General features: G+C 31.1%; 3 protein-coding genes across 3 annotated transcripts in view; 2 read left to right on the top strand and 1 right to left on the bottom strand.

Annotated features, from left to right (window-relative positions):
* The window catches only part of LOC134710802 (uncharacterized), a 7,200-nt gene extending 776 nt beyond the window's left edge, over positions 1 to 6,424 (top strand). Inside the window, exons 2-3 of the mRNA XM_063571200.1 lie at positions 3,341 to 3,475; positions 5,348 to 6,424. Of these exons, the coding sequence (XP_063427270.1) occupies positions 3,341 to 3,475; positions 5,348 to 6,424 (1,212 nt within the window). The remainder of the gene's footprint in view (positions 1 to 3,340; positions 3,476 to 5,347) is intronic.
* Positions 6,425 to 29,081: 22,657 nt separating this feature from the next.
* Positions 29,082 to 116,075, top strand: LOC134711549 (insulin-like growth factor-binding protein complex acid labile subunit). The gene is made up of 19 exons (XM_063572199.1): positions 29,082 to 29,139; positions 38,123 to 38,296; positions 42,184 to 42,255; positions 71,109 to 71,180; positions 73,487 to 73,558; positions 79,026 to 79,097; positions 83,121 to 83,192; positions 83,504 to 83,575; positions 87,706 to 87,777; positions 92,277 to 92,348; positions 95,132 to 95,203; positions 97,488 to 97,556; positions 99,292 to 99,363; positions 100,264 to 100,332; positions 102,178 to 102,332; positions 104,512 to 104,574; positions 106,460 to 106,711; positions 108,051 to 108,302; positions 115,243 to 116,075. Exons 2-19 carry the CDS (start codon positions 38,139 to 38,141, stop codon positions 115,383 to 115,385), a joined length of 1,881 nt encoding a protein of 626 aa, XP_063428269.1. The 5' UTR covers positions 29,082 to 29,139; positions 38,123 to 38,138; the 3' UTR covers positions 115,386 to 116,075.
* An 8,789-nt stretch (positions 116,076 to 124,864) lies between these two features.
* Positions 124,865 to 126,843, bottom strand: LOC134711548 (olfactory receptor 9A1-like). The gene has a single exon (XM_063572198.1). It carries the CDS (start codon positions 126,686 to 126,688, stop codon positions 125,546 to 125,548), a length of 1,143 nt encoding a protein of 380 aa, XP_063428268.1. The 5' UTR covers positions 126,689 to 126,843; the 3' UTR covers positions 124,865 to 125,545.
* Between the last annotated feature and the right edge of the window lie 17,336 nt (positions 126,844 to 144,179).

Below are 144,179 nucleotides of genomic sequence, written 5' to 3'. Positions count from 1 at the left end.
TGGTTAAAGGAACACAAAAAAACTGTGGCAACAATATACATGATATATAATTTCTACCTCTTTCCCTTGTTTCATTTATATATAGAATAATAAGATGTGATATGAATGCAAATAAGACAACTATCAACCAGAGTATTTATAAGACGTGTATTCAAATAATCAGCGTTCAACCTTCAACAATGAGAAAAAAAACCATACCGTATAATCAGCTTTTAAAAGTCCCGACATGGCAAAATGTGAAACAATTCAAACTAGAACACTACCAGTCTAATTTATAACAAAACAACTTACGAAAAGTATGACATGCCTGAACAACAACCCATGAATTACAGGCTCCACAACAGGCACATACAACATGTGACGGGATTAAACAAGTTTGTGAGCGAGCAAATTCTTCCCTTTGGCAATGGTGAAGCAGAATACCATAAGAGCAAACACTTTTGTTTTTCTTTGTTTTACACATTTATGAACAGAAATATAAACAAACTTAGCAACACAGATGTACCATTGACTGTATAGAATTACATACAGCCTCGCCTAATTATAATATGGTTATCAGCAGGAGATTAATAGATGCTGTCAACTGGGCAGTTAAAACAAACAATTTATGTAATTAGAAAGTGATAAGAGGAGAGCTAGATTTAAGCCCTATATTGTACCATGGGTGTAAGACTGAACAGTAAAAACCCATTTAAAAAGGATGGACTCTTCAGAATGCCACGAAGCAAAACAACAATTCTAACATTAAATTGGTGACTTTATAAAGCAATCATTAGAATTGCGAAAATGAGGTCCATGTCCATCAAAGGCTACATTAATTACCATTTATAACTATGTTTTTTTATGTTTATATTTGTAATTCTTCACTGTCTGTATTAAATGTTGTATTTGTGTTTGCTTGACCCATATGGGTGTATTTTTGCAAATAAAATTATTATTAAAACAATATACACAAAGCACCGACACAAGTCTACTCTTAAAACAAACAATATATGTATTTTTAAATTACACAGACAGTTCAGTGACATTTGATACCTTTTTATATCATAATATTAACATGGCTATCAAAATAAGTGCTCATATATGTTATAATATACTGAACAATAAGGAACAGTACTATAAATATGATATAACCACTCGGACATATCCTCGAGTAATCTCCTATTCTTAAAATTAAATAAAACGGTATTAACGTAAAATATAAAAGGCAGTTTGTATATTGATGTCAATGTCATCTAGAGTTCATATGAAATATAATACAGTATCATCTTATTATAAAAAAAAATGCAGATGATCTGCCAATGTCACGGTCGTTTAGAGTCTATAAAATGTATAAATACATTAGACAGTATTATCGTATTATAAAATAATAAATGCAGGTTGTCTGCTGATGTCAAGGTTGATTATAGAATGTACATAAAAATATAGAATATATACAAGGCAATCAATGATATGTTACCTTATTCTACAAATAACTAAAATATTAAAAAAAATTACGCACTATCAGGAAAATGGATGAGGTAGGTCTATGCAGTGATTTACGTGATTTATTTCGGAAACCAAAATTGTTGAAGAAAAGATAGATTTTCCCCTTTATATTCAATTTGTAATTTGAAAAGTATCCGATCAGACCGTTTTAAAAATGTTTTTTTTTTCTCGAAAACAAAGACGGTGACATATAATTTATTTTAAAATTTTTCTGATGTATATATTTTCAATATCATTTTGAGTTTTCAATCTAAAAAAATCTATGGACATGTCATTTACGGATCCTTGACACTAACCTTCACTTATTTTTAACAGATGTCAAAAAATAACTTAAACGTGTTTGATCTTTTTTTGTTTGTTTTACAGTTGCAGTACTCAAACTCATTTATATAATATGAAACACATGAAAAAAAACTTAAACATAAACTATTAATGTAAATCAAGTTAATTGTAAACTTTATATTCCATCTCATTTTTAAGCGTAAAATAAACATTGTTGAGGGACTATAGAAATTGAAGCAACGTTATATTTGTGAGTTCAATTAGTTATTCTAAAATAAATGAATTATAAAATTACAATTGACTCAACACAAGCAAACACTACACAAGCCTCATTTTATACTAATAAGTGAATGTTGCGTTAAAGGTTTTTATCTGTAATTCGTTGTATTAAAATCTGTAATCAAGAATTATTTTTTTAAACAGTTTTTTAGACGAATTGACTGATTCAACAGACGAAAATTCACAAAGATCTTGAAGATATTTAAGTACATGCGAATGTATATCTAAATAAAAATCAAAAAAGTTATAGTTAAGTAGCAGCAGTTGTCATTCAAATGCATGATATATACAATATTCTCATTCTGTGAAGTTTTTCATATTTATTTATTTGCTTTTTTACAAGCTTCGATAGTATACTACACTCTATGTTACATACCTATTATTACATTTCATAACTAGTGGTTGTGTTATAAATGAAGCGTGGTTACCTCCATATCGGGATGACGTCGGTTGGTCTATGGTCACAACGGAGATTTCTAAAATTAGTTTTCAGTGCTTCTTTACCAAAAAAGAGGGGCGAAAGATACGCGAGAACAGATAAACGAATGGATAACAACTGTCATATTCCTGACATATCCGACAATTATGTATTATATTTCTCCATGAATTATAACTGTATCGATGGTGTATAACTTTGTAATGTTACCCGTGTAATAATATATTAAAATGTAACTGTTACAGTAGATCGCTTTTTATTTTTCGTTTTGATTATCCTTCTTAGACTTATGATGTTGACTGGACTTTCGTTTTTATTGCTATTATATAAACAAAATTTTAGATTGTATAAAAAAGTGAGCTATGCGATTTAATCATTTGATGTATCACATTTACCTTAATACTTACGGTTGCACATTTATAAATCCTTGAATATAGAAAGAAGTTATTTTAAAGTTAGCTTTTCTATAAAAACAAGTAGTTGCAGTTAACAGTATCTTTCCCAAGTTTGCAGAAAAGTAAAAGTAAAATCACAAAATACTGAACTCCGAGGAAAATTCAAAACTGGAAGTCCCTTATCAAATGGCAAAATCGAAACGATTGAACAACTGTCATATTCCTGACTTTGTACAGGCGTTAACTTACATAAAAATGTTAATTAAACCTAGTTTTATAGCTAAATATTACTTACATTTTCTACGTTTAGCGTCATGGTCATAGTTATAAGAAATTCTAGTCACATTTTAGATTTTTAAATGAAAGGAAGAATAGTATTTCACCTTATTTAAGTCATTTCATTGCTGTAATGAATCAGCTGAATACATAAGTTTCTATTATTCTTACTTTATAATGGAAGGATGAACAGCAGCAAAAGAATGAAGAGGGAGGAGTCCAAAGTGCATATCTGGGAAATGAAGAAAAGAAAGATAGTGACGATAGTGTAGGAAAACAAAAAGAAGACAAGGGAAAAGATGCATGTAGCAGCAATGATGTAGGTATACATTAATTATAAGCACTTTAAAAACCGTTAAATGTAGTTCAGTCTTGTGTTGTCTGTTATACTTATTGTTCGTTTGTTTTATCATAACTCAGGTCTTGTTTATTTTTTGCTGTTGAAGCTTTATAACTGAATTTTTGGACCGGTTTTGTAAAAGTATATTACTGCTGAAGAGTTTAAATTTTTTGTTACCTGGCTTTTGATATCTTTATTGAACTGCATATTTAAATCAATGAACTGATTCTAACCATAACTACATCCAGGCATTAATTTCTTTTTTTCTTTTCATCATTTTACTAACGAATGATGTGCATTCTAAAAAGTCTCCATCTTCCAATCCGACATATACACAACTTTCATTTATGTCAAATTTTCCCAAATTCCATGGTATTTTTTCACACTTCGTCTGAGTATTTCACTTTAGAATTATGATTGTGTCCTGTCGATATGAAATATGCTTTAATGTCATACGAAGACAAAGAATTACAAGTTTGCTCAAAACTATTTTTCCCAATTGCTGATCATGTATTGGTTTCAGTATAACAATCAAAATATTCTGCATTTTTTTTCTGTTTTAAATATGTCCTTTTTTTTTTTAAATTCACCAGTCTGTTAGGGTGTCGACAGAAAGGCTTTTTTATATGAATGTTCGTATGTATCCCGGAATGGGTTGAATAAATGTTATACACTTGGAATGTTTAACACGAACAAGGGTTTTTGTGATCAAACGACCAGAAGATTTGTAATATGGCAGTGGGATTTATTTCTTAATTATAATTTAGTTTCCTTTGATTTGTCAAATTTTGTATTAATATACAAAAAAGTAAAATCACAAAAAACGCTGCACTCCCAGAAAAATTTAAAACGGAAAGTCCCTAAATAGTGAACAAAATCAAAAGCTAAAACACACCAAACGAATGGGTAACAACTGTCATAATCCTGACTTGTTGCAGACATTTATTTTGTGTTAAAAATATGAATTTAACCTAGTTTTATAGCTGGATTAACCTCTCATTTGTATGACAGTGGCATCAAATACCATTATATTGACAACGATTTCTGAACAAAACGTACAGACATAAAAGGTTAAATTGTCAGTCAACATTGTGTAACCTAAATCACTGTAAAACATACAAATATTGAATAAAGAAGTACAATAAGTCTAAGGCGTATAGACAAATAAAATTGAAAATGGAAATGGGGAATGTTTCAAAGAGACAACAACCCGACCATAGAAAAAACAACAGCAGAAAAGCACATTAACAAACGATGAAAGACAAGAATACAAAAATTAATGACGACAAATGATGAGAAATATAAAAAAAGAAGATGTGGTATGATTGCAAATGAAACAACTTTCCGCAAGAGACCAAAATGACACACAACATAACAACTATAGGTCACCGTATTGCCTTCAACAATAATTAAAGCCCATATCGCATTTTCTGCTATAAAAAGCCCTGAAATGACAATGTAAAACAATTCAAACGAGAAAACTAACGGCCTCATTTATGTACAAAAAAAAACCCACGAAAAAAACAAAAAGTTAACACGTAAACAAACGACAACCACTGAATAACAGGTTCCTGACTAAGGACAGGCACATATCTAAGTCAGGAACACCCTTGTCCAATTGTTTTAAAATGGAGAAAAAATATCCCCTGCGTATAATTTCTTTCTACCAGTTAAGTTTTCTTATAATTACACTGACTTCTTGTTATATAAGAATACTATTGGGTATTGACCATCTATTAACAGTAAAGAAAGTATAAGTTGCCAACATTGAACTTATTTTTTTCTTATAAAATGTACATGCGAGTGGCGGCTGTTTTGCAGATTCAGATATCGGTAGCTTTTTATTTTCAGGACGAATATCATGTGAGAGATTTCAATGATTTTGAAAACAAAGCAACACCGTTTGCACACTTCAGAGTAGGGAGAAGCGGCAAGTTTTGCACTGGAGAATATTATCACCACTTTATTGTTATAAGAATACCCAATATGAGTGATGAAACAGATGAATTCACAGTTGCCCATTTTACAAGTTCTGCAGAAATTTTAACTGAAGACAGCAGGGGATCCGGCAAATTTACATGTCAGACAATTTCAAGGGATGATGATCATACTCTGTTAGGATATGGTACAGCAGAAACACCAGGCTTACATTTGATTAAAAACCCTGAATATCCAAAGAATGATAAAGACTTAAACAACGCATGGAAACGCCTTTATGAACGACTTGGCGAACGAGATTACCAACTTTCCTGGAATAATTGTGAGCATGTCGTAAAGTATATTCTTACTGGTAAAAGTTCATGTAAACAGGTGGATGAGAACCGATGTCGTGCAGATTGTTTTAATTTTTTGATCGATTCGAGGGAAGTAGGATTAAGAGCGGCATTACTAGTATCATCATTAGGCGCTATTGCCGGTTCATTAGTTCGGCGTGCTTACGTCACAATTATTGTTGCTGCGATCGTCAGTTATAGTGTCGGGACGCTAGAACAGGTTCCTCAATGTGGCAATAAGATAGGAGCAAATATAATTGACGAAGCAGAGACAAGAATCAAGGTAGCGGAGTCAAGACCCGGAATTGCAGAACAAAGCAGCAAGCAGCATCTTAATGGAACAAAGCAGTTCTTGTATAATAAGTTTGTATGTGACTTGGCAGGACAGCTCGCAGAGGAAGCTATTTTTAAAACATGTGGAGCTTCTCTGGTAGTATCGGTTGCTATGGAAACAATTTTTCTTTATTATTATGTGTTACATAGTTTACTTCCAAAACGCAAAAACATTCTTTGTGCTAAACAATTTTGTCGTATTGTGTCCTTGCACGTGTTAGGCGGATACGGTTCAATACTGTTAGCTGTTTTATGCGGATATTTCGGTTTCTTAAATTTGAATCGTCCTGCATTGGTATATTTTTTAATTGTATTTTTGTAAACAGTGTTGCAGAGGTAAATGTGGGAAAATAGGTTTTGGTATTATTACCATTATGTTCCTTGGTGGCATTGGTTGTGCCTTATATTTCTTTCTTCGGTAAATAAAGTGCTTAGTTCGTTTCTAACCAGTTATTGATTTAAATCAATTTATACCATAGTGATTAGAATAACACAACTCAGTCATTGTCACTTCTTCTTATAGGCGTCTTGATCGAGTGTCAACTGTTGCCTATATTATTCAAATATATCTTGAGATAATTTTATATGTTTCATTTACAATTTGTAGACGTTGTAGGTAGATACAGATACATACCAAGATAGAATAAAAATTCTGTTTTTTTAAATTTTGTTTCGAAATATATGTAGGAAAGATAATAATATGCAAACCTCAATCATCACTTGTATACAATGATTAGTTTTGAACAGACATTTTACATAAAATATGCAAGTATCTATGCACTTTCCATTTAAAGAATTCCATTATTAAATTGACAATTATATTTTAAGCAGTGTTCCGACATTAACTTAATTGATGATTAAATAGACCATTTGGTGGGTTGTGCTAAAATGAGATACGAAATCGAAACGCAATGCCAATAACGAAACGGTATAACGATATAACGATATAAATGACGTTTGATAGAATTGTTATAAAAATGCATTGAACGTAACCAGAACATGACTGAGATTTTCAAAGATGGTAATGGCAAGCGGACACACTATATTTAGTAAGACAAATCTACATTAGTCTGAACTTTGTGACAAACTAGAGGCTGTTTTATGAATTTTGGAAGATATCAAAGATTTCACAGCAATAATTTTATATTACTTCACAAACATGTATTTTCCTTGAACTTAATGCAAAGAGGGGTAACTCTAATAAGTTTATCGTTTACTCTGCGAGATATGGTTTATTGGCAATGGTTTTAGTAACATGACTTAGTCATTGGGATACATTAAGCAATTTCAGATCATCTCATCGTTCATTCTAAAACTCATTGAAGGGAAATACCCATACTAAGAAATGATAATAGTATTGTTGTAAGAAATTATATACTAGTGAGAAATTCACAGCATTGCGGAAACACACACAACCCATTATATATGCACTGCAATTGTTGTGCTTATATAAATCCCATTGTGCCTGTTTTATGTGTGCATCTTAATATCTAAATATTTGAAATTATTTGGTATCCAAATCTAAATGATAGAGTCACAAGTGCTAAAAGTTATCCAGTATACACTAGTCGGAATTCTTTTCTTCCCAGATTCCATGTCAAAATGCAAAATGAAATCAGTAGTTGTGAAATGCAATGAAAAAAATCATTCATCATAAAAAAAAAAAACAATTTCGTGTTTGTTTTCTTATGTATTAACAAAGCCAGACATACTTGTTCATACTGAACAAATGTAGTTCAATTTAAAAAAAAAGTCCGTATGCATAAACGGACAAAGCGAAGGAGTTTGGAAAATATACACTTTAAATGCAGTGCAGTTATCTGCATAATCTTCTTCATTTAAAGGATACCAATCTTACTTGAGGCTCTCTTAAAATAAGGAACAATATGGCATACGGAAATAAATACAAAATGATATAGTACATGCAAAAAAACAATATAAAGAATATAAAGCAAAAGCAGTATACTTAAGATTGCCGCAGGTAATTTTAGTGTTAATGTATAATCTGTATTTGCGTGGTTTGACCGAGATATTTGAAACATTAATATTCTAGTAAACATAAAGATGCAGATGATTTTATGATCGTTGATACATATATATATTTAAATATAAATATAGCAAACTCGTGTTTGGTTGAACAACTAACAAATTAATCTTCGATATAATGGATACGTTGACCGTAATGTGTTGTTGTTTCAGCAGCATACATGTCAGTGTATTTCAATACTCTCAAATTATAAAAATCACCATAAACAAGTAGACAGAAACGACCCTAAATTCACTCTAGTAAAAGTTAACTGAGTTGGGTTTAAAGTTTCCAACACAAAACCTTTGTGTTTTGAAATTAAGATGATATTCTAAACAATGAAAAAAAGTGTTGATAAGTTTTTAGCACTTTAATTGTTTACATAACACAAAATGTTTATTATCAACCATTTATCTATAATAGGAGTTAGATGTCCTTTCTGATTTGTGTAGCAATGTTTAATCGTTTCAATGATGTATGAGATGAAAATGAAGTTTTAAGGATATAACTATACAGTTACAGGAGGAACATGTAATAACATACCTATAAATAAGAGATCATGTTTCCTGGATAAATAAGATATCATATGTTAGGAATTGTTGTGCCTATTTCAAAAAATAAACAACAGAAGATAAAATTAAAAAAGAAAATGTGTTCTAAAATAGAAAATTTGAATAAAAAGATATCTTTTTACATAGAATTCTTACACAATTGAGAGCAAACTGCAAAGAAGATATGCCGAGTGTATGATTTTCTTCTTTTGAAACAAAACAAGGTAGGTATGTCTCTCCTTCGGACATAATTTTTTCAAAACAGAAATTTATAGTAAATTTAGACCCATATATCTTTAAAAGTAACACACGAAGGTATATGTTTATTACATATTTGAATCAACAAGCTGAAAAAAGATTGTATGTACAAAAAATCCCCTTGAGATCAAATCTTGGTATCGTATGCCCTCAAACCGACATTAATGTAATACTTAACAAGAATAGTTGAAGTGTTTAAGGAAACCTATCATGGTTCTGATCCAGGAATTATAACTGTTGAAAATAATAATAATAGAAAAATTACATGTATGTTGAAAATGTGCCGAAATGTCTATCTTGAAAATAGACAGATTTGTATAAAACGATATAAATAGTTTCCGGAGTTTTGTTCCTGCAGGAACTGCACATCCTGGCTTTTTAAAACCAACATTGTCCTGTACTAGTATTGCAATTTTATCAAGAATTTAACCTTATATTTTAAACTGAAATATTCAAAATTTAGTCGAGTACAATTAAACGGGTTTGCTACAAATAAAATGCCGATGTTTCAGATAATAATTGATAGTATTTTTAAAACTGTTTTCAATAAATTAATACTTTTCATTTGATATGCATGTAATCTCTCTTATTTTTACAAGCTTTCGGTATGATATGTAGAATACAATTGTATTCCCTAAAATTATGATTGATGTTATATTTTCAGAATTCATTCAAACACAAATACTCATTCTTTTAGTAAACACAATAAAGGAAACTCGTGATTTATTCCAATTCTAGTAAAAGAGAAATCTTATTAGCGTATTCAGGTAAATATCTTTTCACGACCCTTTCGATAATGTTTTAGTAACAATGTTAAGGATATTCCAGTAAACAAATTTTATTTTCCAAATGCTACTACTGACTTTAATTTTTTTTACATACCACCTGGGGTTTACGTAATCAGCAAGAATTTGTCTGCTCTTAGTTTGTTGTACGGCTCAGATAATTTATTTAGAGTGTTGAACATAATTTCAGAGGGTCTCAAAGTTTTTTTTTTATCCATGTCATCTTCGATGAGAAACCAAAAAATGTACGTCTGGTATGTTTACCACTCCCTTTCATACAGCCCTATCATAGCTTTTTTTTAACTTGACCTCAGAAAAATATTGTTTGATATTAACAGATATATAAGACTATAGATATGGTATAACAGTTATGATATCTTTATTGAAAATTATTATTAGACACATTGTAAGTTCTTTACAAGTCAATTGAAAACCTAGTTGAATAGAACTGTGTAAACAGCCTCTGCTTGATTGCTATTTATTTCATTTTAGTCATTACTTGTATGTATCATCGGTTTTCATTACAAAGGAGTCCCATGTGGAGAAACGTACACATATTCAATTTTCAGTATTTGCAAATGGATGTTTGAGGAGATATATATGAACATTGCATACAAGAACAGTCAATCACAATTTAACTGAACATTAGCACCTAGAATTTTTCTAGTCTGGATGTATTCATTATACCGTTCACAGCTTCACGTTTTATTCCTGTATGCCTTTAATATCAATCCAATGACCTGTAGATTTATCATAGTGTTAAACCTTTTGTCAATTGCTGTTTGTGACAACCATACATTATTTATTTAACAATACGAGTCAGTGGGGAACATGGAATATCAGAAACGTGTCAATTTATATAAATAAGTCATACTGGATTTTTAACATGAGTTCACTGATAACTTATTTTCAACGCATGACAATTCAGAGTTTTACGAGTGGTAAAGATTGTCCCTCGTTGAGATGTGGACCTCGAGTTGTTTGTATTTACGAAACGCTTCCTTTCGTATAAATTTAGATATTTGGAGAGCGTGCTCAAATCTTTTTTGCATTGAAATATCTTACTGACTTGGGAAATCCTCAAATTAAGATGTTTAACAATGTTTAATGAGAACAAAGTAATTTTCAGCATGGCAGAAGTTCCAATGGAGTTGATGTCACTTATTCTCAAGAACAAGGAAATAAAGCACAACCAGCTTCTTATGACTTGCCTCATAATTATCGACATTTGGCATAGAGTTTTTGGACTTTCTATTTCAATGTACCACCAATGCTAAGAATTGAACAAGCCATTAATATTCACACCCAATCCTTTAATATCGAATTAATATAAATCTTTTTCAGTTCTGTTTACTAAATTGTATAAAAAGTTTAAAGTTGTTATAAAAAAAAGTCGTTTTTATGTAGTTTGACGTTTTGGGTTTTGTTGCTTTTCGGTGTTTTGTTGTTCAATTGGTCCTTTGTGTTCTTCTTTATATAGTTGACGTGTTTTCCTCGGTTTTAGTTCCTAGCCTGGATCTGTGTTCGTTTGATCAATTTATGCTTATTAAATAGCGGTATAATATTGTTTCTTTTATATAGCAAAATCAGCTTGTCAAAAGGACAACTCATTATACGTTTTCCAAGAAATAAATATACATATGAGATGATCTTCTGTGTCCATCTACCCGTTATCTGATATCTCCACGACTTAAACATCCGTTTTTTAAAGAAAAAAATCACTGATCAACTATTTCACCATTCTAATACACATTGAAGGTGACAGATCATACCGAGAAATTGTTACAGTGTTTTGGAAAATATCAGTTAAAATTGAGAATGGAAATGGGAAATGTGTCAAAGAGACAACAACCCGACCAAATAAAAAAACAACAGCAGAAGGTCAGCAACAGGTCTTCAATGTAGCGAGAAATTCCCGCACCTGGAGGCGTCCTTCAGCTGGCCCCTAAACAAATATATACTAGTTCAGTGATAATGAACGCCATACTAATTTCCAAATTGTACACAAGAAACTAAAATTAAAATAATACAAGACCAACAAAGGCCAGAGGCTCCTGACTTGGGACAGGCGCAAAAATACGGCGGGGTTAAACATGTTTGTGAGATCTCAACCCTCCTCCTATACCTCTAACCAATGTAGAAAAAACGCATAACAATACGCACATTAAAATTCAGTTCAAGAGAAGCCCGAGTCTGATGTCAGAAGATGTAACCAAAGAAAATAAACAAAATGACAATAATACATAAATAACAACAGACTTCAATTAAACTGACTGAAAGATTATGATTTCATCATATGAATATCAGGCACAATCCTTCCCGTTAGGGGTTTAGTATCATACCATCATAACATATATGAGAAGAACATAACCCGTGTCATGCCAACAACTGTTTTTAGAATAAATGTGTTTAGTTCCGACGCAAAGACCTTATCAGTGACTCAATATTAACGCCAAAATATGCAATCTTTAATGACTTGACAACAGTATCGTAATTATATCACTTCTTAATAAGTCTATTCAAAGGTTTTGTAAGTTTATGAGGTGAATACTGACACCTTTGTGCTTTATAAAGAATATTTCCATAAAAAATTGGATGTGAAATACCTAAACGTATGAGAAGTTTGATGTTGATCTATATTTACGAATGATGTCTTTATACCGATGAGTAAATGTTTTGACTAGTTTGTGATATCGAAAACCCTGGTGTAATAATTTTTCAGTAATACATACATTTCTCTCTTTAAAATCTAAAACATTGTTACATACACGAGCAAATCGTACAAGTTGAGATATATAAACACCGTAAGGTGGTGACAAGGGAACGTCACCATCTAAAAACGGATACTTAACGATAGGAAATGAAAAATCATCCCTTTTATCATAAATTTTAGTATTCAGCTTTCCGTTAGTGATATAGATATCAAGATCGAGGAAAGGGCAGTGGTCATTGTTAGTATTAGCTTTATTTAAAGTAAGTTCACCAGGATAAATTTCATTAATATACATACTGAAGTCGTCATTATTGAGAGCCAAAATATCATCAAAATATCTAAAAGTATTATTAAATTTGTTTATCAGATGTTGTTTTGATGGGTTTGCTTATTTTTGTCATAAATTGTAACTCATAACAATACAAAAAGAGGTCAGCGATAAGTGGTGCACAGTTAGTCCCCATTGGAATTCCGATAATCTGACGATATACGGAATCGCCAAAGCGAACAAAAATGTTATCTAGTAAAAATTCAAGGGCATATATATACACATGGAAAAAAGTATAGTAACACCTTGATTTTTCAAAACTTGAAAAATCAGCCTCTTTTTTTGGATGATATATAATAAGATATTTGTATAATATTATTGAATGAAACATAGTTTATGATAACATTGGCATTGTAACGAACAAAAAATATTTGAAAAAAAAAAGATTTATATAACCACAATTTTAAACACAAAATGAAGTTTTTTTTGTAAAAAAAAATTGCATTTTACAACTTTGACTGTAGTCGAACTTTACAATGTCAGACATTTCAAAATAAATTTTCAGATGACTGTTCACATCATGGTTGATCGTAATACACCAAAGAATTAGTACTTTGTGCGCAGCCTCCATTCAAACGGATAACCGCATCTTAACGTCTTCTGAATCCTGCCAAAAGTCGACTTATTTGTTGCTAAGGTAGCAGCAACCATTTCTGATGAAGGGCATTGTTTATTTCATCATGTGTTTGAACTGGGGTGTCCTTTCGCGCACTTTCCGCCCAATAGTGTTCCATATTTGCTCGATATGGTTCAAATCTGGGCTACGATCCGTCCAAGGAAGATGACCCGATTTTCATTGGAACAATGAATCTTCCTCCATGATGCTAATTTTCAACTTTAGCGAGCTCTGCACTACATTGGATACGGAAAACTGTGTGTCTGTTCGTAAGCAAAGGTCTCCGAAATAGTCTTATCGCACGATAACCAGTAGCGATGAGTCGATCGCGAACAGTTCTTGTTAAAAGGCTCCTGTATGCCCACCTCTCTCTTTTTGGAATTGTATTGTATGCAATGGGTTTCCTTCTGCCCAACCTTTATTATGCTTGATTTTCTTAGCAAATTGTTTAGGGGGTCTTCTTTATCTCGGAAGGTCTTTAACATCGTTTAGTGACATTTTTTTATTCTCAAAACGACTTATAGTGGAATGGTGATGACCAACAATACGTGCAGTTGTTACAGCGACATCCCGTCTTCTCTCATGCTGATAATCTGTCATCTTGCTGCAGTTTAGAGTTGTCGAGGACCCATTACAAGGTGTCAATCACATAACTTTAAAAACTTGTTATTTAAAGTGTTGAAAACTATGAGAATGAAAACACCTGTTTTGATGTTTACGGGCACAGTAGCTGCATGTGCAGATAAAAACTTACCGAGTCGATATTTATTGATTAAACTCAGGTGATACTTAAATAATGTTTAAGTAGTTCTATTTTACCAAATTATATCACAAAAAAATAAAAAGTGTTTTTTAATTTCAATTTCAATTTGGTGTTGCAATACTTTTTTTCCATGTGTATAGTATCAAAACATGTCCAATTAACATAGTTTTTTTGTTTGTTGCTACTAAAAAATGACCTTAAATAGAGTTTGAACATATATATTCATTCTGACTTTTTGAATGCCCATTTAATTAGGTGTGTGAATTTTTTCTTAATGAGAATGTGAGGCAATGTGGTATACAGGGTAGAAATATCAAAACTTTGAACAGATTCAAAATCACCAATATAAGCATGCAATTTATCAAGTACTTCCAACGAGTTCTTTACACTCTAAAAGTATTTAATTATAAGGTTTTTAATTGTACCAAGTGTGCTGGTAAGAAGAATAGACAATTTAGTAGTTGAACAATGGCTTGAAGACGAAATAAATCTATATTTCTAAGGGGTTTTGTGTAGCTTCGGAAGCCAATACATAGTTGGGACTTTCATTGTATTTGGCTCTGCTTGTAAAGCGGTGGCTAAAAGTTTATGTTTGTTACAGATTTCGTTTTCTGAAAATGGACTCAGTTGGAATGTTGGTGAATTGGCGATTTCCTTTTTCAGAACCTCAATGTAAAATTTACGTCAAACAATAATAATATTATTAGCAGCTTTATCGGCCGGGACAAAAACAAATTCCTTGGTTATTTCTTTTAGTTTATGTTTGATACGAGAAATAGGTTTATTGTAGTTATTGTTAATAGTAAAATGTTCTTTAAAATGTTGAATACGTATATCAACTATATTCATTACTGAATTAAAAAAAGAGTCCAAAGATTTTTTGTCAGCTTTTTCACGTTTTATCCATTTCATACAGTAAGTATGGAGTGAGTCGTGGATGATATTACGACACTCATTCCAATCAATAATTGACGGGGGACGAAATTTAGGTCCTTTACTGAGAAATGATTTTAACTCTCGGTCTTGAACGATGTTAAGATCTTCTGTTATAACATGGGAAATGGGTCCATAAATATATTCGGAATTACTGCAATTACATGAAGTAGGTGTGTTTTCACTGATATTAACATCTTTACACAATTGACTATAATTAAACACAAATTTCCGGGTAGATTTCTTGTAAATATAACAAATAAGAGGTAGCTCAGTATTGTCAAAATATCCAGGAATTTGTTCTTTAACAGAATGGTCGTTAAATATACCGGCAATATTTACAAAATCAAAGCCTTTATTGACATACTTAATTTTAATAAAATGTTTTTTATGATCTTCAGGGCGATCAATTTTGGGAAATAATTTAGAATAACAATATGCCATAATAATTTGAACAATTTCATACTTAGGACTGCTATATAAAATTGTGTTGCAATCCTCCGATTTTTTTTTATTTAACTTATAAACTGGTAACGATAATGTCTGCCGTTGTTTTTTGAAATAGAAATTAGGTCCGAAATATTGGTATGATTGGCCCGAAATTTTCTTTGCTTGCGATTTGTCCTACGACCGTGAGAACGGTTTTTACGAACAATTTTAGAAACTCTATCCAAAATGTTAACGGAATTGGTTCTAGATATATCACCAATTCCCATGATATTATCATTTAGACCGAGAGGGTAAACTGTCTGTAATTTTTTAATCCAATTTAATTCAATTATTTTCCGTGATCGTACAAACTTTGAGTTAAGATTGTTTGATTAATTGATTATTGGTTGCTTATCGTCCTTCCAGTTTTAAGAAATGATTTACCGCTAAGATTACACAGAACAATGTTAGTACCGATAAACCATATTTTAAGATTTTACTATGGTATTAAAATAATATTCTATATGAAAAATCATTCAAGGGATCAATAAGTTAAAATGATTGTACTTAGATTTACATTCTACGGTTTTATTGCTAATTTGGAATAATGACGGCCACCCTGTAGGGTGTTGCGCCTTTTTTTTAAACAGCATTACCGTAAAAATGAGACTGGCATTTAATTAAAAAAAATGCTTCTTTTATGAACAAACTTCAAAATCACAGATTTGTAAATATTAAGGAATTTAATTATCAGTGTTAAATAATTTATAGTAACAAAATCCTTGACCTAATAACTTCCCAGTTATAAACAGAGATAACGGTAATTGTAATTAAAAAAGTCGCTACAGATCCGGACATGGCGAACGAGTTTGGAAATATACACTTGATTTTTGTTTTAGACGATGTCTGTACTTGGTACATAACCCCAACAGTGCAGATATCTTCATGTACTTTAAACTGTATCCTTCACTTAAAAAGACTACCAATTAAGTATCCACTCATCCTACTTATGACCATCGTAACGTGTGTACGATATTGTACAAGTAAATATGATTAATACAAAATTATATAGTACATACAAATTAACAATAAAAGTTAAAACCAGTTTTTTTAAGATTGTCAAGGATATTGTTCATATTAATGTACAATATATGTATACGTTGATTGACTTGGGTATTTGAATCATTTAAATTTAAATGAACATAATGATGCCGATGTTTTTATGATCATGGATTCATGTACAGTGTATATGGCTACTCCATATAACTACAGAACTGCAACAATAAGATGTTTTCTTAATTATACTCGTGTTGGTAGAAAAAGTAGCAAAATGTTTTTCTTGTCCAATTCATTTTATCTGTAGAGTACATATAAGAATACTTATTTGTTTTATGCAGGAGTTATTAACATGATTTTCATATTTTAATAAATAATAACTGAACAGAGATAATTATTTCAAATATCTTCGATATTATTGATACTTTTATCATAATGCAATCTTCTGTCAGTAGTATGAATGTCAATTTGACTCTATGTTTCCAAAATGGTAAAATTCATCGCAAACACAGTTAACATTAAACAACATAATATTCAACCCTTTATGTTTTACTGTTTTTGAGTTTAAAAATTTTCAAAACAAAACCTCTGTGTTTTAAAAGAGAGATAACACTTATTTAAAACATTTGTAACCTTGTAGCACAAAGCATAATAAATCATATTTTGATCCATCATTGATCTTTGAAAGGAGGTACACATTTTTTAGTAGTCTTTCTATTTAGAAGTTATGTTCAATCGTATCAATCGTTCATGTCATAGCTAGATAAATGTACAGCACAAATCCCGGTTTGTCCTACAATCATTTTTATGGAAGTTTTTAACGACATTGACTTGATATACAGCCCTTGCACCTTCGCCCCTGGCTTTCGCATTTGTTTTTCATTTAAATAATGTATTTTTCACCCTCAAATTTTTACGAAATGGTAATTGATACAATTTAGAATTTAGAATGACATAAAAAAAGTAGGTAAACAGTACAAATAAAAATGACTAAATAAAATGACAAAATCTATTATAAATTGATAAATGAATATAAATGAAATAAAAGAATTTAAAAATGACAGAATAAATGCGTAGAAAATAAATGATTAACAGAAACGGAGCCACCAAAAGTAGGAACAGGAGTAAATCTAGACCAAACAAACAGCAATGAGCGGCAGCAACGGTGTCCTGGTACAGCAGTTGCCAAGTAAAGAGCGGATAATTTTGATATGCCAAATATGTTGTATAAACCAAAATATGCCTAAATTTGTGTATGTGAGTTTTGCAAAAATAATAAGTAAAAGTTAAGAAAAAGATAATAAAATAAAAGAAATAAAAAACCAAAGGGTGTATGTATAACTTTGACTGGTTTGTGCTAGTCTACCGTAGTTGCAGGACTTTATAGTCTGCTAGTATGCTGGAACGCTAGCGACAGGAAGAAAACGCCCCACGGTAATTACAACTGGGTAAGAGCAAACCAGATCTTGCGAAGTACAATGTTTAAATCTGTGATTTTACTTAGGTTCAAAGCTGCTCCTTAACGGACTTTTTTCTTTCAACTACACATTCTTTCGGTTAGCACATATGGCCAAAGACAGAACCAGAGCTAGCCCATTTTAAAGGTGTTAACCAAGGCTATTCGCAACTTAAATATTTTTTTCTGGGATCCGGGTTCGGCTGGCCATCACAGTTTTAGTTATATGTCAAATGTTAGGAGTCATATGTTAATAAGTTGGTAATGTCGCATGCTGTACGATAAAGTCCAATTAGGATTTATTATGAAAAAAATCTTGTTCACGATAGAAAAGAAATAAATAGCACATGTATATCGTAAATATAGAAAAAATAATTTTAATTAAAAAATGTCCGGATGAGGACAAAACATCACGGGAAATCAGCGCTGCCTTCCTCACTTTGTTCGGTCATAGTTTTCAAACTATATACATGTGACTAACAAAGGCCAGAATATGTACAGAGTATGTTTATTGTCCCCCCCTTTATTTACAAAGCACATTCACCTCAAAAGCTAACAAAACCTTCAAACAGGCTTATTAGGAAGAGATATTGTTACGATACTGTTGTCAGTCATTAAAGATGGAATATTTTTGGCTCTAATATTGGTTCATTTATTTTCCTGAATTGCATCAGGTTTTGATTTTCATATGATGAAGGCATAATCTTTCAATCAGTAGTGTTGAGGTTTGGAGCAATTTGATCAGTAACTGCTAGTAGTCCTTTGTTAATTTATGTAACATTGTCATTTTGGTTATTTCTTTTGTAACCTTTTCTGACATCGGCCTCGGACTTCTTTTAACTGAGTTTTACTGTGCGTATTGCTGTGTATTTTTTTTCTACATTGACTAGAGGTATAGGGGAGAGATTGAGATATCAAAAAAAATCTCTGACCCGTTGCATTTTTTGCGCCTGTCCCAAGTCAGTAGCCTTATTTGTCTTGTATGATTTTTAATTTTAGTTTCTCTTATAATACATTTTGGAGTATAGTATGCCGTCCATTATTACTGAACTTGTATATATTTTTGTTTAAGGGCCAGTTGAAGCACGACTCCTGGTGCGGGATTTTCCTGTTGTATTGAAGACCCATTTGATGGCCTTCGGCAATTTTCTGTTTTTTGTCGGGTTGGTGTTTTTTTGAAACATTCCCCATTTCCATTCTCAATTTTGTGTATGTATAACAAAAATCTGTGTTGATCAGCATTTAATGTTAGAGTTGACGAACTGGAATAGCGCACATTTATTTTCGATTATTTACTAACGATACACATGAGAGTGATACACAAACAATATGGTTCTTTTTGCTGCCGTATGATGCAGCGATAGTATTAAAAACTAAGGGTAGTAAAATGAGTTTTTCCCGTTTTTCGAATGAACTTCAGACCAAAAAGACGTGATGATGGTTGTTCGTGTCTGCCCCTAGCGGTAAAATTTCCCAATGCATGTGACGATCATGACCCAGAGATGTTAGACAAATACCGTTAAGGGAGTTCGCTTTTCAAAACACTAGTTTATATTGATAGGAAATTAATAAAGGAATCCAAAGGGCCAAAAAATATTTAGGTCAAGTTTCAAGTTTAAGTTCTCCAAAACTGTTAAAAGTAATTAAAATTTTATAAGACTTTTACTGATGGCCTACCATTATACATGTAAATGATTTTCATTAAAAAAAATGGGGGTTACTGGGCAAATATTTTCAAGGCAATCAAATGGATAAAACAAGAGGATTCCGACAATCTGACAAAAAATCCAAAACAGGACAAGCCAGCTTCCTTAACGTTACTTATTTAACAATACGACCCTCTCTCAAACTATGCTCTGTTTGCTTCTTAAGTGGTCAGAATGTAAAAAACAAAAGTCGTTAAAAGTATTTCTAGTTGTTTTTAAAAAGTGACATGAGTTGTTTTCAGATTGGTCCGAGATGTTTTGGTCCGAATAGTTTTTTGTCTGTGTTGTGTTGTATTCATTTACCTTTGTCGCAGCAGTGCATTCCATTATTAAAAATTGGCTATTTCTTAATTTTCACGCATATTTTCGTAACCGTAACCCTTCTAATGGTCATTGCGGTAGATATTATTTATGACCATTTTGTTCCTCTATTAATAAGCTTTCAAATGGTGTATAAAGTTTTCCTTAATTAGCGGCTGACGGGTCGCAGAAGTTCATTCCATCATTCAAAAGAAGCTATTTCATAATGTTCACCCGTATTTCGATTTTTAGGTCCTTCGTTACTCCTCTAATATGCGTTGCGGAACATATTGACTATATACCTTTTGTTCCTCTATTTATAGGTTTTCGAATGAGGTATAAGTTATCTGTAATTAAGGGCTGAAGGGTCGCAGCAGTCCATTCCATTATTCCAAATATCCATTCCATTATTCAAAATTGGCTATTTCTTAATTTTCACGCGTATTTTAACAATATTCCCGTGCTTGCATTTCCTATCATGATTTTCTTGATAGAGGGTTACTGCTCACAAGGAAGCTATTAAATCAAAAGTTCCAAATGGTGAAGTTGAAATCATCCCTTCGTAAATTTTACGGACGCCATCACGAGTTGGTTGACCGTTATGGAATAACCATTTCACAAATGATATCGGATATGTTCCTTACGTCGTAACTACAATCACCTTCCCTTTCATGAATTTGACCTACCGAATTAGACTATTTACTGGATTTGTAATCACATAAGCAACACGACGGGTGCCGCATGTGGAGCAGGATCTGTTTACCCTTCCGGAGCACCTGAGATCACCCCTAGTTTTTGGTGGGGTTCGTGTTGTTTATTCTTTAGTTTTCTATGTTGTGTCATGTGTACTATTGTTTTTCTGTTTGTCTTTTTCATTTTTAGCCATGGCGTTGTCAGTTTGTTTTAGATTTATGAGTTTGACTGTCCCTTTGGTATCTTTCGTCCCTCTTTTATTACCACTGGGTCGATGTCTCTGCTGATGGACAATTTGTCCCCGAGGACATCATCCGCCCAGTAGCAAAACTACAATTGCATGAACTTACGAAGAACTAACAGGAAACTGGCTCGGACGTCGCCCAGTATAAAAAGGTCCGAAACAGACGTCACCATGGACACGGTGTCGTCTGATACGGCAGGTGTCCCCTCATCACCAGACATGACAAATATCCCAAACACGACTCATTCAGATCATCGTCCTAGTGACAACTGCAACATTACACATATACAGCCATGTTCAATTCTCCTTAAAGACATTTTGGTTTTTGATGACACAGTACAACACTGTCGCATTTCAAAATGTGAGACCAAAGGCTGCAAAACTTGTGCTATTTTAATTACAGATGCTGAATTCACTAGCAATTTGACCAAGAAGTCATATTTTACCAGAAGTTACGATGATCTGAATTGTAAATCGATAAATGTCGTCTACAGATTAGAGTGCAACCTTTGCGGATTGGTATACGTCGGTGAAACGAAAGGAAGGCTAAACAAACGGATGTGCGGTCATAGATCAGACATTAACCTCAATGCTAACGACATTCTATACCAGCATTTCAATCAGCCCGATCATTCCATCGTTTCTATGACAGTTCGCATTATCGAAAAGATATACCATAGCTCTAACAATCCTAATCTTTCAACGACTCTCCGTAGACAAAAAGAAGACTACTAGATTAGACAATTGGGAACTGCAACACCGTATGGCTGCAATGACAAAATTGATGGTATAGGTATTCTATCTAGTCCTTCGTGTAACTCGGTGAATGTGATGAATATTTTCAACTCGATTCCTCGACGTAGACGCAGTCATGGTCATCGTCATTATACATCACCCTCTCTGCATGATGTCTCTATTAATGACTTGCTGCCAGTTCGCATTGGAAAAGATGAAAAAGAGAAAAGATCTTTTCTAAATCTTTCCTTTGCCAACAAAGGTATCGATGGCGTCAACCTTGGCAATATCCTTCATCATAAATTAGTTCAATCGAAAATACCTCCTTATTTTAAAGACCAGTCTGTACCAATAATTTCTTATACCTATACCAAACCTATTGCAACTAAAATTTTCAATTACAAACGCGTTTTGCAGGATCTCGATATTGACGACTTCAAGTCTAAACCTCCTGATTGCACTTGTGCTAGTTCCCAATTCACATATAATCCTGCTGGCCACGTTATTACCGTTGACCTTAACATTGTCAATAACACTTCTCTACGAAACGTGTTATCGAAAGGTCCGAAATATCGTGAGCCTAAATTCATCAATTGGAAATACAACTTTAAAATTTTGATGGATTCAGTCGAGGATTATGCCAGGCAATGGGCTAAGCGCGAGAAGGAAGACGTAGACACTCTATCCGAATGGATAAAGGCAGTGAGGTCCTTAATACAAATCAGAATTAAGAAACTGAATAGGTCCATCAATGCCCATGCTACGTCAATCTTTAAAGACCCAAATGTTGCTTAACACCTATCCGACCTCCATGATAAATATGTTGTTGTCCCCGCAGACAAAGTCCCAAATAACATCGTTTTTGTCTGTAAAAGTCATTACATTAATTGCTTGATAAACGAATTAGGTATAGACAATTCACTTGGAAACTCAACATATACCCTCACGACACTACCAAAGAGGAAATCCTGGATAATCATAGGTCTGTTCTTTGTTCCTTTGGTATTTCAACCAAAGATGAAGAACTGGATCTTCCATCACTGTATTGGATACCTAAACTACATAAGTGTCCTTACACACAGCGGTATATTGCTGGGTCTTCCAAGTGCTCCACAAAACCTCTTTCTAAATTATTAACATCCATTTTATCAGCAATCAAAGACGGGCTTCAAAGTTATTGTGAAACTGCCTATTCTAGAGGTGGCGTGAATCAGATGGGGATACTTAAAAATTCCAAAGATCTTTTAGAGTACATACAATATAACTCTCTTTCATCTTGTAACAGTATTAAAACATTTGACTTCTCTACTCTTTACATAAGTATTCCACATTCCAAACTTAAAGACAAATTAAAAGAGTTGGTATTACTTTGCTTCATAAAAAAGAATGGCCAACGTAGATACAAGTATCTTGTCTTAGGGAGGGATAAATCCTACTTTGTAAAGAATCACTCTGATTCAAACAAAAAATTCTCTGAAACCGATATTATCAAGATGATTGATTTCTTGATTGACAACATATTTGTTACGTTCGGAGGACGTGTTTTTCAACAGACTGTCGGCATCCCAATGGGAACAAACTGTGCCCCTCTACTTGCTGACTTGTTTCTTTATTATTATGAGGCTGACTTCATGCAGGAACTTCTTAGGAAGAAAGATAAGAAGTTAGCAATATCCTTTAACTCTACTTTCCGCTATATAGATGACGTTCTTTCACTAAACAAATCAAAATTTGGTGACTATGTGAAACGCATCTATCCCATCGAATTGGAGATAAAGGATACTACAGATACAGTTAAGTCAGCTTCATATCTTGACTTACATCTAGAAATTGACAATGAGGGTCGGTTGAAGACAAAACTTTACGACAAAAGAGATGATTTCAGCTTTCCAATTGTGAACTTTCCATTTCTAAGTAGCAACATTCCAGCAGCACCTGCATACGGGGTGTATATCTCTCAATTGATACGATATTCCCGTGCTTGCATTTCCTATCATGATTTTCTTGATAGAGGGTTACTGCTAACAAGGAAGCTATTAAATCAAGAGTTCCAAATGGTGAAGTTGAAATCATCCCTTCGTAAATTTTACGGACGCCATCACGAGTTGGTTGACCGTTATGGAATAACCATTTCACAAATGATATCGGATATGTTCCTTACGTCGTAACTACAATCACCTTCCCTTTCATGAATTTGACCTATCGAATTAGACTATTTACCGGATTTGTAATCACATAAGCAACACGACGGGTGCCGCATGTGGAGCAGGATCTGCTTACCCTTCCGGAGCACCTGAAATCACCCCTAGTTTTTGGTGGGGTTCGTGTTGTTTATTCTTTAGTTTTCTATGTTGTGTCATGTGTACTATTGTTTTTCTGTTTGTCTTTTTCATTTTTAGCCATGGCGTTGTCAGTTTGTTTTAGATTTATGAGTTTGACTGTCCCTTTGGTATCTTTCGTCCCTCTTTTAAGTCCTCCGTAACCCCTCTAATAGGTCATTGTGGCACAATGGACATGTTATCATAAATATGGAACGGAGAACAGCAAAGCTAACGTGAAAATAAAAAAGACAACGTAGAGAATTTTAATATCGATATATAAAATTATGTTTTTGTATTCAGGTTTTCCATACATTGAACCAAGGAATTTATGTGAAAATAGTTAGGTAAATCCACTGGTTTATCCTCCGAAACTACATAAATAAATGAATCAAGTTAAAAAAAAATTAAAGAGTGTTTTGAATTTTTTTTTTCTGTTATCAATTTGAGTTTTTGTTAGATAACAATAAGATGACGAATTCTGAAATACGGGATACAGTGTCATAGTCTAAAAATGTATTTTTATTTCATTATTCACTATGAATTCAACTTGAATACTGAAACAGAAACTATTTCATTATTCCTTATTCATAAGTAAACATTGAATAGTGAATAATTATTTATAGTGGAATTTTGAATAATGAAAAACGAATAATGGACGTACTTCAGTGCAGTTGAACACTTGTGGTTTTTTTTTTGTCATAACACAGTCTTTAGTACCAGTCGATATGAATTATAATAGACCAAATATCAAGATTGACCATTTTAGCTTTTCAGGTGTAATACCACCATTGATCTTCCCCTATTATTTTTTTTTTAAATTTGCACTTTTCAGAAAAATGTGCAGAATTTATCTTTGTTTCAAATAGCGAAATTCTTGGCATGAGTAAAGTTTTATCCTGTCCAGTACTATAGAAAAAAATCTCATAACATTTTCATTGCATATAAGAAAATAACCTTTATTGGAAGTTAACCAATCAAATGTCTCCCCTTCTTTTATCTGTGTACAAGGTTTAGTCACCATGTAATCTCAATATTACAAAATATTCTATAGAAATCTCAAATAAAACATAATGGTGTTTTGAAATACCCAAAACATACGTTTATGACACAGAAATGTTTTACTGCAATAAAATGTAGGATTAATTACCTACAACTGACAAATTCCAGGGAATATGTTTTCTACCTACTTTCGTATACAACCGGATGTGACGTACCATGATTTGGTGGTATTACACCTTCACCAGGATCAATTTTGATCGATGGTTTATTCAAAGTCATGTCGGCCTCTTTTAAAGATCCTAATTATTAAATATTCCTTCCTTATCTCATTGATTAATGTCATCGTTATATTTTGGCATTTAAGACAAGGTTTTTACCAACTTTAATTCTAATTTAAATCATTGACATGTACTTGATTAAATCTATCAATGAAATGGAACAATATCAAGAACCAATAAAAAGACATAATTAACACTGACAAGTAATGTAATGTATATATTACACTAGAAAATACTTTTGTCGTCATTATTATAATAACTAGACATCAGGATATGATGAATGATTTTAATGAAAGATAAATAAGATTTAAAAATAGATAAAATTTAAATTAAATTGTCAACCATTGGGCTTTAAAAGAAAACAAATTACAATGTATACCCCAAAAACAAAACTGTCATTCTTGTTCTCACGAATAAAACAATTATTTAAAAGTAAAAATATTTAGTACAAGTAAAATCCTAAAATTCAGAATCAGAAATGTTAGTATTATAATAATAATAATTGTAATGATAAAAATAACAACAATGATAATGATAATATTTATAATGACACTAATAGTTATTATTATAATATATTCTGACTTTTGTTTTGATCAAAGAAAATAGCATTTCTTTTCATTCCTGTTCAGATGAATTGTATGTGTAAAACGATCAATGGTTGACGACGTATTTAAGGGCATCCAGTTTTGTTCCCATGCTGAATTGTTGACGAAAAATAAACTACAAGCATTTGTCTCCTAGTATGGTCAAATATGTAATAAAAGGTGTATCTTCATGTGCTACTTTTAGAGATAAATGGCGTCGATATTTTGGACATTTAATGGAATTTTTTATTTCTAGGACATTGCTATCTTTTGGAAAGACATACCTAACTCTTTTATTCCAAAAGATAAACGAAAGCGGAATTTTGTAAAAACATTTGGAATATATTTATATACATAAGTGGTTTTTGAATTTGTGTAACAAATCTTGAGATTTTTTCTTTATCATTTTCATGACTTTAGTCAGAAAACGGCATGTTTTGCTGTATATTTATCTTATTTGAAAAAAAGAATTCCGGTGATTTTTTCATAAAAATTGGTATACATAATCTCCACACATAATCAATTCAAGTGTCAGTTTTTAAAAGAGGGTTCCATGAACTGTTTTCCAAGTTAAATGAGTCTGAACCAATGATAAAAATCAGTCGAAAAATGTATCTTTTACCGATATGTCACAGTTTGACGTCGTGAAAAATTAATGGCTCATATGTTCTTAATTATAATATATGGAATATTTGCCACGTGTTTACGCAAAATCAGTTCACTAATTCTGCAATTCAAATTTTATTTTTTTCAAAAAAGTCTATAGCTACAATACAATTTTTATCGCTGAAATTTTAAGGTTATGTGCATATGAAATAGACATATGGCGTAAATATTGCTTTATACGAGAATTCCACTTGGTTTTTACAATTTTCTGTAATGAAAAATAAGTCAGTGACTGAGCGTGACAAATTCAGTGGAAAAATTCCAATTCAGTTTAATAATAAAACTCCGTGTCAAAAATTATAATCGCCTTAATTAAATACAAATTTTCACTGGTTCTTTTAACATGATTGTGATTAATACTTTATAGTACGGCGGTCGGTCGGACGGGGTATCGGTCGGCATATAGAATATCGATGCAAAGTTTGATTTTGACGATAAGTCCGGGTTTGTCGAAGTTTGGCAGTCTCTGTTTTAAAAGAATTGATGACATATGTAAGTCATTGGTAATTTTCTAAAAATTTCCTACAAAATTGTAATACACGTCTGTATTGAAATTGAAAACGTTTCGTCAGTTTAAAGGTCAGATATTTAGAAATTTAACTGATCAATGATCATCAATTACGCTTACCTATTTATAAATTGTTATAAAAATAAATCACAGTGCGGTATGGTCATTTAACCTGAATTTATTTAACAACAGTGCCATTTCTGTAAAGTCTTAAATAAAAAAAATCTAAAATTCAAAAGTACATGACAATAGATTCAACTTTCAACTTTAAAGTTTTAACAATATATTTGTGTATTATATAATATTTGACAAACTTATAAATGCCTATATCGTGATTTTGTGTATGTGTTTTCAATAAGAGGATCGACATCCTTAACTAACACTAAAACTATATGGGTTGTAGTAGTTTATATTGTTCTTCAAAAACAATTCGTTCATTTTGATAAGAGACATCCTTCGGTTAAAACATACAAAAACCCATAAAACTTTAATTATTCTTTACAATAGCAATAATATCTAGGGCTGAAAACATTGTTATTTATTTGAACAAATGTAGAATAGTTATTGAAAATTACACGGGAATATTATATTGACTCTTTAGTATTTGGAGTGTTTTATTTATATTATATTCTGTTAGAAAACTAGCGCATTGGTAATCAAACCACTTATCAGTATTTACAAATGACACGAATATTTGCTTATTATTGTATTCAGTTAAAAAGACGTCTAGTTGGCAATCAAACCTGACTTATCATTATGTATACACATACATATATAAAAGAAGATGTGGTATGATTGCCAATGAGACAATCCTCCACAAGATATCAAATGACACATAAATTAACAACTTTAGGTCACCATACGCCCTTCAACAATGAACAAAGCCCATACCACATAGTCAGCTATAAAAGCCCCGAAAAGACAATGTAAAACAATTCAAACAAGAAAACTAACGGCCTAATTCATGTACAAAAAATGAACAAAAAACAAATATGTAACATACATAGTCGTAAACGGCCCTACCATTTTATATCTGTACCTTGGATACTGAATGAGCATTGTCATCTGGGCACAATCTTTAAAAGAATGCCACCGGTAAATTCTGACAAAATGTGAGAATGGCCAAACTGATGTTGTTTTATATGAACCTCTTAACTACGAAAACCAAAAACGAATAAAAAAAAAAAAGTTCACTGTCTTCACTTTGTGCGTCTTATCCACTTTTCCTGATTAACAGTCGTCAGGAACGCTCAAACAAATGTATTTGAAATTCAGAGATGTATAAAAAGTACGCAGAAACGTTAGGGGCCATATGACCAAAAGAAAGACCCAAGGAATAGCCAAATCGTCTAAGATAAACTTGCATGAGGGAGTTTGGATCTTAGTAGCACCTGAGATCACCCCTAGTTTTTGGTGGGGTTCGTGTTGTTTATTCTTTAGTTTTCTATGTTGTGTCGTGTGTACTATTGTTTTTCTGTTTGTCTTTTTCATTTTTAGCCATGGCGTTGTCAGTTTGTTTTAGATTTATGAGTTTGACTGTCCCTTTGGTATCTTTCGTCCCTCTTTTTCCATACATTTTTCTTGATTTGTCAACATTGAATCAAATGACATTCTTTTATAGATATATCCTTATTTTTTATTAATTACTATTCAATCGTAAATATTTGTAATTAGTTGTTTGTCATGTCGTGTTGATACTTGAAGCAACATGATTTTAATGGCTTGATGTCGTACCACGGTATAATTAGTTTTCAAAGGTACCAGGCTGATAATTTGATACGCAAGGATTGACTATATGTAATTTCAAAAAGGATCATAATCTGATCAAATATTTTAAAACATGTTCTCAAAACTACACTCTTACATAAATATTTAACAAAAATACCCACATTAAAACTTATGCTGACGAGACCTTTAATTTTCAAAAAGTTACTTTTGAATTTTTCGGAAATTAATTCTATTTTGACCTACTCAAGAAATGTATAAAAAGGTCAGTTTTGAATACTTGTTCTCAGTCAGCGTAAAATAACATAGAGCGTCTAACAACTATTGACTGGAACAGAAAAGATAACTTTGATTGCAATTTAAGGTAATTACATTATTTGTTTAATCAATAATTTACCGCAATCTATAATTTTGTAGAATTATTTGGATATCTCAAATTATGGTATACTGCTTTTTAATATCTAAACAAAAAACGGCACAAGTGGAAATGTGTATTTTGATTTTAAATTGTTTCCACATACAACCACATTTTATTAGGCAAAAAAGGTAAAACTGTACAATGGACGAGTGTAATTAAAAAATTAAAAAAATTAAGTCTATCCTAAATTCAGGTACTTCAGAGTCAAGTAGCTATGCATGTTATAATTACCACTCAGCAATGATCAGCATCAATTAACAATAATTATTGCAATCATCATCAATATACTGAGACAATATTTTTTTTTTACTTTGGTAACCATACTAGAGTGGGTGAATAGCATTACTGTTTTTTTTTTTATATCTATTACTAAATAAACCGCATATCTCCGTTTCCATGGAGAAAATGGAATTTTGATTGTTAAAAGTAATCAGTGACATAAAGAATAGCCAATGGAAATGTCATAATATCGTATCATGTTGCTGGATAAGCCAATCAAATTAACGCATTTTTCGTATCATTTTTCTTCGTATTACACTCTGCGCAGTGTGAAACGAAAAATATTTTCAAGCGGGGAATAAATAAGAGGCCACAACCTTAAGCGAAGGGAGATTAAATTTCAGCAAACGTTAGTACAGAAATGCACATTTTTTGTATAAGCTAATACATTGAATTTATAATGATATCCATTACCCCGGCCAAAATCCAATATGGAATATACAAAAACGAAGACAAAAATATGTAGAACAACACGAGTTGGTATAAAACCAGTTTCAATCCACCATTTTCTACATTTGAAAATGCCTGTACCAATTCAGGAATATGTTAGTTCTTGTCCATTCGTTTTTTTAGTATTTTTGTGATTTAACTTTTTGGTATAAGAAAGGAGGGACCTTAAACATGAGTCTGTAACTACGACCATTCTTTAAACGATGTGATATTGTCTTTTTTTGCGTTGTTATCTACTATAACTTTGTCTTCTATAAAAGTGTTTTTTTCCTGTATGATGGTTATAGTATTTGCTGTCATATATTTTATGGTCAGTTCACTAATAGACAATAAAAGAGGGTTGAGCTTTAACAAGAAAACAAGATATCGCCACTTATTAAAATGTACTTTTTCAATATTTGTTATCGTTTAAAAAATGCATATATCGTGAACAATATTTTCACTGATAAAAAATGAAACAGGATGGATTGCGATTTGGAAACAACACTAGATAAACACTTGCTTAAATTATTACCTCCAGAACTGTAATACACGTCATTAATTTTATTTGAACAGTCAGATATTTTTTTTAATCTGAGTGATTGGTTATGCTTTACTATTAAAAAATTGCAAGAACAATAAATCAAAGAGCGATATTGTCATGTACCGTGAATTTATTTCACAACGGGGCAATTTATAAAAAGTTTTTAATATATTTTTATCTAAAATTTACATGTAAACAATATTAGATTAAACTGTAAACTCCAAGGGTTGAACACTATTTTGGTGAAATTTCTAACATTTGACAAAAAAATAACTGCCTTTATTGAAATTTCTAGTACTTGTTTTTAATATAAAAAAAATCCTTTGTCAACTTTAAAATAATATATATTGTTCCTAGATAGATAGATAGTTTATTCTCATAAAACATGCAAGTACAAAGGTTACAGAGAAGTTAAAAAAATAATATACATCCTCGAATACAATTTATTCAATTTGATAAGAGACATCCTTCGAAGAAAATACACAAACACATTTAAAACTTTAAATATTCTGCAACATCTAGCACTCAAACCATTGTAATTTAATTGACAAAATATACAATTATGGTAAAAAGAACGAGAATAGTATATTGATTTTTTAGTTTTGAATACAACATTAGTTTTACACACTATGTTTATTTTACTCTGTTAGACAGATGTCTCATTGAAAATCATATTTTTTATACAAGTAGTCTTAAATGGCCTAACCTATTCACATCTGGACCTATGATTAAAACGATCGCGGATTATGACCAAGCTCAGTGAAGACCCGTCTAAATTGAATTTAATTGATAAATTCAACAACACTTACGGTTATCTTGATATTTTTTTCGTTAAATAATGAAGCTACCAATACTGCCGAAATTTACCCAAAGGAACTTACTTCAAATACATCAAATGTAAACGGTAATAACTGCCCTTTCCTAAATTGTGATATTTCAGTTTTACATGGGAAACTCTACGCTATAATTTACGACAAAAGGGACGTTTTTTCGTTCCCTATTGTAAAATTTTCCTTTTCCTTCGGCACAATCTTACGGTGTATATATATCACATATCATCCGCTATGCATATGTCTGTTGTGACGTTTTGAATTTGAATGAACGTTATCTATGTATTACATGTAAATTATTAAGTCAGGGATTTCCTTTCCATAAATTGTTTTATTCCTTTACTAAATTCGTCCATAGATATAAATATTTTGTTTTGAAGTTTATACCTGTAGAAAACTTATTTCGAAAGGGATAGCACATCCTAATTTTCACGCAGATGTTGTTTACCGGTCAACTTATCGATTCTTCAAATAAACTTATTCTAAATGGTTACCAATTCAACACTGTAATTATGTCTTTGAATATATGTTTTTATTGGTATTATTATTGATTTTGCCAACGGTAAAATTTGAAGTCGAACTAGATAATACTTTCATATACACATGCACATTCATGATTAAACAGTATTTTATGATTGGCTTTAAACTAGGTATCAGTAACCGCGAGTATTTTCTGATCTGTACTACGTGTTTTTTGTTGTTGGGATGTATAAGTATCCACGTCCACTCGGTAATCTTTGTTAGATGTTTTCTATTTGTTTCCATCTGATGAGTTAAGCCTTTTTCAAATGATTTTTATAGTTTGTTCTTATGTTGTACTGTTACACCACTGTCTCTGGTTAGGAGGATTAAGGTTTGCGCATTCAAACTAATTTTACCCCGTCACATTCTGTATGTGCCTGCCTGTAATTATGTGGTTGTCGTTTGTTGCTGTGTATCATATTTATTTTTCGTTCATTATTTTGTCCTTGAATTAGGCCGTTAGTTTTCTTGTTTGAATTGAAGTACATTTCGGTACCTACTTTAGCTGACTATGCGATATGGGATTTGCTCATTTTCGAAGGCCATACGATGACCTTGTTAATTGCTGTCATTTTGTCTCTTTTGGAGAGATGTCTCATTGGCAATCATACCACATCTTCTTATTTTTATATTGTCTTCTTCGCAATTATACACAAGATATAACAAGCTGCTACCAGTAAATTGTAACACGACGCGAAAATGTCGAAGCTGATGTTATTTTATTTAGTTTTAAGAGTTCATACCCTCGCGAATGTGATATTTGATCTGGGGAAAGAGGAACTGAAATATTTGGGTTAATAGTAGAATAAATTGCTTATGCCGCAATAATTTTTCACTATCTGTTATCGTTTTAATTCGTACCCACATGCATAGTATTTCCACTTTTAGAGATTGAAAGAGGAAATATTTATATTTGGAAACAAATTAAAACTAGATATTATGCCTTTATTGAGATATCGTATATCGTTTTCATATAGTACATACACACCATTTCTTAAAAAAAACCAAGTCTGTAATAATATATCACTAGTGTTTATCTCCTGTAATCACTATCATCGTACTTTAACACATATTCTTGAATTGTGTGTATTTTTTTTTAAATAAAGGACATCATTAATCAACAACAAAATAATAAGGGTTGTAGGTATTTATCTTGTTTTTTAATACAATCCTTTGAATATACAAAAATGAATTTAAAACCTTTAGGTTGAATTTCTGTAAATATTGACAAAGCAATTTCCCATAGGAAGTCCTTTTACGGCTAATACTGTACCACTTTCTCTATGAAGTTTTGAAAAAAATATTATCCTAGAATTGAAAGTTCATATGCACTACAATTTTTTTTCAAATGTCAAAATATAGGGCTGCGCGGCATATTTTGAACGTTTGTATGCCCTGAACTTCTCAGAGTTTAAACTATCACTAATTTTCCTAACTATCCCTACCTCGAATGAAGGGTTACCACAGATTTCAATATAAACAATATGCACATAGATATAGGAAGATGTGGTGTGAGTGCCAATGAGACAACTCTCCATCCAAATAACAATTTATAAAAGTAAACCATTATAGGTCAATGTACGGCTTTCAACACGGAGCATTGGCTTACACCGATCAACAAGCTATAAAGGGACCGAAAATTATTAGTGTAAAACCATTCAAACGAGAAAACCAACGGGCAAATCTATATAAAAAACGAGAAACGAGAAAAACGTATAAATTACATAAACAAACGACAACTACTGTACAACAATTTTCTGACTTAGGACAGGTGCAAAAATTTGCAGTGGGATTAAACGTTTTTAATGGTACCAAACATTCCCCTTTTTCTGAAACAATAGCATAACATCACAACATAGAAAAACACACGGTAAAATATCAATTGGTAGGCTTAACTCAATCAAAAATCGTAGATTAACACACTATGAACGAATAAATTTGATCTGCGATATCTGAATGCAAATGTATATTTACTGGTAACATTCGCAAGCTATGTCTTTGTGAGTTGGAACACAGAGAATATAACTGGGAACCAGTATGTAAATAAACGTTATTTTCTTTGAATATTCTAGATCTTCCCAAAAGAGGCGTGGTTTAAGAAACAGCTTTATTTACATAGTGCAACATATACGAACATTTATTTGAATAGAAAACTCTCCAAAATCAGTTTTTCTAACATTAACACTCATTTATCGGAATTATAGCCTTAAAGAAATTACGGCATACACTCTTTTTATTTTATTTTACTGTACATTTTATACCCCATCCCCTGTTTCATTTCTTTTTTTTTTAATTTGAAAACAAGACTTTTATTATTGCCAGCTTACACTATTTGCATATTTTCTGATATTAAATGCCTAAAACCTGTTTAAAACTGTTTTGATAAAGCCTCGGTCACACCTTACCGGATAGCTCGAACGGACGCCTAACGGATAACTTTTTTTTTCAATCCGTTCATGTCCGTTAGACGTCCGTTCTTATCCGTTAGACGTCCGTCCACATCCGTTGCATGTCCGTTAAGCGTACGTTTTATTCGTCGACGTCCGTTCTGTCCGGTGGAAAATTTTGAGCATGTTCAAAACTTTGAACGGACGTCCAACGGATAAAATGTTCATTGAACGTCCGTTAGGCGTCCGTTTTGTACGGTACTCGTCCGTTTCGTTTTCGTTTTGCATCCGTTACGTGTCCGTTATACATCCATTGGAGGTCTGGAAGATAAATTCACCAACGGACTTCTACCGGACGTTTAACGGATAAAACGGATGTTGAACGGATGAGAAACGGACTTCTATCGGACGTATAACGGATTAAAAGGATGATGAACGGATCTGAAACGGATAAATGCTAATTGAAAATTTCGCGTCAGAAATGCCAATTATTGGTTAGTCAGATTTTTTAAGGTTCATGAACTCTTATTATTCATAATCGATCTTAGAGTATAGGCACGTCAACATAATCAAGCAGTTCTTATTCAGGCCAGACACTGCCCTTTGGCGGAATTTTGAAGAACAAACCAAAACCAGTGACACAGAAACATTTTGAATATTTATGCGCTTTACATGTATTATTATTGTCGCCTTTGATTTTCCGTATATCTTGTTCATCCGTTTTATCCGGTACGCTTTCGTTATGTGTCCGTTTTATGCGGTACTCGTCCGTTGGATGTTCGTTCGACATCCGTTTTGTCCGGTACGTTACCGTTTCTCGTACGTTACATATCCGGTGTGTGTCCGTTATGCATCCGTTACACGTCCGTTTTATTCGGTCAGTACATCAACGGACTCCCAATGGATAACAATTTTGTCAACGTACAACTTTTTTTTCATCCGTTAGGCGTCCGTTCGTGCTATCCGTTAAGGTGTGACCGAGGCTTAACATATTGAAAGCATATCAGAATACTATAAATAATATGTTTAGCAGTCAATCATTGCAACATTCAAGATGAAGTATGCAATCCTGCCTCTGTCTCCAGTCCACATCTTACTGTATACCTATTTGTCAATTAAAGTTCACATTTTCTGCCTCAAATGGTCAATTTAGAATTCTTAGAACAGCATCATATGCAACCATATATCTGACAGAATTTAGCTAATATATATACCAGAAGTGTTCAAACAAATCCATATTTGCAATAGTTGTATGTATGCAGATACCAGTCTGAGATATAAATTCACTTAAAATGTTATAGAGATAACTGCTAACATCTGATTTTTGCATAACTTCCATGCATAGTTATTGGTTTTTTTTATATCAGGAACTTTAAAATCATAAAATAAAGCATTTACAAGTTAAATTATATGTTTTATGACCCAGGAGGTAGGCAATTATGTTTTTATCATCGATACAAGGACATCATTCATAACATGCAAACATCTTATAAACTCAGGTATTTCATATTCAATCTTTTATAGTAATATTTTCTACAAAGCACTAATGACGAGATTCACCTCAAAAGATAGCAAAACCTTTTAAAAGTAAAATCACAAAAATATTTAACTCCGAGGAAAATTCAAAACGGAAAATCCTTAATCAAATGGCAAAATCAAGGATAAAACACATCAAACGAATGGACAGCAACTGTCATATTCCTGTCTTGGTACAGGCATTTTCAAAACAGACGCGTTAAAAAGACTTGTTGAAAGGGACATGTTTACGATACTGTTGTCAGGTCATTAAAGATTGCATATTCTGGCTTAAAGATTCACCTGTAGGGTCTTTGCATCAGAAATAAACACATTTATACATGTTGTTGGCATAATACGGGTTATGTTCGTCTTATGTATGTAATGATGGTATAATACTGAATCACTAACGAGAGGGTTTGTGCTTGAAATTCATATAAAGACATAATCTTTTAATCAGTTTAATTGAGATCTGGAGCTGGCATGTCTGAAACTGTTAGAATTCCTCTGTTAATTTATGTATGATCATTGTTATTTTGTTTAGTTTCTTTTGTTACCTATTTTGATATCGGACTCGGACGTCTTTTGAACTGAGTCTAACTGTGTGAATTGCGATGTCCTAGCTTTATCAACATTGGTTAATTGTATAGGGATATTTTGGTTGAGTTCTAAAAACAACTTGTTTAATCCTGCCGCATTTTTGCGTCTGTCGGGACCCTCTGGTCTTTTTAAAATCTGTTATGCTGTTTAGATTCTTTTATATATTTTGGAATTGACTAGACCGTTCATTATTACTAAACTAGTTTATATTTTTGTTAAGGAGCCAGATGAAGAACGCCTCCGGCTGGGATATTTGTTCGCTGTATAGAAGACCCATTGGTGGCCTTCGGCTATTTTACGCTCTTTGGTCGGGTTTTTGTCTGTTTGACACATTCTAAATTTCCATTCTCAATTGTATTACCAATGCAGGAACTCGATACAAATATAAATTTTTCGCATTCAATGTGTCTAGACGTGATAAACAAATAGCGCTTATGTACAATTGGCTTTTTGTTAGTATCGTATATCCGTTTAAGAAAGATTTGTTAGTGTATCAAATCAGTCAGTCGTCGGTTCAGTTTCTTTTTTACTTTCGACGTGGACATTCTGTTTTGAATAAATAGCTGAAAACAATTGTAACCCTAACTCCAGCAAAGGGATTACATTGAAAGTCACTTGAGTACGAATGTTTAACTGCTTCACGTAGCCAAAGTTGTAGCTCAGAAACCGTTGCTGCGAAAACAGATGTTTCTTAGTCAGCTTCAATTTCATTTTTCGATATATATCCTGTTAAATTCCTATAGACCGGTCAAATGCAGTACACAAATTCTCCAGATTCAATAATTACACTTAAAATTGTTCGAGAATCAGTTGGGGAACGATCATACCTCTGTCAATCAAATATTACCTTACAGTCAAAATAATAAAGCATGCAAACCAAGAGTTTAAATGCCTTGCTTGCCAACTTTGTTTGGTTGCTTGCTCAGACATTGTAATTAAGATTGACACCAAAATTGAATGCGTAGGTGGAGTATAACAGTCTGTTAAATATACACAAAAGTTGGATTGGTCAATGAATATCAAAATTGTTTCAAATATAATAATCAGATAATAGTCATTGTCCAATCAATTCTTTTTTATATAGTAAACAAACTGTTACTCCGTCTCTTCATTGAATTTGGGTGTCAATCTTAATTACAATGCCTGAGCAAACAGCCAAACAAAGTTTACAAGCAAGGTATTTAAAATCTTGGTTTGAATGCTTTATTATTTTAACTGTAATGATGTGAATAAGATGAAACAAGTCCGAATAAATTTGGCAGGAGGACGCTAGCGAGGGTAAAAACTAAATATCCGAAAATGGCAAATACTTTTCATAGAGCAGAATTTAAGGCATATACACATTCAGTGGAGAAAACAGGCAATTTTTTTGAAATGAGGAAAAAAGTTAAATTATATGATAAATACACTGGCTTCCAAACAATTAAAATCCAGCATCTCTATATAAAGTGTAATTATGTTTTTTTTGTTAATTAAGCACTGAGAAATTACCTGATCCTACCGTGTGGGACAAACAATCTAACAGACGAGGTATCTACCCAGATCAAGAAATGTTTATAACGACTCTTGGATTTGCTGCATCTAAAAGAAATTAAACAAGCTTAATAACTCTAAAACCACAACAGATGAAAACACAAAATGTCAAGAGCTATATCACATAGATGTTTAAGACAATATTGGCCTGGATAAATTAGTTTTCGGTCTTTTCTTGTGAATAAGATTTAGAACCACAACATTGCGATGTCAACTTTTCGATTGTTGAATTTTATATGAATTGATTTCATTAAAAAAATAATGTTTCACATTGTTTGTTTATCTTGTAGTTGTATTCAGCAGACAATGCACCAAATAATTCTTTTGGTTATGTACATGTTTTTGAAAAGCACAGTCTTTGGGTGTCCTTCTGTGTGTCTTTGTGCAGATGGAAGATCGATCAATTGCATGGATAGAAATTTAACAACAGTACCGTCTGGATTTCCACACACATCAACTTATCTGTGAGTATTTGAAATAAGAGTAATATCTGTTATGTCTTTCACTGCTCATTACAGACTTCCCGAGAAAAACATCGGATTAGTCAAACTTATCCGTCTGTGACTCAAACAAAACTCTACTATAATCAGTATTTAAGTGCACTTCACAACGGTTATTCAAAACAGAAAATATTATCAGTATATTACGTGAACGTCATTAACACGTATGCTACTGGTTTTTGACATTTTAAAAAACTATTTTGTAATATAAAAGTCAGTTTGCTATGTTCACACTTTGTTCTTATATAATGGAACTATATGCTACTATATACAAGTGAAATATTTATCCAGCTATAAAACCAGCTGTTTTTATCCTTAATTTTCTACATACAGAACTGCCTGTTCCAAGGCAGGAATAATATGAGGCCGGCATTACCTGTGAATGGGGACGAAGTTTGTTTAAATTATTTTATTTGTATTTTAAATATTTGTTAAAAAAAAAGATACGGAAATACCGTAACGTTTCCGATTTTGGTTCTGTTGTTAGGGATTTTACTTGTGACGTTATTTAAGCTATGACGTCATGTTCAATGTAAACAAAGAAACGCAATGCATCAGGTAGGCCTAACGTTTATTCATACCAAAGACAAAGAATGATTAAAAATGAGATATTGGTATTGTGTTCCTTGAGTTCCTATATTTTACTAGAGTAATCAAAGTCTCACGACAACAAGACCGGAAGAAGGAAGTAGAGTTATGTGTTCTGCACAGATCCGGAAATTAAAAAACACGACAAAAAAAAAATTGGACGATTTTGAGTTCATTAGTACAATGAAAAATTTGGGAAATTTTCCCGATTTATTTTTTTTTTTTTTTATTGAATTTTCTACTGTAATAGGGGACTTCGTCCCCATATTACAGTTTTTGATTTTGGCATTTGATTAGTGACTTTCCTTTTTTGAATTTTTCACGGATATCAGTATTTTTGTGATTTTACTTTTTAAAGGTCGAACACAAACGTTGAAATTTAAACGGCAATACTTTACATGTGAACTTACCATATTATACTAGCCACAAAATAAAACGTTACCAAGATATTTTATCTAAAATATCTATTTTACTCCCCAACAATGTTATTTTAGTTTTGTTTTTTATGGAACAATAACATAAAAGCATACAAGCTTAACAAAAATAACAAATCATAATTAATTTGCATCAGATATAACACTAATGTAGCCTATATTTACAATTAACCGCAGTTGTTGACTATAAGGCGGTATAGTATTAATTTTACAATCACGCAAGTCTCATTTGCTTTTTAATTAACATGTATTGTATCATTGTCCTCTGTCAGTACTAACCAACAGCATATCAATTTTCAAAACAGCAATATATTTCGAGAAGCTAACATTAAGGATGTTTGCTACTCAGTTTCAAAACTACAAGCTTTTCATGACACTAGTATGCATTGATAGGGGATTATTAAAGAAACCAAAAGTGCAAAAAAAAATATATAGGTCAATGTGCTTGTTTTCAAGATATTAGCCATTAAAATTTTGGCGGGCAAATGTTCTCTATTGATTTTTAGAGCATTTGTCATTGACAAGTTTAAGGGCTCAAAATCTTTTAAAAAATAACATGTATTTTATTAGACTTTTACAAATGGTTTATATGTATACATGTAAAAGATTTATAAAAGGAAAAAGGGAGGTCAATGGGCAATTTTTTTTAAAGCATTCAAATGGATAAAACGAGAGGATTTCGAAAATCTGACCAAAAAATTCCAATACATGACAAGAAAACATCTTTAAATGCGAATGACAGCGCTTAGTTATCTGTTAAACAATTGTTTCGTCTATGAGTAATTAATTGAAAAGAAAACCAACATATTACGAATATTTTGTGATGTTGCTCAATACATCTATACATTCATTATGTCAGAAATCAATTCTTCATTTGAGAGCAAAAACAAATCGCTATATCTTTTGATAGACAAAAAGAGGTCATGGCTCGGTACTTATACATCCCGTCAATGTGTTTGTATTATCTTTCATGTTTGCTGATGTGTTTTATATGTTTCTTTTAAAACTGTAATACGATTATGACTGCTGTACTCACATTTTTTACTATTTTGTTTATTATGTCTGTTTATTTCACGAATCATTGTAAATATAACGGAATTTGATAAGACTGTCGTAATAAGTGAGAGGTTTCGCGCTATAAAACCAGGTTTAATTCACCATTTTCTACATTTGAAAATGCATGTACCAAGTCAGGAATATGACAGTTGTTATCTATTCGTTTTTGATGTGTTTTGTCATTTGATTTTGCCATGTGATTATAGACTTTCCGGTTGGTTTTTCCTCTGAGTTTTGTTTTTTTGTGATTTAACTTTTTCTTATGTTTTGCCAAAATAAGAATTATATTATGCTTTTTTCAAAAAAATTCTTAAATTTGCTTAGATTGTTCATATAGAAACACATTTTTGTGCATAAAAAGAAATCTGTGAGACAGAATTTTGAAATAAAAAATTAGAAGATAGGTTATATAACATATTTTAAGAAAACAAAAGGAAGAAAAATGGTGTCACCGAACTTGTTTTCTTGTTACAAGTAAAACATGAAAATTTCCCTATTTGGCCAGTATTAATTTTGTACTAAAAGAGGTATTTCCCCTTACATGGCTTATTTAGAAAAAAAATCTAAAGCACAATTATTTGGTATTTTTTAAACATTTTTGATTGTGCAATGCATAAATAAGTTTTCTTTATAAAAATAAACAGTGTAACCAATAAATTGTAAATGTTGTCTCCAAATTTGCAGATTTAGACAAATAACTATACCGATTATTTACTGTGATTGTACAATTCAATATGGTGGTAAACCCCTGAACTAGCTCAATCATCTAGATCCAATCAAATCTCAGTCACATCTTAGTCATTACTGAACGGACGCGCTGGGTCAGCTCTCTCTTACTCGCTATCTACGATGAGGGTTTACTAAAAGATGGATCAACGACTCACTACTTTCGATGACAGAAACCAATTCAACGCTGTATAGAGTCTGAATACGTTAGGCATTATCCGCGTAACCCGCGTCAGCATACACTTCAAAACCCATTTTGGATGGGAGAGCATTATGCCGACTGACGTCTGAGGCCTGATTCCTAGGTGTTTGATGATGGACCTCCATTTCACTATCTCGTGACTTTGGTCCTGATTATGCGTCCTGTCATCGTTAATACTACGTCCGAAACTCACCTACTAGTACTCCGTCATCGTGATTAGCGGGCTGCCAAGCTGACCAATCTGGCCATGAAAGCAGCCGTTGTGGAGTATTGACTGTAAAGAAACACCAACATAGTAAAAAACCAAAACAACTCAACAACACCAAGATGGTGGCCTACCTTAATCTTCCACCTGTTCCTGACCAACTGCAGAACATATTTAAACGCTCACCAAACGCCTTTGGGCACCGAGCCGACCTTGCGAGGACTTTAAAGCCAGTCAATGTCGTTAAACACTTCCCTCAATCAACTATCTTAATTCAGAAACTAAACAACTTAAGTTTGTCTACAGAGGTATCAGTATAGGTGTATAATATATCAAAAATATATATCTATATGTTTTATATTCAAACCAAGCCATAAATATCGATTGAAACAGTCTGAAAACAAACGTACTCGATTGTAACAGAGATTCAATGAAATATCATTGGAAATTAAAGATTTCAAATTGGACAAATATAATTAATTATTGTATTATTCAAATCTACAAGTGCATAGGATAACTTGTATGCAAAAAGCTTTATTTCAGTTTAAGAAGAAATTGACATATAGCTATGTAAATCTGTTTGCATTGATGATTATAACAAATGTGATGTCGGAGTATATTTTCAATTATTTTGTTGCAGTTATCTGAACAATAATCAGTTAACATCGTTAAATGGGACAGAATTCCAAGGCGTAAAATCTCTTCATTATTTGTAAGTACACTAAACAAAAATTTTTGCTAATTTGAAAACACATTATATCTTTTATCAAGTCCTTTTTATTTTGTTTATATCGAAAATATTTTTTTAGAGGTATGTTTTGTCTTTGAAGATTGAAGATTTATAAAACACATATACACATATGTATGCACCTTTTCACGTTATATATCGATTGCGATTTAACTATAAATTTATACCAGATTTCATATGAGCACAGACAGCATGGTTTGAAATAAAATTAAGATTATTTCTTCACAAGGTTTGAAAGGATATAACATAATAAATGTGACCCTTACCCTTACTTTAACCCGATCCTTTTATTTATTTTTTAGTAGATAATATGGTTTGAAAGAATATAACATAATAAATGTGACCCTAACCCTTAATTTAACCCAATCCTTTTATTTATTTTTTAGTAGACGATATTGTTTGAAAGGATATAACATAATAAATGTGACCCTAACCCTTACTTTAACCCGATCTTTTAATTTATTTTTTTAGTAGACGATATTGTTTGAAAGGATATAACATAATAAATGTGACCCAAACCCTTACTTTAATCCGATCCTTTTATTTCTTTTTTAGTAGATAATAGTGTTTGAAAGGATATAACATAATAAATGTGACCCTTACCCTTACTTTAACACGATCCTTTTATTTATTTTTTAGTAGATGATAGTGTTTGAAAGGATATAACATAATAAATGTGACCCTAACCCTTACTTTAACCCGATCCTTTTATTTATTTTTAGTAGATAAAAGTGTTTGAAAGGATATAACATAATAAATGCGACTCTATCCCTTACTTTAACCCGATCCTTTTATTTATTTTTTAGTAGAAGATAGTGTTTGAAAGGATATAACATAATAAATGTGACCATAACCCTTACTTTAACCCGATCCTTTTATTTATTTTTTAGTAGATGACATTGTTTGAAAGGATATAACTTAATAAATGTGACCCTAACCCTTACTTTAATCCGATCCTTTTATTTATTTTTTAGTAGATAATAGTGTTTGAAAGGATATAACATGATAAATGTAACCCTAACCCTTACTTTAACCCGATCCTTTTATTTATTTTTTAGTAGATGATATTGTTTGAAAGGATATAACATAATAAATGTGACCCTAACCCTTACTTTAATCCGATCCTTTTATTTCTTTTTTAGTATAACCCTTACTTTAACCCGATCCTTTTATTTATTTTTTAGTAGATGATATTGTTTGAAAGGATATAACATAATAAATGCGACTCTATCCCTTACTTTAACCCGATCCTTTTATTTATTTTTTAGTAGAAGATAGTGTTTGAAAGGATATAACATAATAAATGTGACCATAACCCTTACTTTAACCCGATCCTTTTATTTATTTTTTAGTAGATGACATTGTTTGAAAGGATATAACTTAATAAATGTGACCCTAACCCTTACTTTAATCCGATCCTTTTATTTATTTTTTAGTAGATAATAGTGTTTGAAAGGATATAACATGATAAATGTAACCCTAACCCTTACTTTAACCCGATCCTTTTATTTATTTTTTAGTAGATGATATTGTTTGAAAGGATATAACATAATAAATGTGACCCTAACCCTTACTTTAATCCGATCCTTTTATTTCTTTTTTAGTATAACCCTTACTTTAACCCGATCCTTTTATTTATTTTTTAGTAGATGATATTGTTTGAAAGGATATAACATAATACATGTGACCCTAACCCTTACTTTAACCCGATCCTTTTATTTATTTTTTAGTAGATGATAGTGTTTGAAAGGATATAACATAATAAATGTGACCCTAACCCTTTCTTTAACCCGATCCTTTTATTTATTTTTTAGTAGATAATATTGTTTGAAAGGATATAACATAATAAATGTGACCCTAACCCTTACTTTAACCCGATCCTTTTATTTATTTTTTAGTAGATGATAGTGTTTGAAAGGATATAACATAATAAATGTGACCCTACCCTTACTTTAACACGATCCTTTTATTTATTTTTTAGTAGATGATAGTGTTTGAAAGGATATAACATAATAAATGTGACCCTAACCCTTACTTTAACCAGATCCTTTTATTTATTTTTAGTAGATAAAAGTGTTTGAAAGGATATAACATAATAAATGCAACTCTAACCCTTACTTTAACCCGATCCTTTTATTTATTTTTTAGTAGAAGATAGTGTTTGAAAGGATATAACATAATAAATGTGACCATAACCCTTACTTTAACCCGATCCTTTTATTTATTTTTTAGTAGATGACATTGTTTGAAAGGATATAACATAATAAATGTGACCCTAACCCTTACTTTAATCCGATCCTTTTATTTCTTTTTTAGTAGATAATAGTGTTTGAAAGGATATAACATGATAAATGTAACCCTAACCCTTACTTTAACCCGATCCTTTTATTTATTTTTTAGTAGATGATATTGTTTGAAAGGATATAACATAATAAATGTATCCCTAACCCTTACTTTAATCCGATCCTTTTATTTCCTTTTTAGTATAACCCTTACTTTAACCCGATCCTTTTATTTATTTTTTAGTAGATGATATTGTTTGAAAGGATATAACATAATAAATGTATCCCTAACCCTTACTTTAATCCGATCCTTTTATTTCCTTTTTAGTATAACCCTTACTTTAACCCGATCCTTTTATTTATTTTCTAGTAGATGATATTGTTTGAAAGGATATAACATAATACATGTGACCCTAACCCTTACTTTAACCCGATCCTTTTATTTATTTTTTAGTAGATGATAGTGTTTGAAAGGATATAACATAATAAATGTGACCCTAACCCTTTCTTTAACCCGATCCTTTTATTTATTTTTTAGTAGATAATATTGTTTGAAAGGATATAACATAATAAATGTGACCCTAACCCTTACTTTAACCCGATCCTTTTATTTATTTTTTAGTAGATGATAGTGTTTGAAAGGATATAACATAATAAATGTGACCCTAACCGTAACTTTAACCCGATCCTTTCATTTATTTTTTAGTAGATGATAGTGTTTGAAAGGATATAACATAATAAATGTGACCATAACCCTTACTTTAAGGTTGTTCGCCTATCAGTTTCAAAATAAACAACTTTTCATAAAACTAGTATGTATTGATAGGGAATAAATTAAGGAATCAAAAAAGCCATAAAAATATAGGGGTCAATGTGCTTGTTTTCGAGATATTAGCCATTGGAATTTTAGCGGGAAAATGTTCTCTCTTGATTTTTCGTAGCTTTATCATTGACCAGTTGAAGTTCTCAAATTCTATTGAAAAATAAATAAAATTTTATAAGACTTTTACAAATGATTAATAATTATACATGTAAAAGATTTATAAAAAGAAAAATGGGGGTTCATGGAGAATTTTTTTAAGGCATTCAAATGGATAAAACCAGAGGATTCTGAAAATCTGACAAAATTTCCAAAACATGACAAGCAGATATCCTTAATCCGATCCTTTTATTTCTTTTTCAGTAGATGATAGTGTTTGAAAGGATATAACATGATAAATGTGATCCTAACCCTTCCTTTATCCCGATCCTTTTATTTCTTTTTTAGTAGATGATAGTGTTTGAAAGGATATAACATAATAAATGTGATCCTAACCCTTACTTTAACCCGATCAATTTATTTATTTTTCAGTAGATGATATTGTTTGAAAGAAAATAACATGATAAATGTAACCCTAACCCTTACCTAATCCGATCCTTTATTTATTTTTTAGTAGACGATATTGTTTGAAAGGATATAACATAATAAATGTGACCCTAACCCTTACTTTAACCCGATCCTTTTATTTATTTTTTAGTAGATGATATTGTTTGAAAGAATATAACATGATAAATGTAACCCTAACCCTAACTTTAACCCGATCATTTTATTTATTTTTTAGTAGATAATAGTGTTTGAAAGGATATAACATAATAAATGTGACTATAACCCTTACTTTAACCCGATCCTTTTATTTATTTTTAGTAGATGATAGTCTTTGAAAGGATATAACATAATAAATGTGACCCTAACCCTTACTTTAATCCGATCCTTTTATTTATTTTTAGTAGATGACAGTGTTTGAAAGGATATAACATAATAAATGTGACTATAACACTTACTTTAACCCGATCCTTTTATTTATTTTTTAGTAGATGATATGGTTTGAAAGGATATAACATAATAAATGTGACCCTAACCCTTACTTTAACTCGATCCTTTTATTTATTTTTTAGTAGATAATAGTGTTTGAAAGGATATAACATAATAAATGTGACCCTAACCCTTACTTTAACCCGATCTTTTTATTTATTTTTTAGTAGATAATATGGTTTGAAAGGATATAACATAATAAATATGACCCTAACCCTAACTTTAACCCGATCCTTTTTTTTATTTTTTAGTAGATGATATGGTTTGAAAGAATATAACATGATAAATGTAACCCTAACCCTTACTTTAACCCGATCCTTTTATTTATTTTTTAGTAGATGATATGGTTTGAAAGAATATAACATGATAAATGTAACCCTAACTCTTACTTTAATCCGATCCTTTTATTTATTTTTAGTAGATGATATGGTTTGAAAGGATATAACATGATAAATGTGACCCTAACCCTAACTTTAACCCGATCCTTTTATTTATTTTTTAGTAGATGATATTGTTTGAAAGGATATAACATGATAAATGTGACCCTAACCCTTACTTTAACCAGATCTTTATATTTATTTTTTAGTAGATGATATTGTTTGAAAGGATATAACATAATAAATGTAACCCTAACCCTTACTTTAACCCGATCCTTTTATGTATTTTTTAGTAGATAGTAGTGTTTGAAAGGATATAACATAATAAATGTGACCCTAACCCTTACTTTAACCCGATCCTTTTATTTATTTTTTAGTAGATAATATGGTTTGAAAGGATATAACATAATAAATATGACCCTAACCCTAACTTTAACCCGATCCTTTTTTTTATTTTTTAGTAGATGATATGGTTTGAAAGAATATAACATGATAAATGTAACCCTAACCCTTACTTTAACCCGATCCTTTTATTTATTTTTTAGTAGATGATATGGTTTGAAAGAATATAACATGATAAATGTAACCCTAACTCTTACTTTAATCCGATCCTTTTATTTATTTTTTAGTAGATAATATGGTTTGAAAGGATATAACATGATAAATGTGACCCTAACCCTAACTTTAACCCGATCCTTTTATTTATTTTTTAGTAGATGATATTGTTTGAAAGGATATAACATGATAAATGTGACCCTAACCCTTACTTTAACCAGATCTTTATATTTATTTTTTAGTAGATGATATTGTTTGAAAGGATATAACATAATAAATGTAACCCTAACCCTTACTTTAACCCGATCCTTTTATGTATTTTTTAGTAGATAGTAGTGTTTGAAAGGATATAACATAATAAATGTGACCCTAACCCTTACTTTAACCCGATCCTTTTATTTATTTTTAGTAGATGATAGTGTTTGAAAGGATATAACATAATATTTGTGACTATAACCCTTATTTTAATCCGATCCTTTTATTTATTTTTTTAGTACATGATAGTCTTTGAAAGGATATAACATAATAAATGTGACCCTAACCCTTACTTTAATCCGATCCTTTTATTTATTTTTTAGTAGATAATAGTGTTTGAAAGAATATAACATAATAAATGTGACCCTAACCCTTACTTTAATCCGTTCCTTTTATTTATTTTTTAGTACATGATAGTGTTTGAAAGGATATAACATAATAAATGTGACCCTTACCCTTACTTTAACCCGATCTTTTATTTATTTTTAGTAGATGATAGTGTTTGAAAGGATATAACATAATAAATGTGACTATAACCCTTACTTTAACCCGATCCTTTTATTTATTTTTTTAGTACATGATAGTCTTTGAAAGGATATAACATAATAAATGTGACCCTAACCCTTACTTTAACCCGATCCTTTTATTTATTTTTAGTAGATGATAGTGTTTTAAAGGATATAACATAATTAATGTGACTATAACCCTTACTTTAATCCGATCCTTTTATTTATTTTTTAGTAGATGATAGTCTTTGAAGGATATAACATAATAAATGTGACCCTAACCCTTACTTTAACCCGATCCTTTTATTTATTTTTCAGTAGATGATATTGTTTGAAAGAATATAACATGATAAATGTAACCCTAACCCTTACTTTAATCCGATCCTTTATTTATTTTTTAGTAGACGATATTGTTTGAAAGGATATAACATAATAAATGTGACCCTAACCCTTACTTTAACCCGATCCTTTTATTTATTTTTAGTAGATGATAGTGTTTGAAAGGATATAACATAATTAATGTGACTATAACCCTTACTTTAATCCGATCCTTTTATTTATTTTTTAGTAGATGATGGTGTTTGAAAGGATATAACATAATAAATGTGACTATAAGCCTTACTGTAACCCGATCCTTTTATTTATTTTTAGTAGCTGATAGTCTTTGAAAGGATATAACATAATAAATGTGACCCTAACCCTTACTTTAACCCGATCCTTTTGTTTCTTTTTTAGTACATGATAGTGTTTGAAAGGATATAACATAAAAAATGTAACCCTTACCCTTACTTTAACCCGATCCTTTTATTTATTTTTTAGTAGACGATATGGTTTGAAAGGATATAACATAATTAATGTGACCCTAACTGTTACTTTAACCTGATCTTTTTTTATTTATTTTTAGTAGATGATATTGTTTGAAAGGATATAACATAATAAATGTAACCCTAACCCTTACTTTAATCCGATCCTTTTTTCTTTTTTTTTAGTAGATGATATGGTTTGAAAGAATATAACATGATAAATGTAACCCTAACCCTTACTTTAACCAGATCCTTTTATTTATTTTTTAGTAGATGATATGGTTTGAAAGAATATAACATGATAAATGTAACCCTAACCCTTACTTTAATCCGATCCTTTTATTTATTTTTTAGTAGACGATATTGTTTGAAAGGATATAACATGATAAATGTGACCCTAACCCTAACTTTAACCCGATCTTTTTATTTATTTTTTAGTAGACGATATTGTTTGAAAGGATATAACATGATAAATGTGACCCTAACCCTTACTTTAACCAGATTTTTTTAATTATTTTTTAGTAGATGATATTGTTTGAAAGGATATAACATAATAAATGTAACCCTTACCCTTACTTTAACCCGATCCTTTTATGTATTTTTTAGTAGATAGTAGTGTTTGAAAGGATATAACATAATAAATGTGCCCCTTACCCTTACTTTAACCCGATCCTTTTATTTATTTTTAGTAGATGATAGTGTTTGAAAGGATATAACATAATTAATGTGACTATAACCCTTACTTTAATCCGATCCTTTTATTTATTTTTTAGTAGCTGATAGTGTTTGAAAGGATATAACATAATAAATGTGACTATAACCCTTACTTTAACCCGATTCTTTTATTTATTTTTTAGTACATGATAGTGTTTGAAAGGATATAACATAATAAATGTGACCCTAACCCTTACTTTAACCCGATCCTTTTATTTATTTTTAGTAGATGATAGTGTTTGAAAGGATATAACATAATTAATGTGACTATAACCCTTACTTTAATCCGATCCTTTTATTTATTTTTTAGTAGATGATAGTGTTTAAAAGGATATAACATAATAAATGTGACTATAACCCTTACTTTAACCCGATCCTTTTATTTATTTTTAGTAGATGATAGTGTTTGAAAGGATATAACATAATTAATGTGACTATAACCCTTACTTTAATCCGATCCTTTTATTTATTTTTTAGTAGATGATAGTGTTTGAAAGGATATAACATAATAAATGTGACTATAAGCCTTACTTTAACCCGATCCTTTTATTTATTTTTAGTAGATGATAGTCTTTGAAAGGATATAACATAATAAATGTGACCCTAACCCTTACTTTAACCCGATCCTTTTATTTATTTTTCAGTAGATGATATTGTTTGAAAGAATATAACATGATAAATGTAACCCTAACCCTTACTTTAATCCGATCCTTTATTTATTTTTTAGTAGACGATATTGTTTGAAAGGATATAACATAATAAATGTGACCCTAACTCTTACTTTAACCCGATCCTTTTATTTATTTTTAGTAGATGATAGTGTTTGAAAGGATATAACATAATTAATGTGACTATAACCCTTACTTTAATCCGATCCTTTTATTTATTTTTTAGTAGATGATAGTGTTTGAAAGGATATAACATAATAAATGTGACTATAAGCCTTACTTTAACCCGATCCTTTTATTTATTTTTAGTAGATGATAGTCTTTGAAAGGATATAACATAATAAATGTGACCCTAACCCTTACTTTAACCCGATCCTTTTGTTTCTTTTTTAGTACATGATAGTGTTTGAAAGGATATAACATAAAAAATGTAACCCTTACCCTTACTTTAACCCGATCCTTTTATTTATTTTTTAGTAGACGATATGGTTTGAAAGGATATAACATAATTAATGTGACCCTAACTGTTACTTTAACCTGACCTTTTTTTATTTATTTTTAGTAGATGATATTGTTTGAAAGGATATAACATAATAAATGTAACCCAAACCCTTACTTTAATCCGATCGTTTTTTCTTTTTTTTTAGTAGATGATATGGTTTGAAAGAATATAACATGATAAATGTAACCCTAACCCTTACTTTAACCCGATCCTTTTATTTATTTTTTAGTAGATGATATGGTTTGAAAGAATATAACATGATAAATGTAACCCTAACCCTTACTTTAATCCGATCCTTTTATTTATTTTTTAGTAGACGATATTGTTTGAAAGGATATAACATGATAGATGTGACCCTAACCCTAACTTTAACCCGATCCTTTTATTTATTTTTTAGTAGATGATATTGTTTGAAAGGATATAACATAATAAATGTGACCCTAACCCTTACTTTAACCAGATTTTTTTAATTATTTTTTAGTAGATGATATTGTTTGAAAGGATATAACATAATAAATGTAACCCTTACCCTTACTTTAACCCGATCCTTTTATGTATCTTTTAGTAGATAGTAGTGTTTGAAAGGATATAACATAATAAATGTGACCCTTACCCTTACTTTAACCCGATCCTTTTATTTATTTTTAGTAGATGATAGTGTTTGAAAGGATATAACATAATTAATGTGACTATAACCCTTACTTTAATCCGATCCTTTTATTTATTTTTTAGTAGCTGATAGTGTTTGAAAGGATATAACATAATAAATGTGACTATAACCCTTACTTTAACCCGATTCTTTTATTTATTTTTTAGTATTTGATAGTGTTTGAAAGGATATAACATAATAAATGTGACCCTAACCCTTACTTTAACCCGATCCTTTTATTTATTTTTAGTAGATGATAGTGTTTGAAAGGATATAACATAATTAATGTGACTATAACCCTTACTTTAATCCGATCCTTTTATTTATTTTTTAGTAGATGATAGTGTTTGAAAGGATATAACATAATAAATGTGACCCTAACCCTTACTTTAACCCGATCCTTTTATTTATTTTTAGTAGATGATAGTGTTTGAAAGGATATAACATAATTAATGTGACTATAACCCTTACTTTAATCCGATCCTTTTATTTATTTTTTAGTAGATGATAGTGTTTGAAAGGATATAACATAATAAATGTGACTATAAGCCTTACTTTAACCCGATCCTTTTATTTATTTTTAGTAGATGATAGTCTTTGAAAGGATATAACATAATAAATGTGACCCTAACCCTTACTTTAACCCGATCCTTTTATTTATTTTTCAGTAGATGATATTGTTTGAAAGAATATAACATGATAAATGTAACCCTAACCCTTACTTTAATCCGATCCTTTATTTATTTTTTAGTAGACGATATTGTTTGAAAGGATATAACATAATAGATGTGACCCTAACCCTTACTTTAATCCGATCCTTTTATTTATTTTTTAGTAGATAATAGTGTTTGAAAGGATATAACATAATAAATGTGACCCTAACCCTTACTTTAATCCGATCCTTTTATTTATTTTTTAGTAGATAATAGTGTTTGAAAGAATATAACATAATAAATGTGACCCTAAACCTTACTTTAATCCGTTCCTTTTATTTATTTTTTAGTACATGATAGTGTTTGAAAGGATATAACATAATAAATGTGACTATAACCCTTACTTTAATCCGATCCTTGTATTTATTTTTAGTAGATGATAGTGTTTGAAAGGATATAACATAATATATGTGACTATAACCCTTACTTTAACCCGATCCTTTTTTTTTTTTAGTAGATAATAGTGTTTGAAAGAATATAACATAATAAATGTGACCCTAACCCTTACTTTAATCCGTTCCTTTTATTTATTTTTTAGTACATGATAGTGTTTGAAAGGATATAACATAATAAATGTGACCCTAACCCTTACTTTAACCCGATCCATTTATTTATTTTTAAGTAGATGATATTGTTTGAAAGAATATAACATAATAAATGTGACCCTAACCCTTACTTTAATCCGATCCTTTTATTTATTTTTTAGTACATGATAGTGTTTGAAAGGATATAACATAATAAATGTGACCCTAACCCTTACTTTAACCCGATACTTTTATTTTTTATTTTTAGTAGATGATAGTGTTTGAAAGGATATAACATAATTAATGTGACTATAACCCTTACTTTAATCCGATCCTTTTATTTATTTTTTAGTAGATTATAGTGTTTGAAGGGATATAACATAATATTTGTGACTATAACCCTTACTTAAAACCCGATCCTTTTATTTATTTTTTAGTAGATGATATGGTTTGAAAGGATATAACATAATAAATGTGACCCTAACCCTTACTTTAACTCGATCCTTTTATTTATTTTTTAGTAGATAATATGGTTTGAAAGGATATAACATAATAAATATGACCCTAACCCTAACTTTAACCCGATCCTTTTATTTATTTTTTAGTAGATGATATTGTTTGAAAGAATATAACATGATAAATGTAACCCTAACCCTTACTTTAACCCGATCCTTTTATTTATTTTTTAGTAGATAATAGTGTTTGAAAGAATATAACATAACAAATGTGACCCTAATCCTTACTTTAATCCGATCCTTTTATTTATTTTTTAGTACATGATAGTGTTTGAAAGGATATAACCTAATAAATGTGACCATAACCCTTACTTTAACCCGATCCTTTTATTTATTTTTTAGTAGATGATATTGTTTGAAAGAATATAACATACTAAATGTGACCCTAACCCTTACTTTAATCCGATCCTTTTATTTATTTTTTAGTACATGATAGTGGTTGAAAGGATATAACATAATAAGTGTGACCCTAACCCTTACTTTAACCCGATCCTTTTTATTTATTTTTAGTAGATGATAGTGTTTGAAAGGATATAACATAATAAATGTGACCCTAACCCTTACTTTAACCCGATCCTTTTTATTTATTTTTAGTAGATGATAGTGTTTGAAAGGATATAACATAATAAATGTGACCCTAACCCTTACTTTAATCCGATCCTTTTATTTATTTTTTCGTACATGATAGTGTTTGAAAGGATATAACATAATAAATGTGACCCTAACCCTTACTTTAACCCGATCCTTTTATTTATTTTTTCGTACATGATAGTGTTTGAAAGGATATAACATAATAAATGTGACCCTAACCCTTACTTTAACCCGATCCTTTTTATTTATTTTTAGTAGATGATAGTGTTTGAAAGGATATAACATAATAAATGTGACCCTAACCCTTACTTTAATCCGATCCTTTTATTTATTTTTTCGTACATGATAGTGTTTGAAAGGATATAACATAATAAATGTGACCCTAACCCTTACTTTAACCCGATCCTTTTTGTCGAGCCTTCGACTTTAGTAGAAAAAGCGAGACTAAGCGATCCTACATTCCGTCGTCGGCGTCCACAAATATTCACTCTGTGGTTACAGTTTTTGAAATTTTAATAACTTTCTTAAACTATTCTGGATTTCTACCAAACTTGGACAGAAGCTTGTTTATAATCATAAGATAGTATCCAGATGTAAATTTTGTAAAAATAAAATTCCATTTTTTTCGGTATTTTACTTACAAATGGACTTAGTTTTTTCTGGGGGGAAACAATACATTCACTCTGTGGGTAAGGTTTTTAAAGTTTTAATAACTTTCTTAAACTATCCTTGGTTTGTACCAAACTTGGACAGAAGCTTGTTTATGATCATAAGATAGTATCCAGAAGTAAAGTTTGTAAAAAAATAAATCCATTTTTTCCGTATTTTACTTTTAAAAGGACTTAGTTTTTCTGCGGGGAAACATTACATTCACTCTGTGGTTTAAGTTTTAAAAGTTTTAAAACTTTCTTAAACTATCCTTGGTTTGTACAAAACTTGGACAGAAGCTTGTTTATGATCATAAGATAGTATCCAGAAGTAAAGTTTGTAAAAAAATAACTCCATTTTTTCTGTATTTTACTTTTAAATGGACTTAGTTTTTCTGCGGGGAAACATTACATTCACTCTGTGGTTTAAGTTTTTAAAATCTTAATAACTTTCTTAAACTATCCTGGGTTTGTACCAAACTTAGACAAAAGCTTATTTATGATCTTAAGATAGTATCCAGAAGTAAATTTTGTAAAAAGATAACTCCATTTTTTCTGTATTTCACTATTAAATGGACTTAGATTTTCTTCCAGTTAAGTTAACATTACATACAGTCAGCTGTTAAAGTTTTCAAAACATTTATTAGATTCATTAACTATCCTAAATTTTAACCAAACTTGGACAGAAGCTTCTTACGATCATAAGATAGTATCAAGAAGAATATTTTTACAGATTTTTTTCCTCATTTTTGTTGAGCCTGCGATTTACAGCAAAAGTAGGCGAGACACTGGGTTCCGTGGAACCCTTACAAATTTGTATTTATTTTTAGTAGATGATAGTGTTTGAAAGGATATAACATAATAAATGTGACCCTAACCCTTACTTTAATCCGTTCCTTTTATTTATTTTTTAGTACATGATAGTGTTTGAAAGGATATAACATAATAAATGTGACCCTAACCCTTACTTTAACCCGATCCTTTTATTTATTTTTTAGTAGATGATAGTGTTTGAAAGGATATAACATTATAAATGTGACTATAACCCTTACTTTAATCCGATCCTTTTATTTATTTTTTCGTACATGATAGTGTTTAAAAGGATATAACATAATAAATGTGACCCTAACCCTTACTTTAATCCGATCCTTTTATTTATTTTTTAGTAGATGATAGTGTTTGAAAGGATATAACATAATAAATGTGACCCAAACCCTTACTTTAACCCGATCCTTTTTTTTTTTTTTAGTACATGATAGTGTTTGAAAGGATATAACATAATAAATGTGACCCTAACCCTTACTTTAACCCGATCCTTTTTATTTATTTTTAGTAGATAATAGTGTTTGAAAGAATATAACATAATAAATGTGACCCTAACCCTTACTTTAATCCGATCCTTTTATTTATTTTTTCGTACATGATAGTGTTTGAAAGGATATAACATAATAAATGTGACCCTAACCCTTACTTTAACCCGATCCTTTTTATTTATTTTTAGTAGAGGATAGTGATTGAAAGGATATAACATAATAAATGTGACCCTTACCCTTACTTTAACCCGATCCTTTTTATTTATTTTTAGTAGATGATAGTGTTTGAAAGGATATAACATAATAAATGTGACCCTAACCCTTACTTTAATCCGATCATTTTATTTATTTTTTAGTAGATGATAGTGTTTGAAAGGATATAACATAATAAATGTGACTATAACCCTTACTTTAACCTGATCCTTTTATTTATTTTTAGTGGATGATAGTCTTTTAAAGGATATAACATAAAAAATGTGACTATAACCCTTACTTTAACCTGATCCTTTTATTTATTTTTAGTAGATGATAGTCTTTTAAAGGATATAACATAAAAAATGTGACCCTAACCCTTACTTTAATCCGATCTTTTTATTTATTTTTTAGTACATGATAGTGTTTGAAAGGATATAACATAATAAATGTGACCCTAACCCTTACTTTAACCCGATCCTTTTTATTTATTTTTAGTAGATGATAGTGTTTGAAAGGATATAACATAATAAATGTGACCCTAACCCTTACTTTAATCCGATCCTTTTATTTATTTTTTCGTACATGATAGTGTTTAAAAGGATATAACATAATACATGTGACCCTAACCCTTACTTTAACCCGATCCTTTTTATTTATTTTTAGTAGATGATAGTGTTTGAAAGGATATAACATAATAAATGTGACCCTAACCCTTACTTTAATCCGATCCTTTTATTTATTTTTTCGTACATGATAGTGTTTGAAAGGATATAACATAATAAATGTGACCCTAACCCTTACTTTAACCCGATCCTTTTATTTATTTTTTCGTACATGATAGTGTTTGAAAGGATATAACATAATAAATGTGACCCTAACCCTTACTTTAACCCGATCCTTTTTATTTATTTTTAGTAGATGATAGTGTTTGAAAGGATATAACATAATAAATGTGACCCTAACCCTTACTTTAATCCGATCCTTTTATTTATTTTTTCGTACATGATAGTGTTTGAAAGGATATAACATAATAAATGTGACCCTAACCCTTACTTTAACCCGATCCTTTTTATTTATTTTTAGTAGATGATAGTGTTTGAAAGGATATAACATAATAAATGTGATCCTTACCCTTACTTTAACCCGATCCTTTTTATTTATTTTTAGTAGATGATAGTGTTTGAAAGGATATAACATAATAAATGTGACTATAACCCTTACTTTAACCTGATCCTTTTATTTATCTTTAGTAGATGATAGTCTTTTAAAGGATATAACATAAAAAAATGTGACTATAACCCTTACTTTAACCTGATCCTTTTATTTATTTTTAGTAGATGATAGTCTTTTAAAGGATATAACATAAAAAATGTGACCCTAACCCTTACTTTAATCCGATCTTTTTATTTATTTTTTAGTACATGATAGTGTTTGAAAGGATATAACATAATAAATGTGACCCTAACCCTTACTTTAACCCGATCCTTTTTATTTATTTTTAGTAGATGATAGTAATTGAAAGGATATAACATAATAAATGTGACCCTAACCCTTACTTTAATCCGATCCTTTTATTTATTTTTTCGTACATGATAGTGTTTAAAAGGATATAACATAATACATGTGACCCTAACCCTTACTTTAACCCGATCCTTTTTATTTATTTTTAGTAGATGATAGTGTTTGAAAGGATATAACATAATAAATGTGACCCTAACCCTTACTTTAATCCGATCCTTTTATTTATTTTTTCGTACATGATAGTGTTTGAAAGGATATAACATAATAAATGTGACCCTAACCCTTACTTTAACCCGATCCTTTTATTTATTTTTTCGTACATGATAGTGTTTGAAAGGATATAACATAATAAATGTGACCCTAACCCTTACTTTAACCCGATCCTTTTTTTTATTTTTAGTAGATGATAGTGTTTGAAAGGATATAACATAATAAATGTGACCCTAACCCTTACTTTAATCCGATCCTTTTATTTATTTTTTCGTACATGATAGTGTTTGAAAGGATATAACATAATAAATGTGACCCTAACCCTTACTTTAACCCGATCCTTTTTGTCGAGCCTTCGACTTTAGTAGAAAAAGCGAGACTAAGCGATCCTACATTCCGTCGTCGGCGTCCACAAATATTCACTCTGTGGTTACAGTTTTTGAAATTTTAATAACTTTCTTAAACTATTCTGGATTTCTACCAAACTTGGACAGAAGCTTGTTTATGATCATAAGATAGTATCCAGATGTAAATTTTGTAAAAATAAAATTCCATTTTTTTCGGTATTTTACTTACAAATGGACTTAGTTTTTTCTGGGGGGAAACAATACATTCACTCTGTGGGTAAGGTTTTTAAAGTTTTAATAACTTTCTTAAACTATCCTTGGTTTGTACCAAACTTGGACAGAAGCTTGTTTATGATCATAAGATAGTATCCAGAAGTAAAGTTTGTAAAAAAATAAATCCATTTTTTCCGTATTTTACTTTTAAAAGGACTTAGTTTTTCTGCGGGGAAACATTACATTCACTCTGTGGTTTAAGTTTTAAAAGTTTTAAAACTTTCTTAAACTATCCTTGGTTTGTACAAAACTTGGACAGAAGCTTGTTTATGATCATAAGATAGTATCCAGAAGTAAAGTTTGTAAAAAAATAACTCCATTTTTTCTGTATTTTACTTTTAAATGGACTTAGTTTTTCTGCGGGGAAACATTACATTCACTCTGTGGTTAAAGTTTTTAAAATCTTAATAACTTTCTTAAACTATCCTGGGTTTGTACCAAACTTAGACAAAAGCTTATTTATGATCTTAAGATAGTATCCAGAAGTAAATTTTGTAAAAAGATAACTCCATTTTTTCTGTATTTCACTATTAAATGGACTTAGATTTTCTTCCAGTTAACATTACATACAGTCAGCTGTTAAAGTTTTCAAAACATTTATTAGATTCATTAACTATCCTAAATTTTAACCAAACTTGGACAGAAGCTTCTTACGATCATAAGATAGTATCAAGAAGAATATTTTTACAGATTTTTTTCCTCATTTTTGTTGAGCCTGCGATTTACAGCAAAAGTAGGCGAGACACTGGGTTCCGTGGAACCCTTACAAATTTGTATTTATTTTTAGTAGATGATAGTGTTTGAAAGGATATAACATAATAAATGTGACCCTAACCCTTACTTTAATCCGTTCCTTTTATTTATTTTTTAGTACATGATAGTGTTTGAAAGGATATAACATAATAAATGTGACCCTAACCCTTACTTTAACCCGATCCTTTTATTTATTTTTTAGTAGATGATAGTGTTTGAAAGGATATAACATTATAAATGTGACTATAACCCTTACTTTAATCCGATCCTTTTATTTATTTTTTCGTACATGATAGTGTTTAAAAGGATATAACATAATAAATGTGACCCTAACCCTTACTTTAATCCGATCCTTTTATTTATTTTTTAGTAGATGATAGTGTTTGAAAGGATATAACATAATAAATGTGACCCAAACCCTTACTTTAACCCGATCCTTTTATTTATTTTTTAGTACATGATAGTGTTTGAAAGGATATAACATAATAAATGTGACCCTAACCCTTACTTTAACCCGATCCTTTTTATTTATTTTTAGTAGATAATAGTGTTTGAAAGAATATAACATAATAAATGTGACCCTAACCCTTACTTTAATCCGATCCTTTTATTTATTTTTTCGTACATGATAGTGTTTGAAAGGATATAACATAATAAATGTGACCCTAACCCTTACTTTAACCCGATCCTTTTTATTTATTTTTAGTAGATGATAGTGTTTGAAAGGATATAACATAATAAATGTGACCCTTACCCTTACTTTAACCCGATCCTTTTTATTTATTTTTAGTAGATGATAGTGTTTGTTGAAAGGATATAACATAATAAATGTGACCCTAACCCTTACTTTAATCCGATCATTTTATTTATTTTTTAGTAGATGATAGTGTTTGAAAGGATATAACATAATAAATGTGACTATAACCCTTACTTTAACCTGATCCTTTTATTTATTTTTAGTGGATGATAGTCTTTTAAAGGATATAACATAAAAAATGTGACTATAACCCTTACTTTAACCTGATCCTTTTATTTATTTTTAGTAGATGATAGTCTTTTAAAGGATATAACATAAAAAATGTGACCCTAACCCTTACTTTAATCCGATCTTTTTATTTATTTTTTAGTACATGATAGTGTTTGAAAGGATATAACATAATAAATGTGACTATAACCCTTACTTTAACCTGATCCTTTTATTTATTTTTAGTGGATGATAGTCTTTTAAAGGATATAACATAAAAAATGTGACTATAACCCTTACTTTAACCTGATCCTTTTATTTATTTTTAGTAGATGATAGTCTTTTAAAGGATATAACATAAAAAATGTGACCCTAACCCTTACTTTAATCCGATCTTTTTATTTATTTTTTAGTACATGATAGTGTTTGAAAGGATATAACATAATAAATGTGACCCTAACCCTTACTTTAACCCGATCCTTTTTATTTATTTTTAGTAGATGATAGTGTTTGAAAGGATATAACATAATAAATGTGACCCTAACCCTTACTTTAATCCGATCCTTTTATTTATTTTTTCGTACATGATAGTGTTTGAAAGGATATAACATAATAAATGTGACCCTAACCCTTACTTTAACCCGATCCTTTTTATTTATTTTTAGTAGATGATAGTGTTTGAAAGGATATAATATAATAAATGTGACCCTAACCCTTACTTTAATCCGATCCTTTTATTTATTTTTTCGTACATGATAGTGTTTGAAAGGATATAACATAATAAATGTGACCCTAACCCTTACTTTAACCCGATCCTTTTATTTATTTTTTCGTACATGATAGTGTTTGAAAGGATATAACATAATAAATGTGACCCTAACCCTTACTTTAACCCGATCCTTTTATTTATTTTTTCGTACATGATAGTGTTTGAAAGGATATAACATAATAAATGTGACCCCAACCCTTACTTTAACCCGATCCTAACCCTTACTTTAATCCGATCCTTTTATTTATTTTTTAGAACATTATAGTGTTTGAAAGGATATAACATAATAAATGTGACTATAACCCTTACTTTAATCCGATCCTTTTATTTATTTTTAGTAGATGATAGTGTTTGAAAGGATATAACATAATATTTGTGACTATAACCCTTACTTTAACCCGATCCTTTTATTTATTTTTTAGTAGATGATATGGTTTGAAAGGATATAGCATAATAAATGTGACCCTAACCCTTACTTTAACCAGTTCTTTTTATTTATTTTTTAGTAGATGATATTGTTTGAAAGGATATAACATAATAAATGTAACCAATACCCTTACTTTAAGCCGATCCTTTTATTTATTTTTTAGTAGATAATAGTGTTTGAAAGGATATAACATAATAAATGTGACCCTAACCCTTACTTTAACCCGATCCTTTTATTTATTTTTTAGTAGATAATATGGTTTGGAAGGATATAACATAATATATGTGACCCTAACCCTTACTTTAATCCGATCCTTTTATTTATTTTTTAGTAGATAATAGTGTTTGAAAGGATATACCATAATAAATGTGACCCTAACCCTTACTTTAATCCGATCCTTTTATTTATTTTTAGATGATAGTGTTTGAAAGGATATAACATAATAAATGTGACCCTAACCCTTACTTTAACTCGATCCTTTTATTTATTTTTTAGTAGATAATAGTGTTTGAAAGGATATACCATAATAAATGTGACCCTAACCCTTACTTTAACCCGATCCTTTTATTTATTTTTTAGTAGATAATATGGTTTGAAAGGATATAACATAATAAATGTGACCCTAACCCTTACTTTAATCCGATCCTTTTATTTATTTTTTAGTAGATAATAGTGTTTGAAAGGATATAACATAATATTTGTGACTATAACCCTTACTTTAACCCGATCCTTTTGTTTATTTTTTAGTAGATGATATGGTTTGAAAGGATATAACATAATAAATGTGACCCTAACACTTACCTCAACTCGATCCTTTTATTTATTTTTTAGTAGATAATAGTGTTTGAAAGGATATAACATAATAAATGTGACCCTAACCCTTACTTTAACCCGATCCTTTTATTTATTTTTTAGTAGATAATAGTGTTTGAAAGGATATAACATAATAAATGTAACCCTTACCCTTACTTTAACCCGATCCTTTTATTTATTTTTTAGTAGACAATATGGTTTGAAAGGATATAACATAATAAATGTGACCCTAACCCTTACTTTAACCCGATCCTTTTATTTATTTTTTAGTAGACAATATGGTTTGAAAGGATATAACATAATAAATGTGACCCTAACCCTTACTTTAACCCGATCCTTTTATTTATTTTTTAGTAGACAATATGGTTTGAAAGGATATAACATAATAAATGTGACCCTAACCCTTACTTTAATCCGATCCTTTTATCTATGTTTTAGTAGATAATAGTGTTTGAAAGGATATAACATAATAAATATGACCCTAACCCTAACTTTAACCCGATCCTTTTATTTATTTTTTAGTAGAAGATAATGTTTGAAAGAATATAACATGATAAATGTAACCCTAACCCTTACTTTAACCCGATCCTTTTATTTATTTTTAAGTAGATGATATTGTTTGAAAGAATATAATATGATAAATGTAACCCTAACACTTACTTTAATCCGATCCTTTTATTTATTTTTTAGTAGACGATATTGTTTGAAAGGATATAACATAATAAATGTGACCCTAACCCTAACTTTAACCCGATCCTTTTGTTTCTTTTATAGTACATGATAGTGTTTGAAAGGATATAACATAATAAATGTAACCCTTACCCTTACTTTAACCCGATCCTTTTATTTATTTTTTAGTAGACGATATGGTTTGATATGATATAACATAATAAATGTGACCCTAACTGTTACTTTAACCCGATCTTTTTTATTTATTTTTAGTAGATGATATTGTTTGAAAGGATATAACATAATAAATGTAACCCTAACCCTTACTTTAATCCGATCCTTTTTTTTATTCTTTAGTAGATGATATATGGTTTGAAAGAATATAACATGATAAATGTAACCCTAACCCTTACTTTAACCCGATCCTTTTTTTAATTTTTTAGTAGACGAGATTGTTTGAAAGGATATAACATGATAAATGTGACCCTAACCCTAACTTTAACCCGATCCTTTTATTTATTTTTTAGTAGATAATAGTGTTTGAAAGGATATAACATAATAAATGTGACCCTAACCCTTACTTTAACCAGTTCTTTTTATTTATTTTTTAGTAGATGATATTGTTTGAAAGGATATAACATAATAAATGTAACCAATACCCTTACTTTAAGCCGATCCTTTTATTTATTTTTTAGTAGATGATATTGTTTGAAAGGATATAACATAATAAATGTAACCAATACCCTTACTTTAAGCCGTTCCTTTTATTTATGTTTTAGTAGATGATATTGTTTGAAAGGATATAACATAATAAATGAGACCCTAACCCTTACTTTAACCAGTTCTTTTTATTTATTTTTTAGTAGATGATATTGTTTGAAAGGATATAACATAATAAATGTAACCAATACCCTTACTTTAAGCCGATCCTTTTATTTATTTTTTAGTAGATGATATTGTTTGAAAGGATATAACATAATAAATGTGACCCCTAACCCTTACTTTAACCCGATCCTTTTATTTATTTTTTAGTAGACGATAGTGTTTGAAAGGATATAACATAATGAATGTGACTATAACCCTTAGTTTAACCCGATCCTTTTGTTTATTTTTTAGTAGATAATAGTGTTTGAAAGGATATAACATAATAAATGTGACCCTAACCCTTACTTTAACCCGATCCTTTTAAATTTTTTTTAGTAGATAATAGTGTTTGAAAGGATATAACATAATAAATGTGACCCTAACCACTTACTTTAATCCGATCCTTTTATTTATTTTTTAGTAGATAATAGTGTTTGAAAGGATATAACATAATAAATGTGACCCTAACCCTTACTTTAATCCGATCCTTTTATTTATTTTTTAGTAGATAATAGTGTTTGAAAGGATATAACATAATAAATGTGACCCTAACCCTTACTTTAATCCGATCCTTTTATTTATTTTTTAGTAGATAATAGTGTTTGAAAGGATGTAACATAATAAATGTGACCCTAACCCTTACTTTAATCCGATCCTTTTATTTATTTTTTATTAGATAATAGTGTTTGAAAGGATGTAACATAATAAATGTGACCCTAACCCTTACTTTAACCCGATCCTTTTATTTATTTTTTAGTAGATAATAGTGTTTGATAGGATATAACATAATAAATGTGACCCTAACCCTTACTTTAATCCGATCCTTTTATTTATTTTTTTGTAGATAATAGTGTTTGAAAGGATATAACATAATAAATGTGACCCTAACCCTTACTTTAATCCGATCCTTTTATTTATTTGTTAGTAGATAATAGTGTTTGAAAGGATATAACATAATAAATGTGACCCTAACCCTTACTTTAATCCAATCCTTTTATTTATTTTTTAGTAGATAATAGTGTTTGAAAGGATATAACATAATAAATGTGACCCTAACCCTTACTTTAATCCGATCCTTCTATTTATTTTTTAGTAGATAATAGTGTTTGAAAGGATATAACATAATAAATGTGACCCTAACCCTTACTTTAATCCGATCCTTTTATTTATTTTTAGATGATAGTGTTTGAAAGGATATAACATAATAAATGTGACCCTAACCCTAACTTCAACTCGATCCTTTTATAATTTTTTTTTGTAGATGATATTTTTTGAAAGGATATAACATAATAAATGTGACCCTAACCCTTACTTAAACCCGATCCTTTTATTTATTTTTTAGTAGACGATATTGTTTGAAATAATAAAACATGGTAAATGTGACCCTAACCCTTACTTTAACCTGATCCTTTTATTTATGTTTAGTAGATGATAGTGTTTGAAAGGATATAAAATAATAAATGTGACCCTAATCCTTACTTTAATCCGATCCTTTGATTTATTTTTTAGTAGACGATATTGTTTGAAAGAATATAACATGATAAATGTGACCCTAACCCTTACTTGAACCCGATCCTTTTATTTATTTTTAGTAGATGATAGTGTTTGAAACGATATAACATAATAAATGTGACCCTAACCCTTACTTTAATCCGATCCTTTTATTTATTTTTAGATGATAGTGTTTGAAAGGATATAACATAATAAATGTGACCCTAACCCTTACTTTAACCCGATCCTTTTTATTTATTTTTAAGTAGATGATAGTGTTTGAAAGGATATAACATAATAAATGTGACCCTAACCCTTACTTTAATCCGATCCTTTTATTTATTTTTTCGTACATGATAGTGTTTGAAAGGATATAACATAATAAATGTGACCCTAACCCTTACTTTAACCCGATCCTTTTATTTATTTTTTCGTACATGATAGTGTTTGAAAGGATATAACATAATAAATGTGACCCTAACCCTTACTTTAACCCGATCCTTTTATTTATTTTTTCGTACATGATAGTGTTTGAAAGGATATAACATAATAAATGTGACCCCAACCCTTACTTTAACCCGATCCTAACCCTTACTTTAATCCGATCCTTTTATTTATTTTTTAGAACATTATAGTGTTTGAAAGGATATAACATAATAAATGTGACTATAACCCTTACTTTAATCCGATCCTTTTATTTATTTTTAGTAGATGATAGTGTTTGAAAGGATATAACATAATATTTGTGACTATAACCCTTACTTTAACCCGATCCTTTTATTTATTTTTTAGTAGATGATATGGTTTGAAAGGATATAGCATAATAAATGTGACCCTAACCCTTACTTTAACCAGTTCTTTTTATTTATTTTTTAGTAGATGATATTGTTTGAAAGGATATAACATAATAAATGTAACCAATACCCTTACTTTAAGCCGATCCTTTTATTTATTTTTTAGTAGATAATAGTGTTTGAAAGGATATAACATAATAAATGTGACCCTAACCCTTACTTTAACCCGATCCTTTTATTTATTTTTTAGTAGATAATATGGTTTGGAAGGATATAACATAATATATGTGACCCTAACCCTTACTTTAATCCGATCCTTTTATTTATTTTTTAGTAGATAATAGTGTTTGAAAGGATATACCATAATAAATGTGACCCTAACCCTTACTTTAATCCGATCCTTTTATTTATTTTTAGATGATAGTGTTTGAAAGGATATAACATAATAAATGTGACCCTAACCCTTACTTTAACTCGATCCTTTTATTTATTTTTTAGTAGATAATAGTGTTTGAAAGGATATACCATAATAAATGTGACCCTAACCCTTACTTTAACCCGATCCTTTTATTTATTTTTTAGTAGATAATATGGTTTGAAAGGATATAACATAATAAATGTGACCCTAACCCTTACTTTAATCCGATCCTTTTATTTATTTTTTAGTAGATAATAGTGTTTGAAAGGATATAACATAATATTTGTGACTATAACCCTTACTTTAACCCGATCCTTTTGTTTATTTTTTAGTAGATGATATGGTTTGAAAGGATATAACATAATAAATGTGACCCTAACACTTACCTCAACTCGATCCTTTTATTTATTTTTTAGTAGATAATAGTGTTTGAAAGGATATAACATAATAAATGTGACCCTAACCCTTACTTTAACCCGATCCTTTTATTTATTTTTTAGTAGATAATAGTGTTTGAAAGGATATAACATAATAAATGTAACCCTTACCCTTACTTTAACCCGATCCTTTTATTTATTTTTTAGTAGACAATATGGTTTGAAAGGATATAACATAATAAATGTGACCCTAACCCTTACTTTAACCCGATCCTTTTATTTATTTTTTAGTAGACAATATGGTTTGAAAGGATATAACATAATAAATGTGACCCTAACCCTTACTTTAACCCGATCCTTTTATTTATTTTTTAGTAGACAATATGGTTTGAAAGGATATAACATAATAAATGTGACCCTAACCCTTACTTTAATCCGATCCTTTTATCTATGTTTTAGTAGATAATAGTGTTTGAAAGGATATAACATAATAAATATGACCCTAACCCTAACTTTAACCCGATCCTTTTATTTATTTTTTAGTAGAAGATAATGTTTGAAAGAATATAACATGATAAATGTAACCCTAACCCTTACTTTAACCCGATCCTTTTATTTATTTTTAAGTAGATGATATTGTTTGAAAGAATATAATATGATAAATGTAACCCTAACACTTACTTTAATCCGATCCTTTTATTTATTTTTTACTAGACGATATTGTTTGAAAGGATATAACATAATAAATGTGACCCTAACCCTAACTTTAACCCGATCCTTTTGTTTCTTTTATAGTACATGATAGTGTTTGAAAGGATATAACATAATAAATGTAACCCTTACCCTTACTTTAACCCGATCCTTTTATTTATTTTTTAGTAGACGATATGGTTTGATATGATATAACATAATAAATGTGACCCTAACTGTTACTTTAACCCGATCTTTTTTATTTATTTTTAGTAGATGATATTGTTTGAAAGGATATAACATAATAAATGTAACCCTAACCCTTACTTTAATCCGATCCTTTTTTTTATTCTTTAGTAGATGATATATGGTTTGAAAGAATATAACATGATAAATGTAACCCTAACCCTTACTTTAACCCGATCCTTTTTTTAATTTTTTAGTAGACGAGATTGTTTGAAAGGATATAACATGATAAATGTGACCCTAACCCTAACTTTAACCCGATCCTTTTATTTATTTTTTAGTAGATAATAGTGTTTGAAAGGATATAACATAATAAATGTGACCCTAACCCTTACTTTAACCAGTTCTTTTTATTTATTTTTTAGTAGATGATATTGTTTGAAAGGATATAACATAATAAATGTAACCAATACCCTTACTTTAAGCCGATCCTTTTATTTATTTTTTAGTAGATGATATTGTTTGAAAGGATATAACATAATAAATGTAACCAATACCCTTACTTTAAGCCGTTCCTTTTATTTATTTTTTAGTAGATGATATTGTTTGAAAGGATATAACATAATAAATGTGACCCTAACCCTTACTTTAACCAGTTCTTTTTATTTATTTTTTAGTAGATGATATTGTTTGAAAGGATATAACATAATAAATGTAACCAATACCCTTACTTTAAGCCGATCCTTTTATTTATTTTTTAGTAGATGATATTGTTTGAAAGGATATAACATAATAAATGTGACCCCTAACCCTTACTTTAACCCGATCCTTTTATTTATTTTTTAGTAGACGATAGTGTTTGAAAGGATATAACATAATGAATGTGACTATAACCCTTAGTTTAACCCGATCCTTTTGTTTATTTTTTAGTAGATAATAGTGTTTGAAAGGATATAACATAATAAATGTGACCCTAACCCTTACTTTAACCCGATCCTTTTAAATTTTTTTTAGTAGATAATAGTGTTTGAAAGGATATAACATAATAAATGTGACCCTAACCACTTACTTTAATCCGATCCTTTTATTTATTTTTTAGTAGATAATAGTGTTTGAAAGGATATAACATAATAAATGTGACCCTAACCCTTACTTTAATCCGATCCTTTTATTTATTTTTTAGTAGATAATAGTGTTTGAAAGGATATAACATAATAAATGTGACCCTAACCCTTACTTTAATCCGATCCTTTTATTTATTTTTTAGTAGATAATAGTGTTTGAAAGGATGTAACATAATAAATGTGACCCTAACCCTTACTTTAATCCGATCCTTTTATTTATTTTTTATTAGATAATAGTGTTTGAAAGGATGTAACATAATAAATGTGACCCTAACCCTTACTTTAACCCGATCCTTTTATTTATTTTTTAGTAGATAATAGTGTTTGATAGGATATAACATAATAAATGTGACCCTAACCCTTACTTTAATCCGATCCTTTTATTTATTTTTTAGTAGATAATAGTGTTTGAAAGGATATAACATAATAAATGTGACCCTAACCCTTACTTTAATCCGATCCTTTTATTTATTTGTTAGTAGATAATAGTGTTTGAAAGGATATAACATAATAAATGTGACCCTAACCCTTACTTTAATCCAATCCTTTTATTTATTTTTTAGTAGATAATAGTGTTTGAAAGGATATAACATAATAAATGTGACCCTAACCCTTACTTTAATCCGATCCTTCTATTTATTTTTTAGTAGATAATAGTGTTTGAAAGGATATAACATAATAAATGTGACCCTAACCCTTACTTTAATCCGATCCTTTTATTTATTTTTAGATGATAGTGTTTGAAAGGATATAACATAATAAATGTGACCCTAACCCTAACTTCAACTCGATCCTTTTATAATTTTTTTTTGTAGATGATATTTTTTGAAAGGATATAACATAATAAATGTGACCCTAACCCTTACTTAAACCCGATCCTTTTATTTATTTTTTAGTAGACGATATTGTTTGAAATAATAAAACATGGTAAATGTGACCCTAACCCTTACTTTAACCTGATCCTTTTATTTATGTTTAGTAGATGATAGTGTTTGAAAGGATATAAAATAATAAATGTGACCCTAATCCTTACTTTAATCCGATCCTTTGATTTATTTTTTAGTAGACGATATTGTTTGAAAGAATATAACATGATAAATGTGACCCTAACCCTTACTTGAACCCGATCCTTTTATTTATTTTTAGTAGATGATAGTGTTTGAAACGATATAACATAATAAATGTGACCCTAACCCTTACTTTAATCCGATCCTTTTATTTATTTTTAGATGATAGTGTTTGAAAGGATATAACATAATAAATGTGACCCTAACCCTAACTTTAACTCGATCCTTTTATATTTTGTTTTAGTACATGATATTGTTTGAAAGGATATAACATAATAAATGTGACCCTCACCCTTACTTTAATCCGATCCTTTTATTTATTTTTTAGTAGATAATAGTGTTTGAAAGGATATAACATAATAAATGTGACCCTAACCCTTTCTTTAATCCGATCCTTTTATTTATTTTTTAGTAGATGATAGTGTTTGAAAGGATATAACATAATAAATGTGAACCTAACCCTTACTTTAACCCGATCCTTTTATTTATTTTTAGTAGATGATAGTGTTTCCCTGTTGGTAGATGATAGCTATTTTCATATGGATATTGATTTCATTTGAGACTGTACGAATATGTATTGCTTTATTTAAATGCGTGATATCCCTGCATTATAAAACAGTACACTCCGTGATAGCATACATGTTGTACCAAGTCTTAATGTAAAAAGGTTGTCTATAAATTCCTATATATTTGATTTTCGAGATCAAAACGGATTATTCCGTGCGATATCTTTTCAGCGGGTGTGTAATTACATGACCAACACGAAGGGTGTCATATGTGGAGCATAATTTGTTAACATTTCCAGAGCACATGAGAACACCACTTATTTGTGGTTCGTGTTGCTCAGTCTTTGGTTTTCTATTTTGTGTTTAGATGACAGTTGTTGGTCATATGGTATTTTTTCAACGGTATTTCCGAATTATGAGGTAGAATATATCTTTGTAATTCCTCGCTCCTCTTTTAAAACCGTCCTTGTAGTTGACAGACATGAATATTACTATATAATAATGCCGTGCTATTATAGATTTTCTAGATAGAGTCCAATTTAACTAAAATATAAGTACACGGGTACGCAAAATGAACACAACTCAAAAAACATTTTTCGTTCGAATCGCACCTCTTAAACAAACTTCACCCAGAAAATTTAAAGCCGGAACCCGATAGCCGAATACATATAACAGATATAATACCCTTTAACATAAACAATGAACGGCATACATAAATCATAGATATAACAGTTTCATATATAACTGTCAGTACATATGTTATCAGATATCAACAGATATACATGTACCCAATTTGCAATAATGGCCTTTTATTTTGTGTACGGTTGCTCGCTTTGTAATTATGACGACAAATGAAATGGCGCACTTGCTTTCAATTTGTTTTTATTTTCCAGGAAACTTAACAAAAATCAGTTGGCAATGCTAGATGAAAATACTTTCCGCAACTTGACGGCGCTTCAATACTTGTAAGTAAAGTTATGTAACAAAAATCAAATTTTGCAACCCTTTCACATACATGTATAACATAAAAATTAAATGGGTTTCTCAAAAAAGTAATTTTAATTGTATTTCAACAGATATTAATAAATAACAGTGATTTTTTTAAATTGTGAACAAGAATTAGTCAAGAAAAAATATTAAATTCAAATACCACATTTTTCACTTTAAACTCTAAATAAGATTTCTCATAAAACTTAATTGCCGTAAATACATTCAATAATGTCAAAAACGTGTATGCTTTTAATTAGAATTATAAAATGAAGTAACTTAGAATTTTTAATCATTAAGATAGCTGAAGACGATATATATCTTGTAAATAGTATTCCTTATATCAAAAATAAGTCATTATAGCAAGATAGACATAAGTCTTGTTCAATTGGAATAAAACAGTGGAGGAACAAGCTAATTAAAGTCCATGTACACTTATGTCGACCTAATGCTTATAAATGTTGCGACTTGTATACCCATCTATTACAAAACATAATGGTATAGGTGTCTTCCTCCATCTTGGATTGTAAAAAAACAGAGAATCAAAGGTCCAGATTTTCCATCAAGTTAGCAAAATTTGATGCAGGAATGCAGATGTTTAATGTACATTTTTATTTAAAAGTTCCAATTTATAAGAGTATAACTTTTAAATATTGATATTTTTGCAAATGTTAATTATTTTTGGTTGTTTTTATCTTTATTAGAAATTGGCATTTTTAGGGGAGGTAACTCTAAAAAAGTGCATTTTCTGAGGATTCTGTATGGAATTTTCCTATTTTGTATTTAAGCCGGAAAAAACGTACGGTGACCCTATCTTTTCTTTTGATATTCTCAAAGCAGTGTCTGAAAGCTATCTTTTCCTGAAGTATTTAACAATTCTATCATTTTGTTTAGTTTCTAATCACAAAATGGTGTTTTTTCCTGTATAATCCATACAAAATGTGTCATTTTGTCCCGTCCTGTAGCTTGAGAAAATGCGCGGTGACCTATCATTTTTATTATATTTTTCAATATGTATCAATAGATACAACGTTTTGGCAAAGTATGAACAAATTCTATCATTTTTATTTTAGACTCCCATACCATCTTAATGGTTTAATCGGTTGAATGCGGACCAGATATTTTTTGTAATTGCATTAAGTAGTTTTCACTATTATTTATTGCCATCAATATTGTCTAATCCCAATAAACATTGGTTTTATATTCATACCAAGCAATAACTTTTAAGTAAAACAGTTCAAGAGCAAAGCACTTGCAATGTAAGAGAGGACATTCAAAGACATAAATGTTTGTTTATATAATTTCTATTTTTTGTTATCAGAATGATTAAGATAATAACACAGCGTTAACTGCTGTACCCCTATTGTTTTACTTTTGTACCTGTTTGTTATGTCTGTTTGTTTTGTTCACACATGTGGAATTGTTTACGACTGTCATACCAGTGAGAAGTTTAGCTAGCTATAAAACCAGGTTTAATCCATCATTTTCTACATAAGAAAATTCCTGTACATAGGCAGGCATATGACAATTGTTGTTCGTTCGTTTGATGTGTTTGAGCTTTTGATAATTTCCCATTTGATTAGGGACTTTCCGTTTTGAATTTTCCTCGGAGTTCAGTATTTTTGTTAATCTACTTTTTGCATTACATAGCACATAAATGATGTAATGCATACATGATAAATAAGTGAATATGCTAAATTAAGAGCAAGTGTTGTTCCGATTAAAATTGAAACTGGCAGATATGAAGGTATTGATGTAAATGAATGGTTTTTGTTTTAATTGTAGAATATAATTAAAGATGAAAAACATGTTTTATTAGAATGCCCAGAATATGCAGATTTGCGAACGATATTTTTTAATAGTTTATGTAATATAGAAAGCAGTTTTCGTAATTTGAGTAATGAGGAAAACTTTTTATTCATGTTTCATGATGCCAGAGTTTGCTATTTTACAGCCAAAATCTGCCATGAAGTACCTTTTAAGAGAAAGTGTATTTTATACTCGTAATGTTGTTTGTTTTTTTGTATAAAAGTTTTTAATATTATGGTGTTTTATGCTAAGATATATTGATATATGTTATAGATGTAATATAAATGTATTTTAATGTGTGTTTTACAGTCTCTCATAACTTTTTTTAGAATGGCTCTTTTATAAATTGATCTGTTAATATTAAATGGTGTTTAATATCAAATGATTTAAGAAGATGAGACTCTAATAAATTATTTGTTTGTTTGTTTGTTTGTTTGTTTATAACTATGTTATATTTTCAAGTGTTTTATTACAGGGATCTTGACAATAATCAGTTAACATCAATAAATGGGACACTCTTCCATGGACTAACTGCTCTTAATACTTTGTAAGTGAATTGATTTTGCAAAAATAATTACCACCATGCATTGCTAGATTGCTGTTGCTTATATCTCTTACCTTATTCTTGTAATGTATATATACAAATTTGGTGAACGTATTTTGTTCTGTCTTTGGGCTGAGAAAAAATGTACATATATTAATTTGCACCTTTCCTTGAAATAAATCGATTATCATCTCATTTTACGTTAAGGTATTCTAGCTTACATCTAGAAATTGACAATGAAGGTCGGTTGAAAACAAAACTTTACGACAAAAGAGATTATTTCATCTTTTCAATTGTGAACTTTCCATTTCTAAGTAGCAATATTCCAGCAGCACCTGCATACGGGGTATATATCTCCAAATTGATACGATATTCCCGTGCTTGCATTTCCTATCATGATTTTCTTGATAGAGGGTTGCTACTCACAAGGAAGCTATTAAATCAAGAGTTCCAAATGGTAAAGTTGAAATCATCCCTTCGTAAATTTTACAGACGCCATCACGAGTTGGTTGACCATTATGGAATAACAGTTTAACACATGATATCGGATATGTTTATTACGTCGTAACTACAATCCCCTTCCCTTTCATGAATGTGACCTACCGAATTAAACTATTTACCGGATTTGTTATCACATAAGCAACATGACGGATGCCACATGTGGAGCAGGATCTGCCTACCCTTCCGGAGCACCTGAGATCACCCCCCAGTTTTGGTGGGGTTCGTGTTGCTTAATCTTTAGTTTTCTATGTTATGTCATGTGTGCAATTGTTCGTCTGTTTGTCTTTTTAATTTGTATCCATGGCGTTGTCAGTTCATTTTCGATTTATGAGTTTGACTGTCCCTCTGGTATCTTTCGTCCCTCTTCTATATCAGAAAAAAATACATAAATATGTATAATTGGATGTTGGAATTTGTGACGAATTGTCCAGCACGCTCTTTCGGAAAGATTCTTTTACTGTTATTAACATGATATGTTATATGACCAGGGCTGCATGATGTCAAATATAATTGCATATAATCGAGATGCAAACTTTCTAATAGAATATAACATAAAACATTTGACATAAAAATTGATATTCATTAACTACAAATTGGTCTGCGCTGTGGCTTTGAAACTGATATATATTAATAAAGAACTTTCATATAACCTCCCTTGATGACTAAAATATTAAGTTCCAATTACATCGGCAAATCGACCACATATGGGTTTCGCTCTTCTCTTTCATTCCTGTGTAGGGCATATAACTATTGACATGGACACTTACTTCGCATTAGTTTTCTTTACAGTTTTTTAGTTAAAAAAGTTCTTATCGCTGATCTAAAAATACTACCATCGCTAACATTTTTAACAATAAAAATCGTGGTTACCCTTCTATCGACCAGTGTCATACCAAAAAATGACTTACATGTCCTTGTCTTTTTACAAATATTACGGTAAGATCCACGTTTAATGGTCGCACATTTTCTATAAATTTTGAAACTGATATTACATGAAAAACAAACAGTATTTACTCACATAAAATAAAACGGGATGCAGTATTCAGTGTGTAGGTGAAACTGGACGATATTTGTCTAAACGCACGCAAGAACACCTATATCGTTTTAAAAGACCCAATAAATTCAAAAGTATCATTCATCAACATCTTAAGAAGCACAATGATCCTATTAAATATTTAACAGTTCAACCTTTATAAGTATTAGATAAGCAGCCTGGTGAATCTCATTCAAAGTTTGTACGATCACGGAAAATAATTGAATTAAATTGGATTAAAAAATTACAAAAAAATCTACCCTCTCGGTCTTAATGATAATATCATGGGAATTGGCAATATATCAAGAACTGATTATGTTAACATTTTGGATATGGTTTCTAAAACTGTTCGTAAAAATCGTTCTCATGGATGTAGAAATAATTTCAAATAAAGAAAATTTTGGACCAACCATACAAATATTTCGGACCTAATTTCTATATCAAAAAACAACGGCAGACATTATCTGTTTACTAAGCTCTGTTTTTTACCTATAAATAAATAAAACAAAATTTTAGAGGATTGCAACACAATTTCTTATTACAGTTCTTAGTATGAAATCGTTCAAATTATAATTGCATATTGTTATTCTATACTGTTTCGCAAAATTGATCGCTCTGAAGATCTTAAAAAACATTTTATTAAAATAAAGTTTGTCAATAAAGGTTTTGATTTTGTAAATATTGCCGGTATTTTTAACGACCATTCTGTTAAAGACCATATTCCTGGATATTTTGATAATACTGAACTCCCTCTTATTTGTTATATTTACTAGAAATCTACCCGGAAACATGTGTTTAATTATAGCCAATTGTGTAAAGATGTAAAATATCATTGAAAATACACCTTTGTCATGTAATTGCAGTTATTTCGAATACACTTATGGCCCCATTTCCCATGTCATAACAGGAGACCTTAACATCGTTCGCGACTGAGTGTAAATCATATCTCAGTAAAGGACCTTAATAGCGTCCCCCGTCAATTATTAATTGGAATGAGTGTCGTAATATCATTCACGACTCACTCCGTACCTACTGTTTGAAATTGGTAAAACGGGAAAAAGCTGACCAAAATCCATTGGACTATTTTTTTAATTCAGAAATGAAGATAGTTGATATTCGAATACAACATTTTAAAGAAAATTTTACTCTTAACAACAACCATAAAAACCAAATTTCGCGTATCAAACATAAACTTAAAGAACTAGCCAAGGAATTTGTTTTTGTCCCGGCTGATAAAGCTACTAATGATATCATTATTGTTTGACGTAAATTTTTTATTGAGGTTCTGCAACAGGAAATCACGAATTCACCAACATTCCAACTGACTTCATTTTCAGAAAACGACATCTTTAACAAACACAAACTTTTAGCTACTTCTTTACAAGCAGAACCAAATACAATGAAAATCCCAACTATGTACTGGCTTCCGAAGCTTCACAAAAAACCTTACAAATATAGATTTATTTCATCTTCAAGCCATTGTCCACTACTAAATTGTCTATTCTACTTACTAGTACACTTAGTACAATAAAAAACCTGATAATAAATTGTTCAAATAAGGCCTTTGAAAATAGCGGAATTAATAACTTTTGGAGTGTCAAAAACTCGTTGGAAGTACTTGATAAATTGCATGCATACATTGGTGATTTTGAATCTGTTCAAAGTTTTGATTTTTCTACCCTATATACCACTTTGTAAAACAATCTCGTTGTAGAAGGGTCTAAATACAGCACAAACAACATTTTCCAAAAGACCAAAAAAGTGAAAAAGTATATTTTAACAAAACGCATTTGACTAACAGGTCGATCAACTAATGTTCTTAAACCCTGCTGACTGTCATTGGCGATTGCCAAATAAATTCATCACAAGATGTAACAAAAGGATTTTAATATTAATTTAATACTAAACAGAAAACAAAACACTTGCGGCAAAAATGTTATACCACAAACATGAGGTGTCAAAAATTTGTACACCAGATTCGGATTTCGACAATAAATGTCTCTTCAGTGATGTGAGGAATCGAAACGGTATTTGGAAGGCCATATAATTAACCTCAATTTAGAAATATATATATATATATATATATCCTAATTGATACGATATTCCCGGGCATGTATTTCAAATCATAATTTCTTTGATAGAGGGTTGCTGCTCACAAGACAGCTATTATACAAAGAGTTCCAAATAGTTAAGTTGAAATCATCCCTTTGGAAATTTTACGGACGCTATCACGAGTTGGTTGACAGTAATACAATATTCGTTTCACAGATGATACTGGATATGTTCCTTATGTCGTAACTTCAATAATCTACCGAATTTGACTATTTACCGAGTTTGTTATAAAACGAGCAACACGACGGGTGTCACATATTGAGAAGAATCTGCTTCTCTTTCCGGAGCATCTGAGACCAAACCCAGTTCTGGTTGAGTGCGTGTTGCTTAGTCTCTAGTTTTCTATATTGTGTCTTGAGTACGATGTTTTTTATCTGTTTGTCTTTCTAGCTTTAAACTATGGCGTTGTGATATTATTTTCGATCTATGAGTTTAGCTGTCCTGCGGATATCTTTTTGCTCATCTTTGGTATTTTGTGTTCTGTGTTAAGGCAATTAACCAACAGTATAGAAAATAGGTGTAAATTGGCTACGATAAAAAAAAAAAAGGTTAACGTCGAGTCGAAATGTAATAGTATTCTTCCAAAACATCAATGTCAAAGTCCAAACAGATTTTTCAGATTTAAATGTTATATGAATCAAGGCTCTGGTTTTCTTGTAAGAAAAAATTTCGGGTTGATCCTTGTTTTGTGGCTATCCAAACCTTCGCGCGTAATGCAATGTCAAATATATCGTTCAAATTACAACATTGCATGCCGGGAACTAAGTACAAATAGATGGAAATACAGAAAAATGCATAAATAATTAGTAAATTTCACCTTGCTAAATAGTTATCAAAAGTACCAGAATTATAACTTTGTACGCCATACGCGCGTTTCGTCTACATAAGACTCATCAGTGACGGTCCTATGAAAATAGTTATAAAGCCAAACAGGTACAAAGTTGAAGAGCATTGAGGATCCAAAATTCCAAAAAGTTGTGCCAAATACGACTAAGGTAATCTATTCCTAGGACAAGAAAATCCTTAGTTTTTCGAAAAATTCAAACGTTTGATAACAGGAAATTTATAAAAATGACCACATAATTGATATTCATGTCAACACCGAGTGCTAACTACTGGGCTGGTGATACCCTCGGGGACGAAACGTTCACCAGCAGTGGCATCGACCCAGTGGTGTAAATAGTCATCAAAAGTATCAGGATTATAACTTAGTACGTCAGACGCGCGTTTCGTCTAACAGAGAATAACAACGAATAACTAAAATAATTCTGGAAATTACACAAAAGAGCGAAATAGAATTAGGAAGATTGTGTTTGCAAAACGAAAGGATCGACGCCACAAAAAAGTAGTAACAGGTAAATGGCATACACGCACATTACATACAAAAGTTGTATAAATAATTACAAGAACACTGAAAAAGAGGGGCAAAAGATACCATAGGGACAGACAAACTCATCTATCGAAAATAAACTGACAACGCCATGGCTAAAAAGAGAAAAAGACAAAAAAAGATATAGGTACATAAAACGCATAGAAAACTAAAGACTGAGCAACACGATTCCCACCAAAAACTGGGTGTGATCTCAAGTGCGTCGTAAGGGTAAGCAGATCAATCTCCACATGTGGCACCCGTCGTGTTGCTCGTGTTATTACAAAGCCGGTATATAGTCTAATTCGGTAGGTCACTTTCGTGAAAAGGCAACGAGATTGTAGTTACGACATAAGGAAGTAAGGTAACAACAAAGTTACCTTATGGCTTTCTATGTTTAAGTAAATATGTATGTATGTATTTATAGGAGCACTACCTTTCATATTTTTTTCCAGACTTCTGAACGACAATAAATTAGCAATGATAGATGAAAATGCATTTAAAGACTTGACGGGGCTTAAAAACTTGTAAGTTAATTTATCAAACAAAAAGAACATTGTGTAACCGTTTGTTTGCTGGCCAACTGGTGCAGTATATTTCTTTTCTTCGTTTATTCTTTATATCTCAGGTTCATAACAGTATATGAAAGTTTTTTTTTAATTCATTTCCATTCTGGTTTTGAAAATGTTCGTCAAAAATCTTTGTAATAAATTTATTTTAATGTCATGACACATATGATCAGGTGCACTGTTTTAAAAAAACACAAAATAAGGTTATAAGAATCGTGTAACTGAATTCATAAGATAGCTTAACTGTATCATTATTTAAGTCATTAGCTAACAGGGACACTTTAAATTGATAAATCTCACTATACTGTAAACCAACTAATTTTCGCGAGCGATTAGAAATATAACGCGAATATAAATCGTCGCGAATATATTAAACTTCGATCTTCTCCCATATAAATGCATCAACTAAATTAAAACATCGCGAATATGAATAGCCGCAAGTCGAAAAGTAACGGCTAAACGCGAAATAAAGTACCCGCGTAAATAAGTTAGTTTACAGTAATCTGCAACAGATTGATTGTTTATTAGTGTTGACTATTGTATGGCGGTCAGTGTGTTTACTTCTCGAGATAGCCGATGTGCCTGGAGATATTTATCTACTATCTGCTAATGAATCAGAAAAAACAAATGGAAAATATATGATAGATTAAAGATTATTGTTGTACGATTCACTTATCGCATGATGCTATTTTATGTCAGGAAGTCATTTTAAAACAAAACATTATTATTATTAATAAAAGTTCTCCTTTTGACATAATAAGCTATAAATGTTTCAGAGCAAGGAATTTGTGTGACATATGTGCCACAAAAATAAACCTTAAAGACCAGTTGTGTTGAATATAATACATGTATATCATTTATTGTATAAACAACTCGTCTAAAAATCAACCAAACAATGTTAGATCTGTTACTTTGCTTTCGCAATTTTTTTGTTCTTCCTTCGCCGGGATTCGAACCCATGCTTCTGAGATATCGTGACAACAAATCGCCTGCACTGTAGCCGTCCCGCTTGACCACACGACCATCTGGGCTTCATTAAAAATGAAGCTTTCGGTGGCCGGGTGTTACCTTTCCACGTCAGTTTTAATCTAGCGTCGTACTACAGTACATGATATATAAGGCATGGAGATGTTATTTTTACAGATCAGCTTAATTATCTGTTGTAAAGGATCCTACGAATTAATGTAATATACAGTCACAGAAAATAATTATATTTATAAGTACGTCTGAGCCAGTGACTTCTCTACAACAGATGTATCCATCGGAGCACCAGCAGTGATGGTGATACATGGCTGTGTACATTATGTATATACAACTCGTCTTAACATCAACCCAACAATGTTAGATCTGTAAATTTGCTTTCGCAAATATTTTGTTCTTCCATCGCCGGGATTCGAACCCATGCTACTGAGATATCGTGACAACAAATCGCCTGCACTGTAGCCGTCCCACTAGACCACACGACCACCTGGGCTTCATCAAAAATGAAGCTTTCGGTGGCCGGGTGTTACCTTTCCACGTCAGTTTTAATATAGCTTCGTACTACAGTACCTGATATATAAGGCATGGAGATGTTATTTTTACAGATTAGCTAAATTATCTATAGTAAAGGATCCAACAAGTTAATGTAAGATACAGTCACAGAAAATAATCATATTTATAAGTACGTCTGAGCCAGTGACAACTCTACAACAGATTTATCCATCGGATCACCAGCAGTGATGGTGGCACATGGCTGTGTACATTATGTATATACAACTCGTTTAAACATCAACCCAACAATGTTAGATCTGTAAATTTGCTTTCGCAAAATCTTTGGTTCTTCCCTCGCCGGGATTCGAACCCATACTACTGAGATATCGTGACACCAATTCGCCTGCCCTGTGGCCGTCCCACTAGACCACACGACCACCTAGGCTTCATTAAAAATAGTAAAATATTATATCATTTGTCAATGTTACATCCCTAAATTAAACAATTGAATCAATATGGAAATACAAATATTTCAATTTGCCCATTGACCAATTAGTATTAAGATACAATGTCAATAACCAAAGTATAAAAACAAAAAGCTTGATTGTGGCTGTCAGTGTCCATTGGCAGATATTTCAAGTATATTCATAATGATAATGTCATATTGATAACGAACATCATAAAAGAAATAATTGATGTATCCACCGTATATCAATTGAAGTGGCCCTCGTTAATCATTGTTAATGAGAAATATTCATACCCTATCATCGACTATAAAACATGAAAACTATGAAACAATTAAATCGAAAAGTATATATATTTTAATTCATTAACTAAAATCCTTGATGACTCGCAAAAGTTAACAAAAAGTAATGATTCATAGATTGTATCTTAACGTCCAGTGGCACCTATTTCATGCATATTGAGGACGAAAAAGAATTTATATTTACATTTATGTTGAAATCAATATGTGGCTTACTCACCGGTTACTTCGCACTGCAAGATTTGGATTTGAATTAAGAATAAATAACATGGTAAATGTTCATTAGCGTATTAAGACAGTTAAACAATTAGATATAACAACTAGCATTTTAAGTATAACCATCTACTCCATTTACAAATAGAAATATAAAAATAATATCCAAGAAAAGATTGACAATCTATGCAAAAGAAAAAGTTAACGACTATTTCAAGCATTTAACAAAGTTAAAATTATTTAACAAAGAGAAACAAGATAAACAATTTAAATTGTTGAGCTATTATTTTATTTTTTTTATAAAATATTACTTAAATATAAAACTAAAAAAGAATAATCATCTTTTATTCTGTGTTTTAAATTCTATAGCTTTGGTCAAGCTCCGTGTAAGGTTTGAATCCAAATGACCAAACCATACGAGGTAAATTGCACGAACTAGCATTTCGCCGGCTAAGCTAATTAGCATATCAAAGTGACCAGTATAAAATGAATCGAACACACCGTCAATTCAAATCATTATCAGGCATACCAAGTTATATAATTACAATAACTGAATTTAATTATTATTGAATTAAATTCTAATATATGCAAGTACCTTTTAAAGCAGATCATCAAAGAAATACCCTTTTAAATAAAAAATATAAGGCATTTATGCATAAATATAGAGGTTTTATTGGGTCATTATCTGAACAATAGGTAAATCGAAGCGGAGAAGATTGGAGAATGCATAGGTTTTCTATTGAGATAAAAAAAAAATACTTATATCTACTATACATGTAGATTAAGAAATCCATGTTTAAGAACAACCGGGAAAGTGAGTGCGCAGGCACATTACAGTAATATATTTATTTGTATGGTAAAGAAAATGGTTTTCAAGGTTACATCCATCAAATGTTTATGATAAAATCATAATGGCGGTTGCGTCGCATACTAGTTATAGTAAGAACCCAATCAAAATAAAACACGCACAATATAAATTTCCCCTATTAACAAAGTATGCTTCTGATGATCCCGAAAAAGGTCGACAGAAAATTGAAGAACCACTTTTACTTCCTCTATAAAAATTCTAGTATATTCGGACAAAGGAAACGATTGTGTCAAACATAACATATGAATGTTTAATGATCAAAAACATCATAAGTTACGATATTAACCATTTCGGTCAAAATCTAAATATCCAAAGTTTATACAATGATATTGAAATATTGTTATCATATATCGGTTGTTTTATATTCAAACCAATCAATAACAATTGTGTAAAACTGTCTATGAATAAACGCACCTGTAGTGTGATAGATGACATTCAAAGAAGTATCATTGCCGCTAAATGAATTAATGCATACATGATAAATTACTTATTTTTTTTGTAATACACAAATCTATAATTGCATACAATGTATAACGTATGATAACTTGTGTCATAAATAAATTATAGCAACATAAGTTGCGTGCATATGACTTTGTTCATTTGTTTGTATTGATGAACATGATTAATGTGATGTCGCAGTATATTTTAAAATGTTATGTTTCAGGTCACTGACCAATAATCAGTTAACATCAATAAGTGGGACAGTCTTCCAAGGACTCAAGACTCTTTATAAATTGTAAGAAAAAATGTCGGGTTGAACCTGGTTTTGTGGCTAACCAAACCTCTGCGCTTTATGCAATGCAAATATATCGTTGAAATTACAACATAACATGACGGGAACCAAGTACAAATAGATGCAAATACAGAGAAATACATAAATAATTAGTACATATGAATAAATAGTTTAATGGGCAAAAACATTATTTCAACATTATCATTTAACACCAATCAACTAATCAATCAGACAAATTGCTACTATAATCTTTTTACATTTATGAAAATAAGAACATTCGATGTAGCAGATGTTTTCAAATAATTTTTTTTCAGGTACCTGCATGATAATAGAATTACGGAAGTAAATACTCATGCATTCCAGGACTTGGCAGCTATAAACGACTTGTAAGTAAATCTCTATTATGCAAAGACATATGTTTGTCACAGTTGATATTGTGTTTGCGTTGGAATTATATTGCACTCCTTAGATTTTCAAATATCATTTAAAATTCCATTGTGTTAAGATATTAACTTAAAGTCAAACGTATTCTGAAACTTTTCTAGGCTTGTAAATTTTTTTTGTAGTAACACGTCGTCCTACGTTTCACATGTACATTTCTACAAATAACAAAAAATGGTGCGTAAGAACAAAATTGATCTCTGGATTTACATTGATGAGTAAATCAACATTTTCAGAACAAAGGAAAGTTTATCTTAAAATAGTTGCTTGTGAATGTCTGTATTATATCAAACTGCATGCATAGAAATCAGTGGGGTTCAACGGAGGCATGACACGATTTTCAATTTGTGTTTAAAAATGTTTATTTATACTTAACTTTCCCCAAAAATACATCGATAGCAATAAGTGTCAAATATTTGTTAAAATATGTATTTTATTTCGATTTTAATGCAACGATTTATCGACCTGTCAAATATTTACATGTCCATCCCGGAAGTCACTCAGAACGAGGATACAACGTCAGTGGTTCCTTTCATTCATATTGACATATGGCTACAGTGTAAATTTAGTTTCGATTATTTTCCAACAAAACGCATGACAGTGATAAAAAATGATTATGTATAATGCCGATGGATTCAACAATATAATTAAACAGAATATTGACATGATTCTGATTTTCGTATGACACACGGACTTAGAAGGTGTAAAGATGGGACTTTTTAACAAGCCCGAACTCTACACTTCTTTCCGCCCACTTTCATAAGGAATCCAGATTTGGGTCTCGGGTGCCATGCCATGAGTTCATCATAGGTCACAGGTGAACGGTACAGATGATTGATTTTCGCAATGTCAGGTCTCGTTTGAAGTTGCAAGCTTCAGGTGCCACGTCACATGGGGGATTGCTAAGATATAGATATTACGCAATATTACTTCATAAGGTCTTTGTGTAAATCCTGGATGTTTGTTTTGCCGAGGGAACAGGTGAAATATTGTTACAGTAATACAGGTAAAACTACCTGATGTTTAATGAATACCTGTAGTACGACCATACAGTACCCTATGCACCACCAATCAAATACCCTAACCAGCGTTGATAACTATTTATAGACAACCTGTATATATATCTTATTTTTATTGCTTTTAAGAATATTCAGATATAAAAAGGTTTATAACAGATGCATTTTTTTAATTGACTTCTTGAGATGGTAAAGTAATATTTCTTGTTTGTATGCTTGCATGTATGCTTGCATGTCTATAACTTCATAAGAAATTATTAGGCAAAAGCTTAAAACATGTAAAAAGCAAACAAGAAAATGATACGAGAATGTGAATCATAAGTCTTTTTCATTCTTATATTGAACATCGAATATAGTTATTAACAATTATCTAGTTGGTAAAGATTCAGATGATAAAAAACATTTCTCTTTAAAATGGAAACTTAATCATTAATGAAGAAAGTGTCGTTTGAAACAATTATTTGATATAACCGTATACGGCCTCCAACAATGAGAAAACCCCATACTGAATATTCGGCTATAAAAGTTCTCAACATGAAAATGTGAAACAGTTTAAACGAGAAAACTGGCTTATTTATAACAAAATAATTTCCGCAGAAAAAATTTGACAGACATGAACCAACGACAACTACTGATCTACATGCGCCTGATTTGAGACAAGCACATTTACAATGTGTCGGGGGGAGGGGGTATATGTTTGTGAGTGCCTGCCACCCCTCCATCCAAATTTGTGATAGTGGTCTCACAGCAGTAAATAAGAACTATAAAAACCAGTCTAACAAAAAACCAGTCTAACTCAAAAGATCGGTTCGAAGTACAGAAACCACTAACGTAAAATCAATAGAGATAACGCACAAATACTGTACGCTAGACCAAAGCCAAATACAACTAATGCATTACTCATGTTCTCGAAGACTGAAGTATGTTACATGTAAACATGTTCATGCTCAGTCCAATTGAAAATTTAACATTTATTCAACTGACCCCTTTTTGAAGAAATATTAAGTTGTTAATATTTTCATGGCCTTAAGCATTTTGTTGGTAGATTGCTAAATGATATTTGGAAGAAAGGGGTGGAAATATGTGAATTTGAATTTACTTTGTGTAATTCCTTAAATTTGAAGTTAGATTTATAAGGGTTTGGATAGAGTTGCATACTTTAGAAGTGTTATATAACTATAATAATTATTTCAACATAAGGCTATAGTATTTTTTCCTCAGAATATATGGTTTTAAAAGGTAAATTACATAACACGTGACTAAATCACAATACAGGTGCTTTCTTACCTTTCACCTGGTCAAGTATGTGATAGGTGTCAAAATTTAATTACTAAAACAACAGCCTCCAATAAATGTTTTGTATTGTTTAATTTTATACATAAGGTGAGACGGAATTAAAATATTGAATTGAAATGTTTAAATAAAAAGGGGGGAGTAATAAAATTGTTAATTGAATATCCTAATGCAGAAAAGGTGTGATAAAGGATTTGTCACTATACAAATCCTTGGCGTGATGTATGGTTTCCAACCAAAAAAAAATATAATAAGCATAATTTTTAGTGATAGTTTATACCTATTGAAAGTCTCACTGTCACCAAAAACACAGAAAACAAAAACAAAAACAAAAACGTAACCTTTTCGAACGCCTAATTTGACTTTTATTATCGCTTATTCTTTTATTCTTTCTGTTTCGGGCGCACACATAATTATAGCAATATCGTAACTGAGAGAAAAAAAAACAATTTGATGATCAATAATTATGAAATTGATATTTTCAATCATGATTAAAAGTAGTTTTATTTGAATAAATAAAAAATGACGAAAGCGGTTTATTAAATTTATTCATCAGACGATGTCGATACACTATGGACGGTAGTGAAAGCACTTTTCCCGATTACTGACAAACTATACAGACAATTGACCTCATCAATTTGAGTCATTGTGTGTGCAAAATAACCAAGAGAAGGATATAAATTTTTTATGCGAAAAGTCTAATAACGACGATTTTTCAGACAATACCGATCGAATTGTTACCACAGTAAGAGACTTTTTCCCAGCTTGTAACCACTGACGTCAGCACGATCACGTGATCATTATCTAACTAAAAATCATTCATAATTCATTATGGAGTCTTTGAACTAAAAAATGCCGATTGATCAGGTCTTGACAAGCAAAATTGTATAAAAAATGTTTTTAGACTTTTATGTATTAATTTGATAAAAAAAAAAATCAAAACAAAAAATCGTGTCACGTCTCCTTTAATGGTAATATACTGTACTGAACCGATATTTTATGATCCAATTATGATGGTGATCGAATCGGGGAGGTATAGTTAAAATAAAGAAAAATAAACAATACCACTGGGTCGATGCCACTGCTGGTGGACGTTTCGTTCCCGAGGGTATCACCAGCCCAGTAGTCAACACTTCGGTGTTGACATGAATATCAATAATGTGGTCATTTTTATAAATTTCCTGTTTACAAAAGTTTGAATTTTTCGAAAAACTAAGGATTTTCTTCTCCCAGGCATAGATTACCTTAGCCGTATTTGGCACAACTTTTTGGAATTTTGGATCCTCAATGCTCTTCAACTTTGTACTTGTTTGGCTTTATAAATATTTTGATATGAGCGTCACTGATGAGTCTTATGTAGACGAAACGCGCGTCTGGCGTACTAAATTATAATCCTGGTACCTTTGATAACTATTTAAGACCCTTAGAAAGGTTTTTGTTTTCTTTTTTTCTTAAATTAACGTTTATATCGCCATTGTATACGTATGAACGTCAGATTATTTGTAAGCTCATGTTAGATCCCCCAAAATGTGTTGTCAAAAGAAACAGCAACTCTGTTTACAAAAATCTTATGATTAAGATTGATTATAAGTTGTACTGAAATGTTCATGATTTACGAGTATTTTTACTCGTAAGTGTTTTGTGAAAAGAGCTCCTGAAGCGGTTTACATAATGTACATGATATATATAAAACAATTATAACTTGTTTTACTAACATTGTTTGCTAGTCGCCTTTATGTATTGATAAAAATAATGATGTTTTGTAGGAATCTTGCTTACAATGGAATTACAGTGCTGGATGCAGATGTATTTCAGGACTTAACAACACTTAAAAACCTGTAAGTTAAATTATTTGCCCAAAAAATCATGCAACTCCAACAACCTAAGAAACATTGCAACTGGAAAAGAGCGAAATAAAATAATGGAAACAATATTTTCCCATCAAAGGAAGCACATAAAATAACAATAAAACTGAGAATAAAGATCGGGAATGTCTCAAAGAGACAACAACCCGACCAAAGAGCAGAAAACAGCAGGCCTCCAAAGGATTTTCAAAAGTATGTTAAAATCCCGCACCCACAGGAGTGCCACTGCTGGGCCCTAAACAAAAATGTATGCTAGTTCAGTGATGATGGACGTCATACTTACAACTTATATAAAAGAAAGTTAAATTGAAGAAAAAAACACAAGACAAACTAAGGACAGAGGCACCTGATTTGGGACAGGCGCAAAAATGCGGCGGGGTTAAACATGTATTTTGGAGATCGCATCACCCCCTCTCTATACCTCTAGCCAATGTAGAAAAACAAACATACAACAAAACGCACAATAAAACTAAGGTTAAAAGATGTTCGAGTCATATGTCAGAATAGAAAAAAAAGAAACTAAACAAACTGCCAATGATACATAAATTAACAAAGAACTACTAGCAGTAACTGACATGCCAGCTGCAGACCTCAAATAAACTGATTGAAAGTATGTATGCTGGTCTTGATATAATTGTTATAGATATGGTCGATTATATAACTTTTCTATAACACATGTCTTCGATATCATTGCAAAACAAACTCTTGATGACTTTTAGAGCTGACATATGCATTCAATATATTATCTTTGCCGATTAATCTTTTGAGACATACAAGGAATGTGAATATATAATGTACTATAGACATCTGTACATATGAATCAAGTATGTTTTAACATAAAGGCAACAGTAGTATATCGCTGTTCGAAATTCATAAATCGATTGAGAAAAAAGCAAGTCCAGGTTACAATCTAAAACTGAGGGAAACGCATCAAATATGAGAGGAGAACTACAACACAACAGAAACACAATATTAAAATGTCACACACACAGAAACGAACTATAACATAACAATGGCCATTTTCCAGACTTGGTACAGGACATTTTAAGAAAAACAAATGGTGGGTTGAACCTGGTTTTATGGCATGCCAAACCTCCCGCTTTTATGGCAATGTTAAATATAACATTAAAATAACAACATTACATGACAGAACTACAATACAAATAAATGAGAGGACATATAGGACAGAGAAACACACGAATAATAGCTAACAAAAGGTACCAGGTTTAAAATCTAATACGCCAGACGCGCGTTTCGTCCAGACAAGACCAACCAGAGACGCTCAGATGAAAAAAGTTCGAAAGACAAAAAAAGTATAAAATTGAAGAGCACCAAGGACCAAAAGTTCCAAAAAATTGTTGACAATACGGCTAGGGTTTTCTGCCTGGGAAAAGAACATTCTTATTATTAAAAATAATTCATACTTTTCCAAACAGTAAATTTTATAAAATGACTATATGATAAATATACATGATAAAACCGAAGTAATGACTAACTTCAGAATGAAAATGGATACATTACATAAAACAACCGAAAAATACAGAGCTGAGTTAACCTAAGCCATCAACGCACAAAGTGATGTCACATTTAAATTTCTAAAAAGATCCCCCCCCAAAAAAAATAAAAAATAGGATAGAATTCAATATTATATATGTAAGACTGAAAATTACAATACTTATTGATATCAAATTGTGGTAGTAATTAGATAATAATTAATTGTATTATCTAGCTATGTCGATGTTTCTTCTGAATCAAACTGTAAACCAAATATATCGTATTAACATCTCTGTCCCATTTTTTTATTTTTCCAAATATCTTTTTTGTAAACTGATCTATTATTACAAATGACAAATACTATGAATAGTGTATTTCGTAAAATCGTATTTTGCAGGGGCCTGTTTACAAATCGGGGGATAACCATGTTAGATGTTAATTTATTCCAAGGCTCGACGTCGCTTAAGGGCTTTTAAATAAATTGTTATCATATTGTTTTAATTATTGGGTATGTTAACAACTCAATTTTTCTATTGGTTCAATAAAGTATAATAACACCTCAAACAGATTTTGCTTACGACCGATGTTGATCGTAGATAAACTGTGCACTAATCGTTTGTTTCATTGTGTCACGGACCATTTTTTTAAATTGATAAACTAAAGATAGAAATTTCGTCAAACCATCTTAATGGGTGCTATTTCCTAGAACTAAACTAATGGATTTTAGAAACGCAACACTTAATAAGTCTTTTAAATCATCATATTCAAATATCCATTTTTTGTAAAATAAATGTATACACATAAATTTCATGCATTATTTCATGATCTAGAATAGGTTGCAGTTCGAAAGTTTAATGTTCAAATCATGTGGTATGCATTTTAACCATGGGTGTTACTTCACCAATAGATGTTGAACCGTTGAAAGCAAAATTGCCTGAAACTAACACCTTAATGATTGACAGAAAAGTCAACCAATTCTGTTTGACATGCAATGATTATTGTTTTGTACCTACTGATTTGTCCAATGTTTCAAAAATAACAGGTTGTTTTAGAAATTAGGGGTTTAAACGTTTGGCTCTCTGCCATTTCAGTATATAGGAAACATCTATGGCACCAATGTGTCGGCCATGACATTCGACGTCTTGATAAGTAGTTAATTTTGCAGCCGTAAACATGTCTCGCTAATGCTGTTACATAGTAAAATTGTATTGAAGAGGCGTTTTCAGTACATGTTGCACTGGTCATGGATGGTCATCAAAAAATCCCGTTTTCCTGTACCTTTGTTGCAAGAAATGTAATATTTCTCACGTAAGATTGTAAAGCAACAGCACGTTCACCTACATTTACCTGCAATATTTAATGGCCTAATTCTAATTATCATTGCCAAGGCTTAGCAATATAGGGATTCAACAGATTTTCACTGGTTTGAATGTTTGTATGGATTAAAAGATTTTTTAACGAAGAATGAAAACTTGAAAAAACATATTTATGGACTTCGAATATCGCTTTAAAATATATTAAAAATATAGGCCAAAGATAACAGGGGTACCTTCAAACTCATACATCAAAAATAAGCTGACAACGCCATGGCTAAAAAGACTAACAGACAAATAATAGTACAGAAGACCCAACATAGAAAATTGGTGGTGATCTCAGGTGCTCCGGAAGTGTAGGCAACTCCTTAAAATGAAAAAAAAATGTGCAACTAAAATAATTTGGTATGTTCAATAAGCTTAGGTAAGTCAGGTACCGTACTGTCTTAATCAGAAAGAAGTAATTATCCATTTGTAGATGGTGACGTTCCCTTGTCACCATCTTACGGTGTTTATATATCTCAACTTGTACGATTTGCTCGTGTATGTAACAATGTTTTAGATTTTAACGAGAGAAATTTATGTATTACTGAAAAATTATTACACCAGGGTTTTCGATATCATCAAAACATTTACTAAATTTTATCATCGGTATAAGGACATCATTTGTAAATATAGCTCAACATGCAGACTTTTTATACATTCAGGTATTTCACATTCAATTTTTTATGAAAATATTCTTTAAAAAGCACAAAAATGTCAGTATTCACCTCAGAAACTAACAAAACCTTTAAATAGATTTATTCAGAAGGGATATAGTTACGATACTGTTGTCAGTTCATTAAAGGTTGCATATTTTGGTTTTAATATTGATTCACTTATAGGGTCTTTGCATCGGAACTAAACACATTTATTTAAAAAAAAACAGTTATTGGCATGACACGGGTTTTGTTCTTCTCATATATGTTATGATGGTATGATACTAAATCCCTAACGAGAAGGATTGTGCCTGATATTCATATGACGAAATCATAATCTTTCAATCAGTTTAATTGAAGTCTGGAGCTGGCATGTCAGTCAACTGCTAGTAGTCTGTTGTTATTTATGTATTATTGTCATTTTGTTTATCTTATTTGGTTACATCTTCTGACATCAGACTCGGACTTCTCTTGAACTGAATTTCAAATGTACGTATTGTTATGCGTTTACTTTTCTTGTGTACAATTTGGAAATTAGTATGGCGTTCATTATTACTGAACTAGTATATATTTGTTTAGGGACCAGCTGAGGGACGCCTCCGGGTGCGGGAATTTCTCGTTACATTGAAGACCTGTTGGTGACCTTCTGCTGTTGTTTTTTTCTATGGTCGGGTTGTTGTCTCTTTGACACATTCCCCATTTCCATTCTGAATTTTATTAAAAGCCTGAATAATAGTTATATGAGGTCAACCATGATTTGATAAAACAAAAATCAATATGTGTTACACTTTGAAATTCAGTCATTTTACAAAATAGGGGTACTTATAATCTTAAGAATGAATCGATAAGCTAGATGACGACAATCTGAATTAGTCAGTGGAGAGGTTCCACTTCATCTTGTAATGAAACTTAAATGAACTATTTCTCTTCAGATACAATAATATATTATAAGAATTATATTTTACAGGGAATTGCAAGCAAACAGAATGACCATGCTAGATGCGAATATTTTCCGGGACCTAACGGCTCTTAAATACTTGTAAGTTTACTGATTAATTCATCATAACTGTAAGATGTACCATGTCGAAGAAAGTGAAATTACTGGTGGGTTAACTCTTATACACAACTAAATAAGTAAAATGGTGTAAGAACATCTTAATTTTTGCAATGAAGTGCGTGTAGCTTCACATGAACCATTTGTTAACAGGAGCATGAAAGATTATTCATATGAATGTGAGGCATCGTCTTTGTAAAGCCTCGGTCACACCTTACTGGATAGCTCGAACGGATGCCTTACGGATAACTTTTTTCAATCCGTCCATATCCGTTGCATGTGCGTTAAGCGTACGTTTTATCCGTCGACGTCTGTTCTGTCCGGTGGAAAATTTTGAGCATGTTCAAAACTTTGAACGGACGTCCAACGGATAAAATGTCCGTTGAAAGTCCGTTAGGCGTTCGTTTTGTTCGGTACTCGTCCGTTTCGTTTCCGTTTTGTGTCCGTTACGTGTCCGTTATACATCCGTTGGATGTCTGGAAGATCCATTCACCAACGGGCTTTTAAAGCCTCGGTCACACCTTACCGGATGGCTCGAACGGACGCCTAACGGACAACTTTTTTTCAATCCGTTCATGTCCGTTAGACGTCCGTTCTTATCCGTTAGGCGTCCGTCCATATCCGTTAGGCGTCCGTTAAGCGTCCGTTTTATCCGTTGACGTCCGTTCTGTCCGGTGGAAAATTTTGAGCATGTTCAAAACTTTGAACGGACGTCCAACGGATAAAATGTCCGTTGAACGTCCGTTGAACGTCCGTGAGGCGTCCGTTTTGTACGGTACTCGTCCGTTTTGTATCCGTTACATGTCCGTTATGCATCCGTTGGAGATCCGGTAGACCAATTCACCAACGGACGTCTACCGGACGCCTAGCGGACGCCTAACGGATTAAACGGATGTGAAACGGACATTAACGGAAGGATAACGAATAAAACGGAGTCCTACCGGATGTAAAACGGACAAATGCCAATTGAAATTTCTCATGGTTTATTGCCTTTAATTTTTAGATGGTTTATTGCCTTCAATTTTCAGAATATTTTATTCATTCGTTTTATCCGTTACGCTTCCGTTAGGTGTCCGTTTTATCCGGTACTCGTCTGTTGGATGTACGTTCGACGTCCGTTATGTCCGGTACGTATCCGTTCCACGTACGTTCAATGTCCGTTGTGTGTCCGTTAGGCATTCGTTACATGTCCGTTAGTACACCAACGGACTCCCAACGGATAAAAATTTTGTCAACGGATAACTTTTTTTTGATCCGTTAGGCGTCCGTTCGAGCTATCCGGTAAGGTGTGACCGAGGCTTTACGGACGCATTACGGATAAAACGGATGTTGAACGGATAAGAAACAGATAAATGCCAATTGAAAATTTCGCGTCAGAAATGCCAATTATTGGTATGTCAGATTTCTTAAGATTCATGAATTCTTATTATTCATAATCGATCTTAGAGTATAGGCACGTCTTCACATTCAAGCAGTTCTTATTCAGGCCAGACACTGCCCTTTAGCGGAATTTTGAAGAACAAACCAAAACCAGTTACACAGAAACATTTTGAATATTTATGCGATTTACCTGTATTATTATTGTCGCCCTTGATTTTTCCGTAAATCTTGTTCATCCGTTTTATCCGGTACGCTTCCGTTAGGTGTCCGTTTTATGCGGTACTCGTCCGTTGGATGTACGTTCGACATCCGTTCTGTCCGGTACGTTTCCGTTTCTCGTACGTTGCATATCCGGTGTGAGTCCGTTATGCATCCTTTACACCACCGTTTTATTCGTTCAGTGCATCAACGGACTCCCAACGGATAACAATTTTGTCAACGGACAACTTTTACTTTCATCCGTTAGGCGTCTGTTCATGCTATCCGGTAAGGTTTGTCCGAGGCTTAAAGGAAAGAACTAAATCAACCGATTCGTTAATCACAATTTAAGCTCTTTAATAAGAAATTTTAATCTGGAATATTGCTTCTAAATTTCTTATATTTTTTTTGTAACAATCAATTGGTTTTAATATTGTATTTAGTATGTATCAACATTTGCCAATTCATAATGCTAATAACTAGATGATAATCGAATTGGAAAGTTATAATGCAACTGAACAATCACTGATGACAGTAATATGGGTTCCCAATTTAACAAAGTTAACGTTATGTGCACTTGAATAAGAACATTTGTTCAACTATAAATATCTACCAGAAATTATGTATTTTGTATATATAGGTCATTGCATCTATTTTCCATATTGCTTAACTAAATAAAATAAAACACATCAAACAAATTTCTGTTGAAAGACTATGTTGAGCTAAGATGAACTATAACACCCTTTCTATAAAAAGAATATGATCTTCATTTTTCATCTTTAAAAGAGAAAACGTAATGATTTTCTAACATAACGTTCTACTTTTTTATACCCAAACCAATCGTAATGTGTACCTATCTTAAACTTTGAATTGTTGATGCTTTAGTTTGGTTTATCTGATATTGCTTGATAAATATTTCTTAATACGAACACAATCTGCAGTCCGTGGAGAGGTGGTTTCAGTCTTTCCGATTATGAAACTTAAATTATCAGGAGCCGTGAAAAAAAGTCATAGTTCTAATGTAATTGAGCAAACAAAAATAATACACATTCTGACACTACACCTCACTAGAAAATAAATCACAATTAAAAGAAATACCAATACTTATAAATTTTACTGATGTTCATTGTCAGCCATCTTGAGTTTTCCCTCCAAATACAACACTTTATTAATATAATAACATTTTACAGGCGCCTGGATGGCAATCGTATTACCATGTTAAATGCGACTGTATTTCAAGGCTTGGTGGCTCTTATCGGAGTGTAAGTAAATTGAATTAGCAAACTAATATGTTTGTCATCTTTTTTGCTGGTTTGCTGATGTGATATATCTTTCGTATATAGTTGAGGTTTAGGACTTTTTTTCAGATTTTTTTTTACTTCTTGTTTTTTTCCTCCGATACAGCGTAAAATGTTTTGCCTCATACCACCCATTTCTTTTGTCATATAGGACTTCAATCGTTTATTAGAGGCCATTTACAAAAGTTTAAGCAGATTCTAGATATATTATTTATTTATTTGAGACGAAAAAAATACCAATGCAAATATGTATAAGTTAAAAATCTGTGTCAGCCTTTTCCCACTATTTATAAAAAGGAATTTTAAATATCTCAAAAAGGAGCTCCATAAACAATTAGTATTTCAGCTTATTTTGTTTTTAAACTCATGCTCTTCTAACTAAAAGTGTCAAATTTTAGATATTTTTAATTAAACATATTTAATACATCTTAAAACTTCTTTCATTGATATCTAATATTTTTTTTTGGTAAATGCACTTTTTTATACTTTAAGTATTAAAATGTGCTTTGTTATTAAATGCAATATCAGTATTTAGTTCAAATATATAATCGTAAATCAATCCTAATTCTATCTTATTCATTCTTATGTGACGTCATTTTTCATTTTTTGATGATCTGTTTTACAAATTCAAATGACGTCATTTTTTCGTCATTTTTCAGTTTCAAATAGGACGTCACTTGGCGTAGAGGTTTAAACTTATTCGGATATGTCTACTTTTGTGTTTCAAATGTCTGGTTATGTAAATGTATTTCAGTTGTTTCCTGTAATTAGTTAATACTTCAGTTTTATCATGTACATCTTTTGAATATTCATTTTATAAAATTTACTGTCTGCAAAAGTATAAATAATTCTAAATTATAGGGATTTTCTGGTAACTTACAGAAAACCCTTGCCGTTTTTAGCACAACCTTTTTGATCTTTTGGTCCTCGATGCTGTTCAACTTTGTACTCGTTTCGGCTTTCAAACTTTTGTATCTGGGCGTCACACGTAGGTCTTGTGTGGACAAAATACACTTCTGGCGTATTAAAATTTTGAACTTGTTGCCTTTTGTTGGCTGTTGTTCGTGTGATTCTTTGTCAATTGTGTTCTCCAATTTATTTATATTGTAGTCCTGTGTTGTCATTTTGATGTTATATTTCACATGGCCATTAAAGTGCGAGGTTTGGCATGCCACAAAACCAGGTTCAACCCACCATTTGTTCCTTTAAAAATGCCCTGTACCAAGTCAGGAATATGGCCATTGATATATTATAGTTCGTTTCTGTGTGTATTACATTATAACGTTGTGTCGTTTGTTTTCTCTTATTTTTGAGTGTAAATTCACATTGCGATAAGACGTGTCACGGTACTTGTCTATCCCAAATTCATGTATTTGGTTTTGATGTTATATATATATATGTTATATTTGTTATTCTCGTGGGATTTTGTCTATGTGTGTTACATTTTAGTGTTATGTCGTTGTTCTCCTCTTATATTTATTACGTTTCCCTCGGTTTTAGTTTGTTACCCCGATTTTGTTTTTTGTCCATGGATTTATGAGTTTTGAACAGCAGTATACTACTGTTGCTTTTATTTATGCCATTTCTTCCACGATTTGGAAAACCGTTTTTTAAATTGATGTTTCAAAAATATAAATATTTTGTGAATATACGTATTAAGCAATGTTTTCCTCATTTTGACAATCGTTTTCAATTTACTTAATTCAGCTTAATATAAAAAATATATATATATATCTTCGACATAATGTTGAAGATCTAACATTTCTTAGAGATACATTGTTATCATGTATTGTCAAATCCTAAGGCTTACTACCACTCGGAATAAATTTTTGTTCATTTGGTGACTTATGGATAATTGTCTCACTGGAAATAAAAAGAAACCTTAAAATCATCGCCACTGTTGAAAGACTGTTTGGTGATGATATAAGTAGTCGTTTAAGTCTGTTTACATTGTTATCGACCGAGTTACTGTGAAAATGGTAACTGCTAAAATTCACCGAGACCATTTCGATAAAATTCTCTAATAGCTGACAATCAAGTTTATATCAGTGAACAAAGTGTAAGGCATACATGAGTGTTGACTATTTATCGTATAATAAACATCTGTCAATACATGTGCATGAGTAAAAGCTTGTCAAATTGATTGCTCTATCTTACCATATGTTGACCATTATTTTCTTCATACATCTATTTATATTACAGAATGACAAATGTAATGAGGCAAGATCATTTTTGAATATTTTTTCAGGGCTCTGTTTGACAATCCTTTAACCACGCTAGACGCAGATCTATTCAACGGTACGAATCTTCAAGTTATGTAAGTAAAATAATTCTACCTGCTAGTGTGCTGTAGCATTATATCTTACAAGACTATGTATACCTAATTTATGTCAAACTTCATTTTTTAATCTATTTTCTTCTTTGTATAATTTGATAGTTTTGAAAAATGTTTGTTAGTTTTGAAAAATGTTTGCCAGTTTTGTTAGGGTCTTGGTCAAATTTACTATCAACTACATAAACCTGTTTGTTGGCGTCTTTTTTTCAAATTTATTTGCATGTTTGTTGCCAATTGTGTTGAATGTCTGTGATGTATATTTACACAGTTTGGGCTGCTGGATCCGAACTAATATCACATTAAACTTTTACGTCTCTGGGTTGCTAACCTAATTTTGTCAAAATAACCATAAACAACTGTCCTTCAAGTAGGAGGTTTAGTAAACTATTTAATCAGGTTAAACCCACAACTTACTTCGGAAAATGTCTGTAGCAAGTCAAGATTATATTATGACAGGTTTTTGTTTTACTACTTTCGTTGGCTGATAACGTTTGATATTGTCAATTTTGATGGACTTTTCCTGTTTGAATTTTCCTTGGACACATGTTGGAGTTCGGTATTCTGGTTATACCTTTTTGTAGTCGTGTTTTAATAGAATAGTTTGGTTACTGTGTATCTATTATAAGAAAAAACCTTAGGGAACCATGTGCGTATAATCTTACATACAACTGAACAAAACAACTTCATTTTGGTTTTTTCTTCAAATGAAGAGATGGTGGTGTATCCTAATATAAAAGATTGACTAACAGGAAAACTTAAGACAGTGTTCAAATGGAAGTGATATATTCACTTTTAAAAGACAATTTTGCAACATTTTCATTTAGATTAATGGGGTCGAACGTTTATCATGTTTATGGTTCATATCTATGTAGAAAATGTTTAAACTGATTTGAAACTCACAGCATTCCTGTTTTAAATAAATGTTGAATTGAATAAATAACACAAGTTATTTTGATAAAAATATGGTGGCAAAAAAAATTTCTTGTTTTATTTTGCAAACAAAATGTTAATTTCTGTTCATATGTAATCAATTATGCCATCATATTCACCATTTCGTCAATTTTCTATCTGACATTTGACTAAAATAGCAGTAGTACCATGTGAATACATTAATGATTGAAATTAAGAAAACATAAACTGGAAATGTAAAAAAGTGTTTTATTTTTATTGGCAGTCAGAAATTTTGTTGCTAAATTTTTCTTGAGTAGTACATTGGCTATCTATCAGAAGAACTATAATAAACGGACACATACACTTTGCGTTTTCGCTGATTAAAATCAAAGTTTAAAGATTATCGCAAAATTACAAATCTGTTTTGGATATATATATATAAAGTGTCTGAATAATAGTCAACGATTTTTCCCACGAGTGCGCTGGATCTTTACGAGTAACGATACATGTACACAATAAATAAATTATATAAACGCCCAAAAAGTGTACACAACAACACCAATAACAAAAAAAGGAAACTATAAATGTAATTATTTATAAATATTTTTACAATAAATTTCAAGATTGTTACAGTTTGATCTAAGTAGATTGATATATGATTCATTTAACATCACAATCATACTGATGAAGGATATCTGTAATCAGAAATATTTATAAAACATTACATTTATAGTTTCCCTTTTGTTGTTATTTGTGTTGTTGTGTACACTTCTTAGGCGTTATGATGGCAAAAGACATGAAGCAGGTTTTTTTAATTTATTTTTAGATACCTACACAGAACTAATTTAACGACGCTAAGTGCAAATGTATTTCGAGGCGTGGTGGATCTAAAGTACGTGTAAGTAAATTGTATTTGGCAAAACAAAATTAAATATACAAACATGTGACATACATATTATATTTCTTATCTTTTTGTATTTATACATGTTGCACTTTGCAGAAATATTTATATGGTAACAGTTTTCAACAATTTCAACAATTATGCAATTTTCGGTTATCAAAATATTATTTGGTTAATCATGTTAATGGTAAATTTAAACGGGTGCCACATGTGGAGCAGGATCTGCTTACCCTTCCGTAGCACCTGATATCACCTAGGTTTTTGGAAGGGTTCGTGTTACTTAGGCTTTAGTTTTCTATGTTGTATTTTGCTTACTATTATTTGGCTGTTTGTCTTTTTATTTTTTAGCCATGGCGTTGTCATTTTTTTTTTTCCATCTTTAAAAGTGAATGTCCTCCATTCAATTTTTATTTGAAAAGAAGTTGAAAATTGTTCTATCATACGGTTCAGGTGTTCCTTTTTTTTAAACTACAAAGAAAGGTATTCCAATTATAGTAACTGAATTGATAAGACATTAGTCGGGAGTGTTGACAATAAAGAAGACCATAGAATTTTTTTAAATAGAGAAGATTAACTATATCCTTATTTTCAACAACAGTTGACAGCTACGAGAAATACATTTTAATTGATGGAGACAAAACCTTCCCAAAAAAAAAATCGAACAAACTTCCTACATCTTTTATAAATTAATCAAAACTATCAGAAAACTGTACTGTGGAATGAATGCTTGATTGTACATTTTTTGTTATTTTTCAGTTTCGAATTTTCTTTGGAGTTCTGTTATAATGTAACCACCATAATTTGAGGTTAAACAGCTTTATCTTATTTATGCTGCATACTTTTTGCATCGTCAAACTGTCTGTATCGATGATGTTCATTGAACATGTTATTTTACAGGTCACTGCAGGAAAATGAGCTTACCTACCTTGATGCAAATGTATTCATAGGGTTTTCTCTTCTATACTTGTAAGTAAATAAGTACTGAACAATAACCGTATTATTTTGTTGGTTTGCTGTTGCATTATATTCATTTTTACCTTATATCCATATTTCATATACCATCTTGTTTTGTGATGTTATCTTTTAGTTTTTCCTCTGTTGACTTTCGAAAAGAAAGCTTGCAATTCCCCCCCCCCCCCTATTATATAAAACTCGTTCTTATATAATGTCCTTATACATTTAAAATGTACTACGCATAAGATTAAAACAAAGAATCTTAGACTCTTGTAACTGAATTTTTACGGTAGCTACAGAACTGAATCTGACTTATAGTTTTCCCCGCAAGAAAGATAATTTAATAGAAGAAGGTAAAGCAATATATTTTATTTTTAAGGTTAAACATCCCGAGACACTTCTTTGGCTTTTGATTTTTCCATTTCATAAGAGATTTTCCGTTTCGAATTTTTCTTTATGTTCGATATATTTGTTATTAAACTTTTTATTAGTCCATGTAGTAAGATTTATTGGCGGAATAACATACTGTTTAGAGAGAGAGTCAAGAAAACAATTCAAACCAATACAGGATCTATTGAACATTCACATTTTCATTTAAGCCTTTGACTGAACGTCTCAGGACGTCCACATTTTCAGCCATTTATCCCATAAAAACCATCAATTCTCAGAAAATTCAAGCACTTATTATTTCATGAAATTTTAATATGACAGAAAAGGAACAAATTTATAACTAATTGAGAGAAAATTAGATATATATGAGTGAGCTACATAGCTTTGTTACGATAACTTTCTTTGTTTAGGATATTAAATTTTAATCAATTTCCATGTTTTCCTGCCATTTTAGAACTACGGAGCAAATACAAATTTAGGTGGTAGGCTTCTACAAATAAAGAAGAAGCTTTGACCTTGATTTCCAAATTGAACCTCAACTTCATTATTTCTTCGATCGCTATTCTATGCACACTTTTAACAGTTTTTTTTCTTTACAATGTACATTTCTGCGTAAGTTTAAAACGATAGACCACTTTCGAGGTCATCCGTCACCGGAAAAAACGCGTCAATTATACGCGCCTTTCTACATTTGAAAATGCCTGTACCAAGTCAGGAATATGACAGTTCTTGTCCATTCGTTTTTGATGCGTTTTGTTTTTTGATTTTGCCATGTGATTATGGACTTTCCAAATTGATTTTCCTCTGAGTTCAGTATTTTTGTGATTTTACTTTTTTGTGACGTCATTTACCAGATAGAGGGGCTCGCCTGTATCCCTGTACTATAAACGTTCATCAAGCGTCTTAGTGATCGTCATTGTGCAGGATAAACTAGAAATAAAGTTTGTTCAGTAGGTACTTAATCACAATACCCTAATGACAGCGGTGCAGATTGTCAGTTATGAGAATTTAATTTGCCGAATAATTCGTGCAATATAGATTTATAGTTTTTCAACCACTCGCTCAACATTGAAACGGAAGTCACGACGCACTTAAACGCACACGTTACGTTCACTAAAAAAGTTTTTAACGAAAATGCATCGAACTCGAAAGTTGTCTATTAGGCTCAATGAAATATTTTAATTAAACCATCTTATCGATATCCTTATTTAATCATATGACAAATCATGTTGAAAACTTCATATAATGTTGAATTACCTAATTTAAGACCGCATTCAAACCAAACAGATTGCTTTTTATCGGTTGCTGTCTTGTGTATGTGGAACCGTTATCTACTTGCAATCATGAGAAATGCAAACTGATTGTTTACCTTGTTAACTAATTATGATGCTATGATATTGTGTATGCATCATGCACGTTTTGAATATTATCAATTCAACGATAATATGTAGTGTCTTTGTTTTACAGAGCTTTATATGATAATCCACTGAATTGTTCCAGCTGTGATTTATTACAACTAAAGCTATTTCTACAAAATCTGACTTTAATGTATGGGAATGCCAATGCAACCTGTGATGGGACAAACAATTTGGTAGTTGACTTTAATTTCACCGACTGTATAGGTAGTATTCTACAAATACATAATAATTTCATATCTTAAATGTCTTCTCTACGTATTATTTCTATCATAGTCCAACAAATGAAAGGCGAACAAAAGTATTCGTGTTACATGTACGTATAGGCTAGTAAAAAATGTATATCTATTTATCATATATTTAATACTGAATACATTAACTTTGTCTATCTAATAAATATACAATATATGTACATTGTCGGAAAATATAACATTTAATTGTATGAGCTTTAGAAACAGGACAAAAAGCGAGGCTCCGCCGAGTGTTACTCCTGTTTCGTAGCGAGTACAAATATTTTTTTTGTATTTTCCGACAATGTACATATATTATTTTTATCTTGAAATTTACAACCCACACTCAAAACTTTCGTTGTCAAATGTAAATCAGTGTATCAAATATTTCAAAGAAATCGACAGTTTAAATGCAAACCGCGTAGAGGACACCCAAAATGATCTGGTTCACAAAATAAAAATCCCTATTACCCCGTGCTCAACATGGAGGCGGGATAACAGGAGACTTTATTTGTACATGTACAAATAAAGCAAAAATTTATTTGTATACCTGTTTTTTGTACAATAGATGGCTGATTTCAGGATAAAGGATCTTATCTCCAGTCTGTATCAAGTCAAAGTTGGAAAAATGACGTCCAGTTGCTGTTTTTCATTGAATAACCACATTTAGTTAGAATTTCAGAAAAATAATTGGAAAAGAAAACGGGTCAATTATGACACTGATTCAGACTAGATTTTTTTTTTTTTGGAAAATGATCAAAAGACCCATCTTTCACTCTTCACTACTATTCTATTTGAAAGTACATGAACGAGTTTGTGTGTCGACTTTGGTGTAGTTGAACTGAGGCAATAAACGTAAGGAATATGTACATATATGCGCATTGATACTTAATACTAAATCAAAAGTTTTAACATCTTTGTCTTTTCATTTTTAGCCATGACGTTGTCAGTTTATTTTCAATCTATGAGTTTGACTATCGGTCTGGTATCTTGCTTCCCTCTTTTATAATAGAAAATTGTTCACTTTAAAATCCGAATTATTTTTGAATAATGCAAATAGTAAAAGTATTGTTAAACAAATAACATGTACATGTAACAATCTGATATTTTAAATGGAAAAAGGGAACTTAATGAATAACATGCATCCAAAAGATAATAGAAAGAAATTTTTATACCAAAAACTTACAAAACAAAATGAGTCATTTATGCCAGATTAAGGCTATTCGTTCATATTTCAACAAATGACAAAGTTCTCCTAAGATAGAAGTAGTAAACTGAATGTAGTCGTTATTTTGATTTTGCTATTATATAATCAAAAATATGATTAATTAAGAAATAATTCATGGAAGCCAAAGATCTGTTGGAAATGGTCTGGGCCTTGATATCCAAATCTTATCCTGGGTGTTTGCTTTTAGAAAAAAGTAAAATCACAAAAATATTGAATTTAGAGGAAAATCAATTCTGAAATTCCATAATCACATGGCAAAATTAAATAACAAAACGCATCACAAACGAATGGACAAGAACTGTCATATTCCTGACTTGGTACAGGCATTTTCAAAAATGGTGGATTAAACCTGGTTTTATAGCGCTAACCCTCTTACTTTAATGACAGTCTCATCAAATTCCGTTATATTTACAATGATGCGTTAACTAAACAGACACAATAAATAAAATAGTCAAATTATGGGTACAGCAGTCATCATCGTGTAACAATTTTAAAAGGAAAAATTTTACAGAACAGACAAAACATCTATCTACAAACACATTCATTGATGAGGGGGGGGGGGGTGTTGCATAGTCTTTAGTTTTGTATGTTGTGTCGTGTGTATTATCATTTGTCTGTTTGTCTTGTTTTTCTTTTTTGCACATGGCGTTGTCAGTTTATTTACGATCAATCAGTTTGACTGTCCCTATGGTATCTTTCGCCCCTCCTTCATAGTTTGAAAACGAACTGAAAATAGCATGGCAAAAAAAAGTAAAACGACGGAAAGACAAAACATAGCAAACAAACAAAGACTTAGAAACACAAATACAACCAAAAACTGCAGGTGCTCTCAAATGCTTTTAAAATATTATTGTTTTAAGGTTGATGTACTTTTGAAAGGTAATTGTTTTAAGGTTTATATGTTACTTTTTCAAATTTCGTTTATCAGATATGACAACGGTAGCTGCCAAAGCTTCTACTCAGCAAGCAAGCACAATTGGAAGCAGTATATGTAAGTCCAGATTAATGTAAAAAATTAAGTCGACTTTGTCGCTTCGTCGCTTTTCGGATTAACTTTGTTTAAAAGATAAAGCGTTACGAAACTGTGGTAAAAACATAACCAGTGTTTTCTCTGGTTTATTTTGTAAATTTATCAACTACAAATCAGTGTCTCCCCCTTACATATTTACACTATTAACATTAGTGTTGCACTTTAAAATATTTTCATTGAAAAGTCATTAGTTGTGAAAATGTGAATCGTGTTAGAAAATAATATTTTGTATGATTTGTACGGGACACTTTATTTTCCAATGTTTTTAGTGGTGCGAGTGTGCCCCAAAACATGGTCGCTTTTTCATGCCCTTCTTGTTAGAACAGGATCCCTTTTCCATGTCCTGCTGGTGAGAACAGGGTATTTTTAAAAACAAAGTATTTGTTTAGAACAGGATCGCTTATTTAATTGTTTAAGATACAGTCTAAACCCCGGGTTTAGAACTGCATCTATCTATACGGTCTAGAACAGGATCATTTTCTGAGCGTGTCGGGAAAAGGGTATGTCTTTCAATATTTCTGTTTAAAACTTAGTATGGTTTTCAATGATTGCTGGTAATGACAGAATATAAATTGGAAAGTAATGTCGGCACAGTTATACTCTAAAGGATAGTCAGTTACCACCACCTCCCACCCCACCCCCTTTGGGCCTGGGTATAGCATTTTTAAATTGTAAGTTCATCCATGGAATCGACGATCCGTCCAATACAATTGAAGAACAACGAAGTATAACTTTCGTGTGATCATTGATGAAGCCAGACATACATTCATTATCAACTTATCATTTATATATATTCAATAGAATAAGTGAGCATGAACTGCAAGTTCTTTATTGAGTTCAAGAGTTTTGCTATATAATTAGGGGTATGAAAGACGGCAGATGATGACATCCACCTAGTTAAAGACTCTTGACTGGAATGTGTCAGAGTAAAATGTGTGTATTGAACGCTAAATCATCCACCTAAATGGTGACGTAACAGGATAACATAAGAACAAACTGTAAAAGCTAAGATGATTTGATAGTATTCACTTAATTTAATGCATGAGATAATGAGGGTTGAATAGTAGTTTTCTGTGTGTGTGATGCAGAGGTATAGGTACTAATATAGTCACTGTTCATGTTTGAAATATCCACTTTATCGTCAGTTTATTCTTTCTCTACACTGTTAGCAAATAACTATCAGACGAAAACGGAAATCTTTTTAAACTGGGTTATACTGTGCGTAATATTGTTGATGTTTATTCTTCATTGGCTAGATGTATAGGGGACAGTTTTGGATCTAACAAAACTTGTTAATCCGACCGCTTTTTTTTCCTGTTCCAAGTCAGGCTTCTTGCCTTTGTTGGTCTTGTATGTGTTTTTTCAGTTCATTTATATGTTTTGGAGTAGACATTTAATTTCACTGAACTAGTACACATTCATGTTAAGGGAACAGCTGAAGTCCGCCCCAGTGTATGGGGTTTTCTCGCTGTTTTGAAGACCCACTGGTGTCTTAGGTTGTTTCTACTCTTTGGTCGGGTTGTTGTCTCTTTTTCCCCATTCCGAATTTTCATTCAAAATTTTATTGCATTACAAAATGTACGATGTGCACTCAAGTGAATATAAAGTTAAAATAGGCGCACTGCACATATAACGGCTTCTATGAATACAAATGTCTACTACATAACAATCTTATGTTTCATTGGTGATTCACATTGACATATTACGAATGTATCACTCCTTAGAAATCTTGTCATACAATATTCAAAAGTATATTTGGATATTTTGTGCATGTTTTATTACATTTGTTGATTTCTAACCAATGAAGAATCAATCAACAATCAATTAATTGTTATACTTTTCACAGCAATACCACGAAGTAACGTCGTAACAACTGAACCAATAAGTGACGCTGTAACAACAGTGAAAACAGCCAATGCCTTTTTAACAACAGTAACAAATGGTCCTGACGAACCAATAATACAAACAACTATCGACGCCATAACAACAAAAGAACCAACTACTCACGCCACAGCTCTAACCCCAAATGTTGTAGAAACTACAATTAGTACAGCTCAAGATACTCAATTGAAATCAACGCCTTCAACTGTTACCCAGAGTAAGTAGTGACGTTTGTATTATACTTAACAAACTATTAAGCATAACATAATAGTAAATAGCGTACAAACAGACACTCGTATTTCATTTAAAAAAAATATACTGTCCGTTTGATCCTTAACGGTTTGGTAGCCAAAGCGATTACACTACTGACCCTGTTTTTCATCCTGAGTAACCATCTTATTTCTGCTATAGGTATATCAAACAGCTTGTTTATATACTTCATGATAAATATACGTCATAGGAATTCCAATAGAACGGTTTATGTAATTTATATACTTCCTTTTTTTTTTTTATCAAAAAGGTCCTTATATAAAAAAGAAGATGTGGTATGATTGCCATTGAGACCCCTATCCACAAAAGAACAAAAATGACACAGACATTAACAACTATAGGTCACCGTACGGCCTTCAACAATGAGCAAAGCCCATATCGCATAGTCAGCTATAAAAGGCCTCGATAAGACAATGTAAAACAATTCAAACGAGAAACTAACGGCCTTATTTATGTAAAAAAATGAACGAAAAACAAATATGTAACACATGAACAACCGACAACCACTGAATAACAGGCTCCTGACTTGTGACAGACACATACATAAATAATGTGGCGGGGTTAAACATGTTAGCGGGATCTCAACCCTCCCCCTAACCTGGGACAGTGGTTAACAGTTAAACATAAGAAGCTTAGTTATACAAGCAGAAGCATTCTTAAGGATGAATATTGAATTAACAATTGGTAATGTTATAAGTTTGCAATCATATGGTTTAAACGACTTTTAAGTATGTTATTGTTATTTACCGTTAGTTAGCAATCAACAGGTATGTTCGTTCAATTCAAACATATATAATTACGTAAATGTTGACGAACCCGACGCCTATGTAACTAATCTTATTAGAGCTGGGATAGAGATTAACGAAACTTTGAGTTCAGTAAAATGAATTGTTGTTAAGAAGTATAATCAGATAAGAACAACTTTTTCTTTTAGCACAATGCTGCCAGGAGAAAGCGGTATCTTAGATTACAATGTTACACCCAAATGAGCATCCTAAGCTCATAATTTACAACAAAAAAACGTGATGCTTCAATAAAGGCTACCATAAATAAAAATGACTACGACCTACAATACTGGTTAAATCTAACTGCACTTAACATTTTCACAAAACAATGACAAGTATGAATTATTAATAGACTTCTCAGTAGTAACAAGTCAAGAAGTCAATTTTTAATGATATCGAATAATACATTTGGAGATTTGGGCTATGTTTTATTACTTTTTTTTTTAATTCTAAACAATGATCAATCAATCCACAAGTATTAGATTGTTAAAATTCTTACAGCAATACCACGAAGTAGCGTCATTACAACCGAACCAATAAGTGACGCTGTAACAACAGTGAAAACAACCAATGCCTTTTTAACAACAGTAACAAATACTCCTGACGCACCAATAATACAAACAACTATCGACGCCATAACAACAAAGAAACTAACTACTGACGCCATAGCTCCAACCCCAAATATTGTAGAAACTACAATTAGTACAACTCAAGATAATCAATTAACATCAACGACGACACCTGTTACCCAGAGTAAGTACTCACTTAACATCAAAGACTACACCTGTTACCCAGAGTAAGTAGTGACGTTCGTATTATATTAACAAACTATTAAGCATACCATAACAGTTTAATATTTAGTACACACAGACACTCGTATTTCTTTAAAACAAATCATACTGTCTGTTTGATACTTAACGGTTTGATAGCCTAAAAGATTGCACCGCTGTCCCTGTGTTTAATTTCTTTCCTACTATTAATAAGTCAAACAGCTTGTTTTTTATATACTTTTTTATAACAATACGTCATAAGATTTCCAAAAATAACGTTGTATGTAATTTATATACTTATTTTTTATTTATTTTTTATCAAAATGGGCCTTAGTCATACAAGCAGAAGCATTCTTAGGGATGAATGTCAAATCAAGAATGGATAATTTTAAACTCCTTCTCAAAGTTTTAATACTGTAATAAGTATATGGTATATATAAAACATGTTTTAAAAGACGTTTCAAAATGTTTACTTAGCCATGGTATTTTGACCCTTGCCATGGTATATTGAACCCCCTCATATATACCTCAAATTTCAAAAATCATATTATTTCAAACTGCTTTTCAAAGTTTGAATACTTTAATAAATGTATGGTATATATAAAACATGTTAAAAGAGATGTTTTGACTATTTTACTGAGCCATATTAATTTGAACCCCTCCCCTTTTTTTACCACGGAAAATTTAACTCCCTTTATATGTTAGGATATCAAATAATGAAAGCATTTAAGTTACATGGTATGGTTATAATGCTTCAATAAGTATTTTGAATTATGTTGGTAAAGACTTCAGAGTACTTATAGCAAAACATGGTACTTTTTTTACCTACCATGGAAAATTGAACTCCACTTCTTGTAAGTCTGACTTTCAAACCACAATAAGCTTTAGAATAATGCATACTTGTCTCATAATTATCTAATTATCTAGAATGAAAAAAAAACAGGGGGAGGTCAATTACCATGGGGTCAATTTTCCATACATGGGGTTCAATTTACCAAAGTGGTATTTTGACCCCGGTGTTAATTTTCCGTGGGGTTCAAAATACCATATGACACCGGAAGTAAGCATCATCGATCACCGACATGTTTACAGATTAGAATTAATTGCAATATGAAACTAAATTGATTTAGTGATTAAAACATTGATAGGTTAATAATCTGAATGAATTCAATAATACTGTTGTTGTTTAAAGCACAATATTTCTATTGCTATAAATACGCGAATGAAGGATTGGAAAATCATATGCTAATACAGACCTACCGTTTTTTGCAATTCTAGCAAACAGTTTGATTCCGTATTGCTTGGCCGTAATTACAAGAAGGTATCATTTTCTCCCATTCCCATCTCACGTTACACTTATTTTGACATGAACTGGTCTTTGTTACTGAATCATTCGCAATTCGATAAGTTATTATTACTTCGCTTTTACCATATTTACCTGTTGATTTTTGTCTAGTGTGTATTAGGTCTTTACATGCATTTTATTATTTACAAGCATGTGTCTTTAAATTGATTTTTTTTCACATTTTTCATGTCGGGGCCTTTTATAGCCAACTATACGATATAGGTTTTTCTCCTTATTGAAGGCGTACGGTTGACCTATAATTGCTTACATCTACTTCATTTGAACTTTGGTGGATAGTTGTCTCATTGGCAATCACACCACATCTCCTTATTTTTATATGAGACTAGAACACACCCGCGAAATCGCGGGCATATACAGCATGTAGACTGTTGTAGGATGATTTTTTGCAAAAGATATTATGTATGGAGAATTTCATAAAAGGTATCAAAAGCCCTCTCCCTTTTTCCAAAGTCCGATATTTGTTTCCTTTCTGTTAAATTTAATTATTTGTGTGTGTCTGGCCTCAGACCACAATTATTCTCCTTTGCTACAATGCTTCTTTTGGTAAAAGTCAAATCAAATTAACAATTTGCACCGTTTCAAACATGAAATAAATGTAACTGCTTATATATAGACCATTATTAGTCTAATAAAATATACTTCTAGGACAATCCATCAGTGTTTTCTTTTTCTTTTGAGAGCCTTATTAACATGCCAATGGTAGGGTATGCATCATGTATAAATGACTAAGGTTATTTGAGGGGTGGTCGGACGGGTCCTGATCCCGAAATCCCGGGCTTAAAACCATGAAATCCCGAGATGCAGAATTTAAAGAAATGCATATCACGAAATCCCGAAATCGAAAAATATATTCCCGGATCCCGTAAGGATCAATCCCCAAATCCCGAGCTTAAAAACACCCGATCCCGACGCCCCGAAAAAGGTCCTGCCTACTTCTAATCTCTACCTTTCTTTCATTTTTGCCAAATCAGTATTTTCCCTTTCAACAATAAATTGTTATGCCCCATTTATGGACATTATGTTTTCTAGTCTGTACATCCGTTCGTTCGTTCGTCCGTCCGTGTCTGTCCCGCTTCAGGTTAAAGTTTTTGGTCGAGGTAGTTTTAGGTGAAGTTGAGCATGTTTTACTTATTTTAATATATATGCAAGTGGTATGACCCCTTAAATAGTAAAAATTTCAAAGAAAACAGTAGACAGAATCACGGCCGACTTTCTATACTAACATACTAACATACTAACATACTAACATAGAAAGTCCCTGACAGAATACAGACAGTCTCTATATAGTAAAGTAGTATAATCGTAGTTTACATGTAGATATATAAACGCGAAAAATAATTGTCTTCTCTAAGGAGGTATAATAGTTGTGGTTCTTGCGATATAAACACCATGATATGAAACGCGAAAAATAATTGTCCTCTCTAAGGAGATATAATAGTTGTGATTCTTGCGATCTAAACACCATGATATTGAGAACGCTCTGAATGGCTTATTTTTTTCCATTTTTGTTATCCATCATACGATTGGTTGTCAAGTGACATGTGTCAAATGTTTTACTTATTTTGATATATATACAACTGGTATGACCCCTTAAATAGTAAACATTTCAAAGAAACCAGTAGACAGAATACAGAGAGTCTCTATATATTAAAGTAGTATAATCGTAGTTTACATGTAGATAAACGCGAAAAATAATTGTCCTCTATAAGGAGGTGTAAAAGTTGTGGTTCTTGCGAGCTAAACACCATGATATGGAGAACGCTCTGATAAGCTTATTTATTTTTCATTTTTGTTATCTATCATACGATTGGTTGTATTTGTGCATCTTTAAAACCGGAAGTCTTATCTATGAATAAAAGTCAATCCGATGACGGAATCATATCCGGACTCCTGTTTTCTCGTTTTTCTCCCAAAATAACTCAATCTGATTAGTCATAAGAATGGATGACAAATGCGACTATACATGTTACCTATAGGACACAGAGGCATGATGATTGATTTATTGTGGAAGGAAGAGAAGCGACACCCAAAATGAGGTCTTCTCGTTTAATAGTATAGATGACAACTCTGAAGTTAAAATATATAAGAGAAATAACAAAGCTACTTTCGTTTTTTAGTTATGCGTTTTCGACTTCCTTTCACATGTTCTATACTTCCTTTACAAGTAACCAAATCTATTGATTTACTATATACACTGTTAATACCATAAACAATGATCCTATCATTGATATGTCACCATTCTATTTGTTGAAAATTTTACCCATTGAAAGATGATTAAATCTTGTATATATATATATATATATATACAACTCGTCTAAACATCAACCCAACAATGTTAGATCTGTAAAATTGCTTTCGCAAATTTTTGGTTCTTCCCTCGCCGGGATTCGAACCCATGCTACTGTGATATCGTGACACCAAATCGCCTGCACTGCAGCCGTCCCGCTAGACCACACGACCACCTGGGCTGAGAAAGCAAATTTACAGATCTAACATTGTTGGGTTGATGTTTAGACGAGTTGTATATACATTATGTACACAGCCATGTATCACCATCATTGATGGCGATCCGATGGATACATCTGTTGTAAAGTTGTCACTGACTCAGACGTATATATATATATATATATATATAAACGAGTCTAAATTGAAAACTACGTTCAAACCTATGACTGCGTTGGATAAAAACCGCAGTTTTTATACGTGTGCATGTCAAACAAATTTCGTTGTAGAAGGGTCTAAAAACAGCACAAACAACATATATATATATATTGGCGATCCGATGGATACATCTGTTGTAGGGTTGTCACTGACTCAGACGTACTTATGAATATAATTATTTTCTGTGACTGTATCTTACATTAATTTGTAGGATCCTTTACTATAGATAATTTTAGCTGATCTGTAACAATAACATCTTCATGCCTTATATATCATGTACTGTAGTACGCCGCTAGATTAAAACTGACGTGGAAAGGTAACATATGGCCACCGAAAGCTCTTTTTTTGAGAGCTTAGGTGGTCGTGTGGTCTAGCGGGACGGCTGCAGTGCAGGCGATTTGGTGTCACGATATCACAGTAGCATGGGTTCGAATCCCGGCGAGGGAAGAACCAAAAATTTGCGAAAGCAAATTTACAGATCTAACATTGTTGGGTTGATGTTTAGACGAGTTGTATATATATATATATATATACAACTCGTCTAAACATCAACCCAACAATGTTAGATCTGTAAATTTGCTTTCGCAAATATATATATAGTGTCTAAAAATAGCAACAATCAACATTCAATCTATCTAGGTGTGGATCAGTTTGTAAATAAACTGATGCAGTTACTAAATTGAATTATATAAGTGTCTAAGAATGTAACTTTAACACATTAATGAGTGTTATAAAATTAGGTGTTATATTTTATATATTATTCACGCAATATTTCGCTAAACAAATTAGCTTCATCGGGCGTGTGCATCTATCCAGGTGATCTGATTTCACCTTCTTAGACACTTATATATATATATATATAAACAAGTCTAAATTGAAAACAACGTTCAAACCTATGATTGCGTTGGATAAAAACTGCAATTTTTATACGTGCATGTAAAACATATATATAAGTAGGACTCTAAAGTGCGATGGTACTCTAAAGTGCGATGGTCTACGCTAAAGTGCGATGGTCTACGCTAAAGTGCGATTGTGTCAGACGCTAAAGTGCGATGGTTGTTTGTTTTTTTAAGTGCGATTAGATAACACGCTAACTTGCGATGGTATGACACGCTAAAGTCCGATGGTGTAACGGAAATGTGGTTTAGGCAATGGTTTTCGTTTGTTGCTGAGTTCCAATTATTTTTTTGTTTATTGTTTTATTTATACATCAAGCTGTAGTCTTTCTCTTTTGGATGGTTTTACACTGGTCATTGTATAACCCTATATAGCTTGTTATGCGGCATGGGCCAAGGCTTTACTGTGAAGGGTCGTATGATTATTAGTTGCATACATGAACAACATTTGGGGTTGGATGGATATTTCATATTTCATACTACATCTTCTTATTTTTATTTAAAGTACGATAATTGTCCAAGAAGTGTAATGGTTACATTGCAGTAGTTAGTAAATCCGGAATTTAGTATTAGTCATTTGTTGGTATATTTCATATTTGCTGTTCGTTAAATGTTTTGTATTTAAATCAGGTTGTTATTTTTTCGTTTCAATTGTTTTACACTGGTTGTTTTGAGGCCCTTTGGTCTTAATAGAATACTATGCAGTGTAAGCCAATGCATCGCGTTAAAGGCCATTCTATAAACTAAAGTTGCATACATTAATGACACAAAGTCTTGTATAGAGAGTTGTCTTATTGGCAATCATATGATGATACTACACATCTGTTCGTTAGGTTGATGTCTAGCTGACGTGTATTCATTGTTTAACTGAAATAACAAACCATATTGTAATTATTTTTATTGAACTATTCAATTAGAAAGCAAAACGAAGACTTTTTTTGGCACCCCAGCTATTTTGATTAAATTTCTTTTTATGATTTTACAAATTATAAAGTTAACCTGCTCCAGCAACGACCAAAAAAGTTCTAGATTGTGATCAGTTTGTTTCTCTCTTCTTTCTTTTCTGTTCTTGTGTAATAAAAACCCTTAATCTGGACAATATTCTCGTCATAATGCTGTTTAGCGTCATAACGTCGATACTTTTGCGGAAAAACGCACTTTAGCGTGTTCAAAAAAATATCACAGACCATCGCACTTTAGCGTATCAAACAATCGCACTTTAGCGTAGGCCATCGCACTTTAGCGTATCAAACAATCGCACTTTAGCGTAGGCCATCACACTTTAGCGTGACCATCGCCTTTTAGCGCCTCTATCGCACTTTAGAGTCCTACATATATATATATGGAAACAAAACATTTGTTAACTGAAAACAGTTTAATTTGCATTTCTTCTTACACAAACGTGTACAGTACTTAAATTTGCCGTCAAATAAGACAAACGACGAGTTCATATATTTGTTAGTTATGAAACAGAAGGTTAGAAAGGATCGATTTGCCAGCTTTTTGCCTTTTCACAAAAAAGAAGTAATACATGGAATTTGTCGATATTAAAATATAAAATAGCATAATTAAAAATGTTGAATATTTACATATCATGCGTTTTCATTCTTTGAAAAAAAGTTATTCTTTCGAAGAAAACCATTGATATATATTTTACTCACGTCTATGAAGATAAAACAGCGTGTGTGTTTATTTCCAATTTATCTCAAACGATAGCAGTGAGTTATTTCTGTCATGAAATAATAAATCTGCCAATTTGAATATTAAACACACAACTTGATCACTTAAAGATCGGATTCTTTTACCTCACAAAATCAAGTAAAGATCTATAAATATACTCATCATTGATACATGGTTTCAAATTTTGTACGTCAGACGTAAAAGACTCATCAGTGACCCTCGAATCGAAAATGTTTAAAAGACAAACAAGAAGTACGAAAATGAAGAGCATTGAGGACCCACTTTTTTTACATTTATTAATTGTGTCGGTTTTTTTTCAGAGGCCGACACTATACATGTAGCTATTATAACCGGGACAGTTACTGGTGCTGTTGTAGTGCTTTGTGTAATCGCATACTTTGTAATACGAAAGGTTTGTAGTTGTGCATCTAGCAGTAAAACAGTTGTACATCCATCAATCTAGAAGATATAGAGGTAGTGCTGGCAACAATAGAATCAATATGCGCAATAATAGGAAGTCAACAGAAGATTTTTAAAGAGTATATGTTGGTACTGTATTATAATGATGGCCTGCGTTTATTTTTGCGTTACCTTATTTCAATTGTGATTATATAATAATGTTAGTTTTACCCGTTTGCTTAGCTTTTTCACTTCTTTTTTATTTATAGAAACAAAAATGCCTTTTATAGTGTATGTAAAATAAAATGTCCATGTCGATTTAACACGTAGTTGCAATGTTAGAATTTAAATGTACATTGAAAAATAAAAAATAAAAACTGTATTCTTTATTGTGGCACGAAATGCTATCCCCTTTATGGACAAAGTAGACATTCCTTAAATTGTATAAGCCGTAATCAAATCGATGTCCAGGAAATGATGTAATTGAAAATTTTACTATGGTGTTAGAAATTGTTTTAAAAAAGTTAATTTTAAATACCGATTAAAACTTTGTTTAACGCTACTGGGTCAGTTTGATCCTATGATAAACCATTATTTCTTTCACTATTTGCTTTTAATCAAACATTTGTTTTAGATATCATGATTCTTATTTTTATTATATTTCACATATTTGTGATATTTAACTTATTTACCATTTTTATTAGATCTATTTATCTTCAATTATTAAAGTGATTTATAAATCTTGTAATGTGAGTATGGTTTACAAATGAATTTCTATAATAACATGTTTTGTAATGTTGTTTCTTATTTATAAATAAAATTTAGTTTTATTTTAAGATTTGTAATATTCTTAACTGTATTGTGCATAGTCTGCATGTACTAATTTGATTCAATCTATACAAAGGAATCCAGAACAACAACAACAACAAAATGTCATTTGCTTTGATAAGATTATTTTGTTCACGAGGCGTTTTCCTAAATAGATATCCTGTGGTATCAGATACAACATACACTTACATCAGTTGTTCGACCTGTTAGTCAAATGCGTTTTGTTTAATTAAAATACACTTTTTCACTTTTTTGGTCTTTTGGAAAATCTTGTTTGTGCTGTTTTTAGACCCTTCTACAACGAAATTTGTTTTACATGCACACGTATAAAAATTGCGGTTTTTATCCAACGCAATCATAGGTTTGAACGTAGTTTTCAATTTAGACTCGTTTATTTTTTTTTGTTTGGGCTTGTATCCTATTTTCCCTCCGGTTTATATGACCCGTTCATCCTATATTGACTCTTAAAATTCAAGGGTCTATCTAAAAGATGAGGGTACTTTTTTTTCTAAAAATAAGGGTATGTTTCCAACACAAAACCTTTGTGTTTTGAAATTAAGATGATATTCTAAACAATGAAAAAAAACCATGTGAAAGCTTTTAGCACTTTACATAACACAAAATATATTATTATCCACCATTTATCTTTAATAGGAGGTAGATAGTCTTTCTGATTTGTGTAGCAATGTTAAATTGTATCAATGATGTATGAGCTGAAAATGAAGTTTTAAGGATATTACTATACAGTTACAGGAGGATCATGTAATAACATCCCTAAATAAGATATCATGTTCCGTGGTGTCTTACATATGTTAGGAATTGTCGTGCCTATTTCAATAAATAAACAACAGAAGATAAATATAGAGCCAATAAAAAAAAATGTGTTCTAAAATAGAAAATTTAAATGAAAAGATATCTTTTTACAAAGAGTTCTTACACAATTTAGAGCAAACTTCTGCAAAGAAGATATCCCGAGTGTATGATTTTTTTCTTTTGAAACAAAAAAAAAGGTAGGTATGTCTCTCCTTCGGACATAATTTTTTCAAAAACAGAAAATTTAGTAAATTAAGACCCATATAACTTTAAAAGTAACACACTAAGGTATATTTTTTATTACATATTTGAATTAACAAGCTGAAAAAAAAGATTGTATAGACAAAAAATCACCTTGTGATCACATTGGTATCGTATGCCCTCAAACCGACATGTATTAATGTAATACTTAACAAGAGTAGTTAAAGAGTTTAAGGAAACCAATCATGGTTCTGATCCAGGAATTATAACTGTTGCATTGAATATATTAATAGAAAATTTCATGTATGTAGAAAATGTGCCAAATTGACTATATTGAAAATAAACAGATTTGTATAAAACAATACAAATAGTTTCCGGAGTTTCGTTCCTACAGGAACTGCACATACTGGCTTTTTAAAACCAACATTGTTCTGTATTGCAATTTTATCAAGAATTTTACCTAATATTTTTAACTGAAATATTCAAAATTGAGTTTAGTACAATAAAACGGTTTGCTACAAATAAAATGCCGATGTTTCATATAATAATTGATAGGAATATTAAAACTGTTTTAAATAAATTAAAACTTTTCATTTGATATGCATGTAATTCTCTTTTTTACAAGCTTTCGGTATGATATGTAGAATACAATGGTATTCCATGAAATTATGATTGACGTTATATTTTCAGAATTTATATTAGCCTTTTCAGGTAAATATCTTTTCACGACCCCTTCGATAATGTTTTTAGTAACAATGTTAAGGATATTCCAGTAAACAAAAAATATTTTTTTCTAAATGCTACTATTGAGTATAGTATAATTTGTTTACATATCAACTGGGGTTTACGTAATCAGCAAGAATTTGCCTGCTCTTAGTTTGTTGTATGGCTCAAATAATTTATTAAGAGTGTTGAATACAATTTCAGAGGGTGTCAAAGTTATTTTATCCAGGTCATCTTCGATGAGAAACCAAAAACATTATGTCTGGTATGTTTACCACTCCCTTTCATACATGCACAGCCCTATCAAAACTTTGTATTTAACCTGACCTCAGAAAAATATTGTTTGATATTATCCAAAGGTGTTAACAGATATATAAGACTATAGATATGGTAAAACAGTTATGATATCTTTATTGAAAAATTATGATTGGACACATTGTTTATTCTTCACAAGTCAATTGAAAACCTAGTTGAATAGAACTGTGTAAACAGCCTCTGTTTGATTGCTATTTATTTCATATTAGTCATTACTTGTATGTATCATTGGTTTTCATCACAAAGGAATCCCATGTGGAGAAACGTACACATATTCAATTTTCAGTATTTGCAAATGGATGTTTGAGGAGATATATATGAAAATTGCATACAAGAACAGTCAATCACAATATAACTGAACATTAGCACCTACTATTTTTCTAGTCTGGGTGTATTCATTATACCGTTCACAGCTTCACGTTTTATTCCGGTATGCCTTTAATATCAATTCAATGACCTATAGATTACCATAGTGTTAAACCTTTTGTCAATTGCTGTTTGTGACAACCATACATTATTTATTTAACAATACAAGTCAGTGGGGAACATGGAATATAAGAAACGTGTCAATTTATATAAATAAGTCATACGGGATTTTTAACATGAGTTCACTAATAACTTATTTTCAACGCATGACAATTCAGAGTTTTACAAATGGTAAAGATTGCCTCTCATTGAGATGTTAACCTCGAGTTGTTTGTATTTACGAAACGCTTCCTTTCGTATAAATTTAGATATTTGTAGAGCATACTCGAATCTTTCTTGCATTGAAATATCTTACTGACTTAGGAAATCCTCAAATTAAGATGTTTAATGAGACAAAAATAATTTTCAGCATGGCAGAAGTACCAATGGAGTTGATGTCACTTATTCTCAAGAACAAGGAAGTAAAACACAACCAGCTTCTTAAAACTTGCCTCATATTTATCGACATTTGGCATAAAGTTTTGGGACTTTCTATTTCAATGTACCACCAATGCTAAGAGTTAGACAAGCCATTAATAACCACAGCCAATCCTTTAATATCGAATTAATATAAATCGTTTTGAGTTCTGTTTACTAAATTGTAAATAGATGTGATATCAGTTGTTATTAAAACAAATCGTTTTTATGTATGTTGGCATTTTGGTTTTTGTTGCTTTCCGGTGTTTTTGTTGTTCTTCTTATAGTTGATGTGTTTCCCTCGGTTTTAGTTTCTAGCCTTGATATGTTTTAGTTTGATCAATCGATGCTTTTTTAATAGCGTTATGATACTGTTGTCGTTATATAGCAAAATCAGCTTGCCAAAAGGACAACTCATGGTATGTTTTCAAAGAAATAGATATACTTGACTTTGATCTTCTGTGTCCATCTACCCGTGATCTAATATCTCCACAACTAAAACTTTCGTTTTCTCAGAAAAAAAATCACTGATCAACTAATTCACCATTCTAACACGCATTGAAGGTAACCGAATATACCGAGAAATTGTTAGTGTTCTGGGGAAAAAATCAGTTAAGGTTGATTCATTAGCTGATTATTGGTTGCTTATCGTCATTCAAGTATTAAGAAATAATTTACCGGTAAAATTAGACAGAAACTATCAAGTAGAAAATAAACCAACTTTAAAAACAATAAACGAAAAACAGATATGAGACACAGTAACAAATGACAAGATTAGATGGCACTTGACTGGGGACACGCAAATACAAACTATAACTGGACTAAACATGTATTTGAACGAGAACACCCATCCCAACATTGTGCAAAGTTGACCAGCACAACTTAAAGAAAAATCTCTGAAAAGGCTTGATTAATCAAATCGACAAAAAAGACTAAAACAACTAATATAAAAAAGAAACAAAATACCGACCTGAGAGTTCTCTTATTTGCTGAAAAAAGCGTTTTGAAAAAAATTAGCTTATTAATAATTAGTTCACGTCCAACAGATTAAGTGTAAAGATTTCATAAATACTCTGAACAAAATATGTCCTTGCATAATGCCAAAAAATGAAAACTACAAAAATACTGAACTCCGAGGAAAATTCATAAAGGAAAGTCCCTAATCAAATGATTATATCAAAGGCGCAAACACATCAAAACGTAAATAAATAATAGCGACAGGATGTAGGACCCAATGGAAAATGAATAAATAATAAGTTAAGTTTTATCTAATCAAATACAAATGTAATTTTCGTACCGATTAACCTCTTCAAAGGTTTAACTATGGTATAAAATTATTACCCTATATAAAAAATCATTCAAAAAGATCAATAAATTAAAATAATCGAATTTAAATTCAAAGTCTACGGTTTTATTGCTAATTTGGAATAATGACGGCCATCCTGTAGGGTGTTGCGCCGTTTTTTTTTTAACAGCATTACTGTAAAAATGAGACTGGCATCTAATTTAAAAAAACAAAAATGCTTCTTTTATGCACAAACTTCAAAATCACAAATTTGTAAATATTAAGGAATTTAATTTTCATTTTTACATAATTTATGGTAGCAAAATTATTGACCTAATATTTTCCAGTTATAAACATAGATAACAGTAATTGAAATTAAAAAAGTCGCTACAGATCCGGACATGGCGAACGAGTTGGGAAATATACACTTGAGTTTTGTTTTAGATGATGTCTGTACTTGGTACATAACCCCAACAGTGCAGATATCTTCATGTACTTTAAACCTTATCCTTCACTTAAAAAGACTACCAATTAAGTATCCACTCATCCTACTTATGACCATCGTAACGTGTGTACAATATTATGGTACAAGTATATATGAAAAATACTGAATTGTATAGTACATACAAATTAACAATAAAAGTTAAAACCAGTTTTCTAAGATTGTCAGGATATTGTTCATATTAAAGTACAATCTATCTCTACGTTGATTGACTGGGATATTTGAAACATTTAAAATTAAATGAACATAATGATGCCGATGTTTTCATGGATTTTTTATACAGTGTATATGGCTACTCCATATAACTACAGAACTGCAACCATAATATGTTTTCTTAAATATACTCGTGTTGGTAGAAAAAGTATCAAAATGATTTTCTTGTCCAAATCATTTTATCTGTAGAGTACATATAAGAATACTTATTTGTTTTATGCAGGATTTATTAACATGATTTTCATATTCTAATAAATGATAACTGAACAGAGATAATTATTTCAAATATCTTCGATACAATGGATATTTTATCATAATGCAATCTTCTGTCAGTAGTATGAATGTCAATTTGACTCTATGTTTCCAAAATGGTAAAATTCATCGCAAACAAAGTTAACATTAAACGACATAATATTCAACCCTTTATGTTTTACTGTTTTTGAGTTCTAATATTTTCAAAACAAAACCTCTGTGTTTTAAAAGAGAGATAACACTTATTTAAAACATTGGTAACCGTGTAGCACAGAGCATAATAAATCATATTGTGGCCCATCATTTATCTTTGAAAGGAGGTACACATGTTTTTAACAGCCTTTCTATTTGGAAGTTATGTTCAATCGTATTAATCGGTCATATTATAGCTAGATAAATGTACAGCACAATTCCCGGTTTGTCCTACAATCATTTTTATATATATATATATATATATATAATGAAATATTCATACAATAATACATACAAATATATTTTTTATAACAAAGGAGTAAGTTCTGAAAGGGCCATATTTGGCCCCAATTATAAAGTTCATAGTTACAAGACAATAAATGTTGTAAGTTTCCCTAAAGACATGTTAGAAAGTTAAACAGAACTGTTTTTGTCAAAGTTTAATTCTAACACGTTGATTTTTACATCCAAAAAAGGTCAAAATAAGGGATTTTGGTGAAATTTGACAAAATCAGCTAGATTTCAACCGAATGAAGGACCAGGAAACATAGAGCGCAGGTGTCGACAAGCTAAAGATTCAAATAAGACATGTGAAATGTCTTCACAAACATTATTTTAAAAGATATTTGTTGTCGACGTATGCGCTCTATGTTTCCTGTGAAATAATCTATGGAAATTTACCCATTTTCATTGATTTTTTCGTGTAAAATCAATATGAGTACAACTTGTGACGTCATAATGTCGCGCAGAAACGTAAAATTTTCAACAAAATGGTTTATATCCTAGCCAGTCAATGTATTAGCTATAATTTATCGTGATATTGGTCGATAAATCTGAATTTGAAATTTACGCTAAAAAAGGGGGCCATTTTAGGACCTTATCGAACATACTCCTTTGAATAGACAAGATAAAAATTGATTCTGTGGACAAAAATTACCTTGAGATCAAATTTCGGTATCGTATGCGCTTAAAGCGACATGAACTAATGTAATACTTAACCAGAACAGTGAAATGTTAAACAAATAGATCCCTCGCTCTAAATCAAGAATAATAACATTTGAATATCCATTGAAAACATAGATAAAAACAATTGTTGAAAAAATGCCAAAATGTCTATCTCTTTTATAAGTGGACGGATTCATATAAAAAGTTGCTAATATTTTCCCCTGAGTTTCATTACTGCAGGAATTGTACATACTGGCTTTTTTAACCCACATTTTCAGTATTGCATTTGTAGCAAGAATTATATGTATTTTTTTTAACTGGAATATAATGAATGTGTTATATTTAGTACAGCAAAAAGGTTAACTATTCGATTGAAGTTATCGTACTTCTCTCTTATTTTTACAAGCATTCGGTAGCATATGCAGTATGTAATGGTATTCCAGGATTATCGTTATATTTTGCACTGAAATCATACAAAGATAAACATATCTGCTCTCTTTGAGTAAATCCATAATAAATAATACTCTTTATTCATACCAATTCTGGTAAAAGATATTTTATTATATATTTATATATGTTATCGTTTCACGACTTCTTTGGCAATGTTATTAGTGCAAGTGTTAACGATATTCCCGTTAGCCAAAATTTCTTTCCATAAGCTATTTAACTTGTTGAAAAACTGTTTAATTCTACCAGGAGTAAACGTGATGAGGCATATTTTGCCTTCCAAACATTTGTTGTACTGATCAAATCAATTATTAAAAGTATTTTCAATGAAAATAAAATCACGGGGTCTAAAAATATATTAATCTTTGTCATTTTCAACGAGAAACAGAAAATACTGTATGTCGAGTATTTTTACCCATCCCCCTATTCATACATTCATACCATTACTTTTTCTACCTGACCACAAAATGCAAGAGATAATCTTTTCAGTCTGTTTGATCAGGCAGGTTTAGCAGAAATAAATTACTTTGGATAAGGTAAAATAGATATGATACCTTTATTGAAAATTAAGATGGACCCTGAGTAGACTCTTGCATAAATCGATTATTAACAGTGTTTCTAACCGTTTTGATCTGAGCGTCATTGATGAGTCTTGTGTAGATGAAACGCGCATCTGATGTTTTAAATTATAATCCTATTACCTTTGATAACTATTGGATAGAAAAATTTAAAAAGAAAAACAACAAAAATACAGAACTCTAGAAGATTAAAAAAGGAAAGTCGCGTATCTAATGGGAAAATCAAAAACTCAAACAAATCAAACGAATCGATAACAACTGTCATGTTTCTGAATTTGTTCAGGTATTTCCTTATGTAGAAAATAGTAGATCAAAATATTTTGATGGATTGTACGTTTTAAAGGCTGACTATTTCATATAAGTCATTAACGCTTGTGTTTATATTGTTTCCATCACAATTGAATCAACAGGGTTCACATATATTCATTTTTCACTACTGCAAATGGACGTTTGAGGAGATGTATATGCAAATTATATACAAGAACAGTCAATCATTATAATAATTGAATATTAGCACTTGATAGTCTGTCTAGTCTGGATGTTATTATTATATCATTCACAACTTAACGTTTTGTTCCTGCAAGCTTTTTTTAAATATCCCTTTAACGACCTGTAGATTTATATACACTTAATAATGTTAAGTGCTTGTCTGTAGCTGTTTGCGACAACCATACAATATTTAATAATCAATATAAGTCATGGGGGATATGGAACATAGGAATGGTGTTAGTGTTCATATCTGAATAACTCATTCTGGACTATTTATTGTCAGTTCACTCATAACTTATTTAAACATAGGGCAATTCAGAGCTTTACATATGATAAAGCTAGCTTAGGCGTGATGTTAAAGATATGTTGACCTGTTGTTGTTTGTTTTACGTTCGATTGACTTTTACTAAACAAATATTGTATTTGAATTTGTTTTCAGGAGCATTTTCAGGTTCTCGTATAAAATATGAAGCTGAAATATTCTTAAAAAATGAGTTTTTCCACAAAACTTGAAATGATTATTAAGACCAAAATAATTGTCAGTATATAAGAATTCTTAATGGAGGTAATGTCACCTACTGTCAAAAACAAAAAACGAAACCAGCTGTTTATGAGTTATAGAACGTACCAAGTTATTAGATCGTGACAATGGCGGACAATAAGTTGTAAAAGCAGAAACAGCTCAATGTTTACTTCCAAAGAAGTAAATACACAAGTTATGTGGGATGCACTTTTATTTGCATCTTCTCCTTCTCCTTTTATTGGCATGACTTTATATTGTGTTTGTTTAGAAAGGCCTGATATACTCCACAACACAAGCTAGACCAGTCTTAAACATGATCAATGTATACCAGTTTATCATTCGAATCAAGAAATGATAAACGGGAAAACAAATTTATTCTTCTCAAAGCATAAATTATGAAGCATGAACACATATATTACGTACACATTTATTCAATAAAGTAAAAATGTTCAGTATCTTCAAAACGCTACAGTTCAATTATTGTTGTTAAACTTTTCTTGTAAAACATTTCACGAACGAATGAATCAATGAATGTATTCTCATACACTAGTTTATTCTTAGTAACAGATAAAATAACAAACCATATATGATACATATTTTGTTTTGAATGTGTGGAAATAGATAACAACAAAAAAGTAGGGTTTCCTCAACAGGAGGACAGACTCTCACTTTCTATGCATGTTTTCCATCGCAACAACATTTTCCGATGAAAATAAAGGATTACATTAAATGATTTTAACATTTTTAATCCAATAATGTGGTAAAGCTTTAATTTTTTTTGTTAATAGTTTTACATGACATGATGTAGAGAAATTCATTACCAATATCTCTGACATTAAAAAAATCTATCCTATCTCGATACAGTTTGCATCCTTCCTTTCTCGACAAACAAATGATGGTTTTCGGATCTAATTCACACAAGTATATACAAAGCTGTTTTTTGTCTAGTTCTGATTTCGGCATAATATTAAACCAAATGGGAAGCCTATTTAATGGAGTGCGTATATTTCCTCATATCTTCAGTATACCTATTCGATCAACACAACGTTTTTGCTGACGCTCTAAATTTCTGATCAAAGAATCCGTAAACATACGGGTTAACAATATTGTTAACAGTAGTCATGTGATCTATAAATTTGAACACAATGGTCTCTGTCTGGCTAATTTTGATCCAAAAATAACGATCCTTGATCAACGAGAAAAGTAAAAATATTTGTGGTAAGTATGACAGTATGAACGCCAAGCTTATAACCATAAACATATACGAAAACTTTCTTGAGGATGCTGGCTCTTGATTTTCAGATGTTGACTTTATTGGTTTCGAATAATTTGACAGAGGAACCACCACTTTTTCTTTGCGTATTTCTTGTTCATTGTTAGTGAGTGAAAAATCTGTTGAATTTGCCTCGGTAATACTAGTTCCATCCTGAGCGACGTAAAATGTTGATCCAGATATTTCTTTCGATACATTTGATCTCGCCGGCTTCGTCGAGTTTCTTCTTGCGTTTGTATTCCGAATGATAGTGTAAATTTTCCTAGCTATTAGGGAATTCAAAATTATAAGTTCGAGCATAACAGATGTTATAACGAAAGATATGAAAAAGATAAAACCTAGGATAGAATCACTGTTTTCGTTTACTTCAAACACGTCTGCGCCACATATATATCCTGTGACATTCAATGCAGGATTAGGTATGGGTAAGATTTCATCCCAAATGACAAATGGTGCGCCAGTACCAGTGGCTAGAAGGAATATAAACACAAGAGATGCGCGACGCCATCGTAGAGTAAGCTGCGGTCCAAATGGTCGGCATACTTTCAAATATCTCTGTAAAGTTATAATGCCGAGAAAGTATATAGAAGCGAAGGTAAATATATTTACAACAAACCATAGATAACGACACGCATTGATGTCTCGAAAATTGACAGGAAGTAATGTTCTCCAAAGCTCGAATGGCACTCTCAAAATAGTTGCCAAAAGATCGACCAATGCTAAGATGGGAATGAAATATCTACTGTCACTTTCCTTCCTAAGCTTTACTTGATATACAATCAGAACCACTACATTCCCAAATACTCCAACAATGAAATAAATAATCAGGAAAACGTCATGCACAATGTATTTATAGGCTTCTTCCAAATTCCATGCATTTAAAATCTCCTCTTCTGAACGATTCATTTTGTTGTGTTTCTTTTAACCTAGTTGAGACTGATGCGACGAATCATTTGACTAAAACTTAATATGATTATATACATTTTAGTTCTTCCTCGTTGATACGGCGAAACACCTACAGTCCATCCGATATGTTACTTCAAGAGTCATTTCCGTATTTCAAATAAATATATATATATATATATATACTTAATGATGTGTTTTTTTTTAAATATGAATCGGACGTAATTCTGTATAAGTGTATTTAATATCTTTTCATTCTCAAGTATTCTGACAGTCAAGTATTTCACCGGCAAGTATTTCATATATAAACTTTCTCTAAAATGATAATTTTTCCTGATATAGATAAATACAGCTGTAAAAAAATATAATTCATGAATTTCTAATAAAGATGAAATAAGCTATATATCTATGTCGGAAGATTCGTTCCGATAAAATAATTTAACATCGTGAACTATTTCCAACTTTCTTCCGATACAATTCAATCCCAGAAGAATAATAATAAAAACAGAAGGACATGTTTTGTCAATAGTGATGATTGTATATAAAGATATATTTCCGGTTGACCGACTTTTGTCGGAACTACAACTGACTTTTGAAAAAAAAAGACTGTTCGTGAGAAAATGTGTGTCCTACCTACACGATTAGTATATCTAAATGTCACGAAATAACATTTATTGAATTCAAATCGTAAGTCACAACTTACGAAAAATTTATACTTTTAAATTAGTAGACTGTGCATCATCATAAGACAAGGTTATAAAAAGTTGCATCTAACATGTATACTCTTCATCTTAATTGGTCGATTATTTGAGTTTGCATTAAGATATAACATAATTCATTTTCGAAGAAATAAAGCATTAGTCATAATTTTAGCTAATCTTAAAACTGGGTTGATTTATACTGATTTAAACTGCCTTTTCTGCATATATTGATTCCTTTCACTGTGTTTCATGACTAGAGCAATTATATAAATGCTAGTCTGAGAAAACAGAATGTATATCCTCTATGATTTGTGGTACTGTCATTGCCTATAAGCTATTAACAATTCTTGGTTTGACAAAGTGATAATAAATCATTCTCAAAGACATTTTACCATTTAGTTATTTCTCTTAAAACTGCTTTTAAACACCAACACATATTTTAACCTTAATTGGTTGTCGAACTGAATAGACAAGACACACATCTGATACTGAATGGATGATAGTTATACAAGTGCAATGACATCTATCTTTAGTCAGCGAAGTTAATATGTTTTGACAAGCTAAACTTTAAAACAATATTAGAAAATGTTAACCTAAATACGAGTATACATGCACAGTTCTATTGTTAAGTTTCTAAAGAAGCAAAATCAATTGACAACACTCGTAGGAAATTAAATTAAGTCAGCGAAGTTAATATGTTTTGACAAGCTTAACTTTAAAACAATATTAGAAAATGTACCTAGATACGAGTGTACATGCACAGTTATATTGTTAAGTTTCTAAAGAAGCAAAATCAATTGACAACACTCGTAGGAAATTAAATTAACCATGTGAAACATAAGTTTTGTAATATGCAACCTCTTCATTTGGGAATTTTTTATAGACCATAATAGCAGTTGAACAAACATAAATAGCCACCACAAAGAGCTGTTGATAAACAAATATGGTCATAGCAAGGTTCTCAACGATTACAAAACTCCTCTTGTTCAAAGTCGAGATGCTTCCGGGTAAAATCATGTTACGTTCCCTACAGTGTTGTCTTATACGTTATGAAAAACTATAGACGAAATTTACACAAAGGCACCTCCTGTATGTTACATGAATATGCAACATAGTAATAGGTAAAGAAAACACGAAATTGTTTAACAAAAAACTGGTATATTTATTTACGTATTTAGTTGTTCTAGATCTATTTACTTACCCTGTGTTTTCTTCTACATCCACAAATGTATAGTTGGTTGGTACTTAAAAAAATAATATGGTAAAGATTTGCTCAGCTGGAATATTACTTATCGTCTAGAATCAAAAATATATTAATATGTCACAAAAACGAATGACAATGCAAACCGAACCCGAGACTCGATATCAAAACATTATCATTAATGTTTTGTTGAACTAAAAACTTTCTGACATGCGTACAAACTATTGTCATATGAGTTCTTAATTAGAAAGTTTAGATTATAAATTCAACGGTTATAAAAAATAAATTACAAATGTCCAAAACCTGACATTTTTTATAAATTTAAAATATTCTGCAAATTATTTTATGTCTCAGAACTTGGAAAATACGTAACACCAACGCATTCTGTGTGATTTAATTAGTCACAAAAATTAATAACCACAGTTTGAAGCTGTGTATAATTAAATGAATGAGTCAACAAGTGTCAACTTGTTTACGTTCAATGTTCATCTTGAAAGTATAATGTTCCCCTTTCGACACTTTATTTTAGTGAGTTTAATTAATAAAGTAACATCCAAACACTTGTACTGATGAATTATTTCAATTAGACAAAACAAATTATAAGATGATAATATCTGAATCTGCTCTTGAATATTTAATTATTTCAAATGAAGCAAAGTTCAACGCGTTTATTTCACTTAATTTTTTAGAGCTAAGAATAACCCCAGGAGGACTATAAAGACAAACTAGTTTAACCTTTAATAAAGGTACAGAGTGCCATCAGTTATAATGGTCAGGAAGAAGCCGAGACTATGAAAGGGAGATCGAACCTAAAATGATAATAATAATAAAACAAATCCATCAGATCAAGGATACTTTATATTCTGATATCCTTGATCAAACGAGATACCATTAATTCTGAGTCATTTTACTCTTTTTAGTCATAGGTACTTTTGAACAGGTCATCTTTTCTCTCCCCAATTTTCCAAAACTTTGTATGTTATACTTTTATAGTATAATATTGGAAGTATCACATCTTCTGATTCGCTGATTTTTTTTTCGATCATTGAAATTTTTTTTGTCATATGACCTAGCCACAGGTCATCTTTTTTCATGATTTCCTCATTAAAATGGTTTTAAAATTAAATTATAAGGAATGACTGTTTTGTTTGTCTGTCTATTGAAAATATTTCTTGAGCACAGTGACACTCTCAAACAACCTTTTCATGTTTACTTTCAACACTGGTAACTATTATTATAATATATACACAATAAAATATGATATTATCATTGTTAGTGGTTTCTGAATATTTTATGTTTTGAAAGTTTTGTTTTGATGACAAACTATTGATATTCTTTGTTCTTATTCAAAACCTTTCCACAAAAGGGACCATTTAGAGCTTGAAATATGTTTTGAACACTGGTAAGCTGAAAGAGACAACATACATTTCATCTCAAGTTTTTGTCGTTTGATTACTGTTTAAATAATGTATACCCTGCAATCATTATGATCATGTTCAGTATATAGTTGCAGAATTAATTGAGATTTTTTTAGTACGTTTATTTGTTTATTTTTCAATGGATATGAGCCAATATAATGACACATAGAGGACTTTTGTTTTTATTTGTTTTTACTTAAAAGGACATACTAATTGCACATGTGTCACACTGCTTCGTGGAAATAATAATTATAGCATATTGATGAAATTTCCAGACTGTCATCATTCATTCATCTAGTTTTTTTTTATTGACAAAGCAATAGATGCAGTAGATTTAGTTACATTTATATTAGTCTGTGTTGACATATCTCCCCGACGATTAATTTCATAACGCTGATAAAAAAAAAATAAGGTTTCTGTGTTGTCTGAATGGCTCATGACCACGCATGATTGTATAATCTAGATAAAAACATAACAAACAAATTGCTATTTTATTCGAGGACTGAGTTTAGCAATTTGTACTCCCATTTCGGACCTCTTTTTTTACCCTTCTCATACCTTTTAAAACTGCTTAAAATTTTAATGAGCATGGTTGTAAGGGCGTAAATTCATTCCTTGAAATTTATATTTATCGTCTGTTACTATCGTTCTGAGAATTGTTTTTTGATATAATTATTTTTCTTTTTATTACTATTTTGTTTTCATTCTACATTAAGAGTTAATTTCACCGGAGGTTTCATGGAAGTGTGCTCTCGTCGAGATGAGTTATGTGCTCGATCCTAATGGCAAATTAAACCAAACTTTAAAGTCTAGAACATCAAACTCAACAACTTGTGTTGACTCAATCAACATATAAATGTTCTCTATATGTTATATCGCGCTTGCTTAAGTTCGATCATTAGTGGACACCCCTTTATATTAATGAAAAAAATTAATATTTTGATGAAATTTAAGCTTTAACTGAACCGTGAGTAGTTTGAGGGAAAACACGACTATTATATTCTTCCGTGTTTAGAACTATAATTTTATGTATGAAACAACTGTAGTCTACACATACGGATCGATTGAGACAGCAGAAATTGAAACTTGATTAATCATTAATGCAAGTAAAGATTCCTTATATACGGAAGCAGTTGAGAAAATTTTACAAAGACGATAGGAAAGCAAACTAATTGATAAAATAGCTCCAATGCATTTTTAACTCTTTGATCCCTTGAATACCTTTAATTGAAACACCGTGGTAAGATGTTTTATTGGTTCTTACATTGATGTTGTTTTCTAACCCGTTATAAAAAACGTACTGTCAATAGTATTTACTGTGGAAAACACATATAAATTGTCATCTGAAAATCAACATTCTTTGTATCTTTTAATGATTTATAACAGCCGTTTTATTTGTTTTATGGTGTAAATATAAAGATCATCAAACATACAATACCTTTTTAATGGTTTCTGCAAATCCTTTCGTTAACAAACAGTTACTGATTACTAGATAAATGAGACAGACAATTAACGAAGTATTATATGCGAAAAGCAGAATTACGAAAGTAATAAAAAAGAATAGAAAAAGAATTGAGGTTTCGAATTCTCAGATCGGTACTTTGTGTGTTTTGTTTTTATGTTAGGAAGCTACCATTTGATTTTTATGGGGGGGGGGGGGGGGGGGGTTAGGATGAAATTTGAAGAAAAAAAGGCAGGACAGGAGTTTTGAGTAAAAAAAAAGGCAGGATGAGACACTTGCAAAAAAAAAGGCAGGATGACAATTTATTTAAAAAAAGTCAGGATAAACTAAAAAAACAAAAAAAAACAGGACGAGATAGAGTGAAAAATAAAAAAGCAGGACAGAGATTACAACTTAAAAACAAGGCAGGACAAAATTTTTCATCCTAGCCCCCCCATAAAAATCAAATGGTAGCTCCCTTAGTTGGTTTTTTTTTGTGCTTAGTGTCAATGTTATTATGTTGCGTTGTGTTATCACACCAATATACAACAATAAGATAACTGGACTTTTTTCAGTCTCAACAATCTTTTATCCCTGCTTCTACTCAGTCTCTGGCACAATTTACTAGTATACACTACTATACGAAATTTGAATTGCACCCATACCTTTCAGATGCCTTTAAAACATATGATTCAGTATAATCTTAATATATGTTTTGTTTACTTCTCTCCAGTTAGATGATTTTTTTTTTCTTTTTCGAAAAGGGAAGGTTTTGAATAAAATATAAAGCGTAGGTTGTGTTTGTCATGAGAGATTTTAAATAAATCAACTTAATCAGTATATATTGTTAAAAAAAATCATGAGAACAAACCAGAGCAGCTGATTAACACACATTTGACAAAGTTTCGGTTTCTTATTTCGTGGTTAAAATATTCATGATAAAAAAATCTCTTCCTGATTTCTGAGATTTATAAATAAAAACATTCATGATAACAATTTGAGTACTAGGCTATGAATTTAGACGGTTTCCTTAGATAATCCTGTTTGATATGTTTAGGAGAAAGGGGAATTTGAGAAATTTTCCGTCCAGTTCATTGGTAGATTTTATGATAAAAATCTTAGTTTTGCCTACAAAAAATGTAAAATTTTGTTACTTTCCTTATACGACCACGTTATTTTTATGATCAAACTAAATCATATTGTAAATAGATAACATTGTGATAATGACATCAACATATCGTTACAAAATATAATTTCTACTTATTAGAATTTGACAATTTTATTATTTTTTTATCTAAGATTTTATAAATATGCGGTCTCTGTTGTTGTACAGCTTTTTGAACTTTTGATCTTCAGTGCTGTACAACTTTGTAAACCCCTTTTTTCACTTGAGATCTTTTATATCTGAGCGTCTTGTGTCGTCTAGTCTTGTGTGGACGAGGCACGTTTTTGGCGTATTGAATTTTAAACCTGATGCTTTTTGTTATCTATTAATCATGTGTTTCTTTGTCTAATATGTTCTCCTATTTATTTGTATTGTAGTCCTGTTATATTATGTTGTCATTTCAATGTTATATTTAACATTGCCATTAAAGTGCGAGGTTTTGCATGCCACAAACCCAGATTCAACCCACCATTTTTTCCTTTAAAAATGTCCTGTACCAAGTCAGGAAGATGGCCATTGTTATATTATTGTTCGTTTCTGTGTGTGTTACATTTTAATGTTGCGTCGTTTGTTTTCTCTTATTTTTGAGTGTAAATTCACATTGCGATAAGACGTGTCACGGTACTTGTCTATCCCAAATTCATGTATTTGGTTTTGATGTTATATTTGTTATTCTCGTGGGATTTTGTCTGATGCTTGGTCCGTTTCTGTGTGTGTTACATCTCAGTGTTGTGTCGTTGTTCTCCTCTTATATTTAATGCGTTTCCCTCGGTTTCAGTTTTTTACCCCGATTTTGTTTTTTGTCCATGGATTTATGAGTTTTGAACAGCGGTATACTACTGTTGCCTTTATTTACTGATATTTTCATTTTGAACTTCCTTACAAATACGTGGGATTATTGTGTTCCTGTTTGAACATTTTTGACTGTCCCTCTTGTATCATTCGTTCCACGACATGATAATATATAAATTAGAAGATGTGGTATGACTGCCAATGAAAAAAAACCCGGCCTTACACTAATGAACAAAACCTGTACCGTTTATAGCAAATTATAAAAAAACATGAAATAAAGAATATATTTAGAACAATATGTTTGGCTTTTTGAATTCGATTTTTTGTTATTAAAATCTACCAAATAACATCCTGCAGATTTTTATAAAACAAGCTAGTCGGACTTTAGATTAAAAAGAAAACCTTATATATTGACATTAAAGATTAAAACCGCTAATTCACAACCCCGTTGCTTTCTATGGTAAATACTGCTATTTCAAGCATGAACGGCTACTTTTCATTTCATGTCAAAACTATACCTTATCCTGACTTGTAATTAAAATCATACTTTTAATTGCATATTAGAGCGTAATGGTTCTTGTTAGTTTGATAGAACAAAAACAGGTACTTCTGATCTGAACAACATGGCAACGGTACCCACCTATTACAGTTTTATATATACATTTGTTATTCTTAAAAAAAAACTTGTATTTTTTGTCTATCTGATGAGTTAAGCCTTTTTCAACTGATTTTTATAGTTCGTTCTTATGTTGTACTGTTATACCACTGTCCTAGGTTAGGGGGAGGGTTGGGATCCCGCTAACATGTTTAACCCCGCCACATTATTTATGTATGTGCCTGTCCCAAGTCAGGAGCCTGTTATTCAGTGGTTGTCGTTTGTTTATGTGTTACATATTTGTTTTTCGTTCATTTTTTTCTTTACATAAATAAGGCCGTTAGTTTTCTCGTTTGAATTGTTTTACATTGTCTTATCGGGGCCTATTATAGCTGACTATGCGGTATGGGCTTCGCTCATTGTTGAAGGCCGTACGGTGACCTATAGTTGTTAATGTTTGTGTCATTTTGGTATTTTGTGGATAGTTGTCTCATTGGCAATCATACCACATCTTTATATAACAAGGTTTCTAAAATTATCGCAAGTCCCAAAACTTTCATTTGATGCCCCAATATTTCACCTATTGATAAAAATTCAGTAACTGCTATTCACACGATTTTTTTTTTCTTGAATTATGTACAATTGTCTTGTGTTTTCTTACAGACCGGGGCCGAATGAGTGGTTCTATACCTTTAGGCGTAAAAGTTTTACATTTAATGCAAAACAGGAAAAACTTCAAGATAGCCATATTCAACATCTTAAAAAAGTTTGTCATTTATATTTAGATATGAGAAACAGCTTTCACTAAAACTGATATTTGCTAAAAAAAATGTTTTTTTACAAAGATATTGATCCATCTGCATGGAGAATGACACATAAAGAGGACTCACCATCTCTTACAAAGACAACGACGACCTCAGACTATTCAGTAAGACAACAGTTCTACTCGTTTCCTTTCAGACCTAGGTAATGGTTATGGTTTAATATACTTGAAAAAGTAAAAACACAAAAATACTGAACTCCGAGGAAAATTCAAAAAGGAAAGTCCCAAATCACAAAAGGGATTGCTTTTGTCACGACAGTTTATGTTGTCTATTGCACTATATAATGAGTAAATAGAAACAAGAAACACTTACAGGGATAACACACTAAACTAAAGACGGCGTTCAACGACGTGCACCCACACATCTACATTAACACCGTTGATCATTTAATGTTCTTTGTTGTGTCTTGTGTACTTTTATTTGTCCGTTTGTCTTTTTCCTTTTTTAGCCATGGCGTTGTTAGTTAATTTTTCGATTTATGAGTTTGAATGTTACCCTCTGGTATCTTTCGCCCCTCTTCTACACCAGATACAACCAATAGCTGGGGAGCTAAACAACACACATCAGAAAAGTACCAACTATCCTTCGCTAACTGAAATAATCTTAAAATATTATACCAACCTAGCAACCTTATAAGCTCTTCCACATGGACAATCGACCGTTATATGTAGTTTATATGCTAATAAACTTAATATATTTGTTCACTTCATTATTTGTCATTTTATGAATGCTAATTTTTGTGTATAAATGTTTATTTATCGCAAATCACCAATTATAACTCTATTTGTTATTAGTGTTTCCGCATATAGATTTGGTATTTTAAAACTGAAAGTGCAGTAGCTCATTCTAAAAAAAAACAAAAAACGATTTAGATTGCATGACATCAGAACGATTGTCCTCATTCTAGTTATGTGCGTGAAATTGGCAAATGCACTTTAAAGCCTACGGATTTCCTCGTTACTTTAGGTGCACGTGACTTTTTGTGTTTAATTGCATCTTGTTAAACATGGTAACAAGAAAACAAATATTAAAACACAAATTGAATTGATTTTTTTTTTAATTTTAAGCAGATATTTGATTGTTAAGGAATTCATTTACAGGAACATGTCATAACAATTAATGTTTACCTCCATTATGCAGATAAACATGGATAATGAGTTTTTCTGCTTACTCATTTTGTAATAACATAAACGGTACTAATTTTGATATTAAAAAGCCAATGATACGTTTTTTTGGCGAGAAAGCTTGCAAAATAACTAAAAATAATCTGAAATAAAAAGAAAGAGACCAAAATTTTTAATGTACCTTGTAATTCAAAAAGTTTATTTTTTATAGTCTATGCATGTACCTTTTATTGTTTCTTTGTTTACAGCGCTAACTTATTTGTTTTTTTTTTAAATAATGCTAATGATATTTACAATAACGTTTGAGAAAGGAAAATAATCCAGACCAAAAATTGTCGCTGAAATACAACTATATATATCATTTTAATGTTGCGCTGCTTATGACAAAAACAATATCTATTTCGTACAATACAAAAAAAATCATCACTCTTGAAATATATACAGCTACCCATTTGTCAAAATATCACATTTTGAACATGGTTTCAAAACAATTTTAAAAAAGGAATGAAAAAATAATGTTCGAATATCACATATATATATTGATTTGATCATTGACATTCAGTCTCGTTCATGATGACAAAGCAGTTTTTTAGTTTCCTTTCTGAATTTTCTATCAAAGAATCCATATATAAACGGATTTACAACGTTATTTACAACATTCATTTCTCTCGTAAAAGCTACGAAAGCTAACGAAGTTGCAGATAATTTGCCGAAAAATTTAGGGTCTCGCAAACTTACCGTCAGCATAACGAGACGTGGAACATACGATATTATAAATGCTATACCTATGGCCATAAACATAAATGAGTAACGATGCGCAAAAGACATTTTTCGGATGGATTTCGTATCTTTTTCCGAATTTGTAAGGTTATTGTTGTTCAGTTTTGTAGTCTCTGAAACTGACACATTTTCACTTATATCTGGAGCTATGTTCATCAAAACAAGTGGCAAAGCAGAACTGACTCTTCGTCTATTTATTTGGTTTCGGTTGATTCGTGCAAACTTTGCTTTTGTTTGAATGTAAATTTTACGACCAATAAAGGCATTACAAATCATAAGTGCCAACATGATGCCAAACGAGCTAATAATAGAAATTATAGTGTAGGTTAAAAATCCTGTACCATAATATCGCTCAACGTCAACATCACAAACATAACCGGTTGCATCATTTGACGAATTTTTAACTTTGATTTCATCATTGTAAAATATCAGTGGTATTGAAAATCCAACTGCAATTGCAACAGTTGCTATGAGAAATGCTTGTTTCCAAAACAATGTCATTTGAGGACCAAAAGGGCGACATATTTTAAGATACCTCTGCACAGCTATAACTAATAGTAGAAATATAGAAGATACCGCTGAGACGTTTGTCGGAAACCATAACGCTTTGCACATTTCACTTCCACGAAAGTTCACTGGGTTTATGTTCATTGCTAATTCCAATGATGATCTGGATGCACATGCAAATAAATCCATCACTGCCAGAAAAGGTATGAAATATCGATCATCTTTTTTCTTTTTCATTCGGAAGCTATAAATAATGATAACAACAACATTTCCGAATATTCCTAGAATCAAATAAAGCCCGAGAAAAACATCATTTACAATATAATTTGTTGAAAGCTCGTTATTCCAATCTATCAATTTATCATCATCTGATGTGTTCATGTTTATTTGGAAACAAGAAAAGCTAGCCGTGAAATTATCGCATTTTAGATATAATTCAAGGGCCTTGTGTTATATAACAACGACAAGCTTAACTTAATCGTTTAGATTGTCAATACGTAATCGAATTGATGGCTTCTGTAACGAATACTTGTATCAATTATATGAAAACGTATAATAGCATGGAACAATTACTTTTCTGTGAGTTCAAGATGTAATCCACTAGTCGAAGGCTTTTAAATTGCTTCAGTAATCAGTCAGCCAAACAGGAACCACTATTGTCTAAATACGGGTATTAAAGTTCTCCTGTATTGAACCAATTGTCGGCTATCCTCATTATCTGTGGAAAACACAAATAAATTGTCATCTGAAAATCATCATTCTTTGTAATTTTTAATGATTTATAATAGTCATTTTATTTGTTTTATTATGTAAATACGACCTTTTCACCAAACATACAATGCTTTTTCTGTTGTTTCTGCATAATCTTTTTGTTAGCAAACTGATTACTGGATAATACAATAGATAACACATTATGATATGCGAAAAAAGTAGACTAACGAGAAACACGAATCGACTAAGCTTCAGAATTTACATCAAATAATGAGCTTGGATGATATAATACACATGTGTATCGAGCCGCTAAACCAACTTTACTATCATAGCAGTCTATATACCAATGCTCAAGACAAATTCAGAACATATATATCTTGACAACCACACTTCACATGAGATTTGCTATATTTAAAAAGTATAACACTCATCCCACATATGCATGGCATTTGTAGCTATGAGACGGATGAATAAGTTGTAAAGAATAATTTCAAACAAGGATAAATAATTAAAACGTAATTCTGATTTCAGTAACAAAAAAACAGTATCGACTTGAAATTGGTTGGTTATATTTTAACGATGCTCAGTTTCAAACAATTGCCTGCATACATGTACATGTTTTTTTTTAAACTGATGGAAAGGTTGGTATTACGTAATATGACTGCACGGTTATTCTGCTTAACCACATAATCTGAAAAAAACTGGAAAGCAAGAAGTTGTATGTAAAAGCAGAGGATTTGAGGTTAAAAGATGTTTTTTCTCGATCTTGATATCTATAAAATTAACGGGAAACTCAATACCAAAATTTATGATTAAAGAGATGCTTTTTCAGTTCCTATTGTTAATTATCCATTTTTAGATGGTGACGTTGCCTGTTCCCTTGTCACCATATAATATATATCTCAGCTTGTAAAATTTGCTCGTGTATGTAACAACGTATTATATTCTAGCGAGAGAAATTTGTGTTTTACTGAATTTTTTTTACACCAGGGTCTCCGATATCACAAACGTTTCAAAACATTTACTAAATGAAAAATGAAAAACATATTTTCTTAGGTAAAAATGGAAAGTTTCATTATTTTTCCCTATCAAAATATTAATATTAATGACACGGAAATGATTTTCCATGAAAAATTTGTCTTGGGACATGAATTCTATAAAATGTTAATGCACAACTCTTTAACAATATTAAAACATAAATATTGAGTTTCTTTTGTTTACAAATTTTTCTTTTAAAATAAAGGACATGGACATTTTTATCTAGGAATATTAATGACATGGACAGAATTTTCTAGGAAAGTTAGTCTGGAGGCATAAAATTGATACACAACTCTTTAATTGCGATTTCAGGAAGATCTGTTTTGTGATATTGATATGCGACTTCTTATTATTGCGATATTCACCCAGTCGCAAAATGATTCAGCATTAAAAAAAATCGCATAAAGTTTTGAATGTATACGAAAAGAACTCAACCTTATAAAGGATTAAAAGATAAACGAAAACAAACATAAGCACAACACACTTATAACCTTTCTTAACGGTTAGAAGGTCAAATCAAAAACAAAGTTCAAGAGAGTTCAAGAGTTCAATTTAAACAAATCTGAAACATTGTGTTAAAACTGACTAATTCTATAACAATTGAATATCTGCTGTAAGAATAAACTGAGTGGTTCGAATTTAATGAAGAGAGAATTCACAGGAAATAACCTGATTGCTCATTTTAATCTCTTTGTTGGTGATAACAAAACTTCCAGAATCAGTAAGTAATGGATCAAATGGCAAATTAATAGTCATTGAGAAGTTAGTAAAAAATTGAATATTTTGTGAACAGGTCAGTTTTTTTATTCATAAATCTGTCCAAATGGCAAAAAATCCTTGAACAATCTCTATTTTCAACAGTCGAAAGTCATTTTTGATGAGTTCAATTGGTACCCGAACGTCTTGATATTACATGCATACATGAACACAGTAAAAATGTAATGATGGAAAATAAATCACATTATATGTATAATATTGCCTTTTCAAATAAAACAAAAGTGCATGTACTTACCAGGAACGCGTGTTAGATAATCTCTTGTAATTGGGCTGAAGATCGATTTAAACGAAAACAAGTTACTCACTTCTTGTTCAAATGTCAATATTGCTGTTAAAACTAAATAATCCAATATCCAATTAAAGTTTTGAAATCAATTAAAAGTTGAAGAAATAGTTGCAACCGTTCTAGTAAAGTATTCTCATTATTTTATGAAGCTGCTGAGTATATATAGTACATAGGGTACTTTATAGTATACTGATAGTAAACGATAATTTAATGGTTTGATATCTTCAGAAGCACAAGTCCGGATTCATTCTTGCTTTGAACTAACACGGATTAAAGCCAGGTGCCAATCAAATTGGCTGCTGGAAACATTTTTGTTTCACTAACTTTCGCACATATTTTCAACTTCTCTTCCAATCAAATTTTATATTTCCAAACCGGTTGCATAGTTTTAGACATACTTTTTCCGGGTACATGGGCAACTATATAGACATAAATATGAATCGGAAATTATATAATATTGAAAATATCAATTTGATTGCTGTATTTCAAGTTTTTATTTTGCATTTTGGTCGCTATGTTGTCAAATGGTGAACCATTTACCACCTGATTAAAGTTTAAGTTTAAATTTAGATGTATGGGGACGAAAATTTGAAGAAAAACAAATGTGATTTGTTAAATTGTTATTTAAGGGCTTGTCGTCGAAAAACAACCCAGCTTGACTAAGACATATCTGGTTATGTTTTACTAATGTGGTTTGTGTGCTCTAAATGAGTCATTTTACTTTTTCTGTACATGTAAAAGTCATTAAAACAACTTTCCGTTGTTTATTTAGTAAAACTTCACCGATTGACTGAACTGATATCTGGATGTCAAATTAAATCAATTTGGTATATTGCACCCGCATGATCCGTTCCATAAAAGCTTGACTACTGGGTTTCCGTAAAAAAAAATATATATTTATTTATATTATTAGATAAGCAATGCGTCCAATATATTTATTGCAATATAAACAACACTGTATGACACGGGTCATCTGACCATGACCTCATTTCCATGGTTCATTGGTAGATGTTTTATTTAGTTAATTTGCTGAGATATTACAAAACAATACGTAGACTATACTTCGAGCATGGAACTATTGTAAGGTGTGAATGTTTGTCTGGTAGGTATCATCTGACCTTGATCTTATTTTCATGTTATATTGATCAGTGTTTGATTTTCGTGGTTTGAACAGTTATTTTGAATACTGTAAACAGTAAGTAAACAATATTCTGTGTATGGAATTATTGTGAGGCGTTAATGACTATCTGACAGAGTTTATTTTTTACCTTGAACTCATTACAAGTGGAAGGTTAAGCTAGCTATAAAACCAGGTTTAATCCACCATTTTCTACATAGGAAAAGTCAGGAATATGACACTTGTTATCTATTCGTTTGATGTGTTTGAGCTTTTAATTTTGCCATTTGATTAGGGACTTTCCATTTTGAATTTTCCTCGTAGATCAGTTTTTTACGATTTTACTTTTTACACGGATCGGTAAGCACTCTTGTTTTTAGATAAATTGGGTCAATGTAACGTTAATGTCAAAATGATAAAATTGAATAAATAGTATAATCGAAGGTGTGAAAAGGTTTGACTTCTGTATTTTAATCAATATTAAGAATTACATTGATACTCATCCAGTCAAAACATCAATACTTTCCATTGTATAAAGGGAAGTTTATTTCTAAAACGATAATTAAATTTTGTTGAAAAATGATCTAGATATTTGTATAATTTTGTGAAGTATCTTGATCAATACATCTTTTAAATTTCTTGATAAAGGAATTAATTTATATAGTAGGCCATCGCCAGTATCATGGAAAAAAAAAATCACAAAAATACTGAACTCCGAGGAAAATTCAAAAAAGAAAGTCCCTTATCAAATGGCAAAGTCAAACGATAAAACACATCACACGAATGGATAACAACTGTCATATTCCTTACTTGGTTTAGGTATTTTCTTATGTAGAAAATGGTGGATTGAACCGTTCTTTTTTTAGATAGCTCAACCTCACACTTGTATGACAATCGATGCGTGAACAAAACAAACATACACAATCAGTAAAAATTACAAAATAGGGGTTTAGCCGTAAACAATGTGTTATCATCTCAATTACTATAAAAACAAACAAATGTAACAAAGACGGTTGTTATTAAAATCTTGCACCGATTATGGTATAGATTGTTTTCATGACGTTCAACTTAAAAAAAAGGTCATATAAATGAGGTCAGATGAGTGGGCTCTGTATCTTATCTGTCTCATTTAGCAAGTGAACAGATGGTGTCTACTCCTCTTATAGACACAATAGTGTAATGTAATATGACGTTAATATCACCTCTGATATCGGTTATTGGAATTAATTTACACAATTTGTACAGATCAAAGCTAATATGTTAAGCATCCGTGATGTTAAAAAAAAACCCAGATTAAAGTAACTTAAAAGTTCAACCATATTATGTTATATGATAGGGCCTACTGTGATTTAAAAAAAAATCCATGTCTTATGAATTTGACCCAGTTAAGCCTGTTGTAGAGATACACTCATTAAAGGCCTTCGTGAATTTAATTTTCAGATGTGTTCGACCCCAAGAACGCTTTGTTTATATATATTTCCACATTGAGATGAAAATGTTTGAGTTGGGATCTAGTACTTAAACAAATGTTCTACACAAATTGTGTCTGTCCAAAGTGAAGAACCATGCCATTGTATGAGTTATGGTTATGTCTTACCGAATTTGTCTGTTTAATAATTTGGAGAGTTGGCAGCAGTTCTCAATAAAACTTATTGACAACATACCAGCTAAGAGATTTCCCTGACATGTATAGTCTATGTCTATTTTTGTATTCTGCTTTTGATGCTGTGTACTTGTATTTTGTGCTGTTGAAGTCTTTTTACTTGTATTTTGAGCTGTTGAAGTCTTTTTACTTGTATTTTGTGCTGTTGAAGTCTTTTTACTTGTATTTTGTGTTGTTGAAGTCTTTGTAATTGTAGTTTGTGTTGTTGAAGTCTTTTTACTTATATTGTGTGCTGTTGAAGACTTTTTACTTGTATTTTGTGTTGTTGAAGTCTTTGTACTTGTATTTTGTGTTGTTTAAGTCTTTTTATTTGTATTTTGTGTTGTTGAAGTCTTTGTACTTGTAGTTTGTGCTGTTGAAGTCTTTGTACTTGTATTTTGTGTTGTTGAAGTCTTTTTATTTGTATTTTGTGTTGTTGAAGTCTTTGTACCTGTAGTTTGTGCTGTTGAAGTCTTTGTACTTGTAGTTTGTGCTGTTGAAGTCTTTGTACTTGTAGTTTGTGCTGTTGAAGTCTTTGTACTTGTATTTTGTGTTGTTGAAGTCTTTGTAATTGTAGTTTGTGCTGTTGAAGTCTTTTTATTTGTATTTTGTGTTGTTGAAGTCTTTGTACTTGTATTTTGTGTTGTTGAAGACTTTGTACTTGTACTTTGTGTTGTTTAAGTCTTTTTATTTGTATTTTGTGTTGTTGAAGTCTTTTCACTTGTATTTTGTGTTGTTGAAGACTTTGTACTTGTATTTTGTGTTGTTGAAGTCTTTGTACTTGTATTTTGTGCTGTTGAAGTCTTTTCACTTGTATTTTGTGTTGTTGAAGACTTTGTACTTGTATTTTGTGTTGTTGAAGTCTTTTTACTTGTATTTTGTGTTGTTGAAGTCTTTTCACTTGTATTTTGTGTTGTTGAAGTCTTTGTACTTGTATTTTGTGTTGTTGAAGTCTTTGTAATTGTAGTTTGTGCTGTTGAAGTCATTTTATCTGTATTTTGTGTTGTTAAAGTCTTTGTACTTGTACTTTGTGTTGTTGAAGTCTTTTTACTTGTATTTTGTGTTGTTGAAGTCTGTGTACTTGTACTTTGTGTTGTTGAAGTCTTTGTACTTGTACTTTGTGTTGTTGAAGTCTTTTTACCTGTAGTTTGTGCTGTTTAAGTCTTTTTATTTGTACTTTGTGTTGTTTAAGTCTTTTTACTTGTATTTTGTGTTGTTTAAGTCTTTGTACTTGTACTTTGTGTTGTTGAAGTCTTTTTACCTGTAGTTTGTGCTGTTGAAGACTTTTTACTTGTATTTTGTGTTGTTGAAGTCTTTGTACTTGTATTTTGTGTTGTTTAAGTCTTTTTATTTGTATTTTGTGTTGTTGAAGTCT

This window comes from Mytilus trossulus, chromosome 3 (genome assembly GCF_036588685.1).
Source record: "Mytilus trossulus isolate FHL-02 chromosome 3, PNRI_Mtr1.1.1.hap1, whole genome shotgun sequence".
In the NCBI taxonomy this organism is placed as follows: Eukaryota; Metazoa; Mollusca; class Bivalvia; order Mytilida; family Mytilidae; genus Mytilus; species Mytilus trossulus.
Note: the sequence above shows the minus strand (reverse complement) of the source record. Positions and strands in the feature narration are given on the sequence as shown.

Bases quoted from the DNA above. Each gene is read 5' to 3' on its own strand.
- LOC134711549 (XM_063572199.1), top strand. From the start codon at position 38,139: ATGCACCAAATAATTCTTTTGGTTATGTACATGTTTTTGAAAAGCACA. The intron at 42,256-71,108 runs GTAAGTACACTA...TTTATTTTCCAG, and splicing joins GTAAAATCTCTTCATTATTT to GAAACTTAACAAAAATCAGT. The intron at 73,559-79,025 runs GTAAGTGAATTG...ATTTTTTTCCAG, and splicing joins CTAACTGCTCTTAATACTTT to ACTTCTGAACGACAATAAAT.
- LOC134711548 (XM_063572198.1), bottom strand. From the start codon at position 126,688: ATGAATCGTTCAGAAGAGGAGATTTTAAATGCATGGAATTTGGAAGAA.